Source organism: Balaenoptera borealis, assembly GCF_965194805.1.
Source record: "Balaenoptera borealis genome assembly, chromosome: 3".
In the NCBI taxonomy this organism is placed as follows: domain Eukaryota; kingdom Metazoa; phylum Chordata; class Mammalia; order Artiodactyla; family Balaenopteridae; genus Balaenoptera; species Balaenoptera borealis.
Window position 1 is genome coordinate 8,335,247 of NC_138866.1, and position 127,639 is coordinate 8,462,885.

General features: G+C 46.2%; 1 protein-coding gene and 2 long non-coding RNA genes across 3 annotated transcripts; 2 read left to right on the top strand and 1 right to left on the bottom strand.

Moving 5' to 3' along the window:
- Nucleotides 1–4,321: 4,321 nt before the first annotated feature.
- LOC309625297 lies at nucleotides 4,322–6,557 on the top strand. The gene is made up of 3 exons (XR_014242435.1): nucleotides 4,322–5,695; nucleotides 6,321–6,366; nucleotides 6,459–6,557. It is a non-coding gene; the product is annotated as an uncharacterized lncRNA (long non-coding RNA).
- A 2,412-nt stretch (nucleotides 6,558–8,969) lies between these two features.
- Nucleotides 8,970–57,082, bottom strand: LOC309625287 (uncharacterized protein C14orf132). The gene is made up of 2 exons (XM_082384640.1): nucleotides 56,845–57,082; nucleotides 8,970–13,206 (listed from the first exon to the last, which is right to left on the bottom strand). Exons 1-2 carry the CDS (start codon nucleotides 56,869–56,871, stop codon nucleotides 12,982–12,984), a joined length of 252 nt encoding a protein of 83 aa, XP_082240766.1. The 5' UTR covers nucleotides 56,872–57,082; the 3' UTR covers nucleotides 8,970–12,981.
- Nucleotides 57,083–57,167: 85 nt separating this feature from the next.
- Nucleotides 57,168–110,955, top strand: LOC309625301. The gene is made up of 3 exons (XR_014242441.1): nucleotides 57,168–57,255; nucleotides 60,326–60,435; nucleotides 107,499–110,955. It is a non-coding gene; the product is annotated as an uncharacterized lncRNA (long non-coding RNA).
- The last annotated feature ends 16,684 nt before the right edge of the window (nucleotides 110,956–127,639 follow it).

Sequence of the window (127,639 nt, forward strand, 5' to 3'; positions counted from 1 at the left end):
CAGGCGGCTGAAAGTTGCAAGCTTCTGATCGTGACTTGGTCTTTCTGGTGACCAGCCCCCATCCAGGAGCCCACTAACAGTCACCTCATTAGAACGAAAGATGCCCCTGTCACACAGGAAGTCCCAAGGGATTTAGGAGCTCCCTGTGAGGTGCTCTCATCGCTCAGCAAAGGACAAGGGTCTTAGGAATCCTGAGTCAGAGACCAGGGGCAGACACCAAATGTATATTGCCTTTTTAAAAAAATACTTTATTGAGGTATGATTGATATGTAAAAAGCTGTACATCTTTTTTTTTTTTTTAATTTTTATTTATTTATTTATTTTGGCTGTGTTGGGTCTTCGTTTCTGTGCGAGGGTTTCCTCTAGTTGCGGCAAGTGAGGACCACTCTTCATCACGGTGCGCGGGCCTCTCACTATCGTGGCCTCTCTTTTGCGGAGCACAGGCTCCAGACGCGCAGGCTCAGTATTTGTGGCTCACGGGCCCAGTTGCTCCGCGGCATGTGGGATCTTCCCAGACCAGGGCTCGAACCCGTGTCCCCTGCATTAGCAGGCAGATTCTCAACCACTGCGCCACCAGGGAAGCCCTGTACATCTTTAAGGTACCAAACTCGATGAGTTTGGGGATAAGTATCACCGTCCCCATCATTTAGGGAAACCATGACCACCATCAAGGCTGTAGACAAATCCATACCTCCCGAAGTTTCCTCCATCCCCCCTTTATTATTATTCTTGTTGTTGTTGTTACTGTTAGAACAGTTAATGTAAGATCTACCGTGTTAGCAAATTGTAAGTATACAGTGCAGTATTGTCAGCACCAGACACTGTGATATAAATATTTCTTATGTCACAGCTATATTATTTAACTATTTCTTTATTTGCTTCTTATTTCCCATCACCATGAGAGGAACATAGTAGGTGCTCAATCATTAATTATTGAATGAACAAGTACATGAACTTCAGTTTTCCTTTCTAAAAACTGGAACCTCGGCCTCTGGCCTGGGCTGCCAGCCCGGTTAGGAGACCCTCCTCTGGCCGCCCCAGGCTTCCCACTGTCCACACTTACACCCCGTTGTCTTCAGCTGATCCTTTGTATCCCCATCCTCCCAAGACAAAGAATAGGGGCCCTGCCTTGTTCCAGCCCAGACAGGTGGTGTGGCAGGGGCCAGGTAGGCGTTGGTTGGGAGGGGCCTGTCCAGAGGATGGAAGCTGGATTGGAAAGTGTTTTGCAAACCCTGAAGGCAGCACCTCCACCAGTGCTGGTTGCCATGGTAGTTAATGTTATTTGTTTAGTTTGCAGAAACGGCCCCAGCAGCCTGGCTTGTATAAATATTAATCATGGGACCATTTCTGCTGCCCTAGTCAGGCCAGTGCCCTGCAGGACCCTGAACCAATAGGGGCCTGGCTGGGCCAAAGGGAAAGGCGCCCCCGGAGGGTGGGCTCTGGAGCTCTGTAAACAGGCTGGGTGCCCAGAATCACTAGGGCGCCCATCACCTTCCCTCTCCTCCCCTCCTTTTCCCCCATCCTCAAGGCTCTGACAGCTCCAGAGGTGATGCGGGGAGCGGTCATCCCACCAGGCACCGAAGTGCTGCTGCCCAGCTCCTGTCTTTATTCGCCCACTTGTGTGGAAGCACGACACTGTCCCCACTGAGCATTGTGAGGGACACAGGGGGAGCCCAAAGGAGCCTTTGCCCTCCCGGGCTGCACAGCTAATGGGGGAGGCATGCTTGTCCAGGAGACTGGGGCACGACCAGCCCCCTCCAAAGCACACGGCTCTTGGACAAAAGTGAAGAGTTGTGGTTGTTTGAATGATTATTTGTTTTAGGGGCCCAAGGTTGCATCTGGATATTCTGCCCCAGGAAACCCATTTCAGACCATTAAAATATCAAAGGTGATCGGTAGCAGGCAAATAGAATGTAAACGTATGTATTTACAAACCAAATTTGTAAAACCAACAATTTAGTATAAGTGCTAGCAGGGAGGGGGGCAGTGGGGGCATTTTTTTGGTAAGGGCTTGTTTGGCTGCAGCCTCTTAAAATGGAAATATAGCAGCTTGGGCTGCAGCTGTCTCCTTCGCTTGAAAAATCTTGCCACCTGCTTCCTTTGTTATTTCCAAATGATGCTCATCGGTCTTGAGAACATAGTCTGTTGGGCTGTGTGACTACCTCTGCCATCTTCTCATGCTGTATCATGGGGAGGAAGACCCAAGGCTATTGGTCCAAGCTGGGGGCGGGGCAGGTGCCGGGAAGATGACCAGAGGGGCAGGTTTGAGAGGCAAAGTCAGGAGTCACTTCTTAGCTTCCTTGCTGCCTCCCTGTTCCAGACACTGTGCTCCTCCCTCTGAGGACCAGCCCTGCTTGGATGCTGCTGATGGCAACCCACTACCTACCATGACCCTCACCCTGTCCTTCGGGGCCCCTTCAAGCTGGCTTGATCGGCTTAGCAGCCTTATCCCCATCACTGCCTTGACCTCCAGGCTCCAGCCTGGCTTCCCACCACCCAGCGCCCATGCACCCCTCTGCTGTGCACCTGCTTCTCCAGATTTTATGCAAGGTTGAATTTTGCCTCCTCCGGGCAGCCTTCCGTGATTTATTCAGCTTTACTTGGTGCCTCAGGAGCCCTGTGAAGCACTTGCATTGTGGGAAACCTTCTTTGCCTTGGCTCACTCACCTGTGGGGCAGTTGGCAGGCTGTGGGCTTGTGACAGAGGGGCAGCCAGGCCCTGGGCTCCCCTCCTCGGGCCGGCTAGCCTCGGCTCCACAGGGTTCCAAGGTCATCAACAGAGGAAGCGGCAAACCCTCCCAACACCCAGGACTGGCCCATCGTCAGTCCTAGTAATCCCTCTGTGTGGACGCATGTTACAGAGCCAGTCCATAGAGCCAGATTCTGGGGGGACAGGCTCCCCCTCTGGATGGTGGAGCTGCACAGTCACATTGGGAAGGGAGCTTGCATGTAAGCATGGGACTATTTTCTGGCCATTTCTGCATCTCCCACAGTCAACATGGACTTCCCTGAAGAGCAGCCTAGGGCAGCAAATTGCACGGTGTGGTGTGGAGTGAGTTAATCTGCCCCTTTCTTCCCCTGGCTGCACGGCTCAGAGCAGTGGCGGCCAGGGCTGGCTTAGTGGGCAGGTAACCTGGGCAGTCACACGGGGTCCCGTGCTCAGAGGGCCGCACACTTGGTTTAATGCCCTGCGGTCACCATCTTGAAATTCTTCATAATTCTGAACAAGAGCCCTACATTTTCATTCTACAGTGGGACCTGCAAATTAGGTAGCTGGACCTGAGAGTGGCAGATGTCGGTTATCTGCCCAGCCCAGAATGACCCTGCTCTAGGAGCCCCGAGCACCGGAATCTTCCGGCCTGATGGAACTAGAAGAGCTGGAACCAGTCCAAGCCTATAGCTGGGGGAGGGGAAAACCTTCGCAGCCCAAGGCTTTCTGGTCATAAAAGCCTGGTACTCAACCCATGAATCTTCTGACTGGCCTGCCCCCTCCTGCACCTGCCCCATGGGTAGAACCCTCCTACCTTTTAGGACAACCAGGTTCTCAGTTGGGACCCAGAGCTCTGGGTCCAATCTCCCATTAGCTGTTAACTATTCTATAAGCCACTGATCCGATCAATCCCTTGCTTCACTGTGGTCCTGGCCATCATGGCGGGCCTCCTTTAGGGCCTGATATGGACCCCTCATAAGGGACCCTAGTGCAGAACCCAACACTCGGTGCCCTAGCATTTCAGTATGTGATACCTGACAGTGACATTATTTGTGCCTCTCTCCCCGTCAAAAATGTGTTCCAGGGCTTCCCTGGTGGCGCAGTGGTTGAGAATCCGCCTGCCAATGCAGGGGACACGGGTTCGAGCCCTGGTCTGGGAGGATCCCACATGCCGCGGAGCAACTGGGCCCGTGAGCCACGACTACTGAGCCTGCGCGTCTGGAGCCTGTGCTCCGCAACAAGAGAGGCCGTGATAGTGAGAGGCACGCGCACCGCGATGAAGAGTGGCCCCCACTTGCCACAACTAGAGAAAGCCCTCGCACGAGACAAAGACCCAACACAGCTAAAAATAAATAAATAAATAAATAAATAAATAAATAAATAAATAAATCGAGTAGCTATTAATTAAAAAAAAAAAAAAAATACTTTCCAGGGCAGCATCCCTGCCCCCTGGCACGGGGCCTCCAACACAATCGATGCTCAGCAAACACTGAGAGGCATTGTACAGCCTTCAGAATATGGACCCTGAGCCAGTTCTGGGCTCCAGTCCTGGTTCCGCCACACAGCCTTGGGCAGGAAACTGTTCCACGCCTCAGTTTCCTCATTTGTAAAAACAGGAAGGAGAGTATGGATGAAAAATACGGCCTGCCGTATCAGAAGACAACGGGTATTGCAGCCATCAAGCCGGCAGCCCCTGCAGCTGCTCCCAGCCGCGCACCCCAAGGGGAATCATGATGGAAGAAAACCAAGATACCGACCCTAGATAGTTAAGGTGCATATCGGAGGGGTGACGTCAGTGAGACCGGACTCCTGCATCCTCCTATCCGTAGAAAAGCTCTAAATTCATTAACTTGAGATGTCTGGTTTTCTCTAATTAACAGTGATCTTTTGATGTCAGACTACCTGTTTTTTGTTACAAAAACTCCTGTATATCCTGGCTTCTCCCTTATCTCTTTGGAGAAGTCCCTCAGAGCTATCTGAAAGGCTGTCTTCCAGGCTTGAGTCCTTAGTTTTGTCTGCCAAATAAAACATAATTCGCAACTTTTAGGTTGTGCATTTTTTTTTTAGTCGGCAAGGTAACAATAGTACCTACTTTATACAACTGCTGTGGAGATCAAGTGAGTTAATATCCATGTTAAGAGCTCAGAAGTGCCCTGAACACCTAGTCACTGCCATGTTTGCTGTTACCAGTGAGTGACTGAAAAAAGCTATAACTGCACACTCACCGGACCACGTAATGTTGAAATTTACTGGGCTGGTCCTTCAGATACCATTCATTCATTCATTCCCTGAACGTCTGTTTTGTGTTTGCCATGAGCCTGGCACTGTGCCAGGTGCAGGGGATTAAAAAGTTGAGTAAGATAAATTTTGTTCAGAGATGACTCAGAGGGTGGGGAAAACTGATGGGTAAGTGAGTGTAGCTTCTGTGATTTGCTGCAGGCAGTGTGATGACGGGGAGGTGCGTGAGGGGCACAAGGGGGAAGGGATCTGTTCTGCCTGGGAGAGGCGGGCAGAAGTGAAACTGCGGAAATGCGTCTGGGGGAGGAGGTGCTCCAAGGAGCTCCGGTTCTTTTTTTTTTTTAATTTTTTTTTTTGATTTATTTATTTATTTTTGGCTGCGTTGGGTCTTCGTTGCTGTGCACGGGCTTTCTCTAGTTGCGGCGAGCGGGGGCTACTCTTTGTTGCCGTGCGCGGGCTTCTCATTGCAGTGGTTTCTCTTGTTGCGGAGCATGGGCTCTAGGTGCGTGGGCTTCAGTAGTTGTGGCTCGTGGGCTCAGTAGGTGTGGCTCGCGGGCTCTAGAGCGCAGTAGCTGTGGCGCATGGGCTTAGTTGCTCCGCGGCATGTGGGATCTTCCCGGACCAGGGCTCGAACCCGTGTCCCCTGCATTGGTAGGCGGATTCTTAACCACTGTGCCACCAGGGAAGGCCCGGAGCTCCGGTTCTTTGTCTCAGCACAGAAAGAAGTCAGCTAGAGGCAAAGTGATAGGTAAGAAGTGATTTATTAGAACAGGACACTTGTGAGGTTTACAAGCGGGCGGGCAAGGGAGTGCCGCCTTGAGAACTTTGTGGGCTACAGTTTTATAATCGAAGGAAAAGTGGGGAGGAGGAGAAGACCACCTTCTTCCTCATTCTTGAGTAGATGTCACGCTTCCATGATCAGCTCCTCCTCCACGTAGGGCGGGGGAGTTTTCTTGCCCCTATATGGTCAAACTGGGACTGTCGTGGCACAATGGAAATGAGCAAAAAGGCGGTGACTTACATTAAAATACGGTAAATCATACGGTTTCAGTATAATGTCACCTTTTCCTTATATTTTTGTTTTTAGTGTGTGCAGAGAAGCGTGTCCTAGGGATCATTAACTTACGGACCTCCCTGGGCAGGATGTGGGTCTCCTGCCACCATTGTTTTATTGTTTTGGGGGCAAGTCTCATACTTCTGTTGCACGGTTTTGTTGCTAAGCAAGCCTGCTTGGTTTTGTGGTTAAGCAAACCTGCTTTCTTGAGCGATCATTAACTTACAGGGGGCTCCCATACCTTTTCCTTTACTTATGATCCCTTAGTGGGATTAACTATTTAATCATCTACTTCGTCCCTTTACTCTGTCCCTATCAGAAGGAGCACAAGAATGGAGGTAACGCTGGCACCAAGCCTCACCAAGGTGAGTCGACAGCAACCTTTAGACAAAGCACAGCTTGGATTCAGACACAAAGGAGTTAAAGTTTTCTTTTCTTTTTTTAATTATCATAATAGAAAATGATGACAACAGCAGCAGTGCCATGAGTCAAAGGGACAGGATTCCACACGGCCACATTTTTACATCCATTAAGGTTAGAGATTCTGAATCAAAAGAGCACATTGAAACCCTACATTAAGAAATAGCCTTTTCACTGTAGTAAAAGTTAGTGACCTCATCGCAGAAACCTGGGGGCTTCGGTAGCAAAGGACTACAAGAATAGTTAAAATTCCTTTTTATTAAGTAAACTGCTTACACTTACAAGTTGAATATGCAAACGTTAGTAAGACACAGAAACATTTCCGATTCTCTCGGCATGAAGAATTGGCATCTGGACTGCGGCTAGTTACAAGAATAAGGTTTAAAACTTTAAATAGTAGAAAGTTTAAATAGTAGAAAGAGTGTTAGTATGCTTTCAACTGGGAGAAATAGGGTGGGAAAAGGTCAGAACAAGAGAAGATGTAGATTTGCCCAAAGGCTGTGGACCAGCTCCCCTACCTCCACCCTATCTAAGATTTTCCCCAAGAAGCATCTCTCAGATATATTGGTGAGGAGCCAGGTCCCTCAAGGTCCCAGAGACCCACAGTTACTGGGTGGGAGGACGTGGGACAAGTTCATCCCCACTGCCATATCCAATTTGTACGGTTCTCTATCCAGGGTGACTCCCCATGAAAGCCCAAGACAATAGAAAGGGAGAGGACTTGGATTTCCAAACAACTTGCTAGATTCCAGATCACTGCCCTTGGCTGGAATTATTTGAACTTGAGTCAGCAGCCGTGTTCACTTCTGTAGCTCAGGAGACCTTTGATTTATTAAATGACTCACAAATGGGGAAAGGTGGAGATTTGGAAGATACCCATAGTTTTGGAGTCAGAGATAGCACGGCCTAAACCTGGGTTTCCCAACCTCGGCACTAGAGGGAGGAGAGGGCTCGGCGGGGAGGGAGGAGGGGGCTCGGCGGGGAGGGAGGAGAGGGCTAGGCGGAGAGGGAGGAGAGGGCTCGGTGGGGAGGGAGGAGAGGGCTCGGTGGGGAGGGAAGGCTCTGGATTCCCCCAGTAGCTGTGGCACACAAATTCCCTGCAAAGGTGACTCGTACATCTGTCAGGATTTATTCCCAAGGCAGCACGGGTCTCAGACCTCCTCCTGGGAATGCAGGAAGTCAGCCTGCAAAAGGACCCAGGAGCAGACGATGGACCTCATCAAACAGCTGGTTGGAGACGTCTGGGCAGGTGCAAGTGTGCATGGTGGTGGAAAGGCAGGTGCCCAACACATCCCGGGAACTGTGCAGCCCAACCAACCCCTCCAAGGGCTTTCTCTGCTTTTATTCTCTATCTTGACAAAAAAAAAAAAAAAATGTATGACTTTTTACCAAGACTCAGAACAAGCCATGCAGACTTTTCCAAAATGTATGTAGTCCTTTTTAGGTACTTTTGACCATTCTATTGCACTCCTGATAGCTGCTGTTTTCTCACTCTGGGGGGAACTTTCCTACCTTTAATCACCATGGTTTGCACTGTTTTGTCCCCTGTCCATCCCCAGCCTCCCATCCAAAAAAAAAAAAAAAAAAAAAAAGGAAAGAAAATGCTCAAGGTCTGATCTCAGAAGTGACTTGCTGGGGACACCTGGCCACCACTGAACTCTGATTACCTGGGTTTCCCGGAGCGGCTTCTTCTTCCGCTTGGAGATTACAGACTCCACCCCTGTGGGCTCTCAGTGCTCAGTCGCCCGGCCTCCCCTCCATCCCTATCGTGACCCTCTCACCACATGGCTGACGTCAGGGCCCTGTGGAGCAGGTGCGCCAGGCAAACACGGGACGTTCAGGTTCCAACTGCTCCCTTGGGCCAGAAGCACAGCTCCTTGGGCATCTCCATCATGGCAGCCCAGCTCACCCAGGACTTGCTCTGGGGACAGTCAAAGGGGTGAAGGGGGCCAGATGACAACTGGCAGAGAACATGATGCCTGTCCCAAGGCCGGGACTGGCCATCCAGGGCCCCCCCGCCCCGTGTTCCCCAGTGAATGCACAGCGCCCTGGGCCAGGTATCCATCCCGGGACCTGTCAGCTCTCCACTAATTTATGACGTGGCCCCAGCTGACCTCCCGAAAGTTAAGGTCCTGACTAGATGCTCTCTAAAGCCTCTTGCTGCTCTGAGGTTCTGCAACTGATAAATACCTGGGCAGTGCTGCCTGCCCCTTTCTAGGACGTACGCTCAAAATCCCTTCTCCAGGACCAGAACAGCCTAGCCTCAGAGGCCCATCCTGGGCTGGTCCATCCCAGAGGGCTCATCATGGAGGGTGCAGATGCAGGGAGACAGAGACGCAGGGTAACCGCCCAGCCCGCGGAGCCAGCAGACCCGGGTCTGAATCACCGCTCCTCAGTTGTGGATTCTTGGGCACACAGCCTGGCCTCAGCTTTCTCAACAGAAAAATGTGACAATAATTACCGTGCACCTCTCTGTACCCTCACTCCTCTCCCCGAGGGGTGATTTGAGAAGTAAATGAGATACATACAGCACACAGCACAAGGAAGGTATGTCATGACAGCAATAATCATTGTTAATAACATCACTACTAATAATGAGGGAAGGTCAAGTTCCTGCAGAAGGAGAGGACCATTTGTCTGGAAGGAATCGGGCAGCAGTGTAGACGGCAGCCAAGTGTCTCCAGTCTCCAGGGAGGGATTCCGACAGATGCCAATGGGCTGGCGGGCAGCGAGTCCTTCCATTCAGAACAAGCTGGAAAATGGCCTGTCTCGAGGCCAGTGGTACTAGCCTGTCCTCCCTGCTTTTCTCCCTCGGATTCCGGGGGGACCCCTGAAAGGAAATATGAGCATCTTTCTCTGCGGGGTAGACGGGGTCAAGGGAGTCTCATTTGCCTCTTGATCCCATGGAAAGGGCAGCAATGACAGAGCAGAGGGGCCGGCAGAGCGGCTGACTCTCCCAAGGCCTACAGGAGGCGGAATCCCCTTGGGACATGCCCGGCTAAAGTGTCCCCTGGCCTGGCCTCTCCTCCAAAGCTCCAAGGACTGCAACTCACAACCTCATAAAGCAAGAGCTGCTCTGCGCGGTGAAGTGCAAACGCACACAGGTGTGCGACACCCACGCTTGCAGAAGGGAGATGGAGGGGCATGCAGGGGGCATTCCAGCCATGGTAGGACCCTTTCCCTGAGGAGCAGCTACTAAAGAGGCAAGCCCCTCCTTCCTCAGCACGGACCCGTCAAGCCAGGGTGGGCTCAGGGGCCAGCCTCCCCTGGGAGAAGCCAGGACGGGAGCCCCAGGCTGGGGTCCGAGAGAGGAGCAGCTGTCCCCAGCTGCTCGGGAGAACCCTGGGGCTCAGCGGAAGCCTGAGTCTGGACTGGGGCCCAACGTGCAACACAGACCAGCCCACGACTCTGCTTATCAGTTCTGGCTGCGTGACCCTCACTCCTCATGTGGGTCCCTCCGTGGGGCTCCGGGTCTGGGCCAGGGCCTTCTTCATGGGTCCCGAGAAAGCTGGTCTCGGGGAACTTCTCTGGCCATGCAGAGAGACTTGAGTTCAACTTAAAGTGGGGGGCAGGCAACAGGGACCACCACCCCCAAAGCCTGGGCAGAGAGAGGGGGATAAGCATACCCCATTCCAAGGATGGTCAGAGACTTCAACCTGCAGAAGCCAGAGCCGGCTCGGGCCACGTCATGACGCGGGAGCTCGGGAAACGGCCTCTCAGGGCCTGGTTTAAATGTGCCCTAGAGGTGCCACCCAGCCACTGAAGGCAGCATGGGGTTCCGGAAAGAGCCTGGTTTTAAACCAGATGGTTCAAGTTCAGCCTGAGCCTCACTTTCCTGCTGTGTGGCCTCGGGCAAGTCATTCCATTCCTCGGAGCTTCTGGTCCCTTATCTGCGTGTTGGAGCAATGATACTCTAAGGTAACCGTGAGGATTAAATCTGTGCCTATGAATCTGGCACAAGGCTTGGACACAAGACGCAAGCGATGATGTCAGATCTCTTGGCCTTTACTTAACATCAAAGACACAACCCCAACTGCAGCAGGAGGGAAAGGGCAGTGCACTCTGGCTAGAAATCTAACATGTGCATCGATCCCTGTTGTTATCTGAGTGAAGGTGGAAAAAAAATTAACAAGAGATGGAGATGGGGTGACCCTGGGCAAGTCACTGTGATCCGTATGATGCACAGTTTAGACAAGAAGCTCTTTAAAGCTCTTGACCATCTATGGCCCTGACACTGAAAAGAAAGACTTGAAAGTTGAATTTAACGGACAACATGTCAGTTTTCATGTCAGGGAAAACAAAACCTTCATAGGGGAGACCTCTGTGCCCAGAAACACCCAGCAAACACGGGGCCCACCAGGGCTGCCCCGGAAGGCTGGCGGTCTCCTTAGAGCTAAAAGCCAACCTTTTCTCCCTTCCCCACTCCTCCCCCTGTTATCAAACATAGAACCTTCTCTCCCACAGCCATCTCCACAGGCCATTTGAGAACGGAGAGCTGCCACCTGCCTCTTACAGGGCTGCAGGCTCCCTGGGGATGTGGAGTCAGAAGGCAAAGAATCAGGGTATTTGGGCTGGATGGCCCCCATGAAGACACCTTGTCTCCCCACCCTGGCTCTGGAGTTCCCCCCTTGGGTTCCCTCATAGAGCCACGTGTCTAAGAAAGACCTTGCTCACGGGGCAGATGCCAGGCCTTGACGGAGAGGAGTTTGCTGGAGAAGCAGCTGGAATGATGTGCCCACAATGGCCACCACCCAGCCCCACCTCCAGGCTGGTCCTGCCTACAGACCACAGGGCCCGGTCAGTCATTCCAGAAGGAGTCCAGGCAAAAGGTACCACAGCCCTTCTCCCGCTCCGCAAAGGTCACGCCAGCAGTCTGTGCTCATGACCTCCGCTTGAACTGAAGCACGTGTGGATGGACGCCAGGCGACAGTGACAGATGCAGCCAATAAGAGCTGGCGGCTGGCGCTGTCTGGAGCATGGGCTGGTAATCCTCTTATCATGGCAGCTCGGTGCCAACCTCCCACAGACGAGGGGCTGCCTCTGGACAGTTAAGATGTCCCTTTGCGTATCAAAAACACTCATTTCTCCTGAGACCACAGTGACAAATTCAGCCTTTTTGCAATTGTCCCCAGATATGCATGAGGGCTTCTTTACCAGTCTTTTAAGCTTCTCAACCACAGAGGAGGAGTTTATGCCATCTATTTTCTTTTGTACAGTGCAGGGAGGAAGCAAGAAGAAAGCCGCTCCTGGCTTGTAGGCAAGCAAGCCCGTGTCTGAGCTCCTCCCACTCTTGGGGGCACAGGGAGGGCTGTCTCGGGAAGAGGGGCACTGCGCCATGAAGAAAAGTGAGCCCTTTCCTATACTGATCCCCCCAGCACGTGGGTGCAGCCAAAGGCCAACAGCGCTCTGGTCCTGATGAGGGGCTCCCAGGTTTGCCAGCCCCCCAGCCGCTGCCTTTTAAGCTTGTAAGGAAACTGACTCAGGCAGAACACATTTACACCTGCAAGAGTGCATGGTGGCCAAACCAAGTTTACAGTGTGGGTGTCTCAACTCCCTGCCCACCCTGCACACAACTTCAAGACCCTCTGGATATCCTCCCCAGGGCAGCTGAGAAGGCAGGAATCTGCTCAAGACAGCACTCAGTTGGGGCAGAGAGAGCCCAGAACTGATGGTCAGGAAATGTCCCTCCTGCTCTGACCCCTGCCTTTACATGCCCTGAGACCACAGGCAAACCACGTCCCCCTCCCTCCCACCCGCCAATCGATGAGGTACACACACCACATCCCTAAAATTCCGTGATTTCTCAGGGAGAAAAGAGCATCTTCAGTGGGTGATCTAAAGAGTTAACTGCCGGGCAGATCTAATATTTAAAGGCACCTTCTCCTCTTTTCGCAAAGAAGAGAAAGTCCATCCAGCAGATAAAAACCACCACCACTACCACCCCTGAAATCCACGTCACCAGGAATCCCCCATCCTTGGGTTTCATAAGGGGCCAGGTGTCTGGTAACAAAGATGCCATTTCCAAGTCAAATGAGGAACGTTCTACGACCCTTCAAGTGACCACCACCAATATTCCGAGGGGCTGACTGGGAAACCAGATTGGGGTGGGAACACTCAAGTTCTGAGGGCTGCCCTTGCCCTCAGGTAAGCTGGCAGAAAAACAAGACACAGAAGTGATTATTTAGTGCCAGCAAGGGATCATCCAACCACGTCTGTATTTTAAACTGACTGGCTTCCCTCTAGTCTCATGTTCGTGGAATGCAGTTTCAAGACCTCCCCAGTCTACTCCTCGAAGGCTCTGCCCCGGCGTGCCTCCGGAAGCTGGAAGCCCAGGCTCCCATATTTTCTGGATCAGCTGGACCACAGCCTGGAGTATCTGAGATCAGGGCCGCTTGGGGAAATCCCAGACGCATGGTGGCTCCCCTTGGAGAGACCGCGCACCTGGTCAGAACTCCTGGTTCTAGAACGCGGGTGCAGCCAAAGGCCAGCAGCGCCAGTGCCCCGCTGTGAGCCCAGCGCGGGGGGCGGGGTGGGGGGGGGCGTCCCGGAGCTCCCGCGGCTCAGAAGGTGAAAGCATACACCACCCCCACCACGACAATGTTCCCCAGCGTCGCTATGATGGCGATCCACAGCAGGACGGCGTCGTTGGACGACCTTGGCGGCTCCTCTGGCTGACCTTGGCCGTTGGAGGCCGCGTGCACGTTGGTGGAGGAGTTAAAGAGGGAGTACTCGGCGCTGAAGTCCTCGTTGGGCGAGTCCATGAAGGCGCCTCCCATCATGGGCAGCTGGGAAGAAGGAGAGAGAGAATTAAGCAGAGCCCGCGGGAGCTGGGAGGCTGCCCGCGGAGGGGCAGCAGGCTGGTAAAGCAGCCCCCTCGAAGATACAGCCCCGAACTGGGCTTTGCTTTGGGTCTTTTAAATAAATGACAGTGCGTATTTTCACCTAGAAAAATTAGCATTCACAGCAACCTTCTGAGGCAGACACTCATGCCCACTTTGCAGACGAAGAGGTTAAGGCCCCGAGCAGCTCAGCAGACTATCTCAAGGCTAGGTGGCAGCTCACTGGGACTTACAGACCCTCCCTCTCTAAATGCCAGGCCCTCCATGACAGCACACATCGTCAAATGTCTTTATTCTTCTAATTGTAAAAATAATATCAGCTCAGCATAGAACATTAAAATACAAAAGAGGAGGAAAAAAAAGAGAATCATAATATCACGACTTTGGGATAATCACTGTTCACATCTTCCTTTCTAATCTTTTTCTCTGTGTGTGTGTGTGTGTGTGTGTGTGTGTGTGTGTGAGTGAGAGAGAGAGAGAACTTTTAAACATGTGGTTTTATATTCCTGTATTTAAAAGCCTATCAAGATACTGTTTTACAGTTGTATAATATTCTATCATAAATACAAGCCATAATTTAACCATTCCTCTAGAATTGGAGATTTAGGAATTTTGAATTATAAATAATGTACTGGTAAACATCCTTGTACATACACTTGGGTATGCATACATGCTTGCACGTGCATTTTTTTTTAATATCAGTTGCTTATCTTTATTTTATTTTATATTTTTTATTATTTTATTTATTTTATTTTTGGCTGTGTTGGGTCTTCGTTGCTGCACATGGGCTTTCTCTGGTTGTGGCGAGCGGGGGCTACTCTTCTTTGCGGTGCGCTGGCTTCTCATAGCGGTGGCTTCTCTTGTTGCGGAGCATGGGCTCTAGGCGCGCGGGCTTCAGTAGTTGTGGCACATGGGCTCAGCAGTTGTGGCTTGCGGGCTCTAGAGCGCAGGTTCAGTAGTTGTGGCACACGGGCTTAGTTGCTCCATGGCATGTGAGATCTTCCCGGACCAGGGCTCGAACCCATGTCTCCTGCATTGGCAGGCGGATTCTTAACCACTGCGCCACCAGGGAAGCCCTGCATGTGCATTTTTATTTATTAGGCAGACCCAGATACAGAACTTCCCAGTCAGCGGGTATGATGCTTCAGAGCTTCTAATGCACAAGGACAAACTCCCCAGAAGATTGACTAATTCCCAAGGCCTTGCTTTGCTGCACAAGAAGCAGCTGGTTTGCACTCCAGGGACCAGGGTTTCCTCTTTGCGTTTGTAAAGCCCCTTATTCCTGAGACTCAGGTGCGCGGGCGGGGGTGAGTTGGGCTGTTCAAAGGGAGGGCCTGGCCCTGGATACAGTCCAGAAGACCAATGTCCAGGCCATCCAGGCCCATCCAGACCCATCCAGAGGCTGACACGACTTAAGCCCCAGGGTTGGCTCTGGCAAGTATGAGGCCCATAATAAACGTGTTTCTATTAATGGTACATGAATGATTGAGCACTAAACAGTTAAGCCTTCCTTCAATACACATTTATTGAGCTACTACTACTACTACCAGCATGGAGGCCCAGCTATGGTCATGGAATGTGCTAGAGATTTTAAAATAGTCTCATTTAATCATTCAACTATCCTGCTGGAGCATACCACGGTACCCCCATTTCAGATGGGTAAGCAAAGGTCAAGGCCACTGTAGTCGTCTGTGCCGGGGTCAGGGCTGAGAGTCGGGTGCGTCCGACTGTGGAGCCAGGGTGCTTCCCGTTCTGCCCACAGCCTCTCCGACTCCCAGGTCAGACTCAGTACTGGGCCCCAGAGATGCACCAGCCACTACCCCCAGGGGCCTCGCTCCGGCCGGGCCTATGTGCACTGCCCTGGGGGGTGGTGGGAGCAGAGCGGGGTCCACCTCACTCAGCCGCCCGTCTGACTTGTATTAGGGATGATTAACTAGGGGCCTAAGTCCTAGACTCTGCAGACAGTGGTGAGCCAGACGGGTGAGGGCCACGCTCCAGGTGGGGATGAGAGCAAGGAAGGAGAAGGAGCGAGAAAGAGGGGAGGGAGGGAGGGAGGGAGGGAAGGAAGGAGTAAAAAAGAAAGAGTATCTGAAGGGAACACGAACCATCAGAGAATTCACACAGAGAGGCTACTTTCAGGCAGCGCCATGTGTGGCTTCCTCTGAATCTCAATGGCTTCTTTTGAAAGGATGCCCACGACTGTGTCAACGGGTGCTTCCGAGCACCTGCTTGGGCTGAGAAGAGCAGCCTTTGACAGACTCGTGCTGAGAGGAGCTTGGCATTTCATCAGTAACACAGCTTGGTCCTTTAGTTCGGTGGGGACCTGGCAGTTGTCATCTGGGGCTGTAGTAACAGGAGGAGGCCAACAGGGGGCGCTGAGGATAGGCCACGTGCAGATCCTTGATGGGGCTGCTGGTTACAGGGGTGAGTTCACTTTGTGAGACTTCATCCAGGGCTGCATTTATATATGGGTCCTTCCTATATGTTTATTATAGTAAATGGTATATTAACATATGTAGTATATATTAAGAGATATGATGACAAGCACAAATGAGAATGACAATTAACATATATTCTATTAAAAATACAATTGAAAGTTTAAATAGGAGAACTGTGACCTCCTTTTGTCCCCCCGCTGGTGATGCAGATGAGATGGGTTGCAGATGAATCAGGCACATCCGTCCTAAGGGGGCAGCAGAGGCAGCTATGCTCTGGCCTGCAGGGAGGGGGCCCGGGCTTTCCCATTAGACCTCCTCATCCTTCGAATCTCAGCCAATGGTCCTGTCCACTGTAGCCTTCCCTCCCAAGTACCCCCAAGACCACATCCTTTCCTTGGGGGCACCCACCCCAAGATGCAGTTCCCATCTGCGTCCCCCTGGAAGCTCTGCGCGGGGAGCAGATGAGTTTATTCTCATCGTGGAACTCCTAGAGCCTTGCCCAGGTCAGGAGCACAGTCGTGCCTGATAAATCCCTGTTCAGTGACGGATGAATGACACCCACCCTCAACTTGGACCAACAACATTGTTGGCTGATTCTGCCTCTCCAGCAGCCCCCCACTGACCCCACCCCTACCTGGCGGGTACCCTTTCCTCCTGCTGCCCTGAGACGGCACCACCCTTCTTTAGGGGAAATCGGCAGAATCTTCATCTGACCCACCCACAGCGAAAGCATCACTCAGGTGAGCGCATGCAGACTATCTGTCAGAGAGCGGGGATCAGGCCAGACAGGAAGCTGCCCTTCTCCCTCCCCTGCTGGTTCCACAGCCCCCTCCCCTGGCGCCCCTGCTGCACTCCCCCTCCCCGGAATTAATCACATGCCCGTTGTTCTCTGCCCAGCGGCCCGCCTCAGCCTCTCCTCCCTCCCCCAGGGCACTGGGGTTTTGGACAGATGCCCCCGCCTCGACTCCCCTCTTCTGTCCTGTTGAGATCTCTGGACGTAAGCCTGCTCCGCCCTCTCCTTTCTTCAGGACATATGTGGGTTCGATGAGCATTTTCATCCAATTCATTGGGGGGAAAAAAAGGGGGCACTGGACAGAGCCTTTGGTGGGGGGAGGAGAGAGCGGCCCCCAGGCTGACACAGCCCTACTGCCAACCTGCACGGGGGCAGCTGCCCTCCCCCTGCGCACGCCCTCCTGTTCTCTGCTTCCCTGTGGGTAGTTAATGCCCTGTGTTAGTTTCCTATGGCTGCTATAATAAATTGCCACACACTCAGTGGCTTAAAATGACACACATTTGTTATCTTACCGTTCTGGAGGTCAGAGGTCTGACTGCACTCATTCTATTGGGCTCACTTGGATCGTCTCCCATCTCCAGATCCTACACCTTCATCACGTCTGCAAGGTCTCTGGCCACATAAGGTGACAACCACAGGCTTGGTTAACTGGAGGTAGGTCTCCCACCACACAGGGAACTCTTGAAGGCAAAGCCATGGCCCACGCATCTCATGCTCCCTCAACCCCATTTGTAACACAGAAAGAGTGACAAGTACGACCGTGTGGAATTAATGAACTTGAAATCAGCAGACAGCCTCCCCATCGGCTGCACTTCATACACCGGCTCTCAGACCTCCCGGGCGCTGAGCCCCTCTCTGCCCTGCACTTCATTGACGGACAGCCCAGCACTGCCAGAGGTCACAGCCAGTGGCGTCCAATTCTGCCGCCTCAGTGCGAGGGATGGAGTGGGTTCTAGTGTCAGAAAGACTCGGGGGTGAATCCAGCTTCATTACAGATAGTACAGCCAAGCGAATCATTTAACCAACCTGCTTCCATTTCTGTCCCTGTAAGTAATGAAGATGATACCGTGGAACCAGCAGGACCCTCGCAAGGAGGGAATCAGATCATATGTGATAAATCAAACGTGGCACCAGTCGCTCAGTCATTCCTAATGTTCTTTCCTCTTGTTCGTGTAGTAATTCAAAACCGAGAGACATGCATCTCTTATCCAACTGCTTAAGCTAAAGTGAGGGAATCGGGAACCTGGCATTTCCAGTTGTGTGCTTTTGTGCAATCAATTAATCAGACACTCATCTGCATACAGGCGGCCCTCCACTCCCACCAAGTTCTGTTGAGTTCAGCCAGCACTGTCGCTCAATCCAACCCCTCAGGTTTGTTGGTTTTGATGTTTTTTCCTTTGTAAAACAGATTCTACTTCAAAGTGCCGGGTTACACATGAAAATAACTTTACACGGCAAAATCCCACGAATAGAAAACCAAAAAAGGTGAGCCTCAATTCTGCCATTTGGAAGTTGGGAAGACTTGATCAGAAACTGACTCATGGTAAGAACAAAGGAATGATGGCTGAAGTCACTTCAGAAGCAGGTGATGGCAGAAGCCTCTGGAAGGTCTTTCCGAAAGGCCCTCCAGCCGGCCAGGTCTAATTTTAAGCCATTTTTGGAAATGACCTCCAGGTGTCACGCCCTTACTGAGATGAGCAACTGGGCCTTCTCGACCCCGTGGGCAGGTGTAGTCACTGGACCCCTGAGGATGGGGATGAGTGGCTTGGATGAGGTTACGGCTCAGAGCAGATTTGAGGGCGATGATTCCTAACTTCAAACACTAGGAGGTCCACCATGCAGAAGAGAGTGTGACCCGAAGAGGCAGAACAAGAAAGAAGTCTCCTCTTGCTCAGTTAGACATTAACAATCAGAAGGACACAGGGTGGGGGACTCGTCTCCTCATCAGAGATGATCTTGTCAAGATCAGAAAAACTCTTGTTGGCTTGTTGAAGAGGGGACACGAGGACAGAGTGTCAAGGTCAATGGCCAGTGTTCAAGGTCAATGTTACCTATACAGGCCTCCCGACTGTAACTGCCAGGAAGGCAGGGACCTTCCCTCTTTCCCACAGTATCCTCGAGCCTACAAGAGAGCCAACACTCAAAACATACTTGGTGAGCTTCCCTGGTGGTGCAGTGGTTGAGAATCTGCCTGCCAATGCAGGGGACACGGGTTCGAGCCCTGGTCTGGGAAGATCCCACATGCCATGGAGCAACTGGGCCCGTGAGCCACAACTACTGAGCCTGCGCGTCTGGAGCCTGTGCTCTGCAACAAGAGAGGCCGCGATAATGAGAGGCCCGCGCACCACGATGAAGAGTGGCCCCCGCTTGCCGCAACTAGAGAAAGCTCTCGCACAGAAACGAAGACCCAACACAGCCAAAAATAAATAAATTAAAAAAACAAAAAAAACAAAAAGGACAAAAAGCATACTTGGTGAATGAATGAATTCTTGGACCATCAGCCAAGAATCCTGAGGGCAAGCCGAGATTTGGGCCCAGAGCCAACATTTCCCCTCTGTGGGACCGAGACCCATTTCTTAGTTTGTCATTTAAAAATGGGGAAAATAATATAGACTGCTTCAGAGAAGAAGGGAGATGCTGGGAGACCCTTACACTACGTAAAAAACACTTTCTGGGGAGAAAGGCGAGTCACAAAATAAACTCAGTTGCCATCCCTGAAATTAAAAACCCGCCTAACAGTAATATTATATATTATGCATGGATCCACATATATGTAAACGCACAGACATGGATTGTAAATACATCAGCCAGATTTACAACAGCAGCTGCCTCTGAGAAAGGGGGAGATGGGGGGAAAGAGACTGATTTTGTTTGTAATATTTTATTATAAGAGAAGATGAATAAACATGATAAAATATTAAAAAGTGGTCTATTCCGGTTAGTGGGCATATGGATGTCTGTCACTTTTTGGTGTTTTAAACTTTATAACATTAAGAGCAATTCTTTGAACACTGGAGAGCATCACACACGAGACGGTAGGACCAGCCACCCTCGGAAGCAAAGATGGTACCCAGAGCTCCGGGTCCCCATCCTTCAGTGTTGGGGTCACCGCGTGGCATGTGTGGCCAAGCGTGATGTGGAGGGGCTCCAGGAGGGCGTGGCTGTCATGGACACTGCGGAACCATCCTCCAGGGTGCCCACCCTGCCCCCCACAGAAGCGCCGCTCCGTGGAGGTGGGCCCTCCAGGTCCCCATCTGTTCCCACTGAGGAGATGGAGGTTACATAAATCTCCCCTAAGCTGGGCCCCTCCAGGGAAAGGAACAGAAGATGCTTTCAAAAGGAAATCTTAAAAGCACGGTCACCGGAGGTGGCCCAGCCAGACACTTTCCTGAATAATGAGCACCTTTCAGAGGAGGGGAAATGAGAGAGGATGGGCATTTGTTGGTGGTGGCTCTGTGAAGGGGAGCTTTTTGGCTGTACCCTGGGCTCCACCAGACTCTTTTCCCTAGAAGGCCGTCCTCAGGTCCCTGGCACTGCAGGATCCTGGCCGAGCCACAGCTACATTCACTGCTCCTGGGCTGTGGATTTCAAAGTTGTACTGCAGTAAAAAACATTCGTATTGTCCCCTGTCCCTTTGGGGCCAGGGGACTTGGGTTCTGGCCCTGCTGGAGCCCTGCCTCCCTCTCTGAGCCTTACTTACCAGTGAGCAGCTCAGATGAGTGACCGCCAAGGTCAAGCCCAGTGCTCAGAAGTCTTGCCAGATACTAACTGACCAGAGTCAGTTATAAATGGCCCTAAAGTGAGAGCCTGAGTGGTGAGGATTGTCAGATAAGCCCTTAGATAAAATCCTCAGAACTAATAAGGACCTACTGTACAGCACAGGGAACTCTACTATGTACTCTGTAATGCCCTATACGGGAAAAGAATCTAAAAAAGAGTGGGTATACGTATATGTATAACTGATTCACTTTGCTGTACACCTGAAACTAACACAACATTGTAAATCAACTCTACTCCAATAAAGATTAAAAAAAAGAAAATCCAGGCTTCCCTGGTGGCGCAGTGGTTGAGAGTCCGCCTGCCAATGCAGGGGACACGGGTTCGAGCCCTGGTCCGGGAAGATCCCACATGCCACGGAGCGGCTGGGCCCATGAGCCACAACTGCTGAGCCTGCGCGTCTGGAGCCTGTGCTCCGCAACAAGAGAGGCCGCGATGGTGAGAGGCCCGCGCGCTGCGATGAAGAGTGGCCCCCACTTGCCGCAACCTGAGAAAGCCCTTGCGCAGAGGCGAAGACCCAACACAGCCAAAAAGTAAAAAAAAAAAAAAAAAAAAAAGATCCTTAATTAAAAAAAAAAAAAAAGAAAATCCTCAGATAAAATACAGGACACCCAGTTAAATCTGAATTTCAGATAAACAACAAAATAATTTTTAGTATAATAATAGTAAAGTAATTTTATATAAGTATATCCCAAATATTGCATTGGACATACAGCAAAAATTTATATTTGTACCAAAAAATTATCTGACATTCAAATTTAATTGGGCCTCTGTCTTGTGTTTTTATTTGCTAAATCTGGCACCTCCATGCAATCTGAGACAGAGCTGCAATTTCAGAATTTGTACAAAGAATCATCCCCTCGGTTTTGTCTCTGCAGAAGCCTGCCATCTGTGGCCCAGGCTCCTGCGTGACCTAGTTCATCGGAAAATTCCAGGGACGCCTCCAGCCAGACTACAAACATTACAAAGATAATTTCTCTCATCTCTAAATTCTTGAGGGGTCTCTGTGTTCCAAATATAAAGGCTGGATAGATACAGAGTGTCATTCACCCATTCATTATTCATTCAACATGTGCTGAAGGCCCACTCTGCTCCAGGAGGTGTGGGACAGACATGAGGGATGCCAAGGGGTAACCCGTGACCTCGGACCTTGCAGGGCTCACACTTTAGAGGAATACAGACTCAAACACACTGTCATAAAATGGAATTACCTGCACTTTAACAGAGATAAGAACAAGGCAAGTTGAGGTCAATTCCGTGGGCTGAAGAATCAGGCATGAGGCAGAGCCCCAGCTCTGTTCCTTCCTGGCTGTGTGACACACGCAAGTGGCAGACTCTCTCTGGACCTCAGTTTCTTTATCTGTAAAATAGGCTAATAGTGGGACTCCCTATACCCACCCCAGGGTGCTTGTGTCTGAAATATGCAATGTCCCAGCTGTCCGTACCCAATGCTCACGAGCCATAATTGTGTCATCCTTGCTGTCATGGCTGGGTGGACCCCAAGGGCCCAGGGCAGAAAGCCGGGCCTGCTGTCTTCTCAAGGCCTCGCCACAGTGAATCTCTTTTGATTTTCTCCATTTTGTGCTTTTGGATCTGGTTAATTTCCAGTGAATTCCACTGGGAACATGAGAAAGGGAATTCAAGGCCCACTGCAGGATAAACCACGATCCCCTTCCAATGCATTCTGAAGGTGAGGCTTAAAGGCCCATCAGGGCAGGAGAGAGAAAGGGGCCAAGTTTCCGTTTCCTGCCTGTGGCTATTACTAATCATAACGACTCCCAGGAGGTCTGGGTTGAAGGGTGCACCACGCTGGCCGCAAGGGCGCTTTGCCTCCAGACCCGGGGAGGGGAGTAACCACGCGGCCGTGACTGGGCAGGGATGCCTGGAGATGCCCCAGGAGGACATGCCATCCTGGCTCCAGGCCCAGCTGGGCCACTTCTACTGCTGGGTCCATTTCCTGTCTGAACAATGAGGAGTCTAGCCCCGGACCCAGGGAACCCTTATAAAAACATTAAACTACAATGAAAGGCTTCTGCTGCCAAGACACAGCACAACTAGGAACTCTGGGCCCCAGGACTCTGCCGAGGAAGCACAGCAGGTGGCCTGGGCGGGGGGACCCTGAAGGCAGACAGCAGGGGATGCTTTCTGGGGCCCTCCCTCCTTCCCTTCTGGCTTCCACAGAAAAGCCCTGGGAGACACCCCTCTTTCTAGATGGAGGACTGAGAGGAGGGGGCTCCTGGGAGCTGGGGGTTCTGGCAGAATCTCCAATTTCTTTCTTTTTTTCTCTTTTCTCTCTCCTGGACTTGCCCCAGGGCCGATCTCAGTCTCTGGACTGTGCTTGGATGGCAGTGACGGTGGCGGATGTGACACGGGACCTAAAACACAAGAGAAAACCCTTCTTTCTGGCCAGCAGGACAGAGAAAAGGGCGCCCATAGTCTGAAGAGTGTGGGGAGACCCCCTTATCTTTTCTTTCTCTTTTCTCACCTGCTTTGCAGAGCAGGCATCCTGGCTGTGCAGAGCTGGGTGACAGCACAGGAGGAGAAAGTTGACAGAAACATTGACTTTCTAGCTAGAGGGTTAGGAAAGACCATTCCTGGAGCCAAAGAGCGTCCCAGGGGGTAAATTTCAGGGGGGAGAGAGTGGAGAAGGGGTCCCCTGATTCCGTGTGTAAACCTCACACATTCTGGGCTCGCTCCAAGCTGTGCATGCACAGAAACGAACCAAGGAATCGTAATAAAGGCTTTGAGAACAGAACTAAGACCCCTGCCCAAGCCCAGACTCACCCCTGAGTCTGAACAACATTGCAAAGGCGTCACAGTCAGAACTGACATCAGGACCATTGCTTACATAAAATGAGGCAAGATTTCCAAAAAAAGAAATCTCTAAATGGGTTCACTGACAAATTCTATCAAACGTGTAAGGAAGAATAATACCAGTTCTATACAATCTCTTCCAGAAAACAGAAGAGAAAACACTTTCCAGTTTATTTTTTGGAACACTTCCCAAATTATGTTTATGACGCTAGCATTATCCTGCTACAAAAATCAAAGATATGACAAGAAGAGAAGATGGAAGATCAATTTCCTAATTGAACACAGACAAAAAGTAGACAACAGATATTAGCAAATTGAATCCAGCAACATATAAGAAAGGATAATGCAAGACTGGGTCAACATTCGAAGATCAATTAATGTAATTCACTATACGAACAGAAGGAAGAAGAAACAAAACATAATCATATCAATAGATGCAGGAAAAGCGTTTGACAAAACTAAACATATATTAGTGGTAAAAACTCCTAGCAAAATAGAAATAGAAGGGAACTCCCTAAATCTGATAAAGAGCACCTACAAAAAACAAACAAACAAACAATCTAGAGCTAATATCATACTTAATGGTGAGAAACTGAATGCTTTCCCTCTAAGATCTAAGGAATAGGCAAGGATGTCGTACTGGAAGTTCTAGGCAGTGCAATAAAGCAAGAAAAAGAAATAAAAGGTACATAGATGGGAAATGAAGAAATAAAATTGTCTCTAATTGCAGATGACATGATTGTCTACATAGAAAATCCCAAAGAATTTACAAAACGATCATATAACTCATAAGTGAGTTTAACAAGGTCACAGAAGACAAGGTGAATATTAAAAATTAATTATATCTCTATATTCAAGCAATGAACAATTGGAATTCAAAATTTTAAAAGTTTCATTTACAAGAGTACCAAAAAACAGAACACTACTATAAATCTAACAAAATACGTACATGATCTGGCACACAGGAAAGAATGGAGGGAGGGAGGGACAGAGGAAGGAAGGAAGGAAGGAAGGGAGGAAGAAAACATAGACTTTGATTCGAGGGCTGGCAAGTTTAACATCCAAATCCTGCCACCTTGGTCAGCACATAACATGGGTCAGAAGAACATTCTGATCAAAGAAAGTGACAATCATGTGAAAAGTCATCAGAATGGGAACTGCTGCCCGTCACCCTCCCCCCAGGGCCCGTCTTGGAGTACAGGATCCCAAGGTTGAGTGGTCCCATCCCCTAGGGCTACAGGGCTGGTCAACAGGCTTCCCCCAGACCCCATCAGGAGAGAGCACTCAGTTGTGGTGATGAGTTGGCCAGAGGCTGGGGGTCCCTGCTGGGCAGTGTGGTGAGTGTTAGTGGCTTAACTGGAGTGATGCACCAGCTGTGATGGAAATCAGAACACCGGAGTTTATGCCACCGGGTTCAGGAGAAGGCTGAAGGGGGCAGGGGTTTAGCCAGGGCATTTCACCGTATGAGGAAGTTCCCTTGTGATGGAGGCACGGAAGCCACATGGGGGCCGGCAGGAGAGGCAAAAAGACAGCACAAAACAGACTATACACCTAACAGAAAGGTGTACATGTGCTCAACACCGGTACACAAATGTCCATGGCGACACCATCCAGAACAGCCCCAAGCTGGAAATAATCCAAGTGCCCATCAGCAGTAGAAGGATACATAAATTGCGGCATACACAATGGCATTCTACACAGCAATGATTATGAACCACAATTATACATAGCAGCATGGATGAACCTCACAAACACGATGATGACAAAAACAAAACAAAATACCCAGACACAAATAAGAACACACAATGTGATTCCATTTCTATCAGTGGTTCTCAACTGGGAGTGATTCCGTCCCTTAGGGGACTTTTGGTGATGTCTGCAGACATTTTTGATTGTCTCAGCTGGCGGAGAGGGGCTGCTACTGGCATCTAGTGGGATGCGGGCAGGGGGGCTGCTCCACACGCTATAGTGCACAGGGCAGCCCCTGACAACACAGACTCATCCAGCCCTAAGCGTCAATAGTGTCCAGGCTGGGAAATTGTGGCTTTTATAAAGGTCAAAAACAGGCAAAACTAATATCCTGTGTCAGAGTGAGAATTGCTCCTGGGGTGGGGGGTGAGGGCTGGCTGTCTGGTCACATGGGCGTGACTGTGAAAGCTGTCCACTTTCCTGCCTGTCTATCTTACTTCAAAAGTTGCCCTTTAACACATACATATGGAATCTAAGGGAAAATAAAGGTCATGAAGAACCTAGTGGCAAGACGGGAATAAAGACACAGACCTACTAGAGAATGGACTTGAGGATATGGGGAGGGGGAAGGGTAAGATGTGACAGGGTGAGAGAGTGGCATAGACATATATACACTACCAAACGTAAAATAGACAGCTAGTGGGAAGCAACCGCATAGCACAGGGAGATCAGCTCGGTGCTTTGTGACCACCTAGAGGGGTGGGATAGGGGGGTGGGATAGGGAGGGTGGGAGGGAGGGAGATGCAAGAGGGAAGAGGTATGGGAACATATGTATATGCATAAGTGATTCACTTTGTTATAAAGCAGAAACTAACACACCATTGTAAAGCAATTATACTCCAATAAAGATGTTAAAAAAAAAATTTGTCCTTTAAGAAGGTGGGAAGAGTGAAGTTCGTACACGAATCTTGAATTTGATTCAAATGACTTTTGAGATGGAACCTCTATTCAGACAATTCACACTTCATGGGATGTTGTTTCCCTTTCTCAACAGATCAGAGGACGCTCAGAATGAGCTCGCCCGTCCCTGCAAACCGCAGGCAGAGAGCATCGTGGGATGGCAGTCATTCACCCACACCCGTTCGGCTGCCTGCCAGGGACCTGCGGGCCGATGGAGAGGCCAAGATGACACAGGGGCATCCTGAGCGCAGAGGCTAGAGCCGGGTGTGGGGTGTGCGGCCACTTCCCCGCACGCCTTCAGTCTGGATCTTCAAAGTGCCAACGGGTCTGGCGCGGGTCACTTTTATTAAGGCCTTCGACAAAAACGGATGCAGAAACTGCCTCCGGAAAGGGTTAAGGAGTTTGCCCGAGGTCGGTCCCTTAGCTAGCAAGAGGCAGGAGTCAGAAGTGTGTGTGTGTGTGTGTGTGAGAGAGAGAGAGAAAGAGAGAGAGAGAGAGAGAGGGAATGGTTTCCAGGCCTCCGGACCACCAATCCTGAAGGCCTTCTCGTGAAGTTACATGATACCTGGGGATGATATCCTGACAGAGAACTGGCCTCCAAACTTGGCTATTTTGCTGAAAAAGCACAAGGAGAAAACCAGTTCTGCCTTTTTATCAAACCTGACAGCACACAGCCAGCTACCCACCTTCCTGTGTGTTTCTTCCATGGAGGCTGAAGTTAATGGCAATATTTGCTTCCTAATGTCAATACCTGCCACTCTTGTTGGCTGAAGAGTTTTTAATTAAAAACAAAATTAAGGAAATAAAAATAGAAGCTAATATTTACTGAGAGCCTGCTCTATGCCAGGTATGCACTGGGCATCTTATGCGCACGATCATATTTTGTCATGAACAATCCCTCGGGTTGGGTACCATCATCACAGTTGTTGGACAGGCGGGGAGAGGAAACGGAGGCACGTGCTGAGAGGGGGAGAGTGTGGTGAGGCATCGCTCCACAACCGTCTCCATCGCCGCTATATGTGGATGCCTTCGTGTGCCAATGCTGCGCTGGACCAAGAGGAGAGATGCTTCATTCCCTCAAAGAGAGAGGTGGAGATCACGCCTGCAGCACCCCCAAATGTGACAAGGCACAATGCCATCAGGACCAGTGCTGAGTGCACACCGAGAACTGTTAGCACAGCTCCTGTGTTTATTTTGGTACCTCCCTCAGTAGCATGGTACCACTGTGACATCAGTCTTGTGCAACGGTGACTCTCAAAAAGCTTCCTGACCAGGGATGGTGACGGGTCAGATCCCCTCACCTGCATGGGCCACACTGCCCTTCTTACCTCCCCCTGAGCTCTACTCGCCAGGCATTTTCACAAAGCCACCTCGCGGCTCAGGCTGCTCATCTGCCCCTCTACTGCCTGTGGGTCCTCCACCTCCGGTGTCCTCTCCTGAGGCTCTCCTGAGCACCCAGGGGCCCAGCAGGGATGAGCAGGAAGTCCCAAGGAAGAGCTGCTCTGGGCTGGGTGGGTGCTCTTTCACCCTCACACCAGCCCAGCACCAGGGGGATGACAGGGGGCTCAGAGAGGGGCGGTCATTTCCCTGAGCTTGCACAGCTATAAGTAACTGATCAGAAATCAACATTCATGTCTGCCAGCTCCTAACCCTTGTTGTCACTCTAGGCTGAACGGCTTTCTCCACTAATTTATTCCTACAACTGATGAAATATTTATTATGTTACATTACATTTCTTATGTTACATCACATTATATTTATTATATCATATTGCATTACATTATATTGTTACATCATATTATAGTTCACTATGTACTAACATTACATCATGTCATGTTACATTATATTATAGTTAGCTATGTACTAGTGTTACATTAGAGTATATAATGTTAAGTTACATTATATTACATTGCATTATGGCTGTGTACTTGTTTATCTTTTTTAGGGGCTGTGAGCTTTGTAAGGACAAGAGCTGAGTTTAATTTCTCTTTGTATCCCTGATGCCTAGCACATCAACTCACACAAAGTAGATGCTAAAAATATATATATATTTTAAATGTTTTCTCAATTACTTGCTGCACCTTGCACTCTTTGATACAATATCTACATGGTGGATGAGGTGGTCCTACTTGCTGTGGCAGAATATTTCTAGACCCACATAAGGCCCAGAAAAATAAGGATATTTTTGGAAAGCCTGAGAGCATTACAGAAGGAAGAGGAAAAATCAAATTCACCATCTTTGAAACCGTTGCCATAGGAACTCAGCAGGAGAAAATGCTGTCTCGTCAGAACACATCATCTTTGATTACCAGGAATAAAGGGAACACTTGCCTTGGAGAGAGAAAGGCCAGACATCATTGTGGTGGTCCCGGGCTCCCAGGACCCTATCCTTCACAGGGCATCCACATGGACCGCAGTGAGAATTCAGGGGCCATCACTTGTTTTTAGAGGACTGAGGCTGAGAACCTCAAGGAGAAACAGCCAAGACCAGATCGGGATGATGCCACCTTCACTGGCTATTTGCAGTTGAGCAAACACAAAACAAAGGGGAGTTTTGAAGTTATCCCTTAGGGAATAGTTGGCAAAGGTTGTCATAAATTAGTACCTATTCTGCCCCAATGAATTCAGTAGCATCTTTGGAGTGATTCAATAGCATCACTGTACCAAATGAGTGTCCCCTGTGAGGACCCATGGCCTGACGGTGATGGTGGGAAATTTGTTCCGCTCTTCACTCATTGGCTAAACAGGCATCTACTACATGGGGCGGGGTGGGGGGTGGGGTGTGGACAGAGCCCAGAGCTGGGGCGGTGTGGAAGCCAGAGGTGCAAAGAGAAAAACCATGTGATCTTTATTTTGGAGGAAGAGAGAGGGAGAAAGGGAAAGAGAGAGAAGGAGGGAGAGAGAGAGAGGAAGGGAAGGGGTGGGGACAGAATTAACCAATGAAATAAAATTAAAACAGAGTGCGTTTTACATCTGCGAGTGTGTGCATCCCAGAGAGAAGGCAGGATGGAGTGATGGCACACCCAGTATCTTTACCCCCTAAGTGGATCCTTTTGGGTCATTTTTAAAATCTCCCCTCCTCTATAGGACAAAACGACAAAATCATTTTCAGTAGTAATCATGACATGAAACAAATAACAACACTGGAGAGAGACACTGGGATCTCCACGGAACGTTTTTAAGACACGTCTCCTCCAACCTATAAAGGTCCCAGTGAATCGCCACACCCCTCCTCCCCAGGGAAACCTGTGTGTGCAGGAAGAAGGGGCAGACACAGCACAAGGCAGGGTATGACAAGGAAGCTTCCAGGTTTCCATGGGGATGAGAAATGGACTATTTCTTGCCATACCAGTAAACAAAGGATGTCACAGTCGTCAACGATTGCAGCCCTCCAACGTGAGCAAGTGAGCCGAGGAAACTCAGGGCTGAAAAGACTGCCTGCCATCTAGCAGCCATCAGGCTGCAGCCACTCCCTGCGGTGAGCCCTGAGGGAACTCCGGGTGTGTCAGGATACTGGCCCCAGAGAGCTGAGGCGCACATCTAAGGAACGATTTCAATGAGCCCAGACTCTTGCATCCTCCCACACACAGAAAAGCGCTAAATTCCTGCACTTGAGATGTCTGGTTTTCTTTAACTAACAATAACCTTTTGACGTTCCCGACTACCTGACCTTTGTTGCAAAAACTCCTATATATCCTCCCCTCGCCTCGCCCGCTCAGAGCAGGTTCTCAGCGTTATCTGAAATGCCGTCTCCCGAGCTGCGGTCCTCATTTTGCCCAGATAAAACTTAACTCGCAACTCTCATGCTGTGGATATATATTTTTTAAGTCGACAAGGAGCTGTCCCTCGAGAAGGGTCTTGATAGATGAACAGGAAGGAGTCTGCCAGGCTGAGAGAGGGGGTTGGTCTGTCCAACTCCTTCTGACATTATGAGCTGGGACCTGGTTAGTAGCAATCTCGCCCCATCCTTCATTGGCTGTGCCGGGTACCATCTTGGAAAGCTGGCTCTGGCTCACACAAGCCCACTCAGGACACGTACAGCCGCACGGACAGGTGTTTCTGGTCAGAATCCAAAGAAAGACTCTTCTCGCCCATTGAGAAGCCGTGTCAAAGCCCCCGCCTGAGCACGGGAGGGAAAGAGAGCCCAGTGTGTTGTGAAGTAAACAGGGCACAGAAGAGACAGAAGGCCAGTGCCATATACGTAATCCCTGCCAGAGAGCACGGTGGTTCCAGAGTCGGCCCGAACAGTATCTCAGTGTGCCAGGAAAGCAAATAAAGACCGGGCCGTGACTTCTGTTATCCCCCAAAAGCCCCACAGTCCTGTTCTTGGGTCAAGAGGACTTTTAAAGAAGTAACTGCTTACAAGGAACCTTAATTCCTTTTCAGCTGGCATGGCCAGTGAGAGCTACTCCTTCTTCTGTCCCCGAGGGTAACCATCAACCGTCGGGGGTCTTGCAGGGACCAGGAGGGCTGAGACCTTGTCTGCAGCTGCAAATCAACAGCTGCTTAAGAACCTCTCTGGCCTCAGCTTACCAAACAAACATCTCCCACCTCCTGATCTCTGCCTCATCTACCTCCCAGGGTTTTTTCACTCATCAGATGAAAAGATTTTTCTTTTTATGCGACGTTAAGAGTCATGGTTTTACTGTGTACTGACACCCTCTTGTTTTGAGGTTCAGGGCACGAGCACTTGTGCTATTTTTGATCCTGAGTGTTTTGAAACACAGCAGGAACTCAATAAATGCTCACTGGCTTGTTTGGGCAAAATCAAATCTGTATTATGCACCATAGGAAACCTGCCTGTTGGAGAGAAATCATCTTAGAAACAAGGTTGTAGTCTTCCCAAGAGTATTTAAAAACACTCGAGGACAAACGAGGCCCAGGGCACCCCAAGAGAGGGTGTGTTTGACAGCCAAGAGCAAAGAAAGCACTTCAATCCTCTTTGGAAAGACCCTGGTCCAGTTTAAGCTGAAAAGGCATCTGGGCCTATTCCCTAAGGGGTCTGACAATGATGCCGGGGCGGAGGACTGGTGTTAAGGGTATCTGATTGTTACCAGCAGCTGGAGGGAACAGGGTGGGGATGGGGGAGGAGGAATTTGCTCTAAGAAGAGGCAGAAAACGCCTCCTTCCCAATCGAAAAAGACAGTCCTGTTGTTTCAAATAATTAATGTAAAGACACACGTGGGTGGCTGTAAACTCCACATCAGCTTTTGCAACACGCAGGCAAGAAAGAAGAGCAGATAAATGAAAGGGTAAGAAAGACAAAGATCCATTGGTCCTTTTGGCTTTCTGTCCTGATGAATCGGGAGCAATCAAAGACCATGATGCTCATCCCATAAGTGAAGTGGAAAGAAGGGCTGGGGTTCAGGTCAGGGTGCAAATTCAGTCTCTGTCTCCCACGGATGGTGTGGCCACAGGCATGCCACTTCACCCCAAGCTCAACTGCTTCACCTGACCTGTGGGGCAACACCCCGACTTCCAGACCGTGGGGAAGTTCAGAGATGATGTGTACACAGCAGGCACTCAATAAGTGAAGCGAGGGGCTTCCCTGGTGGCGCAGTGGTTAAGAGTCTGCCTGCCAATGCAGGGAACACGGGTTCGAGCCCTGGTCTGGGAAGATCCCACATGCCGCGGAGCAACTAGGCCCGTGAGCCACAACTACTGAGCCTGCGCGTCTGGAGCCTGTGCTCCGCAACGGGAGAGGCCGCGACAGTGAGAGGCCCGCGCACCGCGATGAAGAGTGGCCCCCGCTCGCCGCAACTGGAGAAAGCCCTTGCACAGAAACGAAGACCCAACACAGCCAAAAATAAATAAATTAATTAATTAAAAAATAATAATAATAATAAGTGAAGCGACTTGCTGGAGAAACGCAGCAAGCAGATAAGAAAGCTTCCTGCAAGGGCTTTTGACTTCAAAACGTGCCAAAGGTCCAGGCTCCTTGGATAGAGGATTTATCGTCAGGAATTTTGATTAACTCCTCATTAAGGAGGGATGTGGTTACCGAGAGAGAGACTCAGTATTAGAGGAATTATCTCACTGAGAACTAGTGAGAAAGCTAGGGAATTAGGCTGAGGCGTTTCTTTAAATGTTGCTCACCCGCAGTTGTCATCTGTTACATACTGGTTCTACTGTGGCTAACGAGCTCTACTTAAAAGAAAACACAGGAAATGAAACAGCACCCACAAACATCATATTTGCTACTGTAGCTTCGATGTTCATCACACCCAGTGCCAGCAACCGCTCTGGGCTCTCCTGGTGGCCCTGTTTGCTATTTGTCAAACACTTTAAACCAAAAAACAGGCAGCTCTTTGAGTGAATTTAAGGACTGAAATCTGGGGCGACAAATACACATGCCCAACGGCAACAAGTTATACCAAACCCCAGCTACTCCAACAGAGAGAAAGCGCAGGACAAGGAATTGGGCCATCTGATGTCAACATCTGATTTGGCTACCAAGCAGCTGTGTGACCACGGACGAATCCCTCACCCTCTCTGAGCCTTACTTTTCTCACCTGTAAAATGGGACCAATGAGAGCACTTCCGTCCTTGGGGTGCTGTGAGGACTTCATGAGCCCACAGATATAAAGACCTGAGCTCAATGCTTGCAACAGGGTGTTAAGCACAGGGCCTGGAACTGCGTGAACAAGCATTTAATGGTAACCATATTTCTACCATATTTCTAGTAACTAGTGCTACTACTATTATTATTAGCAGTAGTAGCTGGTGGTTCTTTCCACTTTATTTTTACTACTTTAAGGTGGTGCATCTCTGAAGAGAACCTTTTCAAACTCTGGAATTAGGAGCTCAGCATTTTCCTTCCAACTCAATAATCTGTAGCAAACAATGAGCTGGGGAAATGGGCTGGAGGGGTGTGTAGGGGGATCAGGGAATCCTTTGCCCACCCCCTTCCCAGATGGCACCTTGGACCCTCTGATGTTTGGTGGGACGGATGGGATGTAGGGCTTATCCCTCTTTGGACAGATGTGTGTTTGTTGATTGGCTGGTAGTGAGCAGAGGGAAGAGGTGCCTGGCCAAGGAGGAAAGCAAGTGAGTGGGTGAGGCAGGAGGAGGGTGAGTCCCCAGCTAAGAGCAAGAGAAAGAGAGTGTGGGGAACGCAAACCATCTGCTGGGATGAGCTCAACCTATTGGTTATCCACGGGCCCAAGAAACACGCACAACGCTGGAAACTTCTACACCCCACGAAGCACATCTCCACTGGCTCTGCTCATTCAGTGCTCGCTGTGTACACAGGGCCACTATCCATCCAACCATACCGGCCAAGAGACTGTGGCTCTGGGGGGTGAGGACTTGCCTGAGGTCCCGCACTGAGTATGGGGGTCCAGCTCAGACCTGGGCAGTCCCACCTGCCTTCATGCCAGCCCCATGTTCCACGCTGCGGAGGCTGGGAAGAATGACACAGTTTGGGCCACAGGAGATGCACCTGACATCCCTCTGCACCAACGCCAGCCCAGTGATGGGAGGGAGCAGTGCCGAGATATTGGTACAGAAGAAGAGCACTGCCTTGGAATGAGAGGTCTGAGGCACCTGGCTTCCCAGAGGGGGTTCTGAACCTGGCCTTGAAGGAGGGGAGGGGGCATTCCGGGGAAAGCACGGAGGATTCGGGCGGCACCTGGCGGAAGCGGGGACCAGGAAGGTGCACGTGGGGCCCCAGGTCTGGAGAGGACGCCTGGGTCTGCTCACGGAGATGGAGAGTCAGCCCAAGAATTGGGATGTTATCCCATGGGCCGGGGGCGGGGGTGGGGGTGGGGAGGGTCACTGAGGAACCTTAGCAGGATAAAGCTCCTCCGGCAGGAGTGAGGAAAGGAAAGTGGATCAGGAAGGAACCAGACACAACCCATCAGTTGAGAGGCACCTGCAATGGTCCCGGGAGGAGACGAGGCTTGGCCAAGAGCTGAGGCAGTCTCATGGGAATTTGGGGATGAATGTTCCCATGTCAGGAAACATCCCACTCTGCTAGCGCCCCCTCAGCAGAGGCCGCCCCCAGGCAGACAGTATCCTACAAGTTATGCTGCGGTTGACAGGTGAGGATGGCACAGGGGTTGAGAGCTAGGAAGTCCAAGTGCAGACCTTCAAACCCCCTCTGCCACTCATTCGTTGTAGGACTTGGGCAAGTGATGTAACCTCTGAGTCTCAGTTTCCTCACCCGCAGAATGGGAGTGATGGTAAAAGCACTTCCTGCTCCAGGGTGTTGTGAAGATGAACACATATAAAGTGCTTAGAGTAGTACTGGGCACTTAGTAAGTGCTCAATAAATGCCAGGCTGCATCCTTACTGCCACTGTTATATCTGCAAAGCTGTTTGCGTACATTAGCGCATCAATGTTCAGAATAAAGTGGGATGGCAGGTAGTACTGAGCCCGTTTTCAGACATATGAATGGACTCAACTTGCCCAGGTACCCAAGGATCGTGGCTGAGCTGGGACTGTGGACTTGGGGCTCCCTGAGCAACCTGTGGCCACTCCGCATGCAGGATGCATGCTGCTAGCAGCGTTGCGGCTGCATTCCAGAGGCGCCCAGAACCCTGGGAAGGCTGGTCCTTCCGGCTCCGTTTTATGTCCATTCTGTCTGATCCATCATGTGTCTGGATGAGCCAGGCGGCTGTTGGTCCTCACCCCACAAAGCTCTCTGCCTGAGAGGACAGACTCACTTGGCATTCCCCAGTGTCGCACGCAAACCTCTGCAATGTGCTTGAGTGTCTGGCTGTGTGGGAAAAACCACAAAGTTAACTTCAATTAAAAACTGTTCGGATAAATCCTGCTCTGCTTTAAAATGTTCTCAGAGCAGGTGAAGGATTAGAGCCTTTTAAGGAGCCTCAAGCAAGAAGGCAAACTTTTAAAACCCCTGACGGCATTTTAATAAGGTGCATCATTTTCAATAAACCAATATTCACAAGGTTTTGAAAAAGTCAGAAGGGGGAGTTAAGGGCTGGGGGTCAGGGGAGAGGCAGGCAGAAATGGTGTCATTAAGAAACATTCTTCCAGTGGATAATATGTTCTGGTATAATGTTATAAGTCATAATTCTAGTTATTACTTTAAAATGTATATCTCAGAAATAACTAAATTTCCTTGTCAATTGCATTATGAACTTTCATCAAATCTTTAACCGTGGTCATTTTAAAGTCTTTTGTCATTTACAGACAGTTCTGGGTGTACTCTGATGCTTTTGCAAATATGTTCCTATAAAAGGGTTTCATCTTCAAGGAATTCATGGAAAAGACTCTGACAAGTACAGGTTCCTGGTAACTGACTGTACTGCTGAACTGAATGAATAAGCATTTTCAGAACTCTAATGGAAAACTGATGAATTCATAAAAGTGCTAACAAAAGATCAAGATGAAAAACAAATTAATTACATGGGACTGAGTGAACTGATGAGGAGGATTGTAATTTTTGTGACTTTCTGTTTGAATTAAAAAAAAAAAATCCCACAAGGACTCAGAGGCAAAGAATATACAAATCAATTTTCACTGCAAAGTAAAGGAGCTGTTACAGTGGAGGATTACTGGACTGAATATCAGTATTATGACATAGTATGAGTGTGTTTCATGTTTGGTAATTGCAATCATTGTTGCTTTTGTTGTGGTCATCCATTTACAATGCGTGGTGTCATTCTATCTCTTGTAAAAATAAAATACAGTGTGTGTGTGTGTGTGTGTGTGTGTGAAAAAAAAAAAAAAAGAAAGAAACATTCTTCCAGTGGATAATGGGACAGGGCACAGCTGTTTCCAGGAGACAAAAGATGCGCCCCAAGAACTACTGGCAGGGATGGGGGAATGGTCAGAGCAGTGGGTGACAAGGGTCAAGTCCTTGAGGACACTGGCTGGGGGAGGACATAAGGAAATCTTCCACTTCTTGATCTGGGTGGTAGTTATCGGGTTGGCTACATACGTATGTTGGGGTCCCCAAGACCACCCCAGGTTCGGAGGTTCTGTGGGAGGACTCACGGTTCCCACAGCACAGGACACAAAGCCAAACCAGCAAAGGGAAAAGGCATGTGGGGTGAAGAGGCCACAGGAAACCAAGGACAAGCTTCCAAGATCCCTCCCAGTGGAGTCACACAGGATGCACTTAATTCCCCAGCAATAGGTTGTGATGCAACGTCTAAGATGTAGCCAACTCAGGTTACTCAGCGCCCAGGGTTTTTACTGGGGGCTAGTCAGTAGGTACCCTCTGCCCAGCACATACCCAATCCCAGACTCCCAGAAGGAAAGCAGGTGCTCCACATAAACTGTACTGTTTGCGTGAACAGCGTAGGCACAGAGAACCATCCTTATCAGTCAGGATAGAGGGGACCCCAGCCAAGGGCCAACCTTGTAAGCAGGGCTTTTCCAGGACAGCAGTCAGGCTTGTTATGTAAATTATCTGCACAATATGTAGATTCGTTGGGCTGGGCGCTTAAGATTTGTGTTCTGTATTGCCTGTAAGTTATCCTTTGATTAAAATAATAAACCCAGAAACAAACAATAAAATAAAATTCACAGTATGTCTGCCTGAAACTTGAGACACACTTGGGCTTTTTATCTTCGTTTAAACAGATAAAAGATTATTGAGTATTTACATAAGAGTTACCATAACATTTAAGTTAAAGCTGTACCAATTCTGCATCTGTCCTCAAAAGGTCAAGCTTCTTTCTATTTGCCAAGGAAAGCCACCAGCTTTGCTGTTATAATGACTACTTTAACAATTCTAAGGGCTGCTGACTTATAACCTTGAGTCTATGAATGTTTGTTATCATTTGTTAGAATATCTGCTGTAGAAAACTCTTTGGCCACCCAAGGTTATGAACTGTTTGCTTCGGAAGGATTTTCTCCACCACCCTGGCTGTAAGTAGCCTGATGACGGCCAATTCTCTAAACTGATGGGAATCAGCTCAATAGCGCTGGCGCTGATTTTCTTAAAAACCAGGATCACAGCTAAAGGCTTTTTGCTTCCTTGCACACAACTGTTTTGCAAGTAAAACAATGTGGCTGACAGATGAGCTTCTAAATGCAATGCGATTCTTACCCTACCACCCAGCACCACCTTTGACCTGCAGAAGGAGCTCAAAAAATGGGAACAGATCATCATATTTGAGACGAAGTCCTGGGAGAAGGGGCTGGCCTGGGTGAGGAGCCTTCGCCAGCTGGCGCCAGGCTGGTCAGAGGGAGCACAGGGTAGTCAGAACACCCAAGTATGGGCGACAGGCAAGCCCAATGCCATGGGCTTGTGTCCTTGAACCAGTGATGGCACACAGCCTTTCCCCTCCCTGGGCCTCCCTTCCTTGCATCTAGATAAGGCTCAGTGCCAGGCCTGTGCCAGGCACTGTACACCCGATCTTCCTCATCTTCACCCAATCTTCCAGACCAAGGTCATTCACTCGGTTTTGCAGGCAAGGAAACAGTTGTAGAACGTCAGGTGGCTGGCTCAAGTCACGCGCCAGCCTGGATGACGGAATTTGAAGGCAGGTATGTCTTCCTCCAAAGGCAGAATCACAGCTGGGGCAGGGGTCACAGGTGAGCAGCTTGTTTCCCCGAACTGGAGGCTTTTTAGGGGATTGTGAGGATGAGACAGTTGCTAAAGCTGGTGAAAGGAAGGTAGCGAAGAGCTGGTGGCCTAAGAGGGCACTTCTTCTAGAGGCCAGCTCCAACCCAGGGCGCAGACCTTGCCCGGGGTTCATTCCCGCACCCCCAATGCTGTCGCACGCAGGACTTGCACTGGCTCTGTGCGGACGCAGGCCCAGCACCTCAGGCCAAGGCCCTGCTAAGGGCGGCAGGATGCAAGTGTGTGACTGGCGGTCTGAGCCCGACTCGCTTTCCCTTGCAGCGTCTCCTGCCTGAACAGAGAACCAACGTTCCCAGGTGGCAGATGCCCCAGGGCAGACACCCCGAGACCAAGCATCCACACAGGGGTCTCAGGGAGGAGCCAGGCCAAGTCCAGAGTGAACCTGGCAGGCATGGGGCCCCCTGGGCTCAAAGCTGGCCTCTGACAGTGGGCCTTGTATATTACGGGGGGTGGGGAATGAGGAGCGGGGTACAGGCAGGGGTTCTGAGCCTCACTGGGTGGGAGAAGATGGGAGAGACAACCCAGACTTCACTTCTGCCCCGGCCTGCCTTCCTTCCTGAGGGGCCCTCACGGGCCCAATGTCAAAATGTGGGTGCCCCAAGCCAGACTGGCTGGAACCAGAACACAGAACTCAGGGACCTGCCAGCCTGTTCCCTCCGGAGCCCTGGCCACACCAGAGCTGCCGCGACCTACGAGGAGGGCTCAAGTGTGCAGAAGCAGAGCAGCAGGAGAGGAAGCCCTGTAATGGCAAGCTTGAGATGACACCTCCTCCAGGAAGGTCTCCTACAAAGCCTGCCCCTGCCAGCTGCCTGAGGTGCCCCCTCTGTGGCCCAGCCCCACCCTTCTCTCCGAGTACTGTCGGATCTCTCGGCTCCTCTGCTATCCCTCCAGATGGCTGGCCCCTGGGTGGCAGGGACTGTCCTTGTCACCTCTTCTTCCAATACCCAGCACAGAGCCAGGCCCAGAGGACTACTGTTAAATGAATTAAGTGGCTTAAGGGATGAAAACAAGGCTTGGCAGGAAGCCCTGAGTGGCATGGTCGGCTCATGCTGTGGTCTGGGGGGCTCATCCCCAGGGAGCCCTGAAGCCAAAGGATCCTGCGTTCTGCCCATCAGTGCAGCTCTCTCCCACCAGCCCCCGCTGCCCCCTCACCGCAGGGCTCTTCTCTGCAGGCAGAGAGCACCCTTCAGATGCGGCTCGGGAACCTCCCTGAGCCACTCACCAGCCGTCTCCTCAGCTCCCACGGAGCAGCTCCCTGCACATCCCACTTGCTTCCCTTTCTATCCCTGTTTGCCCCCTTTGGAATGGCCGGGATCCAGCCTGGCATGGAGGTGGCATCCCGTGTGGCTAGACGGTGCCCGTTTCTCCCCTCTGCACCTTGGTCTCTGCTTTGAAAACGAAGGCGGTAACCCCTGCTCCCCTCTCAGACTCGCTGGACTCAAAGCTCTGTGTTGCAAATCACGGTGGAAATGTAAGGGTGGCCAATTATTGCCACTCTCCGATTCCCCGCTCAGGCTGAGTTCAGATCGAAGAACCAAGCAGCCCAGCTGCAGAGCCACTGAGTCCAGAGAGGGAGCCGTGAGGAAGATCCCGTGGGTGCCTGGCGGCCGGTTCAAAACGCAACCGTGCTACTTATTTCACCTCTTCGAGCCTCAGTTGCTTCGTCTGAAAAATGGGCAGAATTGGAATTTCTACTTCAGAGTGTGGTGGTGAGGCTTGGCTGTGTTGATGCAGGTAAAGCACTCAGAAGAGAGCCTGGCACCCAGCAAATGGTGGGAGTTACCGTGGTCGGCACTGTCACAGTGACCCAAGGGACTGCCAGCTCCTGGAAGGTCCATTCCTCCAATCCACATGACGTGCACTGAGAGGCGGCAGGAGCTCCTCTCTGCAATGGAGCCGCGTGCTCCTCCCCCCGGAACACCCATGAGCGCCACTTAATTTTCCTGACCAGAAGTATAAAAAATGGACTTCACTCCCTGAGAGCCCAGTAAACATCATTTGTCAGGAGAAGGCTGAGCAGATTTTCCTTTTGCAAAAGATGCCGCTCCTCCCCGTCTGCCCATGGGATGGTCCACCCTGCTTGCCACTGGGGTGCCACGAGCTGCAGGGACCATCAGCCTAAGCCACTCCAGTGGCTCCAAAAAACATCCCGAGGACTAATCCTTGGGTAAGGGCAGAGCAACGGGCAGCTCCAGCCATTGGGACCTGCCTGTAGCCCACTTTTAACAACCCTGTGTGCTCCTCTGGCCCACCCCATTGTCCCGTGTGTGTTACCTTCCTGCTCGGTACATCCTGAATACACAGGATGCTCTCTGAAGCTGGCAGCCTCGCAGATTGACAAGCTCAGAGCTGAGAGGGGCCCTGAGCACTGACCAGGGTCCCAGGCCAGGCATGGTGACTAGTGTTTTCACCATACATGGTGGAAGGAGACGTGATGAGCTGGACCCATGGATGGTGCGGTGCAGAGACGTAAAGCGACTTGTTCAGGTCACACACAACCAGAAAGAGGCTAAAGAGAATTTGGACCAGGATTCTCTGACCGTGATTCCAGGAGTCTTCCATTGCTCCAAGCAGTAAGAGATTCTTACTGCTGGGTGGGTGTGCTCCCACCCTCCCACTCCATACTGTAGCCCAAGAAACAGAAAATAAGGCAGCATCATGGTAGGCACCATCTCCTGGGCAGGCTCTGCACACGCGTGGCCTCGTCTGATCCTCCCAACAGCTCTGCGAGGCGGGAAAGGTCATTACCCCACTTTAGAGATGAGGAAACTGAGGCTTAGGAAGTTGTATGACATGCTGGAGTCTTCCAGCTGGTTTCCAACTCAGGATTCAAAGCCAGGTCTGTCTGACTCTGCATCTCAAACATTTAACCATCAAGCTACACTGAGTTCCTAAATGGAGCCCGGAGAGGGTATATTAGTCACCCCGTCCCAAGGTCAAACAGTAAGTAAACAGCCATTGCCAAGGCCAGAGAGAAGATCTGCAGAGTTCCAAGCTCCTCATCTCTGGACCCCAAAGAAGGATGCGTTGGGCAGTTCGATCTGTATTCCCTGCAGGAGGCAGAACACAGAGGGTCCTGCCATGCGAATGCCCATGAACTGCTACTGAGTGCCGCCAGCATGCTGAGCGATCTGCAAGAAGCTTGCAAAACAAGCTCACACCCCACAGCCTTCTTTCTTTTGCTTTTCCTAATCAGCTCCCTCCAGGGAGCAGCTAGAATGGCCACTTTCCTCACCAGGCAGCAAGCTCCTGTCTTCAACCCCACACTGCATTCAGGAGTCTCAGGCTACCGAAACGAAAAGGCATAAAAGGCATCATAATGGCTTTGCTGAGCATCTGTCACATGCGTTCCAAACAGTCCCTGTTTATCATCTCCTTTCATTCTTCCTTAAATCCTAGGAGGTGGGTTCTGTGTTACAGATGAGGAAGCTGAGGCTCAGAAACTAACTCATCCGGGTCCCGGAGCCCCGATGTGAACCAGGCTCTGCTCTCTGTGCTCTGGGCTTCCCGACACCAGCTTCCCAGGTCCTCGCCACTGGCTGGTGGGCTCGGGGCCAGGATGGCAACTCTACTCCATTTGACAGGAGCCACGAAGACTAGGTCGGGGAGAGACGAAGACAGACGGGAGAGAATCAAGTATCGGAAGGATGACCTCCAGATCATGGTGACTGCGGTTCTGCTGCCTTCTCTCTGTGGTCTGCTCTATACCAGGCACAGTGAGGATGCTTCAAGGACACGACTACAAAGAACTCCTTATAGCACTTTGCGAAAGTAGGAATTATGCCTTTTGCAGGCTGCAGAAACTGAGGATCAGAGAGGCTAGGAGTTTGCCCAAGGTGGCACAGCTCCGGAATGGCCAAGGGAGATGCAAGCCCAGATCTGTGCAGTTTCGAAGGATAAGTATAAACACATTGTTGGGAGACAATTCTTCATGGGTCTTTGTGTTCTGCACGCCTTCTGAGTAAAAGCATAAACAACGCTTGTTCCGGACGATCTTTTCAATGTTTGTACAACAATGATGTTTGTACAGCAAACTGTGTCTCCTAAGAAAGAGACAGCGTCCCCTCTGGGGCAGAGGGCACATTTATTTCCCAACCAGGATGATTATCTCCCTCTGAGATAATATCTCCCTCTGAGACAAAGGTTGGGCAGGTTTGCTAGCAGCTCCCTTTGAAAGAGCGGAGTTTCCTAACTGTGGGGTTCCTCACTGGTACACAAACCCACTGCGCTCACAGAATCCACCCAGGCTGCTCTTCCTGGCCCCCATGGGACCTGTGGGGTCAGAGGCACTGATGTGAACACGAAGTTGATGCTGCTGACGGTGCTGTGGGCAATAAAGCCCTCTGTCTGTGAGTCTAGGGTCTTTGGTCAGCATCTTCTACGTCACGGCAGGCTAGCTCGCAAGCAGGTAAAATTTCACACCCTTCACCGTTCTTGACATATCTGTGCTAAGGTTCACAAAAATCAGCTGCACCAGTCCTGGAAGGGAGAACTGGTTGAACAGCAGCACTCAGGAAAGAGGGACCTCTCATTAGCATGAGGCAAGGTACGGCATTACACAGGGCAAGATTCAGCTCCCAGTGGCCATATTAATGGGTGTATCAGGGCTAGATCCAAGGAGGTGATAGGTTCTTCTGGAGCATCATGTCTTGTTCTGAGAAAACTGATTTGTAAGAAGACTGACAGACCAGAGCCTGACCTGGTTCCAGAGAGAAGAGTCATTTGGAAAAATAGTTGAAGGAAATGGTCACATTTAATCCAAAAAAAAGGGATGACGCAGGAGAATGCAGAATGATGGTTCAAACGTAATAATTGTTACTGGCATTTGTGCAGTCCTGTACAGTGGGTACTTTTACATCCATCCTTTCATTTTATTCTCCTGCCCATGCTGTGAGCTAGGTGTTACTATTCCCATTTAACAGACAGAGAAACTGAGGCTCTAAAAAGTTAAGTATCTTGCTCCAAGTCATGAGGGGCAGAGCCAGGCCTGGGACTTGGGCATCCGGCTTCCCCATCTCAGGTGCTCTCTGCAGCCCCAGGCAATTACAGCCCCAGGCTACCACACGCAAGCAGGATTAGACTCGCTTCCGAGGACCAATGGGCAGAGTTAAAGGGAAGATGATTTTTGACTCAAGAGAGGAAGCTCATAATGAGTAATTCCCATTTACTGACCCCTTACAAGGTGCCACGTTACCATATTTAAGCCTCAAAATCCTGACATCGTAAGTTACCACAACGACCATCATCCCATTGCACAGGTACGAATGCCGAGGCTTGGAGAGATGAGTGATTTCCCCAGATGCACAGTGGCAGGGCCATGTCTGAGCCCAAGGCTACCTGCCTCTAGTGGAAGTCACTGCCTTGCGAGGTGGTGTGAGCTCCCCACCGGTAAAGATACACAGAGAGTGACTCAACCTTCATAGGAATACTGGAGAGGGATTCTGGCATTTTAGGGTAGATCTGCCCAGGTGATCTGGCCAGGGTTCGAAAGCAATGCAAACACATGAGTCAGAATTCACATGCACACAGGTGAGGCAGAAGCCACCCTTAGGTGGTAGAAGAAGGAGGCAGATGGTGTAGACGAACTCGAGCACCTGCTGAGGGGCGGGCTCTGTGCTGCACGACCCCCCTGTGAGGGCGGTGCTGTTACACACCCATTTTTCAGAGGGGGAAAGCGAGGCTCAGAGAGCCTGAGGGTCTGGCCCGAAGTCACCCAGGCAGGAAGGGCTAAGACAGGCTGTCTTGTGCTGAATGGAAAGCCCTAGCCCTGGGTCCCACATGTGGCAGATACCCTGCAGAGGGCAAGGGAGGGCGCTGGGGCCTGGGAGTTTGAGGGACAGGATGCGGGTTGCGGTGGCAGGACTCGGTGTAACTGGTGCCTTCGGGGAAGGTACGAGGCAGGCCAAGGAGGAAGGGCCGGCCAGGTGACGTAGCCCATGGTTTTCTATCCAGCTTTTCCCATGCTTTTATTGGTTCCCTGCTCTCCTTTGATTCCTTTATTAATGATTTACCAGCTCTGGCCCTGGACTGGGCAGCAGCAATGCTGGCATAAATGAGACACGAACCTTTGCCTTCGGGGACCCTCAGACACAGGGGTGCTCTGAGAGAGAGCAGGACGGAGCGTCGGGGGCTCCGAGGAGGAGGGAGGGCCAAGCACTTCCAGAGGGAGCAAGCCTCCACTCCCCCAGACCCCTCCCCGCTTCTTTCAACCTCCTGTGGGCTCCGCCTCTGCCTCCGGCAACCGCCTGTCTGAGTTTTGGAACAAGTTGCTTCAGCCACAATCCGCTCTGCCCACACAGGCCCAGGGAGGGAGACGCAGGCTAACAGAGAGCTGGGCCGTGGAGGTCTGTGACACAGAATCACACCTGCTTGGGGCTCAGGTCCCCCTCCACTCCCACTTCAACGCTCTGCAATCTGTCAGCTGTTACTCAGCATTGGTATCCGGGCCCTGGGCGCAGACCCAGCCTGTCTTAGCCCCTCCTGCCTGGGTGACTTCGGGCCAGACCCTCAGGGTGTCCGAGCCTCACTCTCCTCCTCTCTAAAATGGGCGTGCGATAGCACCGCCCTCACAGGGGGGTCGTGCGGCACAGAACCTGCCCCTCAGCAGGTGCTCGAGTTCATCTACACCATCCGCCCCCTTCTTCTTCCACCCGAGGATGTCTCCTGCCTCACCTGTGTGCTTGAGGTTGATATTCTGTATGTAATCTGTGCTCACATGATGCTGGTGAGGGTGACAAAGATGACGAAGGCTGGTGATAGCTTCTCTCTGGTTCCTTGACATCCCCCAACACAGCACAGGGGGTGTCCCACGGCATGCTGCCTCCATGGCCCTCCCTGCCGGATTGATTTGGTTACTGGGATACACAGCGGGGCCTAGGTGGGATCTCCAGTGGGAGGGAAGTTGGCAGGATGTCAGAGAGGGGGCAGGAGATGCAGGCAGCAGAGCCACGGCTCAGCCAAGAGAGGCGAGGGTGCAGGGGGCCCGGGGAGCGCATTAGTCACCTCCCTCTGGTCTCCCTCAAAGCTGCCGGAAGCCAAGTCTTAATACATTTCTAATCAGCTGCCAGAGCTCCGTGCTGAGGAGATGGATGAGGGGCTGTAACGGGGTCTGGAGAGGACAAACAGGGCCCCAGCTGTTGGCTGCCACCCTGGGTGGGCCTGAGGCTGGAGCAGCCTGCTTCCCACCCCCTCACTTTCATCTCCCTGGGGAATGAGGCTCCCCCGAGTCCAGGTGCCTGGGATGGAGGCCCAAGGAAGCCAGCCCTGCTCAATAGGCTGCCCAACGTCTGGCTGCCAAACCTGACACCCGGATCACTCCCTGGCTCTCACGATGTCCCATGGAGCATCTTGTCACAAGACTCTCTGAAGGAACTCAAGTGACAATGGCAGCGCAGAAAGGAATTTGGATAGTCCACGCACTGTTCGGCTTTCTAAGTCTGGTATCAGAGACTCACCTGTGAGCTTCCATACATTACCCACATTTTATGACATTCAGAAGAGGCAGAGAAATGCCAGATCAAGGTTCCACAGAGGGGAGGGAGAGGCCGTGGGCCAGGTTCAGACTTAATGTTATATTCCTTTTCCCACAACGGGAGGAAAGGAGTAGGGGTGGAAGCATACTTCTTAAAAACACAGGGTTAAGAAAATTCTGCTTCCAGCCAAGATGGAGTAACAAGGACTGGATCTACCCTCCCAACGGAACCAATAAAAAAATGGACAGAACATAGGGAAATGGTTTTCAAGACGTTGGACATCAGGCAGTGAGGGACAGTGACCTTTGAGAGATGGGAACAAGTAATTGACTCTGTTTACTGCCTGGGAAGAGTTTCCAGGCTGTGGAGCAGGAAAGGGGAACCCAGACAGAGCCCAGTGGACTCTGGGGTTGAAGAGATGACACTGAGAGTCTGGGGAGACCAAGGCAGCTGGAGACCATGAGGGAGAGGATACAGAGGAGAGAGCTAAACAGAGATCTGCAGAAGAACCGTTCAAATATTTAGCAGAGGACTGGTGAGCACATGTGCGTGAGGAAAACACCTGCGGCAGCAAAGAATCACCCTGAAGGATGACAGGGAATAGTACCTCGCATCCATACAGGCCAGAAATAGTACCTGTTTCCACCAGCCATTCTGAAAAAATCTCATAATTCACAGGGCATTGGGTAGAAAACTCAGAGCAGTCTTGCCTCGGTAGTGGGAAAATATTACTCTTAGACTAAAGATGGCTCTGGTCCTGCCTAACAGATCTTAAAAGCAAGACCCAAAAGGATCAAACTGTTTCCAAGTAACATTACTGCATCTCAGAACAAAGCTTGAGACTATTTATAAGAACACAGAAATATCTAACATCCAACAAGGTAAAATTCACGATGTCTGGCATCCAATCAAAAATTATCAGGCATGCAAAGCAGCAGGAAAATATGATTCATAATGAGGAGAAAAAGCAATCAATCAAAACCAGCCCAGAGCTGATGCACATTTAGAATTAGTATATGAGGACTTTTGAACAGTTGTTATAACTGTATTCCATATGTTAAAAAGCTAGAGGAAACACTGAGCATGTTAAGAAGAGGACTGAAAATATAAGAAAGACCCAAATTAAACTTCTAGATATGAAAACTACAATGTCTGAGGTCGAAAATACACTGGATGGGATTAGCAGAGATTAGATATTCAAAAAAATATTGCTGAGCTTGAAGATATGTCAATAATAACTATCCAAAATGAAAAAAAAAAAAAAGCCTCAAAAAAATGAACAAGCATCAAAAAGCATCAGGAAGCTGTGAGACAATGTCAGGCAGCCTGATATACATGCAAACAGAATCTCCAAAGGAGCGGAGAGAGACAGGGGAAGAGAGACTCTGTAAAGAAATAATGGAAAACTCATAGAACTCAACAATAAAAAATAATCTAATTAAAAATGGGCAGAGGACCTGAATAGGCACTTTTCCAAAGAAGATATTCAAATGACCAACAGGTACATGAAAAGGTGCTCAACATCACAAGTCATCAGGGAAAAATACAAATCAGAACCACAGTAAGATATCATCTCATGCCTGTTAGAATGACTACTATCAAAAAGACAGAGATAACAAGTGTTGGAGAAGATGTGGAGAAAAAGGATCCCTTGTGCATTGTTGATGGGAATGTAAATTGGTGCATCCACTATGGAAAACAGTATGGGGGTTCAAAAATTAAATTAAATAATTAAAAATAGAACTAACGTATGATCCAGCAATTCCACTTCTGGGTATGTATCTGAAGGAAAAGAAATCACTGTCCTGAAGAGACATCCACACACACAGTACAATAACCAGGACACTGAAACAAACTAAGTGTCTATTAACAGATGAATACTTAAGGAAAATGTGGTATATTAATATCTACATACATGTATATATGTGTATATATAAAATTCAGTCATGAAAAAGAAGGAAATCTTGTCATTTGAGACATACTAGATGGACCTTGAGGGCATAATGCTAGGTGAAATAAGTCAGAGAAAGATACTCTCACTTATACGTGGAATCTAAAAAAAATAAACTCATAGGAACAGACCAGATTGGTGTTTTCCAGAGGCAGGAGGTGGGGAACTGGGTGAAAGTAGTCAAAAAGTACAAACTTCCAGTTATAAGATAAATAGGTTCTGGGGATATAATGTACAGCATGGTGATTATAGCTAAATACTGTATTTTATATATGAAAGTTGCTAAGAGAGTACATCTTAAAAGTTCTCATCCCAAGAAAAAAAGAATTGTAACTACGTGAGGTGACAGATGTCAACTAAACTTATTGTGGTAATCTTTTTTGCAGTATATACATGTATGAAATCATTGTGTTGTACACCTTACACTTATACAATGTTATGTCAACTATATCTCAATAAAACTGGAGGGGGGAGAAAGAATGGCAGAGAATTTTCCGAATGTGACGAAAAGTATAAACTCACAGATACAGGAAGCTCCCAAACCCTAAGGACGAGAAGCAGGAAGAAAACTACACTAACGTACATTATAATCAAAGTGCTCAAAAATCAATACGGAAAAAACTGTAAACATAGCCAAAGGAAAAAAAAGACACATTATGTTCGAAGGAACAAGATAAGGACGGCAGCAGATTTCTCAGTGGAAACAAGGGAAGCAGGAAGATGGTTGAATAATACCTTTAAAGTATTGAAAAACAGTCAATCTAGAATTCTATGCCAAGTAAAAAATAAACATTCAAAAGTGAAAGCCAAAAAAAAAAAAAGACTTTTTCCTCAGACATACAAAAACTGAAAGAATTCATCACCAGCACTTTTGAACTACTAGAAATGTTAAAGTCCTTTAGACAGAAAGAAAATGATAACACATAGAAATATGGACCTACACAAAGGAATAAAGAGCACTGGAAATAGTACCCATATGGGAAAATATTTAAGTTTTTCCCTTACTATTTAAATCTCTTTAAAAGGTAATTAACTTTTAACAAAAATGATAACAATACAATGTGAGGTTTAAAACACACATAGAAGTGAAATGTGCAACAATAATAGCACAAAAGTTTAGAGGGGAGAAATAGAAGTGTATTGTTATAAGGTTCTTACACTGAATGTGAAGTGGCATAATATCATTTGTAGATAGGCTGTGCTAAGCTAAAGATATACACTATAAATCCTAAAGCAACCACTAAAATAACAAAACAGTTATAGCCAATAAGCCAAGAGAGGAGACAACATGAGATAATAAAAAATTCTCAACGAATCCAAAAGAAGGTAGAAAAAGAAGAAAAGGGGAACAAAGAACAGGTGGGACCAATAGGAAACAAACAGTGAGATAGTAAATTTAAACCCAACTATTAAAAAAACACATTAAACATAAATGGTTTAAACACTCCAGTCAGAAAGCAGAGATTGTAAAATTGGATTTAAAAAATAAGCTGAAGAGGCACAGAGATCTGGGTTTGAATCCCAGCCTATGTGCCCTGGGGCAAGTGACTTTGCCTCTCTAAGCCTCAGTTTTTTCATCTGTAAAATGGATCTTAAAATTGCCTATTCCATGGGGGTGTCATAGGATTTAGAAGTGAGATTCTATGTATTATTCAACCCAGGGCCTGCCTGGTACCTCCTAAACATTTGATAAAAGGCAGCTATGATAGGAAGGTACAAGGACATCTTGAGGGGACAGAACCGGGAGGGAGTAAACAGAGATGGGTTTCCATCATCTCAGAGTAGAGAAGCTGGAGTTTGGACCCCCAAAGTTGGGCTGAGTTCACAGCAGGTGCTCCACAAACACTCAAGTGTTCAATTGGAGATTTGCAATCCACTTCCAGACGACCTGGTTCTCTTAGCTCTGTGAGATATAATTGTTTCAAGTCAGATGGAATGTCTTGACTCTTAAAACACTATCTAGAAATTTGGTCTACAAAATGTACTACAGATTTTTATTTCTTCTTTAACTTCTCATTACACCCCTGCAAAAATGTAGCCTATATGCTCTCCCGAGGCAGGTCTAATTAGAATGATAAAATATTTAAATCTTTAAAATCGGAATTCAAAGTTCAAGACAAGCCCTTTGGTTGAAAACATCTGAGATAACAGACAATTTGTATTTTAATAATTCTTGCTTAAAGAAAAAGGAGCAGGGCTTCCCTGGTGGCGCAATGGTTGAGAATCTGCCTGCCAATGCAGGAGGAACGGGTTCGAGCCCTGGTCTGGGAAGATCCCACATGCCGCGGAGCAACTAGGCCCGTGAGCCACAACTACTGAGCCTGTGCGTCTGGAGCCTGTGCTCTGCAACAAGAGAGGCCGCGATAGTGAGAGGCCCGCACACCGCGATGAAGAGTGGCCCCCGCTCGCCGCGACTGCAGAAAGCCCTCGCACAGAAACGAAGACCCAACACAGCCATAAATAAATAAATAAATAAATTTTAAAAAAAGAAAAAGGAGCAGTTGCTGGCTGGGGAAAACAGTCTCTAAGTAGCAGATTGCCAGACACCCTAGAATTCTCTTTCTCTGGGAAGCGCTGTGTTCCTCTGGGGAGGGAAGACTGCTGCTGGTTTCTTGCAAATCTTTGGGAATGCTCCCACTGGCCCTTGAGAATAGCTACGACCATTTCAAGAGATAACAGAATTGCCTCTTCAACTTGACCAGAAGTCTTTTGTGGATTTTCCCCCTCCACGAAAAATGATTAAAATGCAAATTAACCGTGAGACTCCCAAGGCCCAGGGGGAGGGAGGGTGGGAGAAGGGAGACGAGCAGTGGATGTTATCAGCATCTCAGCTATGATTAGACCATACATCTTATCTTCCAGAAAGACCCACTCAGTGGGACATAATGTTCCAGGTGGGACTGTGTCCTCCCACCAGCAAGGCCAGGGTTCTAAGAGCTGGGCTGAAGGGGGAAGTCAGGGGAGGGCCCTGCTCCTTAAACCCACGAAGCCTCCTCAGATCTCCCCCCAGCAGGTAGTGATCCCCCTTCCCACGTCTCCTCACTCCATCCCGTGTCCCACAGCTCTTCTTCCCTCCATAACTCAAGGAACCTACTGTCTTCCCAGTTAGTACCTATTAGGCTGAACTATATGAAATTTTCATTTTGTAGGTCAAAATGGTCCAACATCAGCAACTTCGTATGGTTCAGTCTAGTAAAGTTATGGTGCAGCTCCTTAGGAATAATTTACTTCTCTCCTGGGCTTGGAAATTTTTTATAAGGTTTTGTCAAGCTCCACACACATCTGTCTAGTCTAGAGATACTTATCGCAATGGCAGTCCCAGGATGAACCCAGCCCACATACCTATTCTGTCTGGACCAGGTGTAGCCTGTGTCCAAAGATGTTTGCCATTCATCCCTCCTTCCCCCTTGGACATGCGTGCTGCTTCCTGCATCAAGAGCTAGAATCTGGTTCCCTTGTCCTTAAATCTGGGCTGGCCTTCAGATTTTCTTGACCAAACGAATGTGGAGTTAGTGACATTCTGGGACTTCCCAGTCTGGTTCATAAGAAGCTTCGCAGCGTCCACCTAGGAATGCTGATTCGAGGGGGAAGGCAGTGCTACACAAAAAGTTCGATGACCCTGATACCACCATGCTGGGAGGAAGCCCCACTTGCCTAAAGAAACATTTGCTGGATGTTTCACTGAAGATGAAACATTGAAGATGAAACATTTGCATCTTCAGACATGTGTGTGAAGCTGTGAGACTCCAGCCCCAGGCCCCAGCTGATGCCATCAAGGCAGAAACAGACTGCCTAGCCCACTTCTTCCTAAATTCTGGTCCCACAAAAGAAATTATTGCTACCACGGAGTAACTGAAATGGTAAGCAATAAGTAATTATTAAAACAGCCCACATCATCGTTGGTCGGTTAGTTTAAAATTTTTAATTAGTTGCCAACATTTGAAAATCCAGACTGCTTATAAGCATCGGAGTTTTCAGTTTTCTTAAAAACCCACAAGCACCCGCAGCCCTGGGCCTGTGAGTTTGCATAGCATGGGCAAGTTGCTGGAGCTCAGAGCCGCCGTCTGTGCCCCCTCCAGGCCACAGCCCTGCTCTCAGGTCACCACAGCCCCCCACCCCACCCTGCTCCACTCCATGAGGCCACCTGCCTGGTCCTGGTCCCTCCGGCTTCATCTCCGCTCCCTCCCACCTGCCCCTGGGCCCAACCAAATGGTCACTTGCAACCTTCATTCCCAATAAGAGACACTATTCCATTTCAAGCCATTTCATGTCATTCCCCCCCGCCTGGAGTGTCCTCCTTCGTCTATATAACAGCTATGCATCCTTCAAACTCAGCTCAATTCAAACCTCCGGAAGCCTTCCCCGACCTCCAGAGCTGGATGAGGTGCCTCTTCTGCCGTACCAGGGCACCTATGTTTACCTCCACCCTGTCACATATCACACAGTAGGGCCTGTGACCCTCTGCCCCCCAGCGCTCCACGTAGGGAGGGCCTAGCACACAGGAAATGATTGTTAAATGACTAGATGAACAGTTCCACGAGGTAGGCCATTTGTCCCCATTTCACAGATGATGAAACTGAGGTTTAGAGAAGTGATCTCTCCACTGCCTCTCAAAGACCAGTGACCACCAACACAAAAACCAAGATCCTTATTCTTCAGGGATCTTCAGACCCTATTATAGGTTGAGCTGTGTCTCCCCAAAAGATATACTGAAGTCCTAATTCCCAGTACCTGTGAATGTGACCTTATTTGAAAATAAGATCTCTGCAGATGTCATCAAAAAAAGATGAGGTCAATAGGGTGGGCCCTAATCCAATATGACTGGTGTCCTGATAGGAAGAGAAGAACAGACAAGCTACAGAACACCAATGATTGCAGACCACACCCACGAGGCTAAGAGAGAGTCACGGGCTTGTCCTCCCCAGAGCCTTCGGAGAGACCACAGCCCTGTCGACTTTGGACTTGGAGCCTCCAGAACTGGGAGAGATTACATTTCTGCTGTTTTAAGTCACCCAGTTTTTGGTAATTTGTTACGGCAGCCGTAGGAAATGAATACAGATTTCTTTAAAAACTTGTTTCAAAATGTACGTAAACATGCTACTTTGTGTACCTCGGGGGCTCAACGATTCCCTGAAGCTGATCCGTGGAAGGGTCCCGGTTCCTCCCACCGTCCCCCAGCACTTGGACTGCTCTGGGAGGTGGTATGACGACGTGAAGGGTGCTCCTGTGTCAGCCCCACTCATGGCTCCCCAGCCTGTCAGCCGAACCACCTGGGCTCTCCATTTCCTCCCTGTCTGTACCATGACAGTAATATGGGCACCCATTCCAACTCTAGGTTTCCCACCTGTGCCAGGTGTGGTCTGGAGGAAGGGAGAACCTCAATTTTCTTTCTTTTTTTTAAATTTACTTTATTGATGTATATAGCTGATTTACGATGTTGTGTTAGTTTCTGGTGTACAGCAAAGTGATTCAGTTATACACACACACACACACGTATTTTTTCACATTCTTTTCCATTATGGTTTATCACAAGATATTGAATACAGTTCCCTGCTTTATATAGTAGGACCTCGTTGTTTATCCATTCCATATTATATATATTCCATATTATATATATATATTATATAGTTTGCATCTGCTAATCCCAAACAAGAACCTCAATTTTGGAGCAATCTCCCAGGTTACATTATTTTGGGCCTGAATATTTTAATTTGCTGAATTGATATTGGAGTGACTTCCAGGGACGACATGACTTTTTAGGACCTAAAAGGGACCAAGGACCTGCTCCATCCAAAGAGTGGGGAGGGGAACAGCCCCACAGTGTGGGTTTAGGGTCCAGGTCTCAACCTTGATTGCACACTGGAATCAATTATGGGATAAAAAGAAAACACTGATGTTGGCTCCCAGCTCGACTCAGATGGGAGTGTCTGGGGCAGGACCTGGGCAGCAAGACCCTTAAAAACTCCCAGGTGATTCTAGTGGCAGCAACATTTGGGAACTACTGGGTTTAAACTAGTCACCGTAAGGACAATGCAAGACAAAAATGAGAGCGAGCTCTTATGCCATAGGCATGCTTCTTCTACAGGGAGTTACAACCTAGAAACATGTAAACGGGGCTCCTTGTCCCTCTAGCTCATTCCATGCGCTGGCCCAGCACACAGTAGGTCTCTTAAATGTTCATTCCCTTCCCGAGGTCTCAGGGTCTCTGAATTTCACGCATGATCCTGGGCTTCCCCCAGAGCAAGCGCTCCAAGATTCCCAGGTGGAAGCTTCAGGCTTCTTACAAACCAGTCTCAGAATGTCAAGCTAATCTCAGAATGTCACTCACACTGCATTGTCTTGGTCAGAAAAATCACTAAGGCCAGCTCACATTAAGGGGAGGGGAATCAGATCTTAACCTCCCTCATGGGGGGCCAACATGTACCTCCAGGAGGTAGGGAAGGAATGGACGGGGCCGTCTTTGGAGACAGGCTAGCCCACCGACAACGAAGGGATTTGAGGATCAGTCTTCAAGATCTGTGACTCTCCCCTCCCCTCCAGCTCCTAGGGGGTTCGGGTAGCCTTGCCCTCCTGGCCATCCCTGGCCATAGGGAAATGCATGCCCCTGTTTACTATTCAACCCTCCAGAATCTCCAGGGACTGTGTAGAGTGGGGCTGGGGTGTTTCCAGGGTGGGGGAAAGAGAGGCCGAGTGCCTCCAGGGCTCAGGGTCGAGCTGAGTCTTTACATCTTCAGCGACCACAGCCTCTTCTAAGCCCAAACCCACAGCCCGGTGTACCCGCACCAGGGAGGGCACATCTGCATAAGAGGATTTGTTGGATAACTGATGTCCACTCTGTACATCCAAGAAGAGTGTCTTTTTGATACTTAGCTTTTGAGAGGGAAATCTATCTAAAATGGCATATATCCTCCAGGTCTTTTTAAGCCATGTAGAGGAATCATATTTCACAACTTGGTGAAGGGGAAGAGACTTGGGTTTTGGAGCCACAAGAATATGGGTTTTTTTCACTCCACCAGTGAATCAAACAGGTGTGCACTTCCGACTCCATCCATCCCTCCAGCTTCTGGCCTCTACGGGGGCTGGGGCTTTCCCAGGGCACCGCTTCAATTATAAACTACTCCTGCTCAGTCACCTACAATGGCTCCCACCGTCTACTGATTAAATGTGAACTTCTCATCCTGGGCAGTTAGTACCTTACAACCTGGCCTGGCCTCTGTCCCCCAGTTCTACTGTGCTCCCTACCCTCCAGTTTCCTGAAGGATTCTGTGAACATATTCTGGGCTTTCCTACCTCCATGCCTCTCTGCTTATTTTTTATTTTTTTGGCCGCTCCGCCTGGCTTTCGGGATCTTAGCTCCCTGACCAGAAATTGAACCCAGGGCCATGGCAGTGAAAGCGCCAAGCCCCAACCACTGGACCGCCAGGGAAGTTCCGTACCTCTCTGCTTAGAATGCCCTTATTCCCAGGCCCGCTAGGGGAAATCTGCCTCTAGTTCTCAGCCATCAGAACCCCCAGCCTCAAGTACCGATGAACAGGTGTTTGGGGGGGGCGGCATGTGACACCTCAAATTCACTATCTTTTCCTGTTAATGGCTTTTCCTGCACATACATCTTGTCTTATCCTCATCCAATCATCTAACAGATGCTTGTGGAGGGCCTACTTTATACCAGGCATTTTGGTCGCCCTTTCTAGGAATGGCCTGGTCCATCATTTCTCCACTACTCTCCAAGCATCCAGAAAGAAAATCTACATCCCATTCAACTTTGTCCCCCAGCACCCCTGTCCCAGTGCCTGGCACAGAGCTTGGCACAAGGCAGGCACTCAACATTAGCTGAACAAGTGGATGGAGGCCTTCACACGTCTCTATCAAACTGCCTTCTGCTGACGCGTGGGGACATCGACTTGGTCACATGCAGCAGTCACCGTACACCCACAGCATATGCTGTGCACTCACTGTGCCCAAGCACTGCTAAGTGCTACAGACAAAGACGTAAAAGTTCCCACCCTTGTGAGGATAAGAGGGACAGAGCAACACCAGAATGAAATCCATTAGATCACGACGCACCACAAGGAGAGCACTTCCTGGGGGGAGGAGGAGAGATGAGTCATCTTTAAATATGTCCTTCCTGTCCCTTATTTTGTGTCTTTCTCAGGGGGAAGCAATAAGGTGGAAACCCAGCAGCTTTGCAGATCCTCAGACCCAGATTTGAAACCCATTTTCCTCCTTGCTAATGGTGTGTCCTGGGCAAATTGTTTCATTTCACTGAAGTTTGGTGTCCTGATCTGTAAAATGGGGATAACAGTGCCAATGTCACAGATATGTAAGGATTTACTGTAATCAAGTGTGTAAGCGCCCGCGTCTGGCACATAGCAGATGCTCAGCAAAACGTCAGCATCTCTCCCCGTTTGGTGGTACTTCACGTTTCTGTCCCTGCAGCTAACCCAGGACTGAGTGTGTAATCAATGCCCAAACATCTGTGCAGGAAAAGCCAAACATCTGTCCACAGTAATAAATTGACCACATTAAACTCGAATTGTAAACAAAAAAGAAGAAAAAAAAAAAACCAGAACTCCATCTCTGCACAGGCTCTGCCTATAGGTGCTGAAAAGCCCTACGTTTATTTTGTCAAGTTACCATAGCAACTCCTGATGCTCCAGCCAGCCCCAGGATTAGCAGTAATCAATTTATCTTGTAACCATGGAAATGCCAGCTGTTTGGTGGGATCCAGAGCTGGGAGGCAGAGGTAGATATTGTGTGAGCTCTTCTCCCCTCTAGAAATAAATCCGGTGAAGCCTCCTCAGTCATCACGCAGTTACAGTCAGCACTATCTAAAATGATGTCCATATGACAATATTTATAAACATGGGTTTAGGAACAGGAGACAGAAAATTAGGCAAAAAAAAAGACCAGCATGGCTCATGGGAGCAATTAGCATTATGGAAAACCTGTTAAGAGACTGCCAAGAGCTGGAATCTGGGTTCCCTTGAGCCAACTTGGGGATCCTGCACCCATTCCTGCTTGCGCTGGGAGCTCGCTGTCCTTACAGCCTAGATTTTGCTGTTACTTTTTAAACAGATTTCCACCATGGTGAAGTTTGGGGGAAAAGGAAAGTGTCCCCTGAAACTCCACTCCCTGGAAAAGTAAACAGCAGCCAGTGGACCCCTGCCACATGCCCAGGGGACAGAGGGAACCTAGGGGGCTTTCCTACCACTGGGCTCCCAACATAACCAACTCGATAGAAGGTGCAAGGTCTGAATTTGGTACATGGGGACTTACTCTCCTAGCCCAAATGCGGTGGCCCTTCCCTGGAGCCAGAGTGTAACTCCAAAAGGCCACAGACAGCTCCAGCTCCGGAAAGCAGGAGTCTGCCTTTGTTCTGGCTCCAGAGTTAAGGCACCAAAACATAAAGATCACTCCACGCGCAGAGCTTCAGGGGATTCCCCTGGAGAAAAAAATCCAAGCGATGAGAGGTCATCTGTTTTGTCTGCCACTGGGAACCTGTTTTGTGTCGAGAGAAGAGTTATGGTCGCGCCAGGCACTGATGGCTACAGACTCAGCACAAAGCAGAAAAAGGAGCAAACGACTGCTGCGCTCTGGCGCTTGGCTGGTCACAGAGCGGGTCTCGCCGCCTTCCTCGGGCTACAGTCTGTGGTCTCCACCACACGGGAGAAAAGTGAGGGGGGAGGCGCCCGAGGTCAGCAGCAAGTGACAGATTACCCGGCGCCTCGGGAAGATACAGAATGGGGAAGAGCGAGGTTGCCTGCCCACCCGGGTGCGCACGGATCTGCGCTGCCCCGCCTTGGAGGGCTACGGGGCAACGGAGGGAGGACCGCAGGTGGAGGATGGGCAGGGAGGGGACCCCTGCCGAGGCCCCTCGCACAGGTCGATCCGGGGAACACTGGGCGCACAGCCTGCCCCACCCCCGGGAGCCATGCTCGCCGCCCCAGACGCGCGCACCCAGTGGGGATGCCAGCTCCGGACAAAGGACCCGCGCTCGGATCCCCGGCGGGCGCCACCGCCCGACCTGAACCCTCCCGGTGCGCTCAGCCCCGGCGGGGAGGGCGAGACCGTGGCCCCGAACCTGCCCAAACTTGGCGGCCCGGGGCGCGCGTGGAAGGAGCCCCATTACCTGTGCGGCCATAAAGGACAGATCCATGGTGTCGCTGCTGCCGCCGGCGCTCGAGTCCTCCCTGCCGCTGCTGGTCCAGCCGCCCGCACAGCTGCCCGGGAGAAGGCCACGCAGCGAGCAGGCCTCCCCGAAGCCCCGCGGCGGCGACGCCGACCTCGGCAACCGGGTGGGGGCGGCAGGTCCCGAGCCCGCGCGGCGCCCTCAGCTCCCTCTGCGCGCACAGGGATGAGGGCTTGGAGCCTGGGGGCGGGGTGGGGCGGGGCTCGGGGCGGGGAGGGGGCAAGGCGCCCCTTCACGTGACCACTCCCTGTGCCACCCCCGAGGGCGGGGCTTGGTGGAACCCCGGAAGGCTCGCAGTCGCTTCTCTTCGCGTGCTGGAGGGAGGAACTGAGGCACGAGGTCGCCTGTCTGGTGGGTGCAAGAACCAGCCCTGAACCCAAGTCCAGTGCTGTTGGCGCCCTGCCCCGTGCTGTTGAGCCCAGTTCCCTGGGGGGTGCCAGCGGGGCTTTCGTGGGGCTGGCCTGCTAGGGTCAGGGTTAACAGGCTTTTTGTGCCGACACTGCGCCCAGAGTCCGGTGTCCTCGGGGCTCTGGAACTGGGCAGAAGAAGGTTTAAATCCTAGCTCTGCTCTTGCGGCTTGGGCAAGGTAGTGGCTCTCTGAGCCTGGGTTTTGTCATCTGTAAAATGAAGAAAACAGAACCAGAGAGTTTAATGAGATCATGAATCTGGTACATAGTGTCTTCAATAAATGTGAGCTCTAACATGGCTAATAACGTAACAGAGACTAAACTGTGAATGGTGCCTTCTAGAATTGCACAGTGCACAACTTCCACAGCTGGTACCTTATGGCCCTGTTTTAATCTTTCCGTACCTCCAACAAGTATCCCAAACGTGCGTCTGCAATAGCTAAAATGAGGACAATGGCAGAGATGCCGGAAGGAGCCCATTCCCATGTGTGCGTGTGTGTGTGTGTGACACCCCAGACCTGGTGACTGGCCCATAGGAGAGCAGGTGGGAGCTTTGTCCATCTTGAAGGGCTCACTGGTAGGGATTGGGTTGTGTGTTACCTGTGCGGCCATAAAGGACAGATCCATATATGTCCCTACTGCTGCCTGTGCCGGAAACCTCGCTGCACAGCTGACGGGGAGAAGGTCATGCAGCGAGCAGGCGTCCCTGAATCCCTCTGTGGCGGCAGCGCTGACCTCAGCGAATGGGACCAGTGCCTTACTGACAATGCTTGTGTCCCCTCAAAATTCATATGTTGAAACCAGTCTGATAGTATTTGGAGGTGGGACCTTGGAGAAGTAATTAAGTCACTAGGTCATGAGGGTGGTGCTCTCGTGAGGGGATTAATGCCCTTTTAAGAAGAGACACCAGAACAGAAGTTCATTTAATTAAGTCAAAGTTTATTAATATTTAACTATACACTTAGCCTTTGTTGAAGAAATCCTTTCTCAACTTGAGACCATAGAGATAGTCTCCTGTAGCTTTTAATTTTTATTTTATTTTTTCATATTTCGGCCCTTTTCTTACTGATTATTGTTTTGGTACGGGTTAAGGAAGAAATTTCATCTTTTCCATATTAATAATCCATTATCCCATCCCTTTTATTGACCAGTCCAGCCCTTTTTGTTTGGTGTTGATTAGCAACACGAAATTTGTCAAGCTTCGATCTAGGTGTGGGCCTGTTGATGGGTTGTCTATTCTAGTCCATTGAATGTTCCTCTATTTCTACAGTAATGCTATTCTGACTTAGTTACCATGGTGGTTAATTTTATCTGTCAAGTTGACTGGGCCACAGGATGCCCAGATAGCTAGTTAAACATTATTCTGTATCAAACTGGGGAGAAATTACATCTTTACTATGTGGAGTCTTCCAATCCAGTATGTTCAGAGATATACTGAAGACAATATGTTCCTCCATTTATTTAGATCTTTTTCGATTTTTTTTTTTTTTTTTTAATCAGTGTTGTGTAGTTTACAGCATACAAGGCCTGGACATGTTTGTTAAATGCTCACCTAAACATTTCTTTCTTTTCTTTTCCTTTTTTTTTAGTGATTATAAATTTTTAGGTATTACACTTTTAATTTTGATGTCCATGTGTTCATTACTAGTATATAAAAATATCATTGATTTTGTATGTTTGTCTTGCATTCTATGACCTAGAACTTATCAGTTCTTGGAATGTTGTGGTAGATTCCTTGGGATTTTCTATGTGGGCAGTCATGTCATCTGCAAATAGGGACCATTTTATTTATTTCTTTCTGATCTGTTTGTTCTTTACATCCTTGCTTTGCCTTATTGCAGTGACCAGACGTCTAGGTTCAATAAGAGTGCTGGGAACAGGCACCCATGTTTTCATGTTCGCACATGGACCCTGGGAAGCAGGGAGGGCAATGATGAAGGTGGGGAGACCAGCACGGGGTGGTGTCAGCTGAAAAGCAGGGCTCACGGTCCTGTACCCTCACTGCTTCATGATGACGGTGTTCTCGGATGGGGTGGCTCTCCTCCGCAGAAGAGCGGAGAAGAAGAAGATGCTCTGCAGACAAGGTTTGTGCAGTTACCAGCCTGTAGACCTTTACCAGCCTGTAGACCTTTACCAGCCTGTAGACCTTTACCAGCCTGTAGACCTGGCTTTCCTCAGGGGAATCCAGACCTCTCCCAGAGCTCGGCTCTGAAGAAAAAGAGAGACGGGACCAATGCAAACTGTCTGATGGCTTGTTTTGTTTTTATGTTTTAAACCCAAACGTCCCCAAGCGACACCTTGTAGTCAAAACCTATATAACGCTGTGTGTCCTTGGATGAGTCTCTCTTACTCTCTGGGCCCCAGTTCCCTCACCTCTAAATAAAGGGGCAGGCATGGACCCCCGCCAATCTTTTTTTTTTTTCCTTTGGCTGTGTTGAGTCTTCTTTGCTGCATGCAGGCTTTCTCTAGTTGTGGTGAGTGGGGGCCACTCTTTGTTGCGGTGTGCGGGCTTCACATTACGGTGGCTTCTCTTGTTGTGGAGCACGGGCTGTAGGCGCGAGGGCTTCAGTAGCTGTCGCACACAAGCTCAGTAGTTGTGGCGCACGGGCTTAGTTGCTCCGCGGCATATGGGATCTTCCCGGACCAGAGATCGCACCCACGTCCCCTGCATTGGCAGGCGGATTCTTAACCACTGCACCACCAAGGAAGTCCCGACGCGCCAATCTTGAGTCCATTTTTTTTTTTATAAGTATATGACTGTATTTATTTTGGCTGTACTGGGTCTTAGTTGCAGCACACGGGATCTTCGTTGCTGCATTGCTGCATGCGAGATCTTCATTGCAGCATGTGGAATCTTTAGTTGTGGCACGTGGGCTCTTAGTTTTGGCATTCAGGATCTAGTTCCCTGACCAGGGATTGAACCTAGGCCCCCTGCGTTGGGAACAGAGTCCTAACTGCTGGACCACCAGGGAAGTCCCCTGAGTCCATTTTTTAACACCCACCATGTCCTGCAGGTGGACAGAACTATTTAATCATCACGTCCTGAAGAAAGAAAACATTCTTACCACACTCAGAGTGACAAGGAGGACCAGAGGACTGGTTGTCAGCTGAAGCCTGAACTGAGGTATTTTTAAGTCACTCTATTGATGCATAATTTACATAAATGTACCCATTTTACATATACAGGTTGATGAGTCTTGATACACATGGACACCTGTGTAACCAAAACTATAATCAAGGTATAGAGCATTCCACTCACCCATAAAAGTTCTCTTTTATCACTTTGCAGTCAACCCCCAGCCCCCAGCCTCAGGCAAACATTGATCACATTTCCGTGACTACAGATTACATTCGTCTTTTCTAGATTTTTCTATAGAAGGAATCATACAGATTGTACTTTTTTCTTTGTCCAGCTTCCTTTAGCATGATATTTTTGAGAATCATCCCTATTGTTGCATGTAACTGTAGTTCCATTTTTATTGCTGAAAAGCATTGATGTCTGGATGTACCCCAGTTTGTTTATCCATTCTCCAGTTGATGGGCACTTGGCTGTTTCTAAGTTTTGGGCTGTTATGAATAAAGCGCCTGTGAACATTTGTGTACAAGTCTCTGTATAGACATTTTGTTTTCATTTTCTTGGGTAAAAACCTAAGAGTGGAACTGCTTAGTTGTATGTTTATAATAAACTGCCAGACTGTTTTATAAAGCGTTTGTACATTTTACATTCCCAGCAACAGTGTTTGAGAATTCCAGTTGCTTCAGATTCTCACCAGTCCTTGGTATGTTCATCGGTTTTAATTTAAGCCGTTCGAGGGGCTATAAAGTGGTACTTTATTACGGTTTAAATTTGCACTTCCCTGATGAATGTTGATGCTGAACCTCTCTTTTACTTGCTCATTCTTGGCCATTGGTATATTTTCTTTTGTGAAGGGTCTATTCCAATCTTTCTCCATTTAAAAGGAATTGGATCAATTGTCTTTTTATTACTGAGTTGTAAGAGTTCCTTATGTGTTTGGGGTACAAGTCCTATGTCAGATATATGTACTGCACATATTTTCTCTCAGTCTGTGGTTTGTTAAATTTTCTTGATGTTTTTCAAAGGAAAGTTCTTAGTTTTGATAAAACAAGGCCACTTGATCTTTACTTTCTTTTATGGTTCATGCTTTTTGTGTCCTATTTAAGAAATCTTTGCCTATCTCAAGGTCATGAAGATTCTCTCTGTTTTTCTTTCCCCCAAAGTTTTATAGTTATAGCTTCTGTGTTTAGGTCTGTGATCTATTTTTGTTTTTATATATGGTGTGAAATAAAGGTTGAGGTTCTTTTTTTTTCTTTCCCAAATGAATTTTCAATTGTGCCAGCACCACTGACTATCCTTTCTCCATTGAATTACCCCAGACCAGGACTAGATTTAAGAAGACACAAAATTTAAGATGGCATGTACTCTCAGGTGCCAGCTTTGCACTTGTGTGACCTTGAGAGTGCCTCCTTAAATTTTAATTCCTAGGCACCTCGCTGGCCTCACCCACTGACTAAGTACTTCGCAGGCAGATCTGCATGTTAGAAATATCACTCTGTAGCTCTCCCTGGGCGACCGCATCCAGGCATGTAATGATCCAGTGAGGACACCCAGACTTCTGTCCTGAGCTCCAGACAGGCCTATCCAACTGTCTGTTCAGCAGCTTCTCCTGGGTGGCTAATGGCATCTCGAATTTAACCTAGCCAGCACTGAGCTGTGATTTCCACCCTGCTGCATCACAAGCAGATAGCGGCTCTACCCAGGTCCTCCATGTACAGTTCTGCATGTTGCACACTGCACAGGGGTGCCTGGCAGGGAGTCAGGTGGGGTTAAAATCCAGCCATGCTCCTCTTGTGGAAGCCGGTACGTGAGTTAAAGGTCGTGTATGTCCAGAGGAAGGTGTGCCTTTGCTAATTCTCCCAAAGGCCTCCCAGTAGACCCAGGAGTCGTCCTTCAGTCCTCTCTCCCTTACACCCCACTCTCAGCTCACCAACCCTCTCGTTCACTATGCTCTGGCCACACAGGCCTTTTTTTCTGTCTCAACACCACACCCAGTACATCTCCCTGCAGGGTCATAGACTTTGCTATTCCTTCAGCTTGGAACTCTTTTACTGCAGATCTTTCTTTTGATGGTTCAGGTTTCACTTCAAAAACCACCTCCTGTAGGAAGCCGTTCCGACCTTAAGTAATCCATCCTTAAAATAAAAACAGCTTATTTTATTTTTCCGTAGCATCTCTCCCTTTTGAACGCATTTACTTGTTGGGAGAGGCCATCTGCCGTGCGCTCTGAGTGTCCTGGGCCTCAGGCCACCTGCATGCTCTCGGTCCTGGCAGCTTGGCGTGGGGACAGGGCAAAGGAATGCGTCTTTGCACTGCAAACTTAGAGGATTTGGGTTCCAGGAACAGTCTCCAGACTGCTGTTCTGCCAAGTATTGGATGCATAATTCATGTGCGCCGAGAACCTGGGATCCTGTGAAGAGGAAAATTCCATTCCCTAAAAGGCTCTCGGCCTGTAGGCTACAGCAGGGGGACCTGACCCTGTCATTTCACCTCATCTGGGACCCAGATGGACAGGGCAGGGGGCCACTGAGACCCTGGAGCAGATGCCCTCTCTTCCTGGGAGGGCTTTAAAAAGGGTTTAAGAATTCATGAGCTTCTCACTAAGCCACTTGATATATTATTTACAGCACATCACAGGGGTGGAGATGGCCCAAGACCCACCCCTCTTTTTAGCAGGCAGAGAAAATGGAAAGCAGCAGTGGGGACAGCAAAATGCCCAGGAAACTCCTTTGAAGTCAGGCCCCAACACTCCCTCCCCTGTCAATTCTCACAGCGAGACATGTTTCTTTTGACCGGTCAGCAAATAGGGGCTGATCCAGGATTTGAACCCAGATCCATCTGATTCCAGAATCCACATGTCTTGTGCACTATGGTTCCTGCCCGTAAGGAACCTATATGTTAGACCAATGCAAAACCGAATCATTATAAAGTGAGGAAGAATTCATTCATTCATTAGTTCTTTAATTCAACAAGTATTCCATCCATCCATTCAGTACGTGTTTCCTGAGCACGTCCTGTGTGCTGGGCACTGCATGTCTGGAAAGGGTGGAGAGAGCTGTGTAGAGCTTCAACAGCAATGACAAGGGGTCCAAAGTTTCCTGTGAGGGGAGGCTGAAGAATCGTGTTTGTATCTTGGCTATGCCACTTGCTAGCTGGGTGACATTAGGCAAGCTACTTAACCTCTCTGAGCCAGAGTTTTTTCTTCTCTAAAAGTGGAGGATTGAGTGAGATGATGGAAAGAGTGCTTAGCACTGAACCTGCACATAGTAGGTGTGTTGTCCATGGAAGGAGAGAAGAAACATTAAAGTCCATGGGGGGAGGGGAGGGTGTTAGTTTGATACAGAGATTGCTCGTTTGCTTATGTTTATTCTAGTTAAACACGTGTTCTGCTAGAACAAGTACTCCAGGGGATTACAGAGAGAGAGGAAGGATGGTTTCTTACTTATCCATAAAACACACCAGCACCTAGCAAATGCCTGGCTTAAATAAAGCGCTTTGGGAATGTTTCCCGAATGAGCAAACTAATGAGTTAATAAGCATTTTATGGTTCAATAAATAAATGGATGAAATTAAGTAGGAGGATGCAGGAAGTAAAACGTCTCCCTCTGTCCCCTCACCTGCTTTCCTTTGCCTGTGCACACACATCAGGTCTGATGTTTAAAATGAGTGATCGCCAGATACTAGAAGCTCCGCTGCCCAGCCCTCCTCTGTTTCCTCGTTGGTGTGGAGCTCCTACAGCATGGGAAGGAAAACCTGGAGCAGGATTCCTGGGCCATTGCCACGCCCAGAGAGAGCTAGAGATCCACATCTCCTAACATCACTTGTAGATTTTTTTTTTTTTTTGGCCGTGCTTTGCACCTTGCGGGATCTTAGTTCTCAGACCGGGGATTGAACCCGGGGCGTCGAGTCTTGGCCTCATCGAGTCCTAACCACTGCACTGCCAAGGAATTCCTCTAGCATCACTTCTTAATACAAAGGCAGAGAGACCCCTCCTACAATCATTCATTCAGTCCAAAACAATTACTAAGTTCCTCCCAAGAGCCAGGCCTGTGCAGGGCCCCCTGGAGGGGTGAATACAGCCTCACTGGGCCGTAGTTCCACGGGAGGGAAATGTACCAAGTTGATAAATGGAGACAAGGCCATCACCCAGTGTCAACACAAGACAGACCTGCACTAATACAGTAACCAGTGACCACATGTGGCTGTTGAGCATATGGCTGATGACCTCATTTTAATTAAAGCTGTGATCGCGTTGGGAGGGAAGAGTTGGGGAGGTGGGGGTCTGCTGCGGAGGGCAGCGGGGCTGTGTGCAGGAAGAGGCTTCTTCCTGCAGCTCTGCCTGCCCAAGGCAGCCACATCCACGAGTCCGCCAGGAACAACAACCACCAGAATGGTGATGATGAGAGTGATCTTGTGGTTGCCAGGCTGCTCCTGTTTTCCCGCGTGTGGATTTCCCAGGTCCTTTCGGTCACTGCCGAGAGCAGCCCTGCCAGGATGAAGTGTCTGCATGTTAGAGCCACTGTTCAGAGGGAAGCAACTTCCCTAAAGTCCTGGGCTAATGAGCAGAAGGGCAGGACTTGAGTTCAGCACGCTGGTGATCTGTCCACTGTCACCACCTCATATCCCAGGTCCCAGGAGCAAGGGGATCCTCAGAGCTTGGCCACGTTCTGCCTCTTCCTCTACCTGGCCCACTTGATCTCTGGAAGTCTCAATTTCTATGTTGTATAAAATGGGGTTAATGTGACCGACTTCACAGGGCAGTGAGGATTCAGTTAAAATCAGCCCGTCCATTGGAACCCCGCGCTTGTCCTCCCACGGCTCCTGGTGATGCCCAGGACAGAGTGTGGGTTCCTCAGCATGACTCACCCACCCTCCCAGTTCTGCCCCCACCGGCCTCTTCAGCTGCCTCTTCCAGCTTCCCTCCTGGACTTCTCTGCCCTGGCCATGCTGAACTCTTCGGACAGATCTAAACAAGCCCCATTCCCTCTCTCCCCCAGCCTCTGCCCATGATTTCCTTCTGCCTGGGACACACGCCTCCCCTCCCGTGCCAGCCCTCCTGCTTGCGTTCTCCTCATCCCTCACGGCCCCATGCGGTCACCCCCTCCCCTGGGAACCTGCCCGGGACAGAGCAGTGTGCAGTTTCCGTGGCCACCCTCATCAGCACCTTCCTTGCTCACTACACAGACAATGTCTCCCTATAGGGCAAGAGCCCCTGGGAGGTACACACTCGGCTGTCCCACGGCTGTGACCCCAGGAGCTGTGTCCCAGACTTGAGGCTAGAGGCAAGCAGGGACCCTGGAGCCAGGCCTGGCTTGGATGATGTTGTGGGTTGAATTGTGTCCCTTCCAAAGATATGTTGAGGTCCTAACCCCAATACCAGTGATGTGACCTTACTTGAAAGTAGAGTCTTGCAGATGTAATTAAATTAAAATAAAGTCAATGGGCCCTAGTCCAATATGATTGGTGCCCTTATAAGAAGAAGCGAAGAGACAAAAGAAAAACACATGGGAAGAGGATGGTCATGTGATAATGGTGGCAAAGATTGGAGGGATGCAGCTTCAAGCCAAGGAAAGCCAAGGATTACTGACCACACCAGAAGCCAGGAAGAAACAAGGAAGGATTCTCTCTAGAGTCTCAAGGGAGCAGGGCCCTCCTGACACCTTGATTTCAGACTTTTAGCATCTAGAACTAACAATAAATGTCTGTTGTGTTAAGCCACCCAGTTTGGGGTTCATTGTGACAGTAGCCCTAGGAAACTAATACAGATGCCCAGCTCTACAACTAACTAAATAATTTGCTCTCTGCTTCAGTTTCTTGTAAAATGGGGATATAATTACAGTACTTACCTTGCAGAGCTGTGAGGTTTAAATGAATTAAGTGTGAACCCTAGTAAACAATAGATGCTATATAAGAATTAGCTGTTATTATTTATCATAATAGGTGTTCAAAAATTTATGTTGAAAAAATAAGCAGATAAAAGACACACAGTAGGTGTTCCAGAATTGTTCATTCCCTTTTTCTTTGTACTCTCCAGGAATAGCTGCTATTTAATTCTGGAAACATACAGTGCGTGTGTGTTCTTTGTGCCTTGCCAGCATTCCTTCTCTTTCTTCCAATGACAGTGCCCCAATTTTCCTTGGACAGCCCCCAGTCTCAGCTCTCTGCCCATGTGGCTCAGCTGGGGCTGTTCCTACCTCCCACTACCAAGGAATTTGATTCAGGGGAGGACATGTAATCCCAGGTTGGTTCAGTGAGAGTTAGCCCTGGAATTTTAACTGGAAAGGGAAGCTGTCTTTCTGTGAAGTTGCTAAACTGGTAGAACCTAAATCTGGAGTTGCTAGTAGCCATCGTCCTACCAAAGTTAACCCACAGGGAAGCAGAGCTGAGAGACAAAGAAAGAAAGTATCCAATACCATCATATGAGCACCTGGATCCAATGGTACCTGAAGGTACATCTACCTCTGGACTTTTCAGTCACTGGAGGAAATAAATTGGAGTTCTATCTCCTGAAGCCAAAATATCTGACTCAATATTGAAATTAGCAGCAGAAATGGGGTGTTGTGACAGAACCTAAAATGAGGGATCAGTTGAATGGTGAATGGCATGGAGCAATGAGGGAAGCTGGCAGCCCTGTGACACAGGAAAACACCAGCTGGCTGAGAGTCACTTGCTTGTCTTGGGACTGGGTCCATGTTCCCATGGGTACTGGACTTTAGGACACATGGCAGGAAAATGATATTAGAGCATGTTGGCTGCCTCTTGTGGATTTCAGTAAATTCTTACAAGAAAGAGACAAACTTTGATGGAAACTGGCCCATTCAAATGATAAGTGAGAATAAAATCTGACTTCCCTAAAAGAGGTTTATTCTGCCTGTGGTCAATAATCCAAGTTGACTGAGACAGATAAGCTTCCCCCTCATAGGATTAGAAAAGCCAGATCTGCCTCCAAAGCAAGTTCATTTAGCGGAAAGAAACAGAGCAAGCCATGTAGGGATCCTAAAAATGTGTGACACTCACCCTCCTCCCCCGATCCCTCCCAAGTACCACCTTCATGCCCTCTGTATGCCACTGACAAGGGTGAGCCTTGCCCTGGGATAAAGAGATATCCGTGGGATGCAGCCTGAGTACAGAGCAGATGAGCACACCTGTCTGCCTAGGCTTTGTTGGCAAGGTTACCTGGCCAAATGGGGTATACAGAGAATGGAGGGAGACTTGTTTCTAACCTGTAGAATTTCCCAAGCCACAGCCTGGCTGCAAGGACCGCACTTCAAGCAGAGTTCTGGCTTTGGATGCTGGTCCAAAAAGTTGTCCTGAAACAAGCAGGATCTTTTTTTAAAAAAACTGAGATATAATTGATATATAACACTATATCAGTTTCAAGTATACAATATAATGATTTGATATTTATATGTGTTGCCAAATGATCAACACAATACGTCTAGTTAACATCCATGACTATACATGGTTACAGAATTGTTTTTCTTGTGATGAGAACATTTAAGATCTAGTCTCTTAACTTTCAAATACAAAATACAGTATTTTTAACCATAGTCACATGCTGTACATTATATTCTCATGACATTTATTTTGTAACTGGAAGTTTGTACCTCCTGAGCCCCTTCACTTATATTGTCCTACCCCACCCCCTGCCTCTGGCAACCACTACTTTGTTCTTTGTATCTATGAGTTTTGTGGGATTTTTTAGATTTCACATATAAGTGAGATCATATGGTATTTGTCTTTCTCTGTCTGACTTATTTCACTTAGCCTTAATGACCTCAAGGTCCATTTGTGTTATTGCAAATGGCAAGATTTCCTTCTTTTCTATGGCTGGAGAGTATTCGTATGTATATACACCACATTTTCCTTATCCGTTCCATGGACCGGATAAGGACACTTATCCGGACACTTAGGTTGCTTCCATGTCTTGGCTATTATAAATAATGCTGCAATGAACATAGGGGTGCATTTATTTTTTTCAAGTCAGTGTTTTCATTTTCTTCAGATAAATACCCAAAGTGGAATTGCAAGATCATATCATAGTTCTCTTTTTAATTTTTTGAGGAACCTCCATAATCTTTTCCATAGGGGCTGCATCAATTTACACTCCCAACAAAAATGCACAAGGGCTCCCTTTTCTCTACATCCTCGCCAATACTTGTTATTTCTTGTCTTTTTGATAACAGCCATCCTAACAAGTATGAAGTGATATCTCATTGTGGTTTTGATTTGCGTTTCCCTGATGATTAGTGAGCACCTTTTCACGTACCTGTTGGCCATCTATGTCTTCTTCGGAAAAATGTATATTCAGATCTCCTGCCCATTTTTAAATCAAATTGTTTGGGGTTTTTTGCTATTGAGTTGACTAGAATCTTAATGAGATTGTAATATCATTGAATTTCTAGAGAAACCCCAATCCTGGGAAACTGAAAGCCTGAGTTGCTCAACCCTCAAGGGAATCATGAAGCCTTGTACCTACACCAACAGAAACTGGATTGCCAAAGACATATAGCTTCTAAAGGAGCATTCTTCACAATCCAGCAGGGAAGATAAGCAGATGAGGGGGGGGTCTTCTCAGATAGTAGAAGCAGGGCAGCCCAAAGTGGCTGACCAAGGAACTCATGCATCACCAGGAGAGAGTCCTTGCTATTATCCATAAGCTAAACACCATGGACAGTGGCAGTCTTATATTGTTTCTCCTTATCTTCTTTCCCAAAGGGAGTTTTGTTGTTATTTTTCTTTTCCTTTCTCCACTGTTGTATAAGAGATGTGTTAAGAAAGGGAGTTAATTTATCATTCAGCCATATGCTGCTGCACCTCTAGAAACTATACTCAGATCTAATTGAGATTAATGAAATTCACCCAGAAACAATGGATTCAGATCTAGATAAAGACATGCCTTTAAGTTGTCTCTATTTTGGGGTGGGACAGAGGACAGTGTTTGTTTGTACATGATTTTGTTGCATTTTGGTAGGTGGAGGCATTTTTGAAGGGGTGGTACGTGGAAGTGGGTAGTCAAAACACAGGATATAATTGACATCTATTATTTTATTTGCCCAACATCCACCCTTGCCTTTTTTGCTCTCAACACCCTGTTTTCACCTTGGGGAACAGACTTTCCCAACTGTCACACAGAATGATTAGACCAGGTCTACAACTCCTCCACTTTCCAATTTCTCTGCCTTAAGGATTACTCTATGACCCAAACCTGGACGATCAGTTATCCTAATAGATCCCACAGTCTATTAGGGATAGACATGTTATTCCAATAAGAGTCAAGCAAATATATTTTCTGGAAATACCAGGGAAAAAGAGATTCCCTCTCCCCTGAGGCTATGAAGGTGGTAGAAGGCAAGTCTGGACTTGCTGGTAGCATCTCAATCCTATGAAGGGAAATCCTGTCTGGAAACAGAGGTGTCAGAATTGAAAGACTGAGTGAGACAGACTTATGACAACATCCTCTGGACTCCTGGCACTCTGGAGCCCTAGAACTTGCTGTTAAGTGAGCCAATAAATCTCTCCTGCTAAGCCAGTTTGAACTGAGTTTCTGCTATTTGCAGTAGAGAGAGTCTTGACAAAGAAGAACTCAACTTGTTTCTTGGAGTGGGAGTGGTTGGCATATAAGAGCACTGGGAATTTTTGTAAGACTTTGGTTTTCAGCATTTGCCTCCAACTACATGTAAATGACTTGGGAAACTCCCCATCGCCAGCTACAGTATTTCCACAGCTGTGTGAACCCAACAGAAATGTGGACCTAGTTAGCTACTGAGGTGTGGAAATCTTTAGTTTGACTGAATTTAGCTTTTTTTCCCTTACATGTTGGAGGTGTATAGGTGAATATAGTTAACTTTGGACTTTATTGGGTAGCTCTCTATTCTGATATGTATTTTCAAACACCAAAAATTTGCAGTAGTACCAAAAACTCCTATATATGCTTCACCCAGATTCACCAATTACTAATATTTTGTTGCATTTGCTTTATCATTCTCTTTCCATATATAAATATACAAATTTTATTTTTTTCTGAACCATTTGAGACTAAGGTTGCAGATACCATGCATCTTTACTCATAAATAGTTATTGTGTGTTTTTAAGAACAAGAATATTCATCTTACAGTACAATGATCAAAATCAGATAATTTAACATTAATATAATACTATTATTTAATCTCTAGGACTTATTCAAATTTCACCAATTGTCCCATAATAATGCCCTTTATGGTCATTTTTATTCTTATCCAGGATTCAGTTTTGGGATTAAGCATTGCATTTAATTTTTGTTGCTTTTTAGTCTCCTTTAGTCTGGAATGGTTCATTAGTTTATTTTTGTTTTTCTTTCCTTTCTTTTTTTTGGGGGGGGAATTAAGTTTTATTTGGGGGTAAAATGAGGACTATAGCCCAGGAGACAGCATTTCAGATAGCTCTGAGAAACTGCTCCAAAGAGGTAGGGGGGAAGGTCAGTTATCTTTGTTTTTCTTGACATTGGCTTTTTTTTTTTTTATAGTGTAGAATATTTGTTAGTTGGTGTCTCAGTTCTTTTGAGCTGCTATAACAAAATGCCACGGAATGGGTGGCTTATAAATAATAGAATTTTTTTCTCACAGTTCTGGAGGCTGGAAAGTCCAAGTGTAAGGTGCCAACATATTCTGTGGCCTGTGAAGGCCTGCTTTCTGGCTCATAGATGGCTGCCTTATTACAGTGCAAAAGAGAGTAAGCTCTTTCTGGTGTCTCTTCTTATAAGGATACTAATCCCATCATGAAGGCCTCACCCTTATGACCTCATCTAACCCTAATTACTTTCCAAAGAATCCACCTCCAGATACCATTACATTGGGGTTTAGGGCTTCAGCATATGGATTTGGGGAGACACAACTTAATCCAAAACAACTACATTATTTTGATGTTCACCTTGTCTCAGATTTGGTCATTAGGTGCACCTCCCCTTCAGGTTAGTTCAAATTGGTTTCTGTGTCCTTTTTACATGTTCTCATTTTTTTCTTTTTGGCACTTACTTACTTTTAAGATGTAATTTGATGTTATGGACCCATCTCAGACTTTTTTGGACCAGCTTGGGGACCAGACATTTTTCAAAGAAGCCTTGGTTTCCTTCATTGGGACTGATGTTTAAATCAAGATCTAGCAATTGTAGGGCTTTTGAACCTAAAGTGGGGCAGCACTGGAAACTCTGATGAACTTCTCTGGAGTGCAGAGATCTTGGGGAAACGCTTGGTCTCTCGTATGTAAAATGCAGACAGTTTCCAGTTGTTTTAACCATTTTATTTCTAGCGTGGTACGTTGCTCAAAAAAAAAAAAAAAAAAACAAAACCCAATGGGTAAAACATTTGTAACAGGGTGACTGTTTGAGAAATCAGTTGGTGTCTGGCTTCTTTGGTTGCTGAGGACACTTCAGGAAGAGTGAAAAGGGATTTGTCCCCTCCCCTGTCCCGATATTTTTCCTTTATTGCTTATGCTTTTGGTGTCATATCTAAGAAACTATTGTCTAATCCAAGACCACAAAGATTTAGACCTGTGTCAATTTCATCTAGGTTATCTAATTTGTTAGCATACAATTGTTCATAGTATTCCCTTATAATTCTTTTTATTTCTCAGAGGTCAGCAGTAATGTTCTCTCTCTTTCCATTTCTGATTTTAATAATTCAAGTCTTCTTTTTTCTTGATAAGTTTAGCTAAAAGTTTGTCAACTTTGTTAATCTCGTCAAAAAAAACACTTTTGGTTTCATTAATTTTCTCTATTGTTTTTCTATTCTTTATTTTATTAACTTCCACTCTAATTTTTATTCTTTTTTTTTTTGCTTTGGGTTTAGTTTGCTTTGCATCTAGGCATTTAGAGCTATAAATTTCCCTCTAGCACCATTTAGCTGCATCCTACAAATCTTGGTATATTATGTTTCCATTTTCATTCATCTCAAAATAATTCTTAATTTCCCTTGTGATTTATTCTTTACTCCATTAATTATTTAGGAGTATGTTGTTTAATTTCCACATATATGAATTTCTCAAATTTCCATCTTTTACTGACTTTTAATTTCATTCCATTTTAGTCAGAGAAAATACTTTGTATGATTTTGATTCTTTTAAATTTATCAAGATTTATTTTATGGCCTAAACTTATGATTTATTCTGAAAAATGTTACATGGAACATTTGTCTTTCTCAGGGACAGACCCAATAGAGCTTATAGTATTATTCAAGTCTTCTATTTCCTTGTTGGTCTTCTGTATAATTGTTCTATCTATTATTGAATGTTAGATATTGAAGACTTCAACTATTATTGATGAATTATTTATTTCTGTCTTCAATTCTGTCATTTCTTGGTTTATATATTTTGGGATTCTGTTCTTAGGTGCATATATGCTTATAATTTTTATGTCTCTTTGATGGATTGACCCTCTTATGTAATGTCCTTCTTTGTCTCAAGTTACAATTTCTTGTCTTAAAGTCTATTTTGTCTAGTATAGCCACTTCAGCTCTCTTTTGGTTGCTCTTTGCGTATTATACCATTTTCCGTCCTTTTATTTTTATCCTGTTTGTGTCTTTGAATCTAAAGTGTATTGTTTGTGGATAGAATGTACTTGGACCATGTTTTTTATTCATTTTCCAACGTCTGCCTTTTGTTTGGAGTGTTTAATCCATTCACAATATAATTACTGATAGGGTAGAATTATGTCTGCCATTTTGGTATTGGTTTTCTGTATGTCTTAGGTCTTTTTTATTCCTCCATTATTTTGTATTAAATAGATATTTTCTGTCCTGGAAATTATAACTAAAATCTTAATTTATAATAATCTAGTTCAAATTAGTATCAATTGAATTTTAATAGTGCACAAAATCTTTGCTCCTATTTGGCTCTGTTCATCCCCCACCTTTGTGCTATTATTATACAAATTATATCTTTATATGTTTTATTACCATAAACACAGATTTATAATTTTGGCTCTTCTTCAGTTTCTTTGATCAGATAGAAGTGGAAAAAAGAGTTATTATAAAAAAATAAATTTATACCATCTTTTTACTTACTATGCAGTTACCTATACCAGTGCTCTTTACTTCTTCATGTGGACTTGAATTACTGTCTAATGTCCTTTCCTTTCAGCTGATGGGATTCCCTTTAGTATTCTCATAAGGAAGTGCTGTTAGTGACTGATTGTCTAAGTCTTTGTTTATCTGATAATATCTTAACTTTCATATCCATAGTTTTGGATTTTATAGCAAATTATATCCATAGTTTTGCTGGATACAGAATTCTTGGTTGACAGTTTTTTGCTTTCATCACTTTGAATATATCATCCCATTGCCTTTAGGGCTCCATGATTTCTGATGAGGAATCAGCTGCTAATATTATTGAGAATTACCTGTACGTGATGTGTCACTTCTTTTTGCTGCTTTCAAGATTCTCTCTTTGTCTTTGGATGTTGAAAGTTGGATTATAATGTGTCTAGGTGTGGAAAGTTTTGAGTTTATCCTATGTGGAGTTTGTTGCGTTTCTTGGATGGGCATGTTAATGTTTTTCATCAAATTGTAGCAGCAAGTGTTAGTCCATTATGTCTTCAAATACACTTTCTGTCCTTTTCTTTCTTTTCTCTTCTTCTGATACCCCAGGATGTGCGTATTGGCACACTCGATGATGTTTCATAAGTCACTGAAACTCTGTTCATTTACCTTAGTCTTTTTTTAAACTCTTTTTTCTTTCTGTTCCTCAGAATGGATAATGCCTATGAAACTATCTTGAAGTTTACTGTTTCTTCTGCCAGTTACTTGATACTTGACACTTGGTGGCAGGATCAACTACACAATTTGAAGGGTCCAGTGAAACATAAAAATGTGGAGCTCCCTGGTCAAAAACTATCAAAAATTTTAAGATGGCAACAGCAAAGTGTTAAACAAAGTGCAGGACCCTCTGAGCATGGGCTCCATGTGACTATACAGGTCACATGCCCATAAAGTCATCCCTGCCTCTGGTGGGGATTGGGGGGGGGGGCATTTGCTCTTGTTCTGACTAAGCCTCAGTTTTATGCAAGAGCTCCGTCCCTTGGTATTGGAGATATGGCCTCTCAGTCATCCCACCCACCTCCAACTGTAGGTCTGGTCAATGGACAGTCACCATGCACCTTTCCCAAAAGTAAGTAGATGGCATTTTTTGGTCCCCTTCCCTTAGTGATAATGGGTTTTCACCAGTGCCCTGAGGGTGACAGGGTTTATTGCCCTGTGACAATAAATGGTCACCCTCTGACCTCAGTTCTCTGAGGGCTCAAGGAAAGTTATGAATTTACAGATTGTCTTACATTTTTTTTGTTCTTGTTAAGGTGGAATCAGTGCTCTTTCCATTCTGCTACACCCTAAGTGGAGCCTGAAAGTTTATGAGTATATAAACAATTTTTAGCATGATAAATTGCAGTACAGTGAACCTCATCACCCAACTACAACAATTATCAACTCAAGACCCCTCTTGTTTCATCTCGCTTCCTTCCACTCCAGTGGATTATTTTGCAGCAAATCCTATAAATCATCAAATTTCAAATATATGTCAGTATAAGATATACTTCTAAATCAATAAAAATACCACATCAGTGAAATAACAATTCAATGTGAACTCATTTGTGTTGAAATAAATATCTCTATATTTTCAAATGCATGGACAGGATTCTGGAAAGGGACACAACAAACTGATATAAGCATTTATCCTTGAGAGAGGAGTGGGATTGGGTGGGAGCCAAGGGTGACATATGTTTTGTCTTGAACATCTTTGTTAACAATGAGAATGTCTTTTTGTATTATTTGTGTAACCTAAAAAGTGTAAAAAGGAGAAAGGAAAGAAAGGAAAGGAAAGGAATAAACACAGACTTTGGAATCCAACATGGGTTTGAAGCTCAACTCCCCTGCAGACCATATGTGTGACTTTAGACAAGTCACATCACCCCTGAGGCTGAAGGGTGTGTAGGGATGGGTAAGGAATTGGGGGTTGAAGGCACAGATAAGAATCCCTTACAGGATTAGTTGCACTAGATGATTAACTGTAAACTTTCTGGCACATAGTAGGCACTCAATAATGTGAGGACCTAACTTCCTTCCATGTCTTTACCCGATGTAGAAGCATGAACAGCAACAATCTCATTGATTAAATCCTAATTCTAATGAGCTTCTTCTGCCCCTGTGTGGTGTGTTTAAGTTACTGCTAGGATTTTCCTAACTCGGAGGGAAATCAAAGTGAACATTATTTTCCCCTTAAATTGGAATTCTTCTCTTTTACCTCTTGATCTCCAAGACCCATTCTGCAGTATCTTATTTAGGCTTCTATTACTATTAAGTGCTACAATATTTCTTTCCCCCACTAGCTTGTAAACCCCTTGAGGGCAGGAACTTCTTTAATTCTCTCTCTCTTTCTTTCTCTCTTTCTCTCTCCCCCATCCCCATCCCTGCACTCTCTTTCTGTCTCTCAACTTCTTTATTTCCAAACAAAAAAATGGGATAACACAGTATCAAGCCTGCATGTCTGTTGTAATGATTAAATCACTTCAACTCTGTGAAAACATTTTGTAAATACTAACTGCTTTCTAAATCTCTTCATGTGCCCATTCACAAACTTGTGTTAACAATGTCTACAGCTTCCCACCGCACAACTTGAAGGGCACAGCTCATTCCCTTAAAGAATCTGTAGGCTCATAGATGGTGGGAAAGAACAACTGTCAAAAACTGCAGAAAGACTGTGGTCAGCGTCATACAAAGTACTGCAGAAACCTAAAGAAGAGAGAGGAACTTTGTTGGGGACAGAGGGCGAGAGAACAGTTTACACAGAAAGAGGATTTGAGCTGCAGTCTGAGGTCTCAGAAGTAGTTCACTGTGTAGAGAAAGAGGATATGAGAGGAAACCTCATCCACAATATGGAGGGTGGGAGACAGGGAGACACGTCTGGGACCATATCAGGGTCCAATGTGGCTGCACTTTATGGAGCATGGTGGGTGTGGCTGGAGAAAAGTCTAAAATGGTAGACTGTGCAGGGGCATGGAAGGTCCTTGGTTGCTGTATAGAGGAATGTGGGCATAAAGCACCCAAACTTAGCCAGGTGCCTTCCAGAGGGCAGAGACTCAGCAGTCACTTCTGAAATTGAATTAAATTGCTGTGACAACAGGAAGTGTCATTGTTTCTATCTTGAATTGTCTATTGTTCTTACTCAGAGAGAGGTGATTTTCAAAGTTTTAACTTCACCAAGCCTATTTTAACAAGAGCGCTTCTCAAAACACTTTTACTATACCAACATGTGAAATTTATATTCATTATAAAGAAAAGTCTCATGTCTTGACAATGTGATGATCTTTTTTTGCTCAGAAGGTAAGCCTTTAAAAAAAAAAAAGTTTTTTTTTTTTTTTTTTTTAAGAGGCTAGTACATACATACAATTTTGGGGGATAGAAAAATTTGGTAATCAAATCTAGATTTTGGAATATCTGAAAGGAGCTAAGTGCCTTTTTGCTAGAAGATAAATTTCTCTCAAAAGAACTTGATTATCATTTTAGCAGTTGACAGCTAGGATTCATCAAAGTTGTTGCCTTTGGGCTTTTAACAAAAAGGAAGAGAATAGGATCAAAATGAAATACAGTTGGTTGGAATGGAGGGTAAGAATAAATGTGGATGTAAATTTTTTCCGTTCTTAAGAATACACTTAAAGCTTTACAACTAATGATGACGGAAGACGACATGCCTTCTTCCACTCATAATTTGCTCTCACGTTACCTCTGTTGACTGGTTGTTCCACTTCCTAGGGAAGCCAAATTTAGTTAGTAGAAAAAGGAGCAAGGCATTTGACTAGGCATGTCACATCAGATGGGGAAAATCAGTAAATATAGGAACAAAAAGATGATGTAAATTAAAACAGTATTCAATTTCTTACCCATGAAACTGACAATGATTTAAAAATGTCCATTGTTAATGTGGCCACGGGTAGGATGAAATGGGCAAGTCAAATATCGGTGTATTGGATGCTGTAGTGTGCCACCCAGATTCCCAAGGCAGGATAGAGGCACTCATTTCCCCAGGTGCTAGGGGTGCTGTTGATGGATGGCTCACAGCTCTGTCCCACCTGGGAACTGACTCCCTAGGGCATCTCACATCCAATGACTGGTCCATATGGGAGCACAGAAGCCTGAGCCCTTTGCCTTGATTCAGGACAGCTGGAGGCTCTCTCCTAGTTCTAGAATTCCCTGTGTGGTCATCTCTGTTGCAATTACACTGCAGTTCAACTTTTCTTTCTGCCAGTCTTGCTTGTCTTACTCCTTCCCTGACAGGTGAGAGCCCTTCGCAATAAACCAGATCTCTGTCCTATGTCTGTTTCAATCCAAGACAGCAGCCACGAGGAAATGAGCATAGTTCTCCTGGTCAAATCTATTAATATTTTCCTTTGTGAAATCTTATTTTGGTTCTGTATTTATAAAGCATTTTCCACCATGAATCAAATAATGTGCATATTTTCTCTTAGTTCTTTTAGTAGTCCCTATTTTTATATGTCACTCTTTAATTCATCTGGAATTCATGCCTGTGTAATGTGGAATCTAATTAAATCCTCTCCACCACTCCCCTCCATACCGTTCACCCTCAGCACTCATTATGGAATAAACCACCTTCTTCTCCATGGATTTTGAATGGCGTGTGATTTGATTTCACAAGTAAAAAGTCTGAACATCTTAAACTGGGAACTTTCTAACTTAGAAGGTTCAAGGACCAGCAAGATTCATACGTAGCCAGCAGGGAGCTCTAGCGCATAAGAAATGGGCCTCTGCTAACTAGCTAAATTCCCCCAATAAAGAGTTTGCTTTCTGTGAACAAAATGAACTCTGATGAAGAAAGAGCTAGACTCTTCCAGCTTCTGGCTGGGGCCCAGGGAAAGAGGCCTGTTTCTGCTGTCCGGGGTATAAAGACCAGGGCCTAAAGCGTCTGGTGGAGAAGGAGATGGAACTCCACTCCCAAACATCCCTACACAGAACAGTCTGTGTTAAATAGTGAGTTTCCTGTTACTGGAAGGGCTCAGACAGAGGTTCCAGAAACGTTTCCATTAGCGTTTCAGAGACCCGAAGTCCAACCATCAGTGTCACTCCAGGGTGCCTTTATATAAGCTACTGTACTTGAGTTTATAAAATGCAAAGCACTTAATGACATTCTTTGATGAAATTTTCTCAGCAGTGACCCAGTAATGCGACTCTTGGCAGAAGGACCTTAGCTGCCCCCAACTCTCTTATTGTTGCACCTGCCTTGACATCACCATGGATGTATTCTACTGGCTCCCAAGGGTGCTTTATTCAGTTAAAATGCTCTGCAGGAAGAACAGCAGGGGTTCCACCAGCTGACCAGTCCTGGGCCTTGAAGGTCAGCTTAGAGCTTAGAGCCAGAGATGACTTTTCTGCCGTCACACTTTTGTAGATAAATGGCCATGGCCACGGCAGTGTGGGCAGGGAAGGAGTGTGGATTCTAATCCCAGTTCTTCCACTAGCAGACACAAGCTGCAACTGCAGGCAAGTGAAAGTGGGAAGCTGAAATGGGAAGGGGACACTGACCATCTCAGCCTTTATCTCACATTCAACTGAGATCATCTTTGGCAATTTGGATGGTGCAAATTTCAGGAAGTTCGTCTTCTTGCCCTTTGTCGCTCATGCCTTGGTCGTCCCAGATTTTTTTTTTTTTTTAATTTTATTTGTTTATTTATTTATTTATGGCTGTGTTGGGTCTTCGTTTCTGTGCGAGGGCTTTCTCTAGTTGCGGCAAGTGGGGGCCACTCTTCATCGCGGTGTGCGGGCCTCTCACTATCGCGGCCTCTCTTGTTGCGGAGCACAGGCTCCAGACGCGCAGGCTCAGTAATTGTGGCTCACGGGCCTAGTCGCTCCGCGGCATGTGGGATCTTCCCAGACCAGGGCTCGAACCCGCGTCCCCTGCATTGGCAGGCAGATTCTCAACCACTACGCCACCAGGGAAGCCCGTCCCAGATTTTTTGATGGCACACGGTGCCTGGTACACAGTAGGCAGTGGGGGTAATGGCTGAGTGAGTAGGGAAATTAGAATATTGTGGAGCTGTCTTTAACAGAGAGGGGACAAAGCAGCAGGTGCAAAGCGAAACTGGAAATAGAAATAACATGAGCTTTGGAAGCCGACAAACCTGGGTTCAAATCCCAGCTCTGCTATTTGCTGTGGATCTCAGGCCAGTCACTTAACCTCTTTGAGCTTCAGATTTCTCCTCCATAATCAGAGTTGGGGACCTCAACCACTGCTGGAATGATTGGAATATGTTTATGAAGTGCCTGGCACAGAGTAGGTGCTCAGTAAACGGTAGCCATTAGTATGTGAAGAGCCTCCTTTGTCTGTGTGGATGTAAGGGAGAAACACACGAGATGGCCATAGCTCAGTATACGTCCAAGTTCTGTTTTCATATTGGTTTTAGTAAGAGCCTTTTGGGGGAAAGATATCCTCATTGAAACATACCGAAGTGCAGGGTGGTGACAGTCCACCTTGCAGCTATTGCTCCATCCCTGGTAACTTCCCTCTGATTAAGGTTCCCATATGGATACCTTCACCCTTGAATATTGGAGCTTGCATAAGACCAAGCCTCTGCTCTTGAATTCCTGAGCTGAGACCACAAGAAATTCCAAAGATTTCATTGAATGTCGAGGGGCAACGACAGGGAACAACAACTGGAGTATAAATCTAGTTTGCCCACCATATTCAGATATCTAATCTTGGCAGAATTAGTGTCTTCCAGGGCCTGTCCTATTCCATGAGGATTTCCAAAGAGAGAGCTCATTCAGGAAATCCTCCCTTTTTAGTTCTTAGGTTTCTTTCCCCAACTTTCTTTCTAGGCTCCCTTACTTGTGAATGTTGAACCAGGCTTTCATATCCGGGATAAATCCCACTTGGTTGTGGAGTATAATTCTTGTTATATAGTAATAGATTCAATTTGCTAATATTTTGTTGAGGATTTTTGCATCCACATTCATGAGAGATATTAGTCTGTAGTTTTCTTGTAATGTCTCTGTCTGGTTTGGGTAATAGGGTAATGCTGGTCTCATAGAATGAGTTAGGAAATATTTCCACTGTTTCCATCCTCTGAAAGAGATTGTAGAGCATGGGTATAATTTCTTCCTTGAATGTTCGATAGAACTCACCAGTGAACCCAGCTGGATCTGATGCTGTCTGTTTTGGAAGATTATGAATTATTGATTGAATTCCTATCATATATATATATGGCTATTCAGATAGTCTATTTCTTCTTGTGTGAATTCTGTCAGATTGTATATTTGAAGGAATTGGTCCATTTCATCTCGGTTATCAGAGTTGTTGGCATTGAGTTATTCATAGTATTCCTTTATTATCCTTTTAATGTGTGTGGGATCTGTAGTGATGTCTCCTCCTCCATTTCAGATATTAGTAATTTGTGTCTTCTGTCTGTCTCTTTTTTTTAGTTAGGCTGGCTAGAGGCTTATCAATTTTATTGATCTTTTCAAAGAACCAGCTCTCGGTTTCATTGATTTTCTCAGTTGATTTCCTGTTTTCAAATTCATTGATTTCTGCTCTAATTCTTATAATTTCTTTTCTTCCACTTACTTGTGGACTTAATTTGCTCTTCTTTTTTTAGTTTCCTAAAGTGGAAACATAAATTATTGATTTTAGATCTTTCTTCTTTTTTAACATTTGTATGCAATCTATAAACTTCTCTCTCAGTGCTGATTTTCCTGCATCCCATAAATTTGATAAGTTTAATTCAAAATATTTTAAAATAATATTTTAATATTAATTTTAATATTAATATTTAATTCATTTAATCCAAAATATTAAAAAATTTCTTTTGAGATTCATTTTTGACCTATGTTAGAAATGTGCAGTTTAGGCTTCCTTACTTTTAAGGGCAAGACTCCCTGAGAGCAAGGAATTGCAGCAGGGTGTGGTTGGTTGCCCAGACTGAGGACCAGTGTAGCCCCAGCTGCCCACTTTGCATGATCTCTCAACATACCAGGAATCTTCAAGTAAAAAGGGCTCGTCTTCCTAAATCCAAAGTCACACAAGCCAAGGCTCGCGAATAACTCAAAATGATATATATTCTGGTTCAGGGGATACAGAAACGATGAAACACAGATCTTGGGCTCAGAGAGCTCACAGCTGAGAAGGGAAGGCAGTACTTATGAGAAGCTGGTGGACAGAAGCCTCCATGGGCTCAGGGTAGAGGTGGTCTATTCTATCTGGAAGCAAAAAGAAAGCCCCATTTGAAAAAATGGACTCGTGTGCGTCAGGTGAGTTTGGGGGATGGAGAGGCAGGGAAGCAAGCACATGTCAGGAAAGGCATTCCAGATAGAGGAAATAGTGCAGCAAAAGTTTAGAAATGAGACAACCTGGTTTCACAGGAAACCTCAAACCTGACTGTACCCCAGTGTGGGAGTAGAGAGTGCAATGAAAACTAGGTTGGGTTTGTCTTTGAAAATAGTACTATTTATAAATACATTTATAAATGTATTTATATATAAACAAATATTGTTTATAACAAATAAAAAATATAAAACAAAGTAGACCTAAAAAATAAGGCTTACTTCATCCTAGAGCCCAGTCTGAGCCTCAGTTTCTCCATTAGTAAGTTGAAGGTCATTTAAATGAGATCAGTAATTTAATTGCTGAGCAGCTAAACTATATTTTCACCCCAGCCTCTAGAGAACCTTATGTGGTCCTCCATAATATGAAAGAGATCAAAATGAATCAGTTGTTTGAAATAATTAGAAGATGAGGCTCCCAGCATACTTAGTACCTCATTATGGCTTTGAGGTCACTGCAACTCCTTCAGACACTCCCCTGTTTGATGGATAGTTGATCCCTAAGAACATCTCTACTGCTGAAACACTACGATTCCAAGTTTAATGGATTGAATTTGTGTACTTAATAATAAAGAAGGTCCAAATTAGGCATCATTAGGAAAGTCTTTGGAGGACCTTTTATATATTTAACAAAAAGCCTAAAATATGAGGGGTTTTTTTCCTCTCTAGGTAAAACCTTTTAATCCCTAAGAGGCCTGTGATAGGGCTTTAAGGAACCTTTGAACATCCTGAAACTAAAGGCAGGTTTACACACAGGTTAAGAACTACTGGATAAGTTAGATGATTCTGTGATTTCAAAAGCCAAAGTTTGTTCAGGGAAGAATGAGAAAGTCTTGTTTAAACCGCATGTCAGTTGATGGCTGGCTTCAGGGGGAAACTGTCTTTCACAGAAATGGATAAGGATTCTCAATCCAAATATGGCAGGTATCTGCAGAGCCTGGATCCTGACCTGGGCACTTTCTGGAGCTGAGCCTGGATCATTCCCCTGTACTTTCAACACTCCTAAATATCAGAGTTGGGAAGGAAAAATACCTTCAGGCTTTCATGTTTAAGGCTCTAAATCCTGAGATTCTTAACTTTAGGTAAAGAGATCCTTAGAATGGGGAACAGATGCTCCTCAAAGAGCTCTATGTCCCAGAAAGGTTCAGAGTCTCTTGGTCTAAATGCACTGGAACAAAGCTATAACAGTGTGGAGAGAAATGCCCTAAGAAGGCTGACTCTGGGTGGGGCTGGGGACCCAAGGAGTGGGCTCTTTCCTAGACTGACTGTCTTCAGAAAGGGTAATGATCATTGTCTGGGAACCTGTCACTCTTTTCTGGTGAGACAAACAGTGGGAGAGGGGCCTTCATATGGGAGTCTGGGCCACACAGTTTGTGGAAGGGCTGGAGTCAGAAAGAGGAGGGAGGGTATCAGTGAGTCCTCCAACCCCCCTCACTCCTCAGAAATAACAACAGAGAAAATGAATCCAACCAAACCTGTGGACTGGTTCAGAAGAGGTTCCAGAAGTCCAGGGACCAGCAGCATCAGATTTTATAAGATTTTGGAAATTTCTTAACTACTTAGATGCATTACTTTTTTATCTACTGTTACTGCTCAGTGACTTGAGGAAAATAGCACATTGTAGGAATATTAGTCAGGACAGCCTAGGCTCTGCTGCAGAAACAAATAAACCTAGGAATCTCTATGACTTAATGCAATAAAGGTCTATTTATTTCTTGTGTGAAGTTCAATGTGCTCAGGGGGCCCTCTTGCACCTTGTAGCTATGTCATTTGGTGCATACTCCCCTTCAAGAAAGACACACATCACTTCTTTCACCGACCATTGGCCAGAACTAGTCACATGCCCCAGTCTAACTGCAAAGAAAGCTGGGGAGTGTAGGAAAGTGCACAGAACACTTGGTGAGCACTGTCTCTACTGAGTATGCTCTCTGGGCTCCAAATACCCCTTTGATCTCTTCCCCTCCTACACACAACCCACTTAACCCCTCCTCCAAAATCTCTTCCAGTTGCTACATCCAGTTTTAAGCCCAGGATTTCCTGAAAATGTTCAGCCATCTTCCCATCAGGTCTACATGATTTCTCTTGGTCCAGGGATCTCTGAACTGAAAAAACTAATCACTTGCCAATCCCACACCCAGGATATAATGTTGGAACGGGGACAATATGACCTCAATAAGCACTTCCATCGGAAGACAGGGAGGATGGGAGGTACCCAGCAGTCTCTGTCCATCATGGCTCTGAAATCCCACTGGGAAGACCCATCAAAGCCCTTATTTTAATGACTCTGCTCTTTGGGAGATGCTCCCTTGTTCATTGTTCTCTATTAGTCCTAGAAGAGCCTTCTAGGAGGCTCTTCTTTTCTTATGAGCCTTCTTGGTAACATGTGAAGTGGTCTTTGAGAAATAAGCCCTCTCTGGGGACTGCTTGGCTCCTTGGCCCACTTGGTGTTTTGGAAGTTTTGGCATAAGGATTGTTTTAAGACTTGAACAGTGAAAGGCTTCCTCAGCCTGGCTGTGTGATTTCTTTGGTAATATGATCCTCAAAGACAGTACATTACTGATATATTTTCTTCCAGCTGGTCCATCAATCAGTAACTACACCTAGAGCTTGTTTTGAAACTAGCTCTCAATCTGCATTATTCCTTTGCTCCCTTGCCCCATGCTACACCCAACTTAATAGAGGCCCCATTGAGGTTTTCTGGAGCAGCAGGTTGGCAACACACACCCTTACTCTGATCTTTGCTGTGGATTGATCTTTCCTGGGACGTTTGGCTGGACTTTGTACCTTAAAGCCTCTTTTGATCCCATCTCTTCCTGTTTTGGATCTAGAAACAGTTGGCTTTTTCATCCCTGAAAGGCCCCAATTTTCTGGATTCTCTATTGCTCTCTTTTTGGCTGAGTTCATCTCTTCTTATAATATCTTGTCAAGTCCAGTCAATAGCAACCAACGTGTATCACTAATGTTATTTTTCCAATCCTTGCCCTTGAGTTGCCATTTCAGTAAGCCCATGGTCTGCCTCCCAGGTAACTGCAAGCAACAGTTTGACCCTATGTTGTGCTGTTTTATAATACAATGAATTGATATATTTCCATCCTAAGCCTTCATTCTCCGCAATGCCCGTCACACTACCACTAAGGAAGAGTCACACATTTTAGGTTTGTTGCTCCAGCAGAAGTCTACTTCCTGTCCCAATTTCTGTTGTAGTTAGGATAATTAGTGCCAGTTGCCACAACAAACCAACCCTGAGGTTGCTCCACTTACATGACCATTATAAAGTCTTGGGCAGCAAAGACCAATGTCTTAGGTTGAGTTCCCTAGAAACAGGCTCTGAGAAGGAGTTGTATGTGAGGTTCCATTGGAGAGTGTTTTGGGGAGATACTCCTGTAAGGAAGTGAGGAAGGAAGGGTCAGGTGGAGGGAGAAGTTGACTTGTAATGTGGTTACCTGGAGGCCTCAGCCAGTCCTATGGGGAGCTCTGAAGCTGGGATGGCCCTTCATTGTCCCAGACTGGAGCAAGAGAGTAGGGCCTATGTATCTAGGCACTGACCATCCGTTGGAGAGGACATAAACTTCGGTATGGATTTACCCAACTTGGAGGGCAGTTCCCAGTGAGGGACACAGCTGTAAGCCATCCGAATCCAGGGGATGTGTTTATCATCCTTGAAGAGGGGACATGCGGGGGACACCATAGTGTCCATCTGAGATAATATGAAGGTTCTGGCGTTACAGGGAAGGCACCATCCCTGACTCTAGCTGCTTGTAGCACTGGAGCAGGCTGACTCCAGTGGACACCTGAAGTGAAGAGCATTTGGTACTGATGATCCCAACTGTATCAAATAATAATGGATTCTTCTCTTTTCCCTTCCATTCTCAAGAGAGCCTCTGTTTTGCAGAAACTAAATAGGAATCATCTTGGAAGAGGATTCTGGGAATATTGGTTGTGTGCATTTCCCCTGAGATGCAGTGGAGAAACCAGACGAAGGTGTTGCCAAGCTGAAATAGACCACCTGATGGTACAGAGGTGCTCCATAAATGGTCCAAGAAACAAATGACCCAAAAATTGGGAAAACCTCCATGCCCAAAGATATTAATCCTAGAATCATTTACAAAAGGGGAAATCTGAATGAATCCAAGGATCCAATATCAGGGAATATTTGAGTAAGTGTGGGCATGAAATTGTACAATCAGGCTGCACGCTCCCTGGAAGCTGAAATGGACCTGGCATGGTGCCCACCTCTGACACTCTGAGTGTGGATACACAGTCCAATCAGCCCTCATGCCAGGGGATTTGTTGGTATTAGAAATAACATGCAGCAAATAAACACAAGCGATGATGTTAAATGGACATGATATTAGTGGAAAAGCAGAATTCAAACTCTTAAGCTCACTGTAATTCAATAATTAAAGTATATATGCAGGTGAAACCATGCAGAAAGGGAAATTTTTTAAAAAGCCATTATAAAGGTGTGGGTGCTGTCTTTGGAAGCTGAGGGGCTGGTGGAAGCAGAGAAAGAATTGGGGGGGTGACATCTCAGAGGAAAGGAGTCTGAGGGGAAGTCAGGGGAGGCAGGGAGGTGACACCAGACACAGGCTTGTGAGGTGTAGGAGCAGGGCAGGCCTCTCAACCCACATCAGCTCAAGGTCAGTCAAGTCAGCTTAGCTCAGGAAAGAAGTTCACTGGGTGTAGGTGAGTGTTTGCCTTCTTTATGTAGCTGGTCAGAAAGCCTTCTCTGTCTGCTTCTTCTCTGAGCCAAAATTTTCTTCAAAGACTTCCTGGGGAGTTGCAGCCAGTCAGGGGCAGAATTTGACTATCCCTTGGCTCTTTGGGTAAATCTTGTCTAAATATCTTGGATGAATGAGGCTCAGGTAGGTTAAACTACTCGCTATAATGTGATAGAACTGGGATGAGAACTCAGACGTGATCACATCAAGTTTGTATCCTTTCATGGCCCATCTTTGCCTCTGTCCAAACTGGGTATTATTAGAGCAGCATCCGTGGGTACGTACACACTTCATCATCTCATCATTATCCCGTCAATATCATGTCATCATCATCATCATTATCATCATCATTCTACCACCATCATCATCATCATCATCTCACCACCACCATCATGCCATCATCTTCATTTCATCATCCCATCAATATCATCATCCCAGCACCACCATCATGCCATCATCTTCATTTCATCATCCCATCAATATTATCATCATCATCATCATCATCATCATCATCATCTCACCAGCACCATCATGCCATCATCTTAATTTCATCATCCCATCAATATCATCATCATATCTCATCATTATCATCATCATCATCATCATCCCAGCACCACCATCATGCCATCATCTTCATTTCATCATTCCATCATCATCATCATCATCCCACCACCACCATCATGCCATCATCTTCATTTCATCATCCCATCAATATCATCATATCACATCATCATCATCATCATCATCATCATCATCATCATCATCATCCCACCACCACCATCATGCCATCATCCTCATCATACCATTCGATCATTTGAAGGCCTTCAGAGTAAAACTGAAGTTTCCTGGAGGAGAAGAAATTCTGCTTTCAGACTGCAGCATCAACTCCTGCCTGAGTTCCTAGCTTGCTGGCCTGCCCTACAAATTTCAACTTCCACAACCATCTGAGTCAATTTCTTAAAATAAATCTCCTTATATATCAATATTGATATTAATATAGGTAGATATATAATAAAGGTACATATAAGGATATAGATATATGGATATATATGGATATATGTATGGATAAAGATACATATATATACACATATGTAGATAGATTTATAAAGATATATGTAAAGATATATATAAGGAGATATATATATATATATATGTGTATATATATATATATATATATTTTTTTTTTTTTATAGCTACCACATTGGGGTTACTGAAAAAAAATCAAAATCTGTCTCTAAAATCTTTACCCTTAGAGTAAAAAGAATTTTTCTACAATAAAATTATTATATTTATAAGTCCCATACATTTTTTGAATTGTATTTTATTTGTTTTTTTATACAGCAAGTTCTTATTAGTTATCCATTTTATACATATTAGTGTATACATGTCAATCCCAGTCTCCCAATTCATCACCCCCCCCCCCCCGCCACTTTCCCCCCTTGGTGTCCATACGTTGGTTCTCTGCATCTGTGTCTCAATTTCTGCCCTGCAAACCAGTTCATCTGTACCATTTTTCTAGGTTCCACATATATGCGTTAATATACGTTATTTGTTTTTCTCTTTCTGACTTACTTCACTCTGTATGACAGTCTCTAGATCCATCCACGTCTCTACAAATGACCCAATTTTGTTCCTTTTTATGGCTGAGTAATATTCCATAGTATATATGTACCACAACTTCTTTATCCATTCATCTGTCGATGGGCATTTAGGTGGTTTCCATGTCCTGGTTATTGTCAATAGTGCTACAATGAACATTGGGGTGCATGTGTCTTTTTGAATTATGGTTTTCTCTAGGTATATGCCCAGTAGTGGGATTGCTGGGTCATATGGTAATTCTATTTTTAGTGTTTTAAGGAACCTCCATACTGTTCTCCATAGTGGCTGTATCAATTTACATTCCCACCAACAGTGCCAGAGGGTTCCCTTTTCTCCACACCCTCTCCAGCATTTGTTGTTTGTAGATTTTCTGATGATGCCCACTCTAACTGGTGTGAGGTGATACCTCATTGTAGTTTTGATTTGCATTTCTCCAACAATTAGTGATGTTGAGCAGCTTTTCATGTGCTTCTTGGCCATCTGTATGTCTTCTTTGGAGAAATGTCTATTTAAGTCTTCTGCACATTTTTGGATTGGGTTGTTTGTGTTTTTAATATTGAGCTGCATGAGCTGTTTATATATTTTGGAGATTAATCCATTGTCCGTTGATTCGTTTGCAAATGTTTTCTCCCATTCTGAGGGTTGTCTTTTCATCTTGTTTGTAGTTTCCTTTGCTGTGCAAAAGCTTTTAAGTTTCATTAGGTCCCATTTGTTTATTTTTGTTTTTATTTCCATTACTCTAGGAGGTGGATCAAAAAAGATCTTGCTGTGATTTATGTCAAAGAGTGTTCTTCCTATGTTTTCCTCTAAGAGTTTTATAGTGTCCGGTCTTACATTTAGGTCTCTAATCCATTTTGAGTTTATTTTTGTGTATGGTGTTAGGAGGGAGTGTTCTAATTTCATTCTTTTACATGTAGCTGTCCAGTTCTCCCAGCACCACTTATTGAAGAGACTGTCTTTTCTCCATTGTATATCCTTGCCTCCTTTGTCATAGATTAGTTGACCATAGGTGCGTGGGTTTATCTCTGGGCTTTCTGTCCTGTTCCATTGATCTATATTTCAGTTTTTGTGCAAGTACCATATTGTCTTGATTACTGTAGCTTTGTAGTATAATCTGAAGTCTGGGAGCCTGATTCCTCCAGCTCTGTTTTTTCCCCTCAAGACTGCTTTGGCTATTCGGGGTCTTTTGTGTCTCCATACACATTTTAAGATTTTTTTGTTCTAGTTCTATAAAAAAATGCCATTGGTAATTTGATAGGGATTGCATTGAATCTGTAGATTGCTTTGGGTAGTAGAGTCATTTTCACAATATTGATTCTTCCAATCCAAGAACATGGTATATCTCTCCATCTGTATCAGTTTTGATTTCTTTCATCAGTGTCTTATCGTTTTCTGCATACAGGTCTCTTAGGATGACCTAAGGATCATCTTAGGATGACCTGTGGTAGTCTCTTAGGATGCTTTGTATTTCTGTGGTGTCTGTTGTAATTTCTCATTTTTCATTTCTAATTTTAGTGATTTGAGTCCTCTCCCTCTTTTTCTTGATGAGTCTGGCTAATGGTTTATCAATTTTGTTTATCTTCTCAAAGAACCAGCTTTTAGTTTTATTGATCTATTTTTTATTGATTTATTGATCTATTATTGATCTATTGTTTTCTTTGTTTCTATTTCATTTATTTCTGCTCTGATCTTTATGATTTCTTTCCTTCTACTAACTTTGGGTTTTGTTTGTTCTTCTTTCTCTAGTTCTTTTAGGTGTAAAGTTAGATTGTTTATTTGAGATGTTTGTTGTTTCTTCAGGTAGGATTGTATTGTTATAAACTTCCCTCTTAGAACTGCTTTTGCTGCATCCCACAGGTTTTGGATCGTCGTGTTTTCATTGTCATTTGTCTCTAGGTATTTTTTGATTTCCTCTTTGATTTCTTCAGTGATCTCTTGGTTATTTAGTAACGTATTCTTTAGCCTCCATGTGTTTGTGTTTTTTACGTTTTTTCCCCTGTAATTGATTTCTAATCTCACAGCGTTGTGGTCAGAAAAGATGCTTGATATGATTTCAATTTTCTTAAATTTACTGAGGCTTGATTTGTGACCCAAGATGTGATCTATCCTGGAGAATGTTCCGTGCGCACTTGAGAAGAAAGTGTAATCTGCTGTTTTTGGATGGAATGTCCTATAAATATCAGTTAAATCTATCTGGTCTATTGTGTCATTTAAAGTTTCTGTTTCCTTATTAATTTTCTGTTTGGATGATCTGTCCATTGGTGTAAGTGAGGTGTTAAAGTCCCCCACTATTATTGTGTTACTGTCGATCTCCTCTTTTATAGCTGTTAGCAGTTGCCTTATGTATTGAGGTGCTCTTATGTTGGGTGCATATATATTTGTAATTGTTATATCTTCTTCTTGGATTGATCCCTTGATCATTATGTAGTGTCCTTCCTTGTCTCCTGTAACATTCTTCATTTTAAAGTCTATTTTATTTGATATGAGTATTGCAACTCCAGCTTTCTTTTGATTTCCATTTGCATGGAGTATCTTTTTCCATCCCCTCACTTTCAGTCTGTAGGTCTGAAGTGGGTCTCTTGTAGGCAGCATATATATGGGACTTGTTTTTGTATCCATTCAGCGATCCTGTGTCTTTTGGTTGGAGCATTTAATCCATTCATGTTTAAGGTAATTATCGATATGTATGTTCCTATTACCATTTTCTTAATTGTTTTGTGTTTGTTTTTGTAGGCCCTTTTCTTCTCTTGTGTTTCCCACTTAGGGAAGTTCCTTTAGCATTTGTTGTAGAGCTGGTTTGGTGGTGCTGAATTCTCTTAGCTTTTGCTTGTCTGTAAAACTTTTGATTTCTCCATCGAATCTGAATGAGATCTTTGCCAGGTAGAGTAATCTTGGTTGTAGGTTCTTCCCTTTCATCACTTTAAATATGTCATGCCACTCCCTTTTGGCTTGTAGAGTTTCTGCTGAGAAATCAGCTGTTAACCTTATGGGAGTTCCCTTGTATGTTATTTGTCATTTTTCCCTCGCTGCTTTCAATAATTTTTCTTTGTCTTTAATTTTTGCCAATTTGATTACTATGTGTCTCGGTGTGTTTCTCCTTGGGTTTATCCTGTATGAGACTCTCTGCACTTCCTGGACTTGGGTGGCTATTTCCTTTCCCATGTTAGTGAAGTTTTTGACTATAATCTCTTCAAATATTTCCTCGGGTCCTTTCTCTCTCTCTCTTCTCCTTCTGGGACCCCTATAATGTGAATCTTGTTGCGTTTAATGTTGTCCCAGATGTCTCTTAAGTTGTCTCCATTTCTTTTCATTCTTTTTCCTTTATTCTGTTCCACAGCAGTGAATCCCACCTTTCTGTCTTCCAGGTCACTTATCTGTTCTTCTGCCTCATTTATTCTGCTATTGATTCCTTCTAGTGTATTTTGCATTTCAGTTATTGTATTGTTCATCTCTGTTTGTTAGTTCTTTAATTCTTCTAGGTCTTTGTTAAACATTTCTTGCATCTTCTCAATCTTTGCCTCCATTCTTTTTTCAGCGTCTTGGATCATCTTCACTATCATTATTCTGAATTCTTTTTTCTGGAAGTTTGCCTATCTCCACTTCATGTAGTTGTTTTTCTGGGGTTTTATCTTGTTCCTTCATCTGGTACATAGCCCTCCACCTTTTCATCTTGTCTGTCTTTCTGTGAATGTGGTTTTTGTTCCACAGGCTGCAGGACTGTAGTTCTTCTTGCTTCTGCTCTATATAAGGATGTATTTATAAACATATATACATATATAAAGATTCATGTATCTTATTGGTTCTGTTTCTCTGGAGAACCCTGACTGATACACCTGGTCTAATGCCTTCATTTGACAAGTGAGGAGAGACTAAGGGCCACTGGGGGGAAGTGACATGCCCAAGGTCACACTTTGAGTTGGCAGCTGGATCTCAGGAATCCAGACCCACAGTCCTGGGCACTGTTGTCCCCCAAATGAAACTTTTTCTGCGACCTGTAGTAGTGATAAAGCTGAGCCCCAGAGGGCCTGCACTGCCTTCTGTCATCCCTTTCAAGTGCACCCTTTCATCCTGTGCAGAAGCGATGAGGTGCATGTTAAAGTGGATTGGCTTTCATGTCTCAGAACTTCAGCCCCAGAGAGAAGGAGGGTGGTGCAAGGTGAGGGACATTTTCCCTGAGATTTTCCATAATTTTTGTCATTAACTTTGGGGAGCATTGTCAGACTGTTCAGTCCCCTGGGGGACAGTAATGATGTCTGTGGTGCATTAAATGCTGTTCCAGGTAGAAAACTCCAGGCAAAGAGGGCATGCAACACTGGGAGTTGACCCAGTTTTTCAAAGAGCCTGAGAGGATTTGCTGTGCTTAAAATCCCGCATTTCCATTGTCCCTTGCCAGGGAAAATTCCCCTTGTTGTCACTTCTGCTGTCCTTGCCCTGGACAGCACATCACTTCCCAGGAAACTCCATGGCTTCTCTCCCACCCTACCTAAGGGCAAAGAGCTGGGGGCCTGTCCTTTGCTTGATGAGGCAGGAGCACTGGACTGGGAGTCAAGGAGCCTGGTGTTCCACCTCAGCTCTCTCCCAACTTAGCTGTGCAATTTCGCTAGAGTCACTTACCCTCTCTGGGCCTCCCCAACTTTCCCCTTTTCTCTTGGAGCTCTTATAGCCCATGGTTTATACTGTATAGTAGTTGTCCCGTGGTTTGATCAGTCATCTCTCTAAGAGATGCAGGGCTGCATGGTGGTAGAGAGCTCCCACTCTGGTCAGAGAGATTCAGTTTGAGTCCCACATGGCACTTATCAGCCGTGTGATCTCTGAATTGTCACTAAGCCTCAATCTCCTTATCTATAAAGTGGGGATATCACAAATATTACCCCAGAAGGCATTTGTGAGAATTAAGTAAGCTAATGTTCTGGTGGCTCCTGAGTTTTCCCCATCATAATCAGTATCCGGTGTCTCTCTCTCTCTCTCCTAGTAAATTGTGGGCCCTATAGCAGGGGCTTGCTAATCATATTTTACCTTTGATGTCTAGCCTGGCACATAAAGGATCTTCAAAAAGTGCTGAATGATTAAATAAATGAAAATACCCACTCATGGATTATTAAATGAATGAGAATATGCATTAATGAACAAATGAAAGCTGAATAGGAATATTCTTAGGAATAATTTTGACCTCCAATGTTCAAACATGTGTTTAGCAGTGCCACTCTTTACTGAAACAAGATGGTCTGCAGGAGTCCAACACATAGAAGAAGAAAGCAAGGCTCCAACTCAAGTGGAGGTGGGGTTGCCTGGACCCTCCCAGCTCAGCCCATCTTTCGACCTCTTATTTTCCTGTATGTGGCAAGCATACCATCTCTCGATTTCCCTGAGGGTCCCACAAAGATGAAGTTTATAAAACACAGTTTTAACCCAACCTTTCCCATCACCCACCCAGTGACCATCCATCCATCCTTAAGACATATTCCAGGGACTTCCCTGGTGGCGCAGTGGTTGAGAATCTGCCTGCCAGTGCAGGAGACACGGGTTCGAGCCCTGGTCTGGGAGGATCCCACGTGCCGCGGAGCGACTAGGCCCGTGAGCCACAATTACTGAGCCTGCGCGTCTGGAGCCTGTGCTCCGCAACAAGAGAGGCCGCGATAATGAGAGGCCCGCGCACCGCGATGAAGAGTGGCCCCCACTTGCCACAACTAGAGAAAGCCCTCGCACAGAAACGAAGACCCAACACAGCCATAAATTCAAAAAATAAATAAATAAATAAATAAACCCAAAGTTAAAAAAAAAAATTTATAAAAGACATATTCCGAAAACAGTAGAAGCCCACTTCACAAAAGTATTCTCTGTGCTGTTATATATGGTGGCAGAAATTTGCAAAGTAAAAAGATACAGCAGTAGGGATATTTATACAACAAAGTACATTAGGAAATCCCACCCTGTGGGATTAAACTCTGGATGATAACAAAAATAACTCTGAAAGCAATCTGCAAAGCAGGAAAAGACTGAGCGAGAAAGGATTGGAGCTTTGCCAAAATCCTCTCCATCTGAGGAAGATATGCAGAGAAACATGGGGGAATTAAGACAAAGTGTTAGGCTAGACTAGAGGGATTCTGACCAAATGTTTCCCCTTCTTTCTCATTTCCTTTATTGCTAGCATAAAGCTGTTTGTGCAATATATAAAAATCAGGAATTTTTTAAAAAGACAATTTTTTAAGCATTAACTGGGAAGTGCTTATTTTTTTTACTTCCATATTAAATGTGTTTCATAAAAGAGTCTAGCATACTTCACGTTGGAGAAGGTATTAAACTGCATAGTGTGTGTGTGTTGCATGTGTATGGTGTGTGTATATGTTCATATGTGTGTATGCATGTGTGCATGAGGATATGTGCATATGTGTGTGAATTCATGTGCATGTGTGTATGTATGCATGTATGTGCACGCATGTGTGTATATGTGTGTATATGTGAGTGTGTGCCTGACCAACACCTCTGAGAGGCAAGCCCAGGTGATCCCCCGCCCTGCCTCAGCAAAGTGGCCACAGGCCTCTCTGCCTCCCTTGCCAGTCTCATCCCATTAGCCAAGGTGATGCTTCACCAGCCTGGTGCTCCCGGCTCAGAGTGTTATTAAACACACAGATCGTCCCTGGCCTATTCTTAGTTCTGACAGATTCCAGAGGAGGAAAATGAATTCTGTCTCTGCTCAGGAACAGCAAGTTCATTCCAAGTAGTGTCACCATAGGGAGAAGAAAATGCTATAAAGCTTTACAAAATAACCAGCAGTACTGGACAGAGCATTTTTGTTATTTTTAGTTTGTTTTTTTAAGAAAAATTTTAAAAAGAAAGTCTGTGCTCAGCGTGGTGTAGCACAAAGATCATGACCCTTGGAATAAGGGAGACCTTGGTTTCAATTTCATCGCTGCCACTTCTAGCTGCAGAACTTTGAACAAAATATTTAATCTACTTGAATCTTTCATTCATAACTTTTCTCACTATAATGGTGTTATGGAATGAATGTTTGTGTACCTTCCCCCCATCCTCCCCAACTCACATGATGAAACCTTAACACTAAATATAATGATATTTGGAGGTAGGGCCTTTGGAAGATAATTTGATTTAGATGAGGTCGTGGGAGTGGGGCCCCCATGATGGGATTAGTGCCTTTATAAGAAGAGGAAGAAACACCAGAGCTTCTTCCTGTCATGTGAGGACACAGCAAGAAGATGACCGTCTGCAAGCCAGGAAAAGAGTTCTCACCAGGAAGTGAATCAGCTGGCTCCTTTTTTTTTTTAAGGTTTCACTTTATTTATTTATTTATTTATTTATTTATTTATGGCTGTGTTGGGTCTTCGTTTCCGTGTGAGGGCTTTCTCTAGTTGTGGCAAGCGGGGGGCCACTCTTCATCGCGGTGCGCGGGCCTCTCACTATCGTGGCCTCTCTTGTTGCGGAGCACAGGCTCCAGACGTGCAGGCTCAGTAATTGTGGCTCACGGGCTTAGCTGCTCCGTGACATGTGGGATCTTCCCAGACCAGGGCTCGAACCTGTGTGCTCTGCATTAGCAGGCAGATTCTCAACCACTGCGCCACCAGGGAAGCCCTCAGCTGGCTCCTTGATCTCAGACTGTGCAGGCTCCAGAACTGTGAGAAGTAAACGTCTGGTGTTTAAACCATTCAGTCTGTAGTATTTCATTATAGCAGCTTGAGCTGACTGAGACAATTGGGGATGAATGTATTTAATTCTAAGTTTGATGACAGGATGAAATGAGATAATGTACAAAGGCATTGATGTCTGCCTAGTAGGTGCTCAATAAATATTAGTCCCAAATTCCTTCACATCTTTTTTTAAAATTATTTATTAATTTTTAATTTTTTGCCTGCATTGGGTCTTCAGTGCTGTGCACGCACTTTCTCTAGTTGCGGCGAGTGGGGGCTACTCTTCATTGCAGTGCACAGGCTTCTCATTTCAGTGGCTTCTCTTGTTGCAGAGCATGGGCTCTAAGTGCACGGGCTTAGTTGCTCTGTGGCATGTAGGATCTTCCTGGACCAGGGCTTGAACCCCTGTCCCCTGCATTGGCAGGCAGATTTTTAACCACTGCACCACCAGGGAAGTCCTCCTTCACATCTTGATGAATTGCCAAATGCTTCTCCCTTCTGCTAATTTCTTTGTGCCATCCTCCCTCCTAATATTTAATACAAATAATGATAAAGAGGTAGAATCAGGAAATATGTGACCTGACCGGGCCCTTCTCTCCCTTCTCCGTTCTAGTTGCCACACCTGTGGAGTCCAGAGACAGCTGAATTCCAGTGGGGCCCCGGGCTTTGTGGCAATTACAAGTGTTATGCCTTGTGGGATCGAGCAAGGACGTAGAGACCACCTTATGGGAATTCCAGGGTGAGAACTGGACATTTTAAGATGCCCAGTGGGAAGAGCTTGGCCGTTTGAGACCTGAGGACTCTGGGAGGATGAAGCAAAGGCCAACATTCACCTACTTGTATGGGCTTGGTCCCCTTGGCAATCAAGTGCTGAAGAATTAATAGAACAATGGACTAATGCCCCTTGTCCTTGATGCTGGGACAGCATATGAAGGCTTGAGGTCAGGGAGGCTCCTCTATCCAGGAGCCTTACTTAGCAGGGGGCTGCTCATTGGTCTACTGCCAGCTCTACCTTCTCACCTGCAAAACTTCTGCTGCTTAGGACACATTAATAATCAAACTAAACAGAAGTTCTAAAGATTGACAAAAAATAACCTACCTAGGGGATCCAGAGCCAGAGAGAGGGAGGTAAGTCATGATACATGGAGCAGATGCCTAGTGAAATGGAGGCTTGGTGGAGACAGATGACGACTTGAATTTTAAAACAAAAAGGTAACATAATGAGAGATAGGTGATAATGTGACTAAGACTCTCTGGGACTGAAAAATGTGATCTTGAGGTTGAAAAACAAATAGGAGATGTTGATCAAGATTGAGACCCCAGTTAGAGGCTCAGAGGAGCAAGTGTTCAAAATATTTGTATTCTCAGAACAAAATTATAAAGACTTGGAAATCATGAGAGAAAAGATAAAAGACTAGGAGGAGAGACGCAGAGAACTTAACACATGAACAGTAAGAACTTCAAAAAATGACAAAGGGGTAGATGGAGAAAAGATAATCATGAACAAATAACACAAGACAACTTTTATGAGTCAAAAAATCTCTCCTGAGTCTGTGGATTGAAAGGGTTTGCCAAGTTCCAGTTTGGATTAATAAGAAAAGACACAGTCTTAAGCATATCCTGCTAAAGTCCTCCAACTCTAAAGATAAAGAGAACACTTACAAGCTTTGTGGCAGAAATACAAGTTACCTACAAGGGAAAAAGAATCCAGCTGACATTGGACTTCTCCTCTGCATCAACTAAAAGATTGAATACAGTGGAGTACTATCTACAGACAGTTGAGAGCAAAGGATGGAGACACAAATCCTAGGTTCCGCCAAAGACATCCTTCACCAGAAGTGTATACCCACATGACCCATCTGAAAAATGATGCTCATTAAATAATAAACGAACACAAAGAGAGACCTCGGGGTGGAGGAGATGAAGAGAAAGGAAGCAATGGTGAGCAGTGATGTGTAATAAAATATATTATATATACAATTGTGTGTAGTTAAATATAAATAAATAAGTTTAAACTATCTGAGGTATGTAATATGTTTGTTGAATAAAGACTCCTGAAATAGAAAGGACAGGCTATGCCTATATGTGTGTATGTTATGTATGTTACTCAACTGAGAGTATATAAAACCAACTCAGCAAAACCTAGGGGATGGGAGTGGTGGGGTGAGGGGGAAGAGTGAAAGCATCATCACAGTCTTATGTGAAGTGGAAAGAAAAATAGAAGAGGAAATTGAAAACATTTCCAGCACCCATCTCACTGTGTGAGGAGGAAGTATGGGCGATATAAAGCATCTTGGTGTGGACACTGTGCATCTTTGGTGGGAAGGAGACTAGTTAACATTTTAGTTCCAAATATTTGTAGCAAATATATACCTGGTGAAGAGAGCAGGCAAAGGATAAGTAGGCACTGATGGAAGGGAAAAGAATAAGAGAGCTTCCAAATTAACAATGGGAGAAATGAATAATAGCTTTTTATTCATGTGACTTAAAATAAGAAAACGGAAAAATGAAACAGGGTGAAACAAATAATAAGCATAAAATAAACTGTAAGGAATAGAATAAAGTCTATCAGCTATTACACTAAGTTTGAATGGTTGGATTTCCCACTCGAAGACGAAGGCTTTCATATTGGGTTAAAAAAATAAAATCTAACCAGTAATAAATATTTAAAATAAAGTAGATGGCAAAGATGAAATGGTTACAAGATAAAAATACAAGAATCAGTAGGCTTTGTCTCTTCCAATAATCAGCATCTAGAAATGGAAATAAGAAGAAATATTTCATTTGCAATAGTGATAAAAAAAACTCTAGAGGGCTTCCCTGGTGGCGCAGTGGTTGAGAATCTGCCTGCCAATGCAGGGGACACGGGTTCGAGCCCTGGTCTGGGAAGATCCCACATGCCTCGGTGCAACTAGGCCCGTGCGCCACAATTACTGAGCCTGCGCGTCTGGAGCCTGTGCTCCGCAACAAGAGAGGCTGAAATAGTGAGAGGCCCGCGCATCGCGATGAAGAGTGGCCCCCCGCTTGCCGCAACTAGAGAAAAGCCCTCGCACAGAAACAAAGACCCAACACAGCCAAAAATAAATAAATAATTAATTAATTTAAAAAAAAAACACATACTGATTTAAAAAAAAAAAAATTCCTGATAAGGAACCTTGAGTATGGAATACACAGTGTGTCCCAATAATGCCCTCCATGTGCTCTGGGCCCCCAGGTGGGACCAAAGGTAGAAATAAGCCAGGCACTTGGAACCAGGGAGACCCATGGTGAGCACTAGCTCCACTGTTGAATCTGTGTGAGGTGGTTGCTATTATCTGCCCTTGATCCATCCCAACCTGGTGGTTGATGGACTCACTGCACCCAGATGATTTATCTCCTCTTTCTCATTCATTCCTTTCCTTAAGCAGCAACAGAACTTGACCATGCGATGCTGACACTTTTGTTTTTGAGCAGTTATCATGCTTCCTGCAGGGTGCTGGGCACTGGGATACAAAGGTGACTACACTGGATCACTCAGGGGTTTCAACTATGAGTGATGGACAGCCCAACCCAGACTGGTTCACGTAGTAATGAAATGCATTGCTGGCAGAATTAGAAACCCATGTTTGCAGGATTGAGAGGTTCCACGGTATCATGGAGGATGTGGCTTCTCCCATCTCTGTCTTCTGGCATCCATGAAGCTGGACACACACTGAGGCTGGTTTTCCTCATCGTCAAGGAGCCATTGGGCCAATGCTTTTCCTCATTCATGGCCAATTTGAGTTGAGGAGAGAGGGAGAGGTAGGGATGGAGACAGAGATGAAGAAGGAGGTGGAGAGGGAGAGGGAAGGGGAGAGAGAGAGAGAGAGATTCCCTGCCAACTCTACAGGTAAAGAGCCTGTCTTCCTGCTTATTGGACAAGCTCTTGTGCTTGCTTCTGAACCAACAACCTTCTCCAGGGCAATGCCATGCCATGCACTGATGAGGTTAGCCCTGGGTTTACGACCAATCGTCACTAATGAGGATGAAGTTACCACAGCAGCTTGGACTAATAGATGCCCATCCCTGGACATGGAATCACTTTCTCAAATTTCATTCTGTTGTAAAATGGGGGGAGAGGGGATGGTGGAGCTATTCGGCAATCAGCCAGTACACAGACGTTCTGTCCTCAGGATTCTCAGCTTAATGGAGGCAGTAAGTAAATTCATCTACTATAGGAAGTTATGGTGGGGGGACACATGAGGCTCACCTCCGGGGTGAGGAGTGATGTGTGACTCAGACTGGGGTCCTGAAAGATGCCTGAGTGTCCCCAGCTGACTAGGGAGTTGAAGGGGGCCAGGGATGAGTAGAAAGACATTCCTAGGAGGGAAGAGCAGGGGCAAAGGTACAGAGGTGTGAAAGGCCATGCCGCATATGCCTGAGAAGTTCATTGAGTACAGAGCAAAAGGATATGGCTTAAGATGGATAGAAGGCAAGTCTAAAGTGGCAGGATGACTCAGACTTTGGTGCCTTGCTATTCTGCTTAAGCAAACTGGGCTTGATTTGTTGAGCCAAGCAGAGCCATGTGGACTCCAGTAGTAACCAAGTACAATCAGATCAGTGTTTTTACAAAACCACACTTCCTTGTGGGAGCCTGAAGACCCTTATTTGACCATCCAGGTGGGAGTCTCCTAAGGTGGAGGAAGGCTCATCTCTCCTGATTTTGTCGTCCTTCGGCTGGTCAACTCTGGCGCATGGCAACCAGATAGCTTATCTGCAGGAGAGGCCCAGGCGTGAGGGCTGTGGCTCACATGGGTGCTTCTGCAAACCTGATGGAAATCTTTCTGCTGTGAGGCTTTACTTAGTAGCATGTTTCTCCACTGCAGGCAAGTGACAGCCAGTGACTAATGTGTGGACGCGATGGTGTTGCCCAGAGCGTACACTGGAGGGAAGATGAATAGAATCAATACTTGTCTTGCGTGTGGGTTTGGGGGGAGTTGATTTTAAACCAACAGTGAATCATGATGTTTACTTTCTCCTCTTGATCAGACTAAATAAAGAACAGTCTTGGGCTTCCTTGGTGGCGCAGTGGTTGAGAATCTGCCTGCCAATGCAGGGGACACGGGTTCGAGCCCTGGTCTGGGAGGATCCCACATGCCGCGGAGCAACTAAGCCCGTGAGCCACAACTACTGAGCCTGCGTGTCTGGAGCCTGTGCTCCACAACAAGAGAGGCCGCGATAGTGAGAGGCCCGCACACCGTGATGAAGAGTGGCCCCCACTTGCCACAACTGGAGAAAGCCCTCACACAGAAACGAAGACCCAACACAGCCAAAAATAAATAAATAAAGTGTAAAATTTTAAAAAAAAAGGAAGAACAGTCTTAATTCTGACCTGTGAGCCCTACCTGCTCAAAGGGGTCCTCTTTTGCTTTGTGGGCCATTGAATAATTGTAGCGACTCAGTGATGCACAGTGTTCTTCTTATTTTCTGTTTAGTATCTTTGTCTCTCTAAGTCTCTGTCCTTCCAGCAGTCCCTCTGTCTCTCTCTCTGCAGCATTTCATGTGGATACCCTACAAATATCTGTGTTAGGCATTATTAAAGATTCAGAGGATATGAATTTATAATTTATAGTCTTTTTGCTGAGAATTTACATAGTTGGGAAGAAGCCACAATAACACACAGCAGGTTTGTCATGTGAAATAGTAATGCCAACTCTAAGCACAGACACCTTCTCAACCATGGCTGGGCCATAGACCCAGGGAGGCGTTCCTTGGCCTGGCTTATGGTGATCCTCCTGGGAGGATTTGGATCGACAGAGAAGTTAAAACTGCGTCCATTGAGCACCTCCTCTGTGACTGGCCTGTGCTGGACTCTGGAGATACAGATGAGTTAGGGGCAGACCCTGCCTTCAGGGAACCCAGAATCCAGGCAGAGGAACAGCCGAATACTGCTTGCCCTCGGCGATTGGATTTAGCTTGATGCTGGAAGATCCCCTCTGCTTCTTGGGCCACAGAGTCCTCATGTGTAAGGAACTAGACTTCATGACCTTTCAGGTCATTACAGATCCAGTCTTTTGCTTTCCAGAACCAGAGCTGTCGCTCTCCGTGGTGCTGACTCATAAAGAAGACAAATCAGAATGGGGGTTTCTGGGAATTTGAGAGTCCCAACATGTGTCTCAGAGGCTCTCTATTACTCCCCATACCATCAACCGACCTATTCCAAGCTCAGCAGTTGCTGGGAGGGGCGAGCTGTGGAAGCTGAATGGCGAGTGCCAGGCTGTGGCTCCCTTTGTCTATTAGAGGAGGACAGCAGCACCAGAACTTTGTTTTCCTCTTCTTGCAAGTGACCTGGGGTCCAGCATCCGAGAGACCTGAGGGATGGGTCAGGGCACTTGGCTCAGGAAGATCCATGATGACTCAGTCAGACTCTCTGTGTCCCAGATTCCTTTCCTACACTCAGGGACAATGTGGCAATACCATGTTTAGAACCCAGATTTCCTGATGGAACTGAGCTAACTCATTGCCTCACCCACTGTCACATGTCTGCCTCTTAACCACACATGTATATCCTACAGTGAAATGACCCAGCTCACAAATTCCATGTGGGCTGCTTTTTCTCGTGTTAGTGTACAAATCAGGATAATATAAGAGATGGGAGCCTTGGGTTGGCAGGTCACATATGTGATGCCTTCTGGAATTTCTCAGCTTGCCTTCAACTCCCACAGAATTTGTACTTTAGGAATTTCAGTTTTGCTTCCATATTATGCAAGTATTACCTGAGGGAGCATGGAGATGTTACATGTAATTATGGTGAATCAGTTAGCAAACAATTAGTGACAGAGAACCTACAAGTCACTGTTTCCAAAACCCCTTCTTTAATCACTTTGCACATCCCCAGAACCTGGAGCAAGTATTAAGATAAATAATCAGTTCCAGCCTGTCAGTCATAAGGACAATGTTCTCAATTAATTATGCAGAGTGGATGCTCAGTCCAGGAGCAAACTGGAGTTTTGTTCAAGGTCACACTTTAAATTCTGGATCCCCTCTTTGTGAAGAGAGATTCAAATCAGTTCCGATGCTTCCTCCAGGATTATGTGCTCTGGGCTTGGCTGTCATCAACAATGAATTCCACACAATCTAGCTACTTCATCAGAGCGTCTTCTGTATGACCTTGCATGAACTTCCATGCTTGGAGGAGGAGGGAGAGACTTTCCAGTAATTTTTCGGAGGTCAGACTGTGGTACTTTGGTTATACAAGGGCCCCTTGGAAAATCAGACGAGTCTGGGAAATCCACTAATATTTGGAGGCAGAGGGAGATGGTGCCAAGTGGTAGAAGTGCCCTATCAGGGTCTGAGGCTGGCCTCAGAAAGCAGATGACTTCTTGGTGGGGGAGTTTCGGAGAGCCGAGAGCTCAAGGGGAGCTCCCCAGGCTGGCGCGATGTGCTGAGTACTCACCAGTACTCACGTGAGGTCTGGCACACGGTGGAAGCTATTAAACATTAGTTTGGGTGGTTGGATGAATAAATGAATCAACATTTATGCCTCAGTCCTTGCCACAGAACAGGTGTAAGAATCAAACTCTTACTCCTCCTTCATGCTTCAGTTTACATGGAAAGCGCTCCTTGAGGAGCTTTCAATGACTCCCTCTGCGGCACTCGGGGCCCTCCGTGAACTTCCATAGCCCCCTTCACCTCCATCCCAGCTCAGACCACACTGCAGAAAGACTGCCTGTTTACCTGTCTGTCTCCCTGGGCCTGTGAGCTCCTGTGGGCAGGGGTATCTTATTCACCTCTGCATTCCTGCTGCCCACCTAAGACTCCGCACGTAAGAGGTGTCCAGTAAGTTTGTTGAGCAAATAAAGGAAACTGGAAATCAGAAACAAGCAAACACAAAAAGGCAACTGTGGATAGAGCAGTGGTAGATGTATGTGTGTGCAAGCAGGAGACAGTCCCAGCGGAGCCAGAAAGACCCTGGAAACACAGGCCAAATGGGGTCTGTGAGTGGGGAGGGGGAGCAGGGTAGAGGAGCTGTTGCTGAGGAGGCAGTTAATCTCGGTATGTTCAGTGGTGCTGTGTTGAGGGCAGAGCTGAAGGCAGCTGTGGGTGTGCAGGGACCCCTGCATGTTTGGGGTAGGATGGCTCATAGGACTCTCTGTACTGAATGCAGAGAATCAAGTTGTGCATTTCTTCCTTGACCATCCAAGTCATCATGGCCCCAGGCCATGGTTACTGGATTGGCTAGCAGAAGCCAAAAGCCTCAGCTCTAAGATAATGAGCACACAGTGTCACATATCTTCAGTGCTTATTTCCTTGAACTCCGGGACTCTGCACCTTGCTGCCTACAAGCCCTGGTCTGGCCATTTTGATCCTAGTTGGCCTGTCTCGGCTCATCCTCCATGGCAACTGCATCCTCCTGACCTTCCTTGTACCACTTATTTGCCCAAGACTCAACCTCCAGCTGTGTAATCTGAGAGGCAGTATGACCTCTGAGGGGAGTGAGCCCTAACTTGATTTTGAATCCTAGCCTTGCCACTTCCTGCTGTGTGGTCTTGGACCTCAGTTTCCTCATTTTTAATTTCACCTTTAATAGAACAATTTATATTAAGTAATACATTTGAAAGCCCAGTAAAGGCTTGAAGTTAAAGATGACAGATTGAACACATGTGTCTAGCTTTGCTGTCTTCTGAAATCCCATCAAAATTACAGTAAAGGGATTTTTAAGAAGGCTTAGACCATCAAGGCTAAAGGGAGAAGAAGAGGAGGCAGCAGCAAATTGGGGATCTGGAATTGGAAGCTGGGAAACAAAGGGACAAAATGTAAGTGATTTAGCAAATCAGAGGCACTAAATCCTAAGTGCAATGGACCTGAGAAACAATGGATGAACATTGCAGAAGTGGTGTATGGTACTTTTGGAAGTGGGGGGGATTTGGGGCTAGAAACAGGAGGAATGGTTGAAAGTTCAAGAAGCACTTAGACTTCCAGCTTCTTTCTGCCACTTTATGTCACTGGACTTTCTGCTTTCCTACTCCAGCAGAAGATGAGAGCCTTATTCTCTGGAGATGGTAAAAAGAGGGGCTCTGGACTTGGGATGTCGAGGGCGCCTTGCTGGAAAACAGGGGGATTTGCTGGAGAACTTTACTAGCTGGAGGTCAGCCAAGTACCAAGGGCAAGAGGTGGAAGAGTCAGTCTTGGGTACAGGCAACAAGGGCATACCTTCTGGGTACAGAACTTCACAAAAATTATAAAATTGATTATAAGTAAGTTTGCTGCTTCACACACATTAGGATGCCTAGTATTTAAAAAAAACAGAAAATAACATTGGGGAGGATGTAGAGAAATTGGAAACCTTGTGCATTGTTGGTGGGAATGTAAAATGGTTCAGCTGCTGTGGAAAATGGTATGGTGATTCCTCAAACAATGAAACAGGATTACCTTATGATCCAGCAATTTCACTTCTTGGTGTATATCCAAAAGAAGTAAAAGCAGAGACTCAAAGAGATATTTGTACAACCACATTTACAGCAGCATTATTCACAATAGGCAGAAAATGGAAGCAACCCAAGTGTCCATGGATGGATGAATGGATAAACAAAATGTAGTACATCTATAGAATGGAATATTATTCAGCCTTAAAACGGAAGGGAATTCTGACAAATGCAACAACACGGATGAACCTTGAAGACATGCTAAGTGAAACAAGCCAGTCACAAAAGGACAAATACTGTAAGATTCTGCTTATATGAGGTACTGAGAGTAGTCAACTTCATAGAGACAAAGTAGAATGATGATTGTCAGGAGAGGATGGGTAATTGTTTTAATGGGTACAGAGTTACTGTTTGGGAAGGTAAAATTTTTGGAAATGGGTGGTGGTGATGGCTGCAGAACAATGTGATAGATGTAAGCTTCAAAACAGCACATTTTTATTGCTCATCTTTAAATATTTTTTTCTACATAGAAGTTAATTAAAAGAAACCTCAGCACAAGTGGATTCAGCAATGTGCATTGTTTGAGAGCAAGTTGCTAACATTTCAGATCTGTCCCAGATTCTTAGGGTGTGAAGTGGGTCTCCTGTCTGAATAGTCCATCATTTATAAAGGAAACTCAAAATCAACAATAAAAACACAATTGTAAACAAGACAAAACAAAACAAAAACCAGAACTTAAGTTATTTCATCCTTGTCATTCTATGTGACCACATGGAATTTTATTAATGCTTAAAATTTAAATCAATAAATTGGAGTGTGAATTGAATGCTGTACATTTGATTGGTAAGTGCAGGTTTCAGTTATTACTTGAAATGTTTTACTGAACTTGCATAATATCTTTGAAATGTATTCTTCTGATTTAACCATTAATAGTTTGCTTTAAAACTAAAGAAGGAATTAAAAATGATTAATACTTATCCTTACATGATCATTACTGAAAATAACTTTTTTCATATAAAAAAGGAAGTTGTATATATGACCTTTTCTGAAAGGAGGCTGAGTATGTTTCCACTAAAAGTTGAAAGAGTCAATTATCTTCCTCCATTGGCCTCCAGAAAGAGATTCGGAGTGTTTCTGGGAAATTTAGCCAACCCAAGAGAAAGGAACCAAAAGTACTAAGATCTGGGATTTTCCAGGAAATTGCCCACCAGGTCACCCAACATAAACACTGTCAATAAGCTCCTCACCACCTTGTCCAGACTTGCAGTCAACTTTTTAGTGACTACTTGTGAATACTACCCATCAGCCAAGACATTTGAGAAAACACTCAATATGAAAGCCGCCAAAACAAACAAAAGCCACTTGAAAGAAACCAAAGCTATGAGATAAGAGTAAACTTGAAAAAAATTATCCTTGCCAGTCTTAACAGTTAGTATCATTAGTATCTTCTCTTGTAGTGAAGGATGCTTTAAACAGAGGGAAATGCTATAACAAAGACTATCCCAAGACCAAAAGGAAATCTAAAAATACGATAGCGGAAATGAAAAATTCAGTCAAGAGGTAGCATGATAAAGTTGGAAAATCTCTTGGAAAGTAGAGTAGAATGACAAAGAAGGGGTTTAAATGACAAGAAAACATGAGGACCAGTTCAGGAGGTCCAATACCTAAATAGGAGCAGTTCAAAAAAGGGAAAGATAGGAAAGAGAGAGGAGGAATTTATTCATAAAAAATTCAAGTTGCTTTCCTAGGATTGAAGGAGCTGAGTTTCTCATCTGAATGTAACATAGCAGAACCCTATGGGGCTTTCCTGGAAGAGACGACCCTCCCCACCATGTCTTCTACCTGCGTCTTGTCTGTAGAAAAACTTTAGCCAACGTAAATTTTTTTTTTTAATTTTCTGAGATATACATTTGAAAGTAATAACTAGAATTATGACTTATAACATTATACCAGAACATATAAGATTTTTAGAAATTTCATGTAATGTCTGAAACATTTATATTAACAAATTTCCATACAAATAACCCAAAGAAAGTTTAGTATTAGTTGTGTTTTTTGTTTGTTTGTTTGTTTGTACTGCAGGTTCTTATCAGTCATCAATTTTATACACATCAGTGTATACATGTCAATCCCAATCGCCCAATTCAGCACACCACCATCCCCACCCCACCGCAGTTTTCCCCCCTTGGTGTCCATATGTCTGTTCTCTACATCTGTGTCTCAACTTCTGCCCTGCAAACCGTTAGCCAATGTAAATTTAATTAGAGAAGTGAGAAAATGCAGAAACAAAGGAAAATTTTTAAGCAAGAAAAAATAATAATAGTTTAGCCATTAAACAGAATCAAGGACTTTTAGTTCCTCCTTAAGGGCTATAGATAATATTCTGAGCCATATTTTTGAGCTGTTTTGCAGATACCAAAGCCCCCACCAGGTGGAAGAAGTTAACTACATGATGACCAGACTGTAGCCATGACATAAGCTGCTCCATCTCACACAATTCCAAGAGCTGACCTCAAGGAAATGGGAACCATCCAACCCTGGAGTTGATGATTAACTGTACTTAAAACAATAAAGTTGATGCTGATCAGACTATCACATGACCAAGTTCAAGATGAATGTCAGAGCTGACTGTGCTGTTCTGCGTGTACCCCCCCCCCACCCTCACCCCGTAAACACCTTAAACTCCCCTGTAAAAGCTCTTGCCCCCTAACTGACAATGGGGAGTTGGTTCTTTGGGAAACGAGTCCACCTTCTCCCCAGGATTGCCAGCTTCCTCAATAAAGCTATCTTTCCTTTTACCCAATACTTGTCTCTCAGTATTGGAATCTTGAGTGACGAGCTGCAGAACCAGAGTTCTGTAACATGAAGGGATCCATCAAGGCCCAGGACAACAGAAGCAAGTAGACCCACCCACACTAAGGCACATAGCCATGACATTTCAGAATGCTGTGGGCAAGGTGGAATCCCACATGCTTCCAGAGGGGAAAACAATTTTCACAGGAAGGACTGAGAATCAGAATGGCTTGCAACTTCTGAACACCAACACTGTATGTGAGGTGACAGTGGAGCACAGCCTTCCAAATTCTGAAGGAAGATGATTTTCACCTACAAGTCCAGCCAGACTATCATTAAAGTTCACAGACAGTTTTAGAATTTACACCCCTTGCACTTCTCCTTGGGAAGCTATTGGAGGACGTGCTGCATCAAAATGAGGGGGTGAGTCACGGGAGAGCAAGGCATGTAAACCAGGAGATGGGGTACAACAGAAGACAGATGTGAGGGGCATCCCCTGGAAGATGGTAGAGGAAGATCCCTAGAGGTCAGCCGCGTGGCAGGTGGAGGGAAGTCAGTCCAGATCGGGGCAAGCCTGAAGGTTCCGGGAGAGGTTTCTTCATGGCAAAATTGATAGATCACCTGGTGTGTTTGGACACATTGGAAGGACACTTACATACCAGGAGAGTCCAGGGTTGAATTAGAGATAAGCACATTAGAAAACTAAGCAGAGAGTATGGGGGAGAAAAATTGAATGACAGTTCAGGTTGGGTGAGAAGGACACCAAGATGGAATTAGTCGTTCAAAAGATTGATTGGGGGAATATCTGTGAACTGCAGAGGAGGAGGGGGCAGCAGAAGGCAGGAGAGTCCTCAGAATGCATGCGGTGTGGACCTGTGTGAAGAAGAGGAGGAAGGGAGGAAAGTCAGGTAGGAAGAATCTGGACTGTGGTGCAGTTTCCAGAAAGAAGGGGTCCGAATGACGGGGAGTTCTCCAGCCAGAGATGCCCATTGGAGGAGTTTTGTGTCTCGTGGGAATGGGCCTGTGCTCAGTCATTGAGCTGCAGGACTGAGGCCTTGGAGTGACCGTGGAGATGGAATCAGAGGGGGAGCAGCTGAGGTCATTGGTCAGTTACGCTCCCTGAAGCAAGAGAGCTGAGTGTCGTGTTTTCATGGCCACCACACCAAGGCAAACGCATACACACGGCATGGCTCAGCTTGGTTTTGCATTCACCTTGTTATAATAATGCAAAACTGGCTGCTGATCTAAATAAAATGGCAAAATCACCAAGGTGGGAGGATGAAGGCAGGAAATGTGTATGTGCTGGGTGTGGGAAGTGGTAAAGAGGACTGAATTCCATTGTGGAAAGTGAAGAGATAATGTTCCCAAGTCAAGCAGTGGAAATATATTCCCCATAGATATGGAGGGGACTATGAAAAGAATTAGCAAAAACAATTGAAAGTGGTTGTCCCTGAGGAGCAGGCCAACGAGAGAAGGGAGAAGAGGGCAGAGAAGGGAGAAAGCATATAAATAAAAGCCAGAATTAGGAAGCTTGGCCAAGTACCCAGCACATAGGAAGTGCTCAGAAAGTGGTGGTCATGGTGACGATGACGATCGATTTGATGCCCCCAGTGCCTGACACATAATAGGTCTTCACTTAGTATTTCCCTCCTTGAAGGGTGAGCAATTATCAACGGGCGCTCATTTTTAAGGATTCTTTATTAGGTGATCAGAGCCTTTTAGTATCTACCTGCCTCTCAAACTAGCCACCTTATGGGGCTACAGAGCTGGTGTTTCATTCCAAGTTAACATTTACAGTGTGTGGATGTCCTCCCTCCTTCCCTCCCTTTCCTGAGCAGGTTGAGTCTGTGCTGCAGAGCAAACCTTTTAATGGTGCAGGAGACGAGGACGGCCTGTGCGTTTTAATAAGCCAAAAAAAAAAAAAGCCAGGGGGAATCGCTACTGGCTCAGGTGACATCAGCCAGCGGGCACAGACGGGGCTGGCAGGTAAGAGGAGCAGAGCTGTCGTGGCAGCCACAGTTGTTCCAGCTGTGCCCGTGGTAAGGAGCCAGACAAGGTGGGGGGCGAGCAGAAGAGGTCCCACGCATGCCTGGACATCTGCAGTGCACGGGGCTGCAGCAGGGGAAGGCCTGGCTTAGCTGGGCCAAAAGGACGTTCCTAAGGAGGTCTGGGTTCTAACCCTGCCAGCTGCACAGCTGGGGCAGAGCAAAATCTTGGGGAGTCTGTCCAGCTCTGCTCATCGCCTATGGATCCAAGGTTCCATTGCATTTAAAGACGGAAGGCTTGGGCCAGCGTGTGGCTGGTTGTTGGCAAAGGCTCATGAAAACGAAAACACAGCACCCACCTGGGTTCTGAACACCAGGTTCTAAAACAGGCTCTGCTGCTGTCTGTAGAACCCGGGCCGTCTCCTCCCATTTCTGGGTCTCAGTTTCCCCATCTGCAAAATGAGGGACCCTCTTCATCTACTCTGACACTTGCAAATTTCTGTTTGGCTCAGTGCCCACACACAGCAGGCCGGCCATAGACACTGATAGAGTCAATGAATGAATGCTGTCACCCCCTTTGGGGACGGCTGTTTGGAAGGAATTGTCCTTTCTACCTCTTAATTGTTAGAGACAGAGAAAGCAGGAAGGCTGAAGGGCTGGCTGGGAAATTTAAGAAGGAACAAGGGATTCCTAAACGTGGCTTTCTGGGACCTCCCAGGGCAGGGGAAAGACCAGCCGCACACCCAGCATGGAGGGGCGGAGGCACAGCTGAAAGCAACAGGCAGATACCTGTGGGTTACCATGGCAACAGCAGCTGGTGGGAAAGGCAGCCACAGGATGCTGAAAACCTTTTTTTTTCCCCCTTCTAGTTTTAAAGGACCAGCTTGCTTTCTGCAGGGGAGAGAGAAGTAGGAGTTAGTAGGGAAGAGGGGCCAAACAGAAGGGAGACTCAGAGTGAGGGCAAAACTCACCCTTGAACCTGTAAGAAGATGCATCACTTTTTAAAAACATCTTTATTGGAGTATACTTGCTTTTCAATGCTGTGTTAGTTTCTGCTGTATAACAAAGTGAATCAGCTATACGTATACGTATATCCCCATATCCCCTCCCTGTTGCGCCTCTCGTCTACCCTCTCTATCCCACCCCTCTAGGTGGTCACAAAGCACAGAGCTGATCTCCCTGTGCTATGCGGCTGCTTCCCACTAGCTATCTATTTTACATTTGGTAGTGTATATATGTCCATGCCACTCTCTCACTTCGTCCCAGCTTACCCTTCCCCCTCCCCATGTCCTCAAGTCCATTCTCTACATCTGCGTGTTTATTCCTGTCCTGCCCCTAGGTTCTTCAGAACCATTTTTTTTTTCTTTAGATTCCATATATATGTGTTAGCATACACTATTTGTTTTTCTCTTTCTGACTTACTTCACTCTGTATGACAGACTCTAGGTCCATCCACCTCACTACAAATAACTCAATTTCATTTCTTAACCGTCTGAGCATGTTTTATGATTTGAGGGCAGCAGTGAATTTCAACAATTGCAGTAGCGACCTGGCAGCCTCTGTGCGGTGGGCTCCTTGCTCAGCCCTTGATACGCATGATTAGTTTCATCCTCGTTGTGGTTGCCATCAAGATAGAGGATCAGGCCCATTTTATAGATGGGGAGACTGAGCTTCAGATAGGGTAAGTGCCTGCACCCAGGGGCAGCAAAGCAATAGAGTAGGACTGGCATCTAGGTCTGTCTGGCTCCAGAGCCTGTGATTTATTCCTTCTGACAAACTGTTGTGCTGTGACCCGGGGTAGGTAAGTGGGAAGCCACAATGATTGTTCTTCATTTTCCTTCTCAAATGATAATTTCAGGGTGGGAGCCCTAGACCCATACCATGTAAAAATATTTGCTTCCTGTGGCTGGAATGCACTGAATGTTCTCTCCTCTTAGAGTTGATGTGGTCGCCTGTGGTGGAGAGGAGCAGAATCAATGGGGTGGGTAATGCACGGGCTCTGAAGGTCAAATCCTGTCCCCGCCACTTAGCAGGTGTGTGACCTGGGGCTGTGCCTCAGTTCCTTCTCCTGTCAGTGGAGATGGTCACAGACCTTTTCATAGGGCTGTAGCAATGACTAAATGCATAAATGCATGTAGAACTCAGTGGAGCACCTGACCCATGGCACGTGCTCAACAGACATTAGTCATTTTACTGGACACTCATTTTATAGGAGAAGGGAGGGAAGCCAAGGGGAGGGGCGATTTCCCAGAGTCCCGCAGCTAACCAGCCTCCTGGTTCTCACGGTGGTTGTGATGTCCACCACGCAGTGGGGCTGCTGACTCGTACATCTGGTGTACACAGCCCCTCACTCAGAGTGAGCCCAGCTTCCAGTCACAGCTGTAACCAGGACACAGGGACCACAGTGCCAGGGTGCTCCCAACTGGGGAAAGAGTGTGACTATTTGGAACCATAAGGCTGAGGAGCCCTGGTATGGTACCTACTGCACCACCTCCCTGGAGTTAAGGTTTTGTCAATGAAAGTTATTGTAATTAATTATGTATGGCATTCATGCCACCGTAATTCAGTAATTGGCTTGGACTATCCTCTGAGTTCACTAAACAACCAATCCTTCTTAGTGCATTGCTGTGGTTTCAGGCAGGGAGAGGGTCCAGGGGTTAGAACAAAAGACAGGTGTGAGGGCCAAGCAGGATTCCTGGCACCAGGAGACAGGGCTGAATGGAGGGCTACATTCAAGGGATACGGGCTCACTTGGGACCCCCCTGCAAAGAGAGGGGGATCCAAGTAGCAAGAGGGCATTGAAAGAAGAAAGGCAAGATGCACTCTTGAGCACCTACTAATTGCCCGGCACCAGCTATGAGCTTCTCACACATTCACTTGTTAATCCTTTGTGGTGGGTGTTTTGGTCCTCATTTTGCAGGATGGGTAAACTGAGGCTCAGAAAGACAGCCAGAAGCTTGTTCATGGTCAAACAGGCATGTTAGTGCTAACTGCCATGTTCCAGCCACTGGATGGATATGGTGGGGTCTGGGAAGACTGCATGCTTGTCCTGAAAGTGGGAATGGAGGCATGAGTCTTTGTGACACATATGTGAAAGGTCAGGGTTCTCCGGAAACACCAACTGCTGTGTTTACAGAGCGTGGGTTTCCCAGGGTGAAAGAGAAAGAAGTAACCCCTTTCCACTGGGAGCCAGTACGGACAGTATTCCCTGGGCTCATTGGGGTTAGTAGAGTGGAATGTTGTACAAGGGCTGGCAGGGGCCAGGGGGCCTGGCAGAGGTTGGCATTTAAGGCCAAGCCATCCATCTTCCAGGGTGGATGAGCCAGCTGGGTAGCTGTCTGTCACAGTTTGGTGGCAGGTCTTTGGGAAAGAGGTTAGAGTATTATTAGAAAGTGGGGGCTCATTATTAGAAGGGAGTGCTCAGTTTGCAAAACACTTCTTGGTCACTTTTAATTTGGGAAATATTGGGTGCAAGTTTACTAATGCCTGAGTATCAAATTTTGGTGATGGGTGGGGGGAAGCTGCTTTTTGGTGATTCCTGCAAAAGGGAACAACACTAAATGGGAATTATTGCTACAGAAACCAGAGTTGCTCTGGAGAGTCATTGGATACAACACTTTTTAGGGGTGAGGAATTGAGCAGGAAGGACCCCTAGACACCAGCTGGTCCAACCCACCATTTAGAGAGTGTGGACACCGAGGTCCCGGAAGGTTCTGTGACTTTTCTCAACTGACATCCATCCAGTTAGTGGCCAAGTCAAGACTGAAACCCAGCTCTTATGTCTCTGGGAAAAAACTGGGGGAAAAGGGTTTTTTTTGAAGGGTTTGAGGGTCTCAGGGAGTCCTGCCAAGTCACCATTTAATAGTCCAGGAAGTTACTTGATCCCAGGTCTTCAGATTTCTGGTCAAGGAACCCAGTCACTTACTACCCCTAAAGTTGGCACATAAGCCCCCAAACTGTTAGTTTGACCAAAAGGTGTTTTCCAGCTAAATCAAAGTTCTGAAGAGATGGTATACTGGACTTTTATTGTATCACTCAATGCTTTATCTGTATTTGAGGAAATTGCTACAGTTTGAGTCTTTCTTCCCCAAAGAGAAGCCAGAAGTCAGTCTCCTAGCCTTTCTTGAAGCTAAGAATGTTGCCTAGACTCAGACCCTCAGAGGCATCCTCGCAAGGCTTTACTTTGGAAGCAAGCATAGGAAGCAGACCCCACCTGGAATCCTTTCCTGGTAAGGATGGCAAAGAACGAGGCCAGAGAGAGCATCCAGATCTCAGAGCCAGCAGAGCCTAAGGACTCAGCAGCTGTGTCCTGTGCTCAGCATCTGCAGGGGCCGAACCCAGAGGCCATGAGACCTGGATGAGCTGGGAGCGGTACTGGGTGGCTCTTTGGATACTGTTCGTGGGCCTCTGGCCTCCAGGCCCCAGTCTTTGGCTCTCTTGGAGATCCTGTGAGCTCCTAATAACCTTTATAAATTCCACTTCTATTTAAACTGGATAGAGTGGGCTCCATTATCTGCAACTAAAAATCCTAATCGGCACAAATATCATCATCATGATGGCTGTGATTTATATCTTGGATTTAAAACGACTTGAGAAAAAAATAAACTGGTTTGTTTGTTTGTTTTACTTTATATGACATTGTAGACCTTGAGACAGCAAGCTATGCATACATGGTAGGTGTTCATTAACGATTTGCTGGCTGCTGGCTAGTTGGGTAGAGAAATGGATGAAATTCCTATGATAAAACATGCTGCAAATCTGATCTTTCATTCTTGGTGGGTGTTGTTATTCGGATGGTTTCAGCTCCGTCTACTAGATGACTGCATTTGAAGGAGCTTAAACAATAAAGGACATTAATCATTTCACGTAACCAGGAATTAGAGTGGAATCAGAAATAAGGTGGAATCCACATTGCTTAATTCAGAGGCTTAGGGACACCATCAGGGCCTCAGGTTCTTCCATCTTTCTTCTCTGTCATCTCTGTGTGGTAGCTTTTGTTCTCAAGCTATTCCCTCATGGTCACAAAATGGCTGCAGCACTTCCAGACATCACAGATAGATATCAACATCTGGTAATACAAAACACCTACTACGTTTACATGCTTCTTTTTGAGGTATCCCATTTGCCTTTTGACAACTTTTGATTATACTGTGCCTAGGGTAACTTTCTTTGAGTTGACCTTTCTTGGGTTTTTCTGAGCTTCAGGTATCTGAATGTCTATATCTCTCTGAAGAGTTGAGAAGTTTTCAGCCATTATTTCTTTAAGTAAGATTTCTGCCTCTTTCTCTCTTTCTTCTCCTTCTGGGTCTCCCCTAATGTGCATTAAATTAGTTCATTCGATGATGTCCAATAGGTCCTGCATGCTTTCTTCATTCTTTTTTCTTTTTGTTCCTGTTGAGAGTTTAGCTAAGCTACTTCATAGTATTGCTGTCTTGGCATCCATTTTGTTTGGCCAAGCAGCCTGCAGGGGCCTTAAACTGACACTAACCCCTCATGCAAGCACATAGATAACAGCCTGAAGAGTCACAAATAAATGTAAGTTCTGATATGATTTCCCAAAAGCCCTTGTGCTCAACAGTCTTCCCGACCTCCCAGGGCCTTCCTTTTGTGCACACCTTAGAGAAGAACCCCATGGAGCTTACCAAAAGCCTGCTCTTTTTGGTTTGAATTGATCAATCCTGATTAAGTTTGGGAACCGCAAAGCACTCCACCCACGATCCCTAAGAAAGGCTGTGTCCCAGGTCCTATTTCTCTCTCTCTGCCTATACCCTGCCGTGAACTCCCCACGTGGCCCCTCAAGGCATGCTGTGTGCTTCCTTCAGAACCCCTGGGTAATAAGCTTCTCTATTTCAATTTCTCTTGTGGTCTTTTGTTGAACTGCAGCTCACCATCTGGCACCCTGTGTTCCACTTAACAAATGTTAATTTAACAAAGTCATAATGGTTCCTGTAACTGGATAATTTCATATGACTTGTCTTCAAGTTCACTGATAACCTTCTTTTACATGTTCAAATCTGACGTTGAAGCTCTCTATTGAATTTTTCAGTTCTGACATTGTGTTCTTCAGCTCCTGTTTTTTTGTTGGGTTCTTTTCTGGTGGTTTCTATTTCTTTATTAAATTTCTCATTTTGCTTATACTTTGTTCCTGATTTCATTTAGTTTAGTCTATGTTCTCTTGCATTTCATTGAACTACTTCAAGATGATTATTTTGAATTCTTTGTCAGGCAGTTTGTAGATTTCCATTTCTTTGGGGTTGGTTACTAGAGTTTTATTAGTTTCTTTTTGTGGTGTTACATTTGCCTGATTCTTTGTGATCCATGTGGCTTTTCATTAGTAATCATGCATTTAAAGGAGCAAACTCCTCTTCCAATCCTTATAGACTGATTCTAGCTGGTAAACACCTCTCCTGTCAGGTACTCAGGCTGATGGTATGTTTTTGAGATTTCAGTTGAGTTGGGTTGGAGCCAGGTTACATAGCTGCTACTGGTTCTGCAGTGGGGTCTGCAGTTGGTGAGCCTGTTACCAGGGCATGGTAGGCATGTATTCTGTCTGGTCCCTGGGTAAATGAGACTGCCTCCAGGACCCTAGTCAGTAGGACTGGTGGTGGGACAAGGGTCTACTCCACTTACCAACAGGTGGCAGGCTGTTACCAGGTTTGACATGGGTATGGGTCCCTCCGTGCCTGGGAGGGTTCCTGACAGATCACTGGAAAGGTTCCTGGGCAGTGAGAAATGGTCCTGGACTGTGGCCAAGAGGGGCTGAGCCAAGTCACAAGGCTACTTCAGAATCTGAGCTGGGACAGAGGTCTGGAGGTCTGTCTTTGGGGACACAGAAGGTTGTGTCTCCTAGAGGGGCTCTGGGCAGGCAGCAATGTGCCCAGATCACAGCTGAGGGGGGCTAGAGCCAGGTTACAGGCTGTTTTAGAATCTGCAGTCAGACTGTGGTCTATAGACCTGCCTCAGGAGCATGGATGGGCATGTCTCCTGCCTGGTCACTGGGCAGGCAGAATTGGAGGCTAAGAGAAGCCAGAGCGAGATCATGGGCTGCTTAAGGGTCCATAGCCAGGACTGAGGTCAGTAGGCTTGTTACATGGGACACAGATGGGTGTGACTCCTGTTGAGTCCTGTGTTGAATGTTGGTGACAGGACCATGGCCATATGGGGCTGTAACTGAGTCCACAAGTGGGATGAGACTTTCTGGGTCTGTAGCTGGGACCACGGTCAGTGAGTCTGCCATCTGGGCAAGGGTCTGACTTTGCAATATGGCCCTCCTCGGTCTTGGGCTTTACCAGGGTTTCACAACCTATTCCCTGGATCTCAAAGCTCCTACAAAGGCACTTTTGTCATGGATGGCTGCCATATTATTGTTGCTGAAGGTGATCAGCCCCCTTGCTGATGTTATTCCTTGAGGTTTCCCTTTGGGAAGTGAAGATACCACTGCCAGAAGATTCTGCTCCAGCATATTTCTCCTCATGTCTTATTGGCCAATAAGTTGTGTCCTATATTTTTCTTAAACCACTCATGGAAGGGGAATAAGATTATCATGATAGTATGTATCAATCAGGAATCATGTCCTGGGCTGGAAAGGCCATACCTTCCCCCAAAGCCTGAACAAAATGGGATCTTTGTTGCACAGAAGAGAGGAATGGCTTTTGGGTAGTTGCAAAGGTCTACTAATTGCTTCAGTGTGCCAGCCCTTGAGCTGGCCTCTTCCATATTCCTTAAATCACACCAGCCTCTCTGCAACATACAGGCAGGTATTACTATCCCCATTTCTTGAACTTGAAGCCCAGAAAGTTGAATAGTGGTTTGCCGATGGTCCCACAGCTGGTTCCTGGGAGAGCTGGGATTTGAATCTGATTTCAGGTTCAGAACCACCAGAGTCCTCTGAGGGGAAAGCACTCTACCTGCTGTTTTGCAGAGGTTTTGCAAAAGCAAGAAAAATTTCAGCATTGAAATAGCTAGCTAATTGAAGGAGGAGGCAGAAAAATGTATTCCCTTGCTGGAGTTAACCTTGTATTTTAATAAACAGTTTAAAGGAAAGAGAAACAGCTTCCTGTTGGCTGTTTAGAAGCCTAACACTGAGCTGCTGAAATATTTACTCTCTTGTAATTGCTGGTCATCCCTCGGGCTCAGGCAAACTGCTGCGCAGGAGAAACGAATTCAGCAGCAACTCAGTGGGACTTTCACAGGAAGAAACTCCTGCCAGTGGGTAACCGTGGTTCACTAATGGGCACCTTGGGAGGCTCCCTGGGGATTTATTTCTGGGTGGAATTAATTTCTCTTTAGAGGGATGGATCTCAGCTGCCTCTTCCAGTGGGAGTGGGGGGTAGATCTTGTTAATTTTCTTTCTAAATAGCTGGCAAAATTTTTCCCCCTAGGTACATGGGCTGTGCTGGAAAATTGCTTTGGGTTTGAAGGTAGTTTTGTTTCTAATTCAGATAAGTTCAGTTTATATTAACTCCCTTGTACTGAAAACATCCACTGTGTGCCACACGCGCCAGGAACGATCAAAACACATCTGGAAGGTCGTGTTTGCCCCAAGAGCTCCACTGTCAGCTAGGAGAGGATGCTGATAACCTAGACACAGGCAATCCCAGTACAGTGTGGGAGCGGGCTGTGGGTGTCCACAGAGGTCAATTCTCCCACCTGGGGAGGTGCAGGGGCAGGAAAGGAAGGCTTCCTGGAAGATGTGAAGCCTAGCATTAAAGGAAGGGTAAAGAAGGCTATTTTAGTGTGAGGGAATAACCATGAAAGCCTAAATCATGAAATCACAAAAGCCTAAACTAGTGTTGCCTTCTCCACCCCATCCTAAGTGTTTTACATTTATAAAATTATTTAATTCTCGTAGCAACCCTGTGTGGTAAGCACTTATTATTGCCATTTTACAAATGAACAAACAAGCACAGAGAGATTAAACAACTCAGTTAAGGTAAGTATATGGCAGAGATGGAATTAGAACTCAGTCAGCCTGGTTTCAGAGCCCCTGCTCTAAACTACCGTGCTGGGCCACTTCTCCTTATGTATTATACATGTAAAAATTATTTACCCACTGTATACATTTACTATTGCAGCAACATTTATGTGCACATAACAATATATACAATTTAATTTGAAAAGATAGGAATTTACATTTTCTTCCAACCTGCCAATGGCTTGTCTTAGGCCTTGATGTAGCAGCGTATTGGAAGGAAATGAACCACGATGGGTTGTTATTGGGGCAAACTGACCAGGGAGAGCATATATTTTGTAGCAAGTGGCATCTAGGATGGGGAAAAAATCTTCCTTTGTTTTGGGATCTCTGCACATGTTGGAATGGTCCTTCTGATAGTTGTTTCTCTTCTACGGTATTGAAGAGATGACAATAATATCTTATCTATACAGAACTTTACAGTTTACTAAAACACATCTAAAGCCTTTTTTCCTCCTCACTACCACTTTCAGAAGGTATCAGTGTAGTGGTCGTAGTTTCCAATTCGCAGATAAGGAAAGGGGGCTCAGAGATGGGAAAAGATTTGGTGCAGGTGACAGAGCAAGCAGTGGCAGAGTCAGCCTAAGGAGCAGAACCAGAGAGACAGGTGGCTGCCAGGAGCAGAATGGAGCCTTTGAATGGAGAGTGTTAGGTGACAAGTGGCTGCTCAGTGATTCTAGGAGAGACTGAAGAGGTATGTGTGGTTATTAATACTTCTTTTTTGGATGATCATTGATATGTAAGATAATGCCATCTGAGGTTTCACTCCCATATCATTTTAGGTCATGGGGCTGAGAGGTGGTGCAGAGAGAGGTGGTCAGAAGTCCACTGGGCAGAAGGCCTGGGGCTCCTAAACCTGTCTAGAGCAACCTGGAATAGGAAGGGACCAAGAAGCATCTGATCTTTCTTGGATGGTGACAGCTTCACCCAAAACATTCAAGCAAAGAGGCTCAGGAGTCAGGCAAGTTTGGATTCAAAATCATATTTATTCTCTCTGGGCCTCATCTGTGTGATGAAGATAAAAAATAACCTATTATATAGTATTAATTGAAATGATATATGTAAAGATTATGTGATAGTGCCTGGCACAGGGTAAGTGCAATTTATTTTAGTAATTGTTGATACAAGTTGTTGGGATGCTTAGCAATAATGTATAGAAAATGTCTCACTTGGTGCTGCTTATCAGTTGTGCTAAAACGCACTTATTACTGTGCTAAGAGCTAATGTTTACTGAGCATTTCCTATGTGCCAAACAGCACTCTAAAGACCTTTAATATATAGATTATTTTAATCATCCCAATGACACTATGAGGTAGGTACTATTTTGACAATAGAGTCAAACAGTGGATCAGGAAGCCCAGAGAATTTGAGTAACTCACCTAAGGTCTACACAGCTAGGATCTGAAGTCAAATCCTCTGGAAAACTGCACTCTTAACCACCATACTATTCTGCCTCTCGCTGTTTAATATTACTCCTACTGTTGTGACATTCTCGTTATTATTCTTTTCTATTATTATTCTCACTGTGATGCTTCCCATCAGTAATGGGCTTTTCAAGAACAGTCTTCTTGTAATAGATATTTCCCCACTGTTTCCTTCCTGCCATTTGGGTGTACTACCACCATGTAAGCAGTGAGTAATGGGGAAAACCATTGATGGAGTATCTTGTCTGGGACACGTGTGTGTTACATCCAACTGTAGATGCTGCTGCAGACTTGTCTTCTTGACAGAAGACGGAGGCCCCCGGCTCTCGGAAAACAGATCAGCACCACGGAGAGCTCCTTCAAGTCACCAAAACGGAACGTGGGCTTTTGGTTAATGAAAGTGAAATTAAAACTCTGGTTCTCTAATTATGAAAAACTTTAATTTATGGAGTGATTTCTATGTGCCAGATACTTTGCATATCTGGTCTTATCTAATTCTCACAACTAGCCCGCAAGGTGGGTGTAATTATTCCCATTTTGCACGCAAGAAGACTGAATCTCAGAGGGAAAGCAACCTATTCTTAGTCACACAGCTAGAAAGTAGGGAAGTCTGGGTTAAATCAAATCTTTTGACTTCAAATTCCCTGATTTTTACACTATATCATTATGTTTCAAATTGCCCTGGGGGGACTTCCCTGGTGGCGCAGTGGTTAAGAATCTGCCTGCCAATGAAGGGGACACGGGTTCGAGCCCTAGTCCGGGAAGATCGCACGTGCCGCGGAGCAACTAAGCCTGTGTGCCACAGCTACTGAGCCCTCGTGCCACAACTATGCAAGCTCATGCGCCTATAGCCCTTGCTCCACAAGAGAAGCCACTGCAATGAGAAGCCCGTGCACCGCAACGAAGAGTAGCCCCCACTTGCGGCACCTAGAGAAAGCCCACGTGCAGCACTGAAGACCCAATGCAGCAAAATAAGTAAATAAATAAATAAATAGCCCTGGGAAGTCTGTTGTAGGTTTCACCCTGGCCCCTTGACCAAGAGCCACCCTCACAGGAACCCACCCTTGAATGTCTGAGTCAAACAGGTGTTTGCACTGGTTCTCCTTCTGTCGTTCCTACCTGGCCACTCACCTGGGATTATCTTCATGGACATAACCCTCCATGGGAATGGACCATGTATCTATACAGTTTATTAGTGTAGCTTTGGTCAGCTACCAGCATATAGCAGGCACTCAAGTATCTGTTGAATGAATGAATGAGTGAATGGATGAATTAGTGAATTGCTTTTGAAGGCTTTTCCCCAAAGACTTAGCCTCTAACCTCTTGACATCCTCCTTCTCCTGCTTTCTGAGCTCCAGAGATCTTGTCTCTTTGTTTCTGACAAAAGCAAGGTGGGTGAGTGGACAGGGAGAAAGAGGGTTACCCAAGGGGCACAGGAGCTGCCCTTCCCTGAGATGAACAACAGGGTCCAATAAACCTGTGGGAAGACAAAATACTCCACTTAGAGAATATTCTCCTCCTTATACACATGTATTAGAGACATGGCTGTAACTTCTCCCTTCATTAATTGTTGAGCACCTATTGTATACCAGGGACTTACCTCAGCACCAAGGAGATGCTTCAGCCACACTCAATTTCTTTTACTCCCCTATATATGCCATACTTTCTCATTTCTTAGCTTTCTGACATCTTGTTCCCTCTATGGGAATACTGTTCCCTCCATCACCTGGACCCTCTGCCTGGATGATTCCTATTCCTCCTTCAGGTCAGAGATCAGACAGTTCCTTCTGTGGGCAGTCATCCTCTAACTCCCTGAATCTGGGGGCCAGTGCTCCCTGGGATCCCATGTCCCCCTTGACTCTCCTCATCATCGCATTTCTTAGTACTCCTCTACAATGTAATTTTCAGCTTCCTTGTCTGTAGCTTCCCCAGGAGATGGGGGTGGAGAGGATGAGGTTCCCTGATGTGCTCTCTATTGTATTGCCATGGTGCCTGGCAGCCATATAGTAGGCACTCAATAGATTTTTTTAAATTGAATAGCTAAAATAGAACATACAAATGAACTTTCTAAGCAATAGACGACTACATAAACGTAAATGATTTTCATTCTTCTCCCCTGAGGACTGCAGAGGCTCTCATTTCCTTCCTGCTCAGGTTGTCCACCATCAAGTCATAAGTTCATTTTCCCGACTCTTCTATCTCAAATGAATGGGTATTGCTTTCCCTAACATCTCCTGAGCACATATTACTAGCCAGCTACTGTTTTATCCCCTTCTGTACATTAGCTTATTTGATCCTTAGAACAACCCTCTGAAGTAGGTACTATTGTTAACATCATCTCCATCTTATAGATGAAGAAACTGAAGCACAGAAAAGTTAAGTAACTCATGCAAGGTCACACAGCTTCAGTATCAGTTGATGTTATGGTAGGAAACAGCACACACAAACTGGCAAATTGAGGAAGATCTAATAAAAGAATAATTTATTAGGTTGAAACATGACATTGCCAATATTTGATAATCTTTCAGTTGACTTTCAAAATGACAATTTTAAAAGATTAAACCTAATACAAATGTAAAGGCAGAGTTTAGGGAAAGCAATAAGTGATGGTGCAGTACCCTGAAGCTAACAGCTCAGGAGCTGTGGCCACCACTAGGTCAGAAAGACTGAGAGGAGGGAGTGGTTACCAGAGCCCAGAGAGGGAGAGAGAGATATGAAGAAGCCACCCAAGAGGAGTTGTAGCCCTTAATGAGCACATAGTGATCCATCAGGGAGGGCGGGGAGGGAGTAAATTCTTCAACCTGCTTCTTCTCAATTCCTATGTTCTCTGCTGGGGCTCCCCATTGTCTGAACTTAACTGGAAGCCAGGGGCACGGGTGCCTATTGCTGTAGATCTTCAAGTAGTCCACAGAGCAGAGTGCAGAATGGTAGAGAGTGATTTGAAGAAGCAAATGGAAGATATTCAGCGCTGCTAATAAGTGATGGAGCTGGCAGGCAGGTCCAGGCCACTTGGTTCCAGGGCCCATGTTTAGAACCAGCGCCTCTCACTTTGAACTTGGCAGAAAGAGCTGGGTCTACAAAGTCACTGGTACACCAAAAGCTCCTCTCAGGGATTTCCACTGAGCTTCTCAGGCACTAGGCCTCACCAATGAGTTATTCACCTTTCATATTAATATTTGATTTCTAACAAAAGAGCCGACTTTAAGAGTGCTGTGGTGTAGAATGGATCCAATCTGAGCCCAGGGCTGCAACCCACTCTTTGTTGGCCTGATTCACCCCTGGCAGTTAAATATTTTAGAGTGGATAAGGGCCCATGCCATGTTTCATAATTATTTTACAAGTTGAGGCTGAGTATCAGGATGATGGTACATTTATGAGCATTGATGGCATCCAACGAATAGAAGGCAGTTCACTCAGTTCACAAAATATTGACTCTGGGAAGAATCATATGATCCTGGAAATTGAAAGTCCATGCTTTGAGGACATTTTGAGATGAAAAACACCAATACATCAAGCTCTGGGACAACCCAGTGTTACTAGATAGTGGCAGAAAAAGATGAGGGTATGTGTTCTTGGTGTATGTGCCAATAGGTCTGCCAGGGGCTGGAAATGGCCCCATTCTCTCTATCCCTTTGGTAGCTTTGCACTCGATGTTTCTTCTGCTTATAACATCCTCTACCTTTAATCAAATGACCAAATCTTACTCATTCTTCAAGTATCACATTTTCTAGGAAGGCTTTCGTTATTTTCCATTTCACCCCAGGCAGAGTGAAGCTTCTTGGGTAATAGGATAGTTGTCTATTTCTCTTCCCCACCAGACTGTGAATTAGCTTCTCCTCATGGCCAGAGACCAAGTCACAGTCATTTCTGGAGACCATGTCACGATCATATCTAGCCTAGCATGATGCCTGGAACATAGTAGGTGCTCCACACACTTTGGATGCAAGAATAAATGAGTTAATATAGCCTACAGTTTCAGAGGAAGCTATCTTCAGTGTTGGAGGAAGGGCTCAGTAAGGTTCTGTCAGAAATTCCACTGAAGGGCTTCCCTGGTGGCGCAGTGGTTGAGAATCTGCCTGCCAGTGCAGGGGACGTGGGTTCGAGCCCTGGTCTGGGAGGATCCCATATGCCACGGAGCAACTAGGCCCGTGAGCCACAACTACTGAGCCTGTGCGTCTGGAGCTTGTGCTCCTCAACAAGAGAGGCCGCGACAGTGAGAGGCCTGTGCACCGCGATGAAGAGTGGCCCCCACTTGCCACTAGAGAAAGCCCACGCACAGAAACGAAGACCCAACACAGCCAAAAATAAAATAAATAAATAATAATAATTTAAAAAAAAAAAAAATTAAAAAAAAAAAAAAAAAAGAAATTCCACTGAAAACTCCTGTCTGTTCTTTGGGTGCAATAGGGAGTGTCAGCTGCAATTCTGAGTGCCTGACAATGGCAAAAAATGTGCAAGAGATATGTGCACTGGGATACTGGGTTTGTTCCCAGAATGTGTGTGTGATTCTAGTCCCATGAGGTCAGTCTGTCCCTACTTTTCAGCCCAGGGGAGAATTAGTGGAATCTGTTAGCAACATGAAGCCTAAGTCCAAAGCTTTTGGTTTCAGACAATTCTGGTTCAAGTTCCAGCTTTGTCAGTCACTTGGTAGATGATTTACCCTCTATATGCCTCAGTTTCTATGCCTATAGCATAATGATAATCATACCTAGCTCTCTGGGTTACTGCAATTTTTAAGTAACACTCTGGGCTACTGCATTTTTTTTGAGATGATATACACATATTCTTGGGCACATATTCAATAATGAATGATGTTTCCTCGCTCCCTCTTTAGGCTGTTTTACCTAAAATCACTAATTTCAAGTGCAGGACTCTACATGGTGCTGTCGCTAAGGCAATGTGTAGCAGATTACCAGAGCACCAGCCAATAGGCTACTGCATGTTTCTCACACTTCCCTTAACGTTTTCCCCTCTTATTGCATCGGTACTGGTCTGTGTCCCTAAACTCTTTCATCTCTAACATAGTCCCAAACTGGTTTACCTCCCTGGGTGTGATTTCTACCACTTGAATCCGTCCCCCATACTCCAGCCAGAGTTATGTTCGTAGAGCACAGCTCAGCCAAAGCCACTAGCCAGCTTAAAAACTATCAATGGGGCTTCCCTGGGGGCGCAGTGGTTGAGAATCTGCCTGCCAATGCAGGGGACGCGGGTTCGAGCCCTGGTCTGGGAAGATCCCACATGCCGCGGAGCAGCTGGGCCCGTGAGCCACAATTACTGAGCCTGCGCGTCTGGAGCCTGTGCCCCGCAACAAGAGAGGCCACGATGGTGAGAGGCCCGCGCACCGCGATGAAGAGTGGCCCCCGCTTGCCGCAACTGGAGAAAGCCCTCGCACAGAAACGAAGACCCAACACAGCCATAAATAAATAAAAATAAATAAAAAATTTAAAAAAAAAAGCTATCAATGTCTCCTCTTTTCCAACTGAGCTGAGCCCAGGCTCACTGAGATAGCAGTCAACACTTGCTGACATCTGGCTCCAAATTTCCTTACTTTGCACTACTTTTTCTACTCACCCAATGCTCTGAGAACTGAATTTCTCTGTTCTCTGTGTAATTCTGCATATTGCACTTTTGAGTCTTTCCTACTGTTGCTCCTTTTACCTGGGATGCCCTTGGTCCCATCTTCATGCCAAGAGCAACTCAGCTTTCAAGAGTTAGCTCTATAATAACTAGAACTAGAGGTCATCTTTCCCTTCTCTGATACTAGTTAAATGTACTAGTTAAAACTGATACTAGTTAAAACTAGTTCAATGTACTCTCTATGACTGACATATCACCACCACCACTACTGCTACAGACCAAATGTATGTGTCCTCCCAAAATTCATATACATATTGAAATCCTAACCCCCAATGTGTTAGGAGGTGGGGGCCTTTGGGATGTGATTAGCTCATGAGGTTGAAACCCTCATGAATGGGCTTAGTGTCCTTATAAAAGAGACCCCAGAGAGATCCCTCACCTCTTCTGCCATGTGAGGACACAGCAGGAAGATGCCATCTATGTACCAGGAAGATGGCCCTCATCAGATACTGAATCTGCCAGTGCCTTGATCTTTTGATTTCCTAACCTCTAAAACTGTGAGAATAAAGGTCTGTTGTTTAAGACACCCAGGCTGTGGTATTCTGTTATAGCAGCTCAAATTAACTTATAAGAACTTCTGCAGTAGTTTTTGCCTCAAAGATTCTTCCACGTGGCAGGAAGCATGAGATGTGGTGGGAGCTGATGGTGGTTGCAGGATAGTGGTGGAGGATACAGCAAAGGAAGGAGTGTATTGACCCCTTCTAGGAAGGCTGGGCATATGGTAACAGATGGAGGCAAAGTGCTACTTAAAATATCTACTCATCTGTATGGCATAAGAACTAGCTAATGAGAATGGGATTCCAACCAATAAGAACAGGTGTCAGCCCTGACAGCGAGCACACCCATGCTGGTGTCTACCAGCTAAAGACCAGCTCTGGAAGGAGGAGAGGAAACAGGAGGGAAGATCTAGAATGAGACTCCCAAATCACCTTGCATCCCAATTATTGGAGACATAGTTAGAATTATATGAAGTATAATGGAAGTATTCTAAATTTAAAGAGGAATAATAAGTCTTGGTGTGTTACTATCCATCCCTGGAGATTCTATTCAGATTTCATTGCCTCTAAGAAAAAAGTGCTCAGACAAGTAATTTGTCTCAAAGCCATACCACTAGTAAGTAACAGAACTCTTCAACTCCTTACACTTTCCAATGCCAGATCACTTCGCAAAAGGGGGCTAGAACGTCATGTTAGAAGAAGTGGTTACTAAGGCTGACTTCAAAGGAACTGAGTGGAGCCCGTTACTCTTTTGTCCTGGTGAAATAAGGAAAATAACTTCCACTCAGTAAGCACACTCTATATGCCAGGCACCGTGCTGGGTATTGGACACGCATGGTCTGTAAACCTTACCAAATTTTTGCAAGGTAGCATCCTATTTTATAGATAAGAAAATTGAGGCTCACAGAAATGATGTACCTCAGAAATACAAATGCCATCTACTGTAGGAGAGTAGCAGAGACGAAGAACTTTATGGTGACCTCTTCAGCAGCCATGACTACGGCTCTGTCTTCTGGAAAAGTAAAGACCCAGCAGAGGGGACAGGAGCACTGGCTTGGGGGTTCAGGAAGGATGTACTCGTTCCTGATTGAGACTGACGGCTGGTCTCCAGCTGCTTCATCCATTCCACAGAGATTCTTCTGAGGCTCACCTGGCATGCAGGGGGTTAAAATACAGGGCAAGTCCTATCGACACGGAGGACTTTAAAAATTTCCCATCCTGTCATATTGTTCACAACACACACACA

Bases quoted from the DNA above. Each gene is read 5' to 3' on its own strand.
- LOC309625287 (XM_082384640.1), bottom strand. From the start codon at position 56,871: ATGGATCTGTCCTTTATGGCCGCACAG. The intron at 13,207-56,844 runs GTAATGGGGCTC...CCTTCTTCCCAG, and splicing joins TGTCCTTTATGGCCGCACAG to CTGCCCATGATGGGAGGCGC.